Consider the following 105,227-nt stretch of genomic DNA (forward strand, 5'->3'; position numbering starts at 1 on the left):
CCGTTTCCCCCTTCGCCCCTGCTCTAGGTGAGTGAATTGTGATTGGCTAGCACGGCTCAGCAACGGCGGCCGGGGAAAATTCTGATTGGTTCTTACGGCCGCGCCTGCCCCGCAATCGAATTGTGATTGGTTAGAACAATTTAGCCACGGCGGCTGAGGAAGGTTCTGATTGGTTCTTATGGCCGGAGGATATTCCGGATTGGTTCTTACGGGTATTGCTGATTGGCTCTCACGCCAGAGCCACCCACTCCCTCTCCTCGGCGAGTGAATTATGATTGGCTTAGAACGGCTTAGCAACGGCGACCGGGAAAAATTCTGATTGGTCTTTATGGCCGGAGAATATTCCCCATAGGTTCTTACGGCCGGGAATATTGCTGATTGGCTCTTAGACCACCCCCCCTCCTCAATGAGTCAATTGCGATTGGCTGAGAGCGGCTGAGCAACGGCGGCCGGGAAAAATTGTTGGTTGGTTCTTTCGGCCTGTCCTTTCCCCGCCCCCGCACGCCGGCCGGCGCGCACATGGCCCCGCCCCCTTTGTGAGGGTTGCTATAGGGGGGGGGGGGGCGGGGAGAGGCGCGAGCCGGCAGGTAAAGGTGTTCAGCTGCCCATCACCAAGGGAAGGTGGCGGCTCTCACCTTAGGTTGCTGCACCTTGTGAGGTGAGCCAGTCGGATCTCACCCTGAGCGGCGGTCCATTTGCACCTTGTGAGGGAAGTAAGAGGTTTGTGACGATGTTTATTTGAAGTTATCATGCGGATTAAAGTGTGTAGATGCCTCCACACACACAGGTTTGCTGGCTCGGCCTGTGAACCATGGAGAGTTGATGTGATGAAGTTTGCTGGTGCTTTTTTTTGTAATATTATAGATAATAAAAGCCTAATACTGCGGATGCTGGAATCTGAGGAAGAGTCATCCAAACGTTGGTTCTATTCTCCCATCACAGATACTGTAAGACCTGCTGAGATTTTCCAGCATTTCCAGTTTTTATATGTCATATTGAGTGTTGTTGGCCTTGCCCTGGGGTCTCTCTATTTTGAATGCCCCCCTCTCTCTCTCCTCCCTCAGCCCCTTGATGTCACAATGCCTCTCAGCCTCTGCTGGATGTGACAGCAGCGAACTGGGTGTCAGCTTGAGGGGTTGTGGGGGGATGGGATTAGGGGGTGGCAGGTTAGACTTTTAAAATATATTTCCCTGAAAACGGCCAGACATGTTACACACACATCAAAAGAAGAGGATTTAAACACAAATAGAGCCACGCCACCAAAACTCACCCTGGAGAACACACAGCCAAGTCTCCCCCACCAGCATGTCTTCAGAGTTACCTGAGCGCCGGTGGAGTTGGGCAGCCTCTGACTTCAAGGTAAAATTATAAATCTATGTATTTTTTAATATAAAGAACTGTCCGAATTCAACTCCATTCCCATCCACAACATTTTTGTTTTACAAAATAACTTGGCTTGAAAGTAAAAATCCATTTTTTTGTTTCCTTTGGCTACCCGCTAATCCCGAAATCATCTTTAAAAAAACACTCTCTTCTTTTTCACTTCAAACATAATTGTTACTGCACTCCTTCTTAATGACCCCACTCCGCGTTTCGGAAAATGAGACGAACCGTTTTACACGTAAATCTGGACAAACTTTAATTGAAACAGTCATAAAAGCCTGTGGTTGCTATAGCAACCGCTTCCCCCCATGGTTGTTTTACCAGTATCGTCCAGGTAAGGAAACTTCTTCCTCATTCAAGGAAAGTGTCTTTTTTTTAAAATCCCAATTAAATGCTTAGGCTATTCGAATTTCTAATTTAATTAACACAGCTCCTTTATGTAAAATGTGTGTTAAAAAAAAGTCTTTGGTTTCATACATGCAAAAACAAAGAGCAGTTTTAAACCTTGAAAGTATTGCTTGGAGAAAAACTGGAAAATCTCAGCAGGTCTGACAGCATTTGTGGAGTGAGAGTAGAGCCAACATTTCAAAATATTGTCTCTCTCCACAGATGTTGTGAGACCTGCTGAGATTTTCCAGCAGTTTTTGTTTTTGTTTCAAATTCCAGCATCCCCAGTATTTTGCTTTTATCAAAAGTATTGCTTAGATTGTGTTTTTTTTTTAGCTCAACCTCTGTCATAGGGAAATGCCAGATGTTATTATTAAAGATGTTATAACAGGGCTCTTGGACAATTTCAAAATAATCAGGCAGAGTCAACATGGTTTTGGTGAAAGGGAAATCACTTTTAACCAATTCTTTTGAAGAAACAGGTGCTGTGGATAAAGGGATTAAGGGATAAAGGGAACTGATGGATGTACCCTACTTAGATTTTCAAAAGGCATTTGATAAGGTGCCTCATTAAAGATTATTGCAGAAAATAAAAGCTTATGGTGAAGGGGTAGCAATTATATGGATAGAAGATTGGCTAATGCCAGGAAACATTGGGTATAAATGGATAACTTTCTGGTTGTCATGATGTGGAGATGCCGGCGTTGGACTGGGGTAAACACAGTAAGAAGTTTAACAACACCAGGTTAAAGTCCAACAGGTTTATTTGGTAGCAAAAGCCACAAGCTTTCGGAGCCTTAAGCTCCTTCTACAGGTGAGTGGGAATTCTGTTCACAAACAGGGCATATAAGACACAAACTCAATTTACAGAATGATGGTTGAAATGTGAATACTTACAGCTAATCAAGTCTTAAAGGTACAAACAATGTGAGTGGAGAGAGCATTAAGACAGGTTAAAGAGATGTGTATTGTCTCTAGACAGGACAGCCAGTGAGACTCTGCAAGTCCAGGCAAGCTGTGGGGATTACAGATAGTGTGACATAAACCCAATATCCCGGTTGAGGCCGTCCTCATGTGTGCGGAACTTGGCTATCAGTTTCTGCTCAGCGACTCTGCGCCGTCGTGTGTTGTGAAGGCCGCCTTGGAGAACACTTACCCGAATATCAGAGGCCGAATGCCCGTGACCACTGAAGTGCTCCCCAACAGGAAGAGAACAGTCTTGCCTGGTGATAGTCGAGCGGTGATTGAACACTGATAGAAAAAGCAAAGAGAAACAAACACCTCCTACCCCCTCCCCACTCGCCAGACTCCAAGCTGGCATTATGAGCCTTGATGCATTCCGTAATATTTCACACGCAGATAATGGCTTAAATGACTTAACTACCGAACAGTGTGATAGTTAAGAAATAAATTATTATTAAAACATAATAGAAATCAACAAAGGTATAATAAAATAGTTCACTATCTCACCTTGCAATATAGCTAGATTAACTGGGTGAACTATAGTTCCCCAACAAACTTTATCAGGTGGGAAGGCCAAGCACCTCTCCAAACTTTGAAAGTGGTATTTGTATCAGTGATCAGATGTGGAAGGAGTATTAAAATTCTGAAATGAGGGAGACATTTTGGATTGAATGTCTGCTCAGTTTATTTTATATGAAAGGTGTTGTTTCAAGGCAAAACTCTTCCTTGGAGACCATCAACTCAGTTGGAAATATTTTTCTCCCCCAGCCGCCTCACCAAATAAGAATAAAAATCATGACTGGCAGGGTGGTATTATAAAATGGATGCATATAAATTAGGAACGGAAGTAAGCTACTCCTGCTCCACCAATCAATAAGATAATAGCTCTTCTGATTCTTACCTCAAATCCCCCCCCCCCCCCCCCCCCCCAATGCCTATAACCTTTTACCTTCTTGCTTATCAAGAATCTAATTACCTCTGCCTTAAAAATATTCAAAGTCTCTTGATGGAGGCCAATCATTCAGCCCTAGGGCATGGTTGCAGGAGTTCCTGGTGTCCTAGGCCTAACCATCTTCAGCTACATGCATCCTCAACAATCTTCCTTCCAACTCGGGGTCAGAAGATTGCACAGTGTTCAGTACCATTCACAATTCCTCATCCTGAAGCAAAACTCGGACAATATTCAGGCTTGGGCTGATAAGTGGGCATGTGACATTTGTGTGACAAATGGGCCATATAATGACCATTTCCAACAAGAGAGAATCTAACTGCCATCCCTTGACATTCATTTGCATTGCCATTGCTGACTCCTCTTGCATCAACTTCCTAGGGGTTACCATTGGCTAAATATTGCACTGGACCAGTCATATAAATATCCTGGCTATGAGAGCAGGTCAGTGGCTGGGAGTCAGGATGTGAGTAACTCACATCCTGACTCCCCAAAGCCTATTTACCACCTATAATGTACAAGTCTGGAGTATGATCCAATACTCTCCATTTGCCTCTGAGTGTTGCTTCAACAACACTCACGAAACCTAACACCATTAAGGACAAAGCAGCCTACTTGGCACCCCATCCACCAGCTTCAGGACCCACTCCCTCCACCACCATTAACATACAGTGACAGCAGCATGTACCAGCTACAAGATACTTTGCAGGAATGCACTAAAGCCCCTTTGACAGCACCTTCCAAACCTCCAACTTTGACATTAGAAAGGCAGGGAAGACTGTCACCAGCAAATTTACAGCACTCTGAAGCACCTTGGGACATATTTATCATATTAAAGGTGTTGTATAATTTATAATAATGCTTTATAATAACATGAGTTACTTGGAAGAGTTCAATCCCACTCCTATTGAGAACATAAGTCTCCAAGTCTGGCAGTTGCTGATGGAGAATTCTGAGCTTTGTTTTTGGAGATTATTTTACTGACCTCTCCCTTCCACGTGCATGAAGCTGATTAAGGTGTATCACAGGGAAATCCTTTACAAGTAAGAGAACGGTAAAATATTAACAGATATAAATCTAGTTAAAACAGTGATATTGTCAACCAGAGATATTAAAATTTTACATGTAATCTAATATCATGCAAAATAATGAAATTAAAACCCTGTAAGCAGGTGGCACTGTGATTTTCTTCCCTGCCCTTTTTGAGCTGTTGTCCAGCTTAATCTTGATGCCTCTTCCTGCTATGCCCCACCAGATATAAATCCAAGGGTCAGTGTCAACCAGCTCTTCAACCCAAGCCCACGATGTCCTTGCCCTATATCTCAAACAGGAGGCAGGCTGCCTCAAACACAATGTATTTGCTTGTGAGTGCAAGCTCTGTCATCTCTTTCTGTATCCATGTTTTTAAAAGTGAAACGCAACTACAGGACTAAGGGAAGCAAATCCATGGGTCACTGTTGATATAAGCGCAGTCAATATATTGTAATCCAGGGATGCGGGTAAATTGATGAAGGACATCAAGCCAGGATATTAAACTCTAAATTATACGCAAGGAGATTGACTAGTATGCCATTAGCTGATATTGTTAATTACAATACCATGATAACATTTTAGAAAATCAAGCCAAGAAAGCTGATTGTGATTTATTTTTGAACAGAACAACAGCATTTGGTATGTGTAGAATACGTAATGGGCAAGTGAAAATCAGCTAAACAATTAGTTTGTGAATGATAAGGCTGTTCTCATGGCTAATGGGTATCTTTCACATCTACTCTACTTGTATCTCTACAAATCTAATTCTTAAATTAATTTATAGCCAGTTATAAAATTTACAAATTGTAGTAATGTGCAAACTTCAAAGATAATTATTTATTGGCATCTCTCTCAATCACTGCTACTGACAACATATTTATTGCCATTCTCTCTCAATCACTGCCGATATAAGCGCAGTCTATATATTGTAATTGAGGGGGTGAGGGTAAAGTGATCTCCAGTGCTGTAATATCCTGTATAAAGTCTATTTTTCCAAGACCAAATGAAAATCTTTTATTGCAATTACTTGTTTCCAATTATATTATGCTATTAGACTGACTTGATTTTTTTTCTCTCTCCTCCCCCTCCATCAGGAAAGTGCAGGCAAGTGTATAGACCGCCTGCGTCACAACCTTGCATCTGAGGTAGCCTGTGAAGTCGCAGAGATTAAAGAAAGGAATAGAAGTAGTGAAGAACATAACTTTCAGCTAAATTATCAGGTGATCCATTTAGGCAAATCTTCTCTAACTTTCTTTTAAACACAAATGTGAACAACAAGATATTGAAATGAACTCCCTTAAACACCTAATAAGATTTTCAGCTTTTCCCAGACCAAACTCTGATTTGAGTTTGTGTATCTCCTCTCCCTCCCTGTCTGCTAAAAAAGGTATGCTACAATTGTGGGGGATTTCAATCTTCACTCAGCTAGATAGATTGGAGGACCAATGCTCACTGCATGGGACTTTGACATCAGGAACAACATGAGGGTGGAGGGGGACTTTAAGTGTGACTTAATGCAGAAGAGGTAGTAGCCAACAGCATTTGGGGCCAATTAAAACTCCCAGGAGGTAGAATTTAGGATGCCTTCAATGAGAGGATTAGTCAAGTTGCTAGATGTGAAGGATTTGAAGAAGATAGAGGTATACTAGAATGATTTTGGGAATGAGGGATTCCAGTTGCGATGATATACTGAAGAAGGTGGAGTTGTTCTTCATAAAGTAGAAAAGGCAAAGAGATGTTTGAAACCATGAAGGGTTTGCATCCTTTCTCTTCATTCACTCTGTTTCCAGTAGCTGAATGATCAATAACCAGAGGGCGCAGATATAAGATTTGCAAAAGAACCAGAGATGACTTGAGGAAAAACCTACCTGTTTAGGATTTCAATTGCCTTCTGATAGGATGGTGGAAACAGATTGAACAGTACCCTTCAAAAGAGAATTTGATGATACTTCAAAGAGAAAAAGAACATAGGGACATGGGAGAGTGGGACTAACTAGATTGCTCTTTGAAAGAGAGCTAATGAAGATTTGCTGCACTATTCTATGATCTATATCCTGGCCTTTTTGGGATAGGTAGGAGTAAACTAAATTTTTTTTTATTAGTGTCGCAAGTAGGCTTACATTAACAATGCAATGAAGATACTGTGAAAATCCCCCAGTCACCACACTCTAGTGTCTGTTTGGGTACACAGAGAGAAATTAGCATGGCCAATGCACCTAACTAGCATGCCTTTCAGACTGTGGGAGGAAACCAGACCACCCAGAGGAAACCCATGCAGACACGGGGAGAACATACAAACTCCACACAGGCAGTGACCCAAGCCGGAAATCGAACCCGGGTCCTGGCACTGAGAAGCAGCAGTGCTAACCACTGTAACACTGTGCCACCCACTTGATGACAGTCAAATATACTATATAAGTGTGAATTGTTGCTTCCTATAATGTCTTGGAGGTGGGAGGAAGGGTGGGGGTGGGGGGGGAGGGGGGAGGAAGGGTGGGGTTGGGGGGGGGGGGGGAGGGGGGAGGAAGGGTGGGGTTGGGGGTGGGGGAGGGAGGTGGAATCAGGATATTGAATTCGATGATCAAGGTGAATGGTGGAGCAGGCTCCAAGGGCTGAATGACCCCCACCTCCTGCTTCTAGTTTCTATGTTTCTAATTAAAAAGAGAAAGTAACTTTATTTTGCTTTCAGATTGAGCAGCTAGAGAAGACAAATCATACTTTGGAGAGGCAAATCCATGGCTTGTTGCAAAGTAAAGAAGATGTATCCCACCAAGTAAAAAAGTTGACAAACAAGAACCAGGAGCTCTCCAAGGAACTTAATGAGATAGATCGATCATCTGAGAAACTTGAAAAGGATAAAGAATTAGCACTCGCTGTTGCATGTAATGAAATTAAAATAGCTGAGGTGGGTTAGAATTTATCCACAGTGTGACAGAATTTGTACTGTTGTATTTTGTTTTAAACCTTTGAATTGCTTTAAAAAAATTGCTACTTTTGAAAGAATTATTGCTTCCATTCAAAGCCTGGAAATAATGTCCTTTTCATCGAGAAATGATATAACTATGAATCCTAACTAGCCACCACTATCAGTGGGTATATCTATAATCCTGGTAAGAAATATATTCTACTATCCCATGGATTCGATTTAAAAATCTTAATATAAAATATTTTAATAATTCCAAAAACAAGGTATCAATTCAATATTTATTACTTTGGCTGTGAATTTTCAAATAATTAGTAATTGAAAAGATTTTTGTCTCCTGTGATTGCGGCACAAGGACACATCTGGAAACCTGGGTCTGGGTGTTGAAGTTGCGACTGGGTTGTGCTAAATGTCCATGCTGATGGAGTGCATGAGTCTCATTGAAGATATGTAATTTGAGGCAGGGGTACCCTCCCTTGCATTTTCTGATGTTCGTCCTTCAAATTTAATATCAGCGATTATGTTGCCATATCCCAAAAAAGCTGCACCGACAAGCTGACTTCCTCATCTTCAATATTGGAATTCTTAATAATGTACCAAATTATTATTAAGCAAGTGACAGTGCAGTTGCAGATTGAAGTTTTTGTTGGTTTAGTTTATTTTTCCATTTTTGCAGTTTGCTTTTTTTAATCCTGTTGGGAGGATTTCCGATGATACAGAAGGCGTGGATCCTTGCGTAGCAATTACTCTGGGAATTCTTTGTCTTCTGGAAGCCAGAAAGTGAAGAATTCAATATATATTGGAGAAGAGCAGATGTATGAATGATACCATAGTCATTTGGCCATATGTAATTTTCTATGGTTCTATGGGATATGGTCCAAGTGCAGGTCAGTGGGACTAGGCAAAAAATGGTTCGGCACAGACAAGAAGGGCCAAAAGGCCTGTTTCTGAGCTGTAATTTTCTATGGTTCTATATCTGTGAGGAGCTCTGTCTTTTATGCTTCACTGTGGGGTGCTGTTTTGAAATTTGCCATCCATGTTGCTATCAAATCAGCCGCGTCCTTATTAAATGGCAGAGTAGGCTCGAGAGGCTGAATGGCTTAACTCCTGCTCCTTATTTGTGTGTTCACACAATCAGGTCTCCATTCCTGATCAAAGATAACTCTGTTTGTGGTGGCAAAGGTCACAGCTGTCTTAAATTTCACTATGATTGGCTGCTTTCAAGCTGCCTCTGGGAAGGGCTGTCAACTGAGTAGTGTGTGTGGAACTAGTGCCAATCTCTGGTCACTATTGCATTAGTTGTGAGTTCAAGGATTTCATCACTTTTTCATCTTCAGAGTTTGTATTCCCAAGCAAACAGTGTTTCATTGATGGTATCATATGAGCTCCTTTCACCACCAAGTTAGCAACATTTGAGTTCAAAGTGATCTTATTCCTTTAATGCCCAGGTTGTATGTGATCATTAGAACATCATATGTAGGTTCTTACTTGGTTCCCTCAAAGTAAATGATGATACAAATAATGTATGCCACTCGATGGTCCCACAATCAGCCTTATATTCTGAATGAACAGCACTATCCTTTTGACCAGTGGCTGATGATACTGGTGGCAATCCACAGGAAGAAATCTATTGACATGTGTTTCAAGGGCACGCAATAAAGATCCTTCTGTCTGGAGGTTAGAGTGGTTGTTTTATTGTATAGTCAAGTAGAGGCATTGAAAATTGAAATAGCCTTTTAAACTGAGCATATTTCTGATTCATAAATGATAACTTTTGCAATCTTTGAATACGCAGCTGTGTTAGGATTTGATTTATTATTATCACATGTATCAACATACGGTGAAAAGTATTGTTTCTTGCTAGCTATACAGAGCATAGAGAAGGAAACGAGAGAGTACAGAATGTAGTGTTAGTCATAGCTAGGGCGTAGAGAAAGATCAACTTAATGCAAGGTAGGTCCATTCAAAAGTCTGACAGCACAGGGAAGAAGCTGTTCTTGAGTCGGTTGGTACATGACCTCAGACTTTGTGTCTTTTTCCTGATGGAAGGTGGGAGAGAGAATGTGTGGAGTCCTTAATTATGCTGGCTGCTTTGTCGAGGCAGCGGGAAGTGTAGACAGTCAATGGGTGGGAGGCTGGTTTGTGTGATGGATTGGGCTACATTCACGACCTTTTGTAGTTTCTTGCAGTCTTGGGCAGAGCAGGAGCCATACCAAGCTGTGATACAGCCAGAAAGTGCTTTCTATGGTGCATCTGTAAAAGTTGGTGAGTCGTAGCTGACATGCCAAATTTCCTTAGTCTTCTGAAAAAGTAGAGGCGTTGGTGAGCTTTCCTAACTATAGTATCAGCATGGGGGGGACCAGGACAGATTGTTGGTGACCTGGACACCTTAAAAACTTGAAGCTCTTGACCCTTTCTAACTCGTCTCCATTGATGTAGGCAGGGGCATGTTCTCCTCTACGCTTCCTGAAGTCGATAACAATCTCCTTCATTTTGTTGACATTGCGGGAGAGATTATTGTCGCTGCACCAGTTCACCAGGTTCTCTATCTTATTCCTGTACTCTGTTTGAGATCCAACCCACTATGGTGGTGTCATCAGCAAACTTGAAAATCGAATTGGAGGGGAATTTGGCCACATAGTCATAGGTGTATAAGGAGTATAGTGGGGGCTGAGAACACAGCCTTGTGGGGCACTGGTGTTGAGGATGATCGTGGAGGTGTTGTTGCCTATCCTTACTGATTTGTGGTCTGAGGGTTAGGAAGTTCAGGATCCATTCAGAGGGAGGAGCTGAGGCCCAAGCCACAGTTTGGAGATGAGTTTCGTAGGAATAATGGTGTTGAAGGCTGAGCTGTAGTCAATAAATAGGAGTCTGACATAGGTGTCTTTGTTATCTCGGTGTTCCAGGGTTGAGTGCAGGGCCAGGAGATGGCGTCTGCTGTGGACCTGTTGCAGTGATAGGCAAACTGTTGGGGATCCAGGCAGTCCGGGAGACTGGAATTGATTCGTGCCATGACTAGTCTTTTGAAGCACTTCGTAATGTTGGATATCAGAGCCACCGGGCGATAGTCATTAAGATATGATTTCCTTATACACCTCAATTCACTCCATCTCAAGCTGAAATTTGCTTTTGAGATGGAGCAATCAAAGGTGCTAGTGGAGAAATCCGCTAATGGGTTCTCCAGTTCAAGCTTTCACTAGCCAATGTACACATTGGAGTTTGTATAGTTCAAGGTGCTATAAGATTGGCCTCATCACCAATCATGTAAAGAGGACCACTAGCCATTTTCTCACCTTGAAAGTTTGATGCAGAAATAGTGTCAAAAGTTATCCGGTGGGACAATGGCTGTCCTGATCAGATGAGTGTTCCCTATTTTCAGGAGGATGCACTTTTTGAAGATGTGGGCCAGGATTTTCCACTCCTGTTGGCGACAAGAGCGGAAAATATCACAAGGCCCAAGTCGCATTTTATTTTGGCATGAAGGCTTACTGTGATTGTTTCCTCCCCTGTCAGCGATAGGCCGTCTTTCCTGTCATTCAATGTCGGAAACCTTATTTGAATACATTTGCATATCATTATCAGGTGCATATGCCGGAATCATCCCCCCGCCCCCCCCCAACTCATGAAATATTCCATCCATGCCAACGTGAAGTCAGAACAGTGCAAATCATAACTGGCTTCAAAAGGCATGCACCTGGCAAATACCCCTGCGAGGGGAGTTCAGAGATGAGTGCAGCGATCGTGGAGTGGTCTGCTTATTAAAGGAGCTGATTCGGGTGAGCAGCCTTTGAACTGATAGTAGCAGCTCTGACTTAACGGGCTCTGACTCGGGGGTGCACAGGCTCTGACTCTAGGCAGACCGGGATGGCACTTGGAGGGTACTAGGGTAACAGTGAAAGGGTACTGGGGGCCTAGTTAGGGGAGACTGGGGGATTGATTTGCCGGGGTGGGGGGGGAGGGGGGAGGACTCTAAGGTGTCAGAGGACACTGGGAGAGCGGGGTGGGGGGCTGTTCAATCTAGGTAGACCGGGGGGGGGAGGCTGTCAACTGTCAGTGGTTTACAGCATGGAAACAGGCCCTTTGGCCCAACTTGTCCATGCTGCCCTTTGTTTTGCTAATCCCTATTGCCTGCATTTGGCCCATATCCCTCTATACCCATCGTACCCATGTAACTGTCTAAATGCTTTTTAAAGGACAAAATTGTACCCAACTCTACTACCGCTGGCAGCTTGTTCCAGACACTCGCCACCCTCTGTGTGAAAAAATTGCCCCTCTGGACCCTTTTATATCTCTTCCCTATCACCTTAAACCTATGCCCTCTAGTTTTAGACTCCCCTACCTTTGGGAAAAGATATTGACTATCCAGCTGATCTGTGCCCCTCATTATTTTATAGACTTCTATAAGATCACACCTCACCCTCCTACGCTCCAGAGAAAAAACTGTGAAAGCACCATTCCTGAAGTTGCCTTCTGATGCTGGGCTGCTGGCTTCTTGGAATGACATCAGAGGGGAAGCCTGGGGCAGTGTGGGGGTGGGTGTGCAGTCATCACGGACTGATCGTTCTACTCAAACCCGGTGAGGGGGGATTTCTGTAGGTGGGATGTTGATGAGAGCAAAGCTAATAGAAAGACGTGTCAGTCATCATTTCCCTGTTGCAGCTGAGACTGTTCAGCTGTAACTCAATTGACATGTTTGCACTCACACAATTATGCCCACTCAACAAGCACCACCTGTGTGTGAGTGCCACTGATTGCTGCTCAGCAATTAGCCCTTGGCACAGACTTCCAAAATTGCTGCCATGGTGTGTCTGCATCATTGGCCAACTGGCAAAGAAAATGCATTTCCTTAGACAGTTATCAATGGCACACTGCTTGTGGAGAGACTCCTAACCCTTGTCTGTGTGCTGAGGTGCATATTGACAAGTGCCTCCCCCATAGACAAGGTTGAGTGCAAGTCCTGGTGTAAAGCTTGGGACATGCCTGCACCTGAGACAGGAATGGCCAAAGCTGTAGCCACTTGGTCATGGGGTGTGGGGCAAAGGTGAGGTGGGGTTTTGCCCAACCAGCATGTGAATGAAGGACTGGGCATCAAAGTGATGACCAGGACATGAGACAGTGGACTTTGAGAGGGAGCTTTAGAATGGACAAAGACTGGCCCTTCGGAAACAGAAGCGATCCAACAAGTGTGTCTCTGTTACTGAAGAGAGTGTATGAAACATACATTCAACATACATGAGCCTGGTGAATTCACTGTTAGTCTTCTCATTCATAGGCAGGAGAGAAGAAGATGTCAACAGAAGCACCTGGCTCGCCAAAAGCAGGAGCAGAATCATGAAGAGGAAAGTGTTGCAAGCCTGCTCCACACGCAGAGGATCTATCCTAGAGGCCTGTCATTCAGAGATGCCTCACTAGACCCAGGGTCTACAGACAGTTGCTAACAGACCTACAGATATCTGAGACCCAGTGTCGCTGAAGACTACACATGTTCAGGGAACTGGTTGGTCACCTCTGCCACCTTCTGCAGGATTTGGTGCTACGGGGACTTGGAGGGCATCCACTGCCAGTGTCAATGAAAGTACAGCAGTGTCTCCTTCCAGAGCTCCACAGGTGACCTCCTATGGGATTTTGCAAGCCTCTGCACATAAGTGCATCCAGGAGGTAACAGACATAATCTTTACATGACACAACTTCATCCATTTTGACTGGGATTAGGCAAGCCAGGATGTAAAAGAGATGGGCTTTGCTCAAATCTCTGCCTTTCCACAGGTACACATTGACTGCACTCAATTAATACTCAGATCTTTAGGGCATCAAGCAATGAACTGCATGAACCACAGTTCTGACAATGTTCAGCTGATCTGCGGCCACACAGACTTATCCTTCCAGGTGCATGCTCGATCCCTGGGGAGTGTGCACAATTCCTACATTCTGAGCTGCTCTTAGATCCTTGACATATTTCAGGGTCCACAGTAGCTGCAGGTTTGGCTCCTTGGAGATGAGGGTTAATCAGTGAGGATGTGGCTGATGATGCCTGTGCAGAGGCCAGAGTGTAGCTGAGACAAGGTACAATGCAGATCATGTTGCAACTTGCACTTTGGTGGAGCAGATCACCCGAGATGCTGAAGATGATGTAATATAATCCACGGAGGATGTCACGCATCATGTTCATTTGCTGTGCCCTGCACAACATGGCGCTGCAATAAGGGGAAGATGAACTGCCTAAGGAGGAGATGGAGGAGCGGTATGTTTCCACCAATGACGAGGACATTAAAGCGGACGAGGCTGTGGAGTTCCTTGAGGGAGAGAATGCCATTGCCTCATATCTGACAACGTCCAGATGAACTTGGAATGGGCTCATTTCCACTTGGCATCCTATTATCTTCACATTCCTTCTGTGAGCATTGCTCTCCTGTCTGGCTGATAGCTTATCACCCTCTGTCATGGAGACGCATCAGTTACCATAGTTCCAACATTGTAGGAGGGTGATGACAACTTGCAGTGGAGACAGTGCAAAGATCCTCACAGAACTTCTGTGAATGTCTGGCTGATGGTATCTCACTTGCTGTCAATGATTAGGGTCATACTATGGTGGTACAGCAGAGAAAGTTTAGCCTCATCCTTTTGTGAGGTTCAATGTCATCGGAGGCAAATGGGATGGGGGACAACCATAGCCCAAAGGTGCAGAGAGCACACATTGACAATGACTGGAATGAGTGCTCACCCTTTACATTGTGGGAGACATCCTCATTCCCTACGAGAAACCGGCATGGCTGATGTCACTCATTGTGAAAGGACTAATATGCTAGAAACTTTGCACAAAACACAAGGAGGAAGCCCTGGACTGAGCACCCTGCCTTTTTCCGGTACAGGAATCCAGTTTTCAGGTCAGGACTACAGAAACACAGCTCATCAGTACAAGAAGCCATGGAAAGGGTGCAATTAGTGAGAGCTTATTTATAGAGGTGAATGTTATGTATAAGTGCTTAACAACCAAGCCCATGCTGTGTAACTATAGCTTCTTGACCTTTCTAACCCTGCTGCTGGTGCATCCCCAACATCCACAGTGGCGATGGAGGCAGCCTGCTGTCTGTGATGACGTTGGCAACTGTCCTCAGGACTGAGACCTTTCAGGGTCCTGCTGTGTGGCAGTGGCACCTTCCTTATCCTTTGGAGCTGAACCAATAACTGAGGGGATTCAGATGGGCAGGACACTCCTGGAGTCATCTGGTTAGGCTGTACGCCCTCTGATCCTCCTCCCTATGGATGCCTGAGGACTCTTGGCTTACTCCTTAGGGTAGAAGGGCACCTGGAGTGAGTTTGAAAAGGCCTGCCATCTTCTGGCTTTGGCACTTATTGGTTCCCAGCAAGTGCCTTACACAAGGTCTCCACAGTGACTACTGTCCTAGCTGTGTTGACCTCATTGTGTTGCACTGTCAGCACAATCACCTAACGTGCAAAACTGACGGATTCCTCCATGCAACCTTTCAATCTGACGAGTGTACCAAACATCTCCTAATTTTTCAAAGTTTGCCTTTGGAGCTCCAGCAACTGAGGCTTGACCGAGTCAACAGGCATGTTATCTGACTGGAACTCAGCAGATTACTGGCCACCAGCAATCTTCTGAGTGCCGGCACCCTGGGATACCCCTGCCTTCACCTGCTGTGGATCTGACATTGATGTGCTCACCAAATTGTGACCCAGAGGGTGCTCTAAAACTAGGTCTCAAATCTGTGTCTTTGTGCTGGTGGAGGGTGTGGGTGAGCTGTAACAATTCTTCCACTTTAGGCTCTGTGAATTCCTCCTCTGTGCTGCTCTCAAGTGTGAGGTCAAGGACTTGGCTGGCGGATTCCCTCAGCTGCTTCCCAGATATACCTGATAAAGAAAGGAGAGTTCATTAGTGCATGACAGGGGCCTGAGAAACAGCAGACATGACTCACAGCATTGTTGTCTGATGGATGTTGCAGTGCTGAATCCTCACTTGGTTGACGCTGGTCTCACTATTAGCATAGGAGCACTGTGTTCTCCCTGGCCAGCAGAATGGCTCTTTCCTCAAAGTCCATGAGGGTATTCAGTTATAGCATCCTTCCCACCTGATATCTCTTCCTCTTGTGAGTCAATTTTCCTGCATAAAGACTGACGGAGAGAGTGTAATCAGGACACATGCCAAATGTGTACGGGAGAGTGAGTGGTGGTGTCCCTTGAGCTGGCAGTGAGAAAGATCCCTGTGGATGTGTGATGGATGTCTGAGGTGAGAGTGATGAACTGGATGGCTGACCTTTTCTGCAGGGCCTTGCCACTGAGTGCTGCTGCCACTGCCTCCTGTGCTGGGTAGTGACCTTGCCGTCTAGTTTTCTTCCTGTGCACGGGTGGAGGATATTACATCGGGTTCCTACTGCACCCAGAAGTCTCTCCAAGCAGGCATCTGAAACCTTGGGTGCAAATTTCTTACAAGCCATCACTTCCCAGTGAACTATGAAGTGTGGCTGGTGTGTACTGGGGTGGTCTTTAAAGGTGATGGCAAGACAGACTAATCAGAGGTCACCCAGCCTTGTGGAACCCGTGGGACCATCAAAGTGCCACACTCTATGGCAGAAAAAGCCACCATTGCTGTCAGTTTCAAAGCTATTTTTCCTGTTCACCATTTGCCTTTTCTGGATAAATCTCACCTCATGATTTATTCTTTCCCCACAGGTTGGATTTTAAACTGGCACACCACACAAACGATTTTTTAAAAAGAAAGCGCCCACAGGCTAAACTTTTTCAGAACACACATTTGCATTCCCACAAATATTGAATGAAGATATACAGTCCACTCCCTGGACTTCCTAACTATTCACACCACACTGAGACTTTGCAAATATTTCTGAGATGAGACATCAAAATTCAGTTACCTGTTCTGAAACAATAACTGCAGCAGACATGAACTAATCTAATCCCTCTGGAATGTACAACCAACAAGGTATTTCAGTTCAGTTACCTGTTCTGAAACAACTACAGCAGGAGAAAAGAAGTGGAAAGGACAATGCTATACTGAAACTGGCTGTTGGTTTAATGTTTAGTTTATTTATTTATTAGTCACAAATAACACTGCAATGAAGTTACTGTGAAACTCCCCTAGTTGCCACACTCCGGTGCCTGTTTGGGTCAATGCACCTAACCAGCATCTCTTTCAGACTGCGGGAGGAAACAGGAGCACCCGGAGGAAACCCACACAGACAACGGGGAGAATGTGCAAACTACACACGTTGGAGTGACCCAAGCCAGGAATCGAATCCGGGCCCCTGGCGCTGTGAGGCAGCAGTACTAACCATTGTGCCACTGTGCCACCCCATGTTCTCAGGTACATGCACTCTCACTCTTGCTGTCTAGTTTGTGGCGGAAATACTCAATCTGATCTAGAATGTGACCATCCTGAGAAGACCATGATTGCAAATGGATATCTTATGAAACATAAATCTGCTCCGTAGAATAGCCAAGCTAAATGGCCACAACATTGAATCACCATATTGAGTCCAATCAAGGAACAGATAATTATACAATCCATTATTTTCTTTCATGGACTGTTTTTTAAAAAAAACTTTCAAATGAGACAAAGGCCCCAAAAAGTGCCTGATCTAGCTCCAATTAATCTTGAAAAGCAAAGTATCTCAAAAATTTGAACAACAGTTAAGCGAGGTATTTTCATGTTGCAACTATGCAGTGGCTATATAATTGGCATTTTCCAATAACAGGATGCTACTGATGGTCCAAAAAATGTTCTGCCATCTCTCAATCGAGCAATGTCACTTATGAATTCCAGTGTAATGCCAGGTTCATAGGTTATAAATCCCAGTGATGGGTTAATCAAATCAAATATCATTCTCCTTTGATTGTTCTTGGGGTGGGGGGTGGAAAGCATCTTCTTCAGAGAGGCTATTGCAGCTTCAGAGGTGAACCCAGGTAGCTTTTGCATTTCAGTTGAGCAGGAATAATCATCCACAACAATGAGAAATACTTCCCCTGTTAATTTGAATACATCCATACCAAGGTGTTCCTGTGGCCTGGATGGAACAGAGGGGGACAGAAATGGTTCTTTCTGCTCCTGTCTGTGTATGGTACAGGCTATGCATTTGGAGACCATGTCTTTGAGAGAGGGCAAGCTACCTGCTACCATGCAGATTGCACCTTGGTCCGTTAGTTTGGTAATACCGAAATGCTGCTAGTGAATGTTCTGGAATGCGTCCTGGCAGAGAGCTCGTGGGGCCACCAAATGCTCATAATAGACCTAGGGAATCATCAATGATGCTGATGTGGCAATGTGTTCAAAGAAATACCTCGGGGCCAAGTTACTGGAAACATACTCTGGCCATCCATCAAGGCAGTATGTGTGAATCTGCACACATTCATCATCCTGCATTTCAGCCTCCTGAAATTCTTGTAACTTGTGCACGGAAGCTGGCATATATTGAATGGTTAAGGTTGTGAAAGCCTTGACTTCCTTGACAAAATTTTTGTCTTGTCCTGGGTCGTTTGCTTTGTGAGGGGACTAAAGCCTCATCCTACATAATATTTGTATAAAATATACATTGAAAATATACAAAGCTCATTGCTATCCCAAAAATGGATTCTATGTCTATCTGTGACCCTTGAACAAAAGGAGCTACCTGGCAGTATCGGAGAGATTTGCACCTCATTATCACTGAAGCAACACTAATAGCCCTAATCTACACCGCTAACTTGGAAATTCTGTACCATTGCCCACAAGACTGATTCATCTCCACATGCCTAGCTCATCATGTGATGTCAACACCACCGGAAAAGTGAATTACCCGGCCTCAGTTTTCAGCTCGCTAATCTCCGTGAAGGAATACCTCATTGGACTTGGTTCTGGACTCTGAAACCAAAATTATTTTCCCGGCAGATTCTACCCTGTAAATCTTTCTCTATCCCTCTGTTGCTGCATGAATGAAAAGAAGCAACATTGCTACCCTCCTCCTGTGTTTTTGTGTGTGCAAATAAACTAACTCTAATCTCGAGTTTGCTTTGGGGTTATTAGTAGAAAGCTGGATTGCAACAAAACCGAGGGTTTGGGAAATATGCCACAGCTCATAAAGAGAAAAGCAAATCAAACACGTTTCTATTTATGGACAGGTGGTCAGAGGAGAAATTAGTGTTGTTTAAATTATCTCCCCTGCTGTCCACGATAACTTATTTAACTTTAAGGATTGAGACCTATGCAGGCTTTCCCACTTGACAAGGCGCATTCCTGGTTCTGAATGACATGTAGGCCCAGAAAAGTGGAGTCATACCCTGGAACAGGCACTCGGGGGATTCCCCACTCACCCCCGGAGCTTCCCATGCAAGGACTGCTCAAGAATCACCTGGATTTGATTCCGAGACTTTGGATGGTTCTAACATGGGTGGCACAGTGGTTATATACAGTGGTTACACAGAGGCATTGCTGCCTCACAGTGCCAGGGGCCCGGGTTCGATTCCCGGCTCGGGTCACTGTTTGTGCGGAGTCTGCACGTTCTCTCTGTTCCTGTGTGGTTTTCCTCCGGGTGCTCCGGCTTCCTCCCTCAGTCCAAAAGATGTGCTGGTTAGGTGCATTGGCCATGCTAAATTCTCCCTCAGTGTACCCGAACAGGTGCCAGAGTGTGGCGACCAGGGGATTTTCACAGTAACTTCATTGCAGTGTTAATGTAAGCCTACTTGTCACACTAATAAACTTAAAACTTGAGCTTAAAACTCTCCTTAACGCAATAGTTATCCAGGAAAAGCTGGAAGAATTAAAACTACTTCTAGCCCCTGGATAACATGGTACTGAATCCCCAACCTCCCAAACCCCTCGCCCACTGATCTTACACACTTAACATTCTCTCCTGTCAATGACTGGAACCTTTTAAACATACCGCTTTACAGCAGCTAGTGCCATAACAAGAGGCATGGCATCACTTTTCCCAGGCGATCCTGCGTTGCACAGAAAGGACTGCGGAGCTGCAGCACTGCACATTTCTAGGCCCGGGTCAGATGGTCAGGCGAGAAACATGTAACTCTCAATCTTGCATAAAAGTATAAAAAGAGCCAAAGTGGCAAGCCGGTGGTGATTATGGGCCATTGTTTCTCAGAGACTTTTCTGTTTTCGTACATGTTGGATCAAGTTGACCTTTGATTTTTAGCTTGATTCCTCTTGAACCTTGAGGTTTGATTGATTGAAGGTTGCAGAGTATAATAGAACTGAGACTGCAGTTCCTGTGTCCCATTTAAATTTGGTATGATGTCCATTGACTTCAGTGCTTGTATTCCAGTATTTGGCTTTTGTTCTCTGATTTCAATGAGAAAAGTGATTTCTTGGCCCTCTGGTTCCTGTACTTCTTGCAGAGAGCTTTCTTTCTTTTAAAAGGTTCTTCATTTTGCTTTGCAAACACACTTTTGAACGAAACATTACTTTGATCAACGTTGCTGCGTCCATGACATTCTGCGGTTTGGGTGGAACATTCTTTATGCCTCTGAATTTTCTTCCCACCACAGCAGTGACATTTCCAGAAGGGAAAAAAAAACAGTTTGGACCAGTATTCTTATTTCCCCACTTTATTTGTTTTTTCCTTCTGAGTTGCAAAATGGCGGCTGCTGCTCTTTCAATGCACTTCTTTGTTTGCTTCCATGATGTGTTTTCAGATTTGCACCCAATAAATTGGCTTCAAACGGCTTTTGCATATGGTTTCTTGCTGACCCTGGGCAGCACGGGTGGCACAGTGGTTAGCACTGCTGCCTCACAGCTCCAGGGACCTGGGTTCGATTCCCGGCTTGGGTCACTGTCTGTGTGGAGTTTGCACGTTCTCCCCGTATCTGTGTGCGTTTCCTCCGGGTGCTCCGGTTTCCTCCCACAGTCCAAAGATGTGCGGGTTAGGTTGATTGGCCATGCTAAGTGGCCCCTTAGTGCGCCGGGATGTGAAGGTTAGAGAGATTAACAGGGTAAATGTGTGGGGTTGTGGGGATAGGGCCCGGGGTGAGATTGTTGTTGGTGCAGACTCGATGGGTTGAATGGCCTCCTTCTGCACTGTAGGGATTCTATGACCACATACAAAGACTCAGTTTTGCTTTTGCACTTAAGCCTGCTCAGACAGTTGTACTGTTTTGCTCTAGATTGTAGAAAGTCTAACAGGATTTCTTCCAAAACACTGACAAGCATTATCAAATCAACTTTTAACGTTCTGTACTCTCAATTTTCCACCATATGATAGTGATTATTTAGAAATAAATTGATTCCTTCACTTGGGTTTGGTGCTTGATTTTGCCCACTCTATGATGTTTCAATTACATTTTTTGTTCATGGGGATGTGAGTGTCACTGGTTAGACTAGCATTTATTGCGGAATTTGCTAGGGAGAAAGACATATGAGACTGGTGATTTTGACCCCTGAAGTTAGAAAATGAAGAGCAAAGATGCCTAAGGTTCAGTTCTGTCAAATGGATATGATATATCATATAGGCAGCTAGGGGGCAGTAGATCTCCATTGGTAAAATCAAAATAAAGGAATGGACAAGTCAGTACAAATGAATGTCGAGGAGAAAAGTGGCATGAAAAAAAACGATTTGCTTTCATTGTCATAAGACAGGGCATCTCAAAGTTGGAAGCTGAATGCTAAACTGGTGGCAGTAATAGGATCACTTAGAGTGACAGAAATTATCACAGAGGCGCACCAGGGAGTGAAACTTGAGAACCCCTTTGCTTTTTACAGTGGGAATAGATAGAACTGAAAAAAGATTATAAGGGGTTTATACTGGAAGGAGAAGTCACTCAATTTTTGTCCAAAAAAAGAGCCGAGGAAAATTGTTACCCAGAGAGACACTGGTTCAGCTCCATTGTTAGCAATGGATTTGGACCTTTCTACAAAAGGTTCCCTAAATTGGAATGTATTAATACAGAATGATGATGAAAGGTGTGCCTTTCCCAATGATTAAAGTAAATTTAAATTGTGCTATGATGAAGGAGTCTTGTGTTGTTGCAAAATCATCTATTATGAATGCACACTTTATATTGGGCAATGAAATAAAGTTTATAAGTCACAAGTAGGCTTACATTAACATTGCAATGAAGTTACTGTGAAAATAGCGGGCAGTATATTTTTCCACAACCTGGGGTGGGGTGCCATGGTTCTGAAGCTGGCCCTTTGAATAAAGATTCCTTGCCCAATTGAGATCTAGTTAGCTAAGAACTGATCCATTCAAATAACAATACTAATGTATCCGCCTCAGTACTGGACATCACAGAAGCAACAGAAATGCCTACAGAATTGCAAAGTAAAGTTTTCAAGAGAGAGGTCTGAGACCTCAGAGTGATCCCGAAGGGTCAATGACAGTGGACACTGAGTTACAAGTGCTTGCCAATGTCGAGATACAGAGTACAGCAGCAGGAATGCAGAGAAGTGGACAGTGCATAAAAGACCATTTAAAACCCGGAGAGGATTGGGATGAGGTGAGCCGTGAATTGTGTGAAAGAAAACTAAAGGTCTACAATGAAGAGCAGTTGACGTTGCTCAGAAATACTTAAATAGAACCAGTTTGGAATGGGATCTGGAGAAACTGCAAGATGTTAAAATGTTCAAGATCAAGTCAAGCAGGAAGACCCATATATGTGAACATTAAAAAATCATTTCAATACCATCCTTGAAATTGTTGGCACAGAAAGAAGCTTTTTTAATCTTCATTGTCTCAAAAATGAGCTTAAAGATGGAATTTGCCTACAGCTGGTGAAAAAGTGACAGTAGGCTGTGGACTTAAATGAAACATTTTTTGTCAAGTTAAAGAAAGGGTGTAGGGATAATTCTATGTTTAAATCTTGCTAATCCTATTTTGCCACATGTACTGGCTTTGTTTTGGTTTAACCTTGGTTTCTTGAAACTATGATATGTGTAATAAGACCTACTCAACCGCTCCTGATAAGAAAATCCCTCCATACCCGGGATCAACCTGGTGAACCTTTTCTGGACTGCCTCCAATGCCAGCATATCTTTCCTTAGATAGAGGACCAGACTGTTCACATAACTCCTTCCAGCTGTGTGATTGTGCAACAAAATGAAAAGGTCATCTCTATAGTGTGCATAAGCTATTGGTTAGAAGTTTATAGAAACATAGAAAATAAGAGCAGGAGTAGGCTTTTTGGCCCTTTGAACCTGCTTCACCATTCATTATGATTATGGCTGATCATCCAACTCAATAGCCTGATTCCACCTTCCTCCCATATCCTTTGATCGCCAACGGCCCGAGAGCTATATCTAACTCATTGAAGACATATTCAATGTTTTGGCCTCAACTGTTTTCTGTGGTAGTGAATTCCACAGGCTTGCCATTCACGAGATGAAGAGATTTCTCCTCCTCAGAGTTCTTAGATCCTTGGTCTTGTTGCATATTCCCTTCTCTTAATTTACAGCCATTATGATAAACACTTGTGAAAACATTGTAAAGCTTTGTTTAAAAAAAAAACTCTTCACTGTAATGATGCTTGCTTACTTCCAAGGGGACGGTGATATGCAAATTAAATTCAGCATAATGTTGAGAGTGGAGATTGAGAACTTCAACTCCTGATGGACTACAGAGCTTATGCATAGGCACAGACCAGGAGTTTCCTGCACATGCGCAGATCTATATTTTTACATTCTTTGGGCCCAGCAAGCTGTGCAGAGAGAAAATTGAAGCAAAAAAACAAAGTGAGGTGACCAGAGATACAGTGTCATAGAAGACAAGTGTCCCAGGCAAGGGGTGGGCAGAAGTCCCAAAGGAAGAGTCCCAGAGAAGGAACAGACGCAGGATATGGTCCCAGTTCTGTTTTTTTATAAAAGGAGCAGAGAAACCAGCTCCATACTGGAAAAGAGCTGCATGGAACAGACTTTAAGTGAAGAAGGCAGCCAGAAGTTAGTGACACTGTATTGCAGGCCTTTGGGGCAAACATAACCCCTGTGGAGCAGCAGTGTTCTGCTCTGCATGGCCAAAGTGAAGTTGTGCTGCTGAGTTGGTGCTGGAGATTATGCTCAGGAATCCAGGAATGGAATCTTGGAAGATGAGATTGAAACGCTGTGAGGTGGGTCAGCGTTGATGCCATCACAGTTGGAGTGACTTTTGGACAGAATTCCAAATCAAGCTCTTTGAAGGTAAAGGTTGGAATCCCTCAGGAAAGGGAGAGAGATTTTCAGTGAGATTGGTGACTGTGTTTACCGGTGTCCGAATGGGTTGTTGAGAAGTCCGTGGACGCTGTTTTAGCTGCATTTAGTATTTATTGTGCAGAGTGGGGGATCTGACCCACAGTTTGCATGTTAATTGACACCGCCTCATATTTACCCTGAACATTAGCGTATAAGATCTATTGTAAAGAGTATAAGATACATATTTTTGTTTAAAATCTGTGGAATCCTGGGGCTTTATTCACTGAACAAATATCTTGAATCTCAAACGTTGTCTACATTAAACAAAACATTATTGGTCCCTTGCCCCTAACAGCATCTTACCAACATTTGAGGGCCTGACCAAGAATCATTACAACAGAAATGCTTCCTTAGAGCCAGATGCATCCTGGAAAATTGGGAACTTCGCAAATGTTCAGACCTGCGTTCCCATACATTGCTAGATTTGTCTTGACTACATCAAGCTCCCTTTTCCCTTTCATGCTAACCTCTCAAGTTCCGGGAGAATGTAGATTTCTTGGTCAATGAACTAAATCTCCATCCATTCAAAAGCCTCTGTTGCTTCTCACTCCAACCCCCACCATCATTGCTCACTCATCCACATCTCTCTTCCTAATTTAGATTGAACTCCTTTCTTTATCTAGTTTCCCCCAGTGTTCTGCCATGCCCTCTTCACGTTCAGCTTATCTGTCAGACCGCCATTTCACTCCATTTAGATCATTCACATTATCCTCCATTGCTGCAAGTACTTGATGAGATTTCAATTAAACGTGTTGCATACATTGAATTTTGAACATAAATATAAGTCTAGATGTATAAAGTTTGAAGCAAGTTTCTGTATCAAGAATAATAGCCTGGAATGTCTAAGTTCCCAATAGACTCTCATAAACAAAACCAGAACCTATTTTAATCCTGACTACCAGTCAGGAAAAGTGCAGACAGACAGCATGTTAAAATAGGAGCCCTCTACATCCTGCATGTTCAAGATGCTTTGATGCCTGTTCCTGTTTCAAGTCCTGGAATTTTGGGAGTATCTGGGATGCCCTCCATAATGTGGAGATGCCGATGTTGGACATAGGTTGACCTGAGTGGGTTCGTGATCTGTAGTTCTTTCGGTATCTTGTCTGCTTTCTACCTCCATAGGCAGGCTATGGTCTACTTAATAAGGAAACGTCAAGGTCTGGTGTTGCCATGATGAAGTGAGATTGTATTTTCGCTTTGTAGCTCCAGAGTTGCATGGAGTTCAGAAGCAAACAGAAAATGCTGAATCAACTCAGCAGGTCTGGCAGCATCTGTAGAGAGAGAAATTGTGTTCATGTTTTGAATTAATGTGTGTTATGCATGTGGGGCATAGCCTCTTTAAGAGGACAGATCAGGGTGTGGGATGACCTTCTGGGGAAACCGCCCCTACAACAGCAGTCGAGGGCTGAGTACGGGGAGGACAGTTCTTCAGTAAACCCTATTGTTCCTGTGGCTTGCCTTTCTGTGTGACCTACGGCAAGTACACTGCTTCGGGGAGGGGGGAGGGGGGCGGGGTGGTGGAGCATTCAGGACCACAGAGGCGGCCACAGAAAGAGTCAGACAGATGGTGGGGGAAAGAAACGGGCACTTGGACTTGGGTGCAGCAACGGAACTGCTCGCTACTGCCGCTGCTGATTGCCGGGGACAGCGGGGTCAGGGAGGTGTCCTGCAGTCATTGAGGGACCACGATCAGCAGCCAGGAGTCAGTGTGGGAGGAACAGGCTTCGGGCCTAGGCGTGCTGAGGTGGGAAAGCTTGCTGCCGCAAGGCAAAATGGCGGGAAAGTTCGGGACCGTTGGAGAGTTCCATGAGGCCAAGGCACGGTCAGTTTACATAGAAAGATTCAGTATTATTACAGTGAACAAAATTGAAGACGACCTCGTTGTTCCAGTATTCTTGAGCACAGTGGGCAGTAAAACGTTCCGAGTCCTCAGGAACATACTGCAGCCAGAGAAACCAGCTGATAAACCTTTCACGGAGTTGTGCAAGTTATTGAAGGGACACTTTGTGCCACAACCATTGCAAATTGCAGCACCATACAGGTTTTACAAGTGGGACCAACTGGAGGACAAAAACATTATTAAATTTGCCACGGCTCCCAAAAGCTTGGCAGAATTTTGTGATTTTTGGAATTTTTTTTCAGGAAGTGCTGCGGGACCATCTTGTAGTGCGTTACAACAGGAAGAAATTAGGCAAAGGTTGTCAATGGAGGAGCAATTAGATTTCAAAAAGGCTTTTGAGATTGATGCGCGATTAATTCACTCAGGAGGCTGGATCGTACCTGGGAAATAAAGGCTTTTATTAGCAACAAGAATGGAGCATACTGCTTAACAATACAGTCCCAGACTAAAGGGTCACTAGGCAGTGCAGTGACCTTTATACTCCTATAGGTAGGCGGAGCCAACCGGAGTGTACCACAGAACAATACCAACAGGTGGAACACCCCAACCCTAACCCCAACAGTAACAAGAGTAACATATGTACAAGTACCCATAGTGATAACCATCTATGGTTCAGTACCCATAGTGGTAACCATCTATGGTTCACCACAGAGATCACAGTATCCAAGGAACAGGCTGCCATGGAAGCCTCACACTTAAGTACGAGAGCAACAGTATACAAGATGGTGGATACCCCAAGAAATTAATTGAAGCCCGAGGAGGGTTGTCAGTGTGGAATAAAGGGCTACAAGGAGACTGGTGGCTGAATGGGAGGAGCTCAATGTTGGAACGGCAGGAGAACGGGTCACTTGCCCACAATTGTAGAGTGTCAGGGTCCCAGGAAGGGATGAAATGGAAACAACCAGGCCCCACACTGAGGAGGAAGTGGTGAACAGCCCCTGTTGAAAGAAATAAGAATAGGCAGGATTCATGTTTGAAAAGGAACTGAAGGAGAGAATGATATTTAAACTGAATGTGCTGTCAGTCCATGGTGATAAAGAGTGGTTTTGGGTGACGCCCAAACTGGAAGATGGTGAGAATGGAGATGGACACAGGGGCAGCGGTGTGTTTGATTCCAGAGTCCATATATAAAGAGAAGCTGAATCATCTTTCCTTGAAACCCACAAATATTGTTTGAGAACATATCCAGATCAGGTGGTGCCTTTGAAGGGTTGTGTATCCACCATGGTGCAGTTGAAGGACCAGTAAGCACGTCTCTCCTTGTACATGGTTAAAGGAAATTACTCTGCATTGTTGGAAGAGCTTGGATGAAGCAATTGAGACCAAACTGCGAAGTAGTAAACAGACTCTCAACAGTTCATTCGGGCCTGGATAAGATATTGAGCAGATGCAGGAGGAGTTTAATGGAACCCTGGGGGAGACGAAAGATGTGAAGGTGAATATACGGTTGAAACCATGAGCTTGCCCCAAAAGCATAAAAGCCTGGACAGTATCATATGCAATTAGACCCAAAGTGGAGGCTGAACTGGAGATTGGTAGAGTTGGCGGTTTTGGAATCAATGGCCATGAGTGAGTGGGTCACGCCCTTAGTCCCGGTCATGAAGACCGATGGATCCGCGAGACTATGTGGAGACTTTAAGGTCACGGTGAACCCAAACTTATGCGTGGAACAGTCTCTGTTATCACTCATCGAGGATCTCTTTAGTGGCCTGGCTGGGGGAACAAAAATCAGTAAGATGGATCTTTCCCAAGTGGGTGCCTGAGGGACCATTGTTAACGATTGTCATCCAAAAAGGATTGTTTCGCTACAAGTGACTACCCTTTGGAATTACTTCGGCTTTGGCCATTTTCAGAAGACAATGGACCAAATTCTAAGTGGTCTTCAAGGGGTGTAGTACTTAGGTGACATATTAATCACAGGTGCCACTGGCGAGGAACATTTACATAAACTGGAAGAGATGCTGAGGAGGCTGCAAGAACATATTTGCAAATTAGGAGAGACAAACGTGAATTTTTCAAGGACTCAGTGTGTCGACGGTGAGGGGTTGCATAAGGTTCTGAAGAAACTGAGAGCTATTAAAGAGGCATCCAGGCCAGGGAATGTGGCCCAGTTGAGGTCCTTTCTGTGACTGATCAATTATTGTGGGAAATTTGTGCTAGATCTAGTGACAGTACTGAAGCCACTGCCTCGACTACTGATGAAAGGTCAGATATGGCAGTGGATGCCAGAATGTGAGAAGGCCTACCAAGCGGAGAAGGAGGTATTAAAGGAGTCTGGAATTTTGATACGCTTTAACGTAAAGTTATCTATTCAGCTGGCATGTGACGTGTCACCATACCGGGTGGGAACGATTCTCTCCCATGTAACGGACAATGAGGAAGATCGACTCATTGCTTTCCCGTCACGATTACTATCAAAGGCAGAGAGAAATTATGCCCAAATAGCGAAGGAGGCACTGAGTATAATTTTTGGACTGGCGAAGTTCTATCAATTCCTGTATGGCCAGAAATTTATCCTACTAACGAACCACAGACCACGCACAAGAATCCTGGGCCCCTATTTGGGTATTCCATCAATGGCAGCCATGAGATTGCAAAGGTGGGCATTGATCTTGTCAGGACATTCGTGTGAGATCTGTTATCGCCAGTCAGGCCTACACGCCAACACAGATGCACGATTGAGACTGCCTTTGTCAGGAAACATGGAGAATTCCGAGGAGACAGTGAAGATAATGTATTTTTCATTAGAGAGTAAAGTCGGGTGATAAACCTTGTCTGGAGGGGAACGACTTATCAAAAGAAGGATCCAGAGTTGAGGCCCTACTTGAACCAACAGTGGGAAATGTCTGTACAGGACGGCTGCTTGTTGTGGGGTACGTGGGTCGTTAACCCAACTGCATTGAGGAGGAAGGTGCTGGAGCAGCACCGGTGGTAGTACGGATGAAAGAGAGATGGCCAGGAGTTACACCTGGTGACCGAACATTGATGCTAGCATAGAAGAGAGAGCAGGAGCATGTGGAGCGTGTTCCCAACTTCGAAAGCACCACGAGCGTAGCCATTACATCCTTGGGTATGGCCAAAAGGGCCGTGGGAATCCGTCCATATCAATTTTGCTGGGCCACTGGAAAACTATGTTACTAGTGACTGTGACACATACTCTAAGTGGTAATATACATGAAAACACCTACCACAGAGGGGACCCTGGGCAGGCTTGATGACATGTTTGCCAGATTTGGTTACCCGGAGGAAGCGGTAAGTGACAATTGGCTGCAGTTTGTGTCGCAGGAATTCGAAGAGTACATGGAACTGCATGGCATTCGGCATGTAAAGTCTGCACAGTATCATCTGGTGACAAATGATCTAACAGAGCGGTTTGTGCAGTTGCTAAAACACTCCTTGGAGGTGTCAAAGGGGAAGGGTCATTGAGGCGAAGAGTGAACCAGTTTTAAATGTGTATTGAAACACACCACATGCAATGACAAAATGCCCCCCAGCAACATTGATGCTGGGAAGACAGGACAATGTTCAATTCACTGCGACCGGAAGAGACCAGGCGAGTGGTAGAGAGGAGTCAGGAGAGACTGATGGATTGGCGAGCTGAACATGCAAAACTGAGAACTCTTCAAAAAGACAAAATAGTTCTAATGAGGAACTATGTGCCAGGGAGCAAGTGGGTTCTGGCAGTAATACTAGCCAAGACTGGACCGCTGTCCAATACTGCAGAGAGGCAAATGAGCTGGTTTGGCGTATAAATGCAGACTAATTACTGGCAGCACCATACCAAGGAGTGGAAACACCAGCTGGGGAGGTAGAGACGGTTCAGCCAGAACCAGCAGAGGCTCCCGAGGAAGGGAGCGGGGGACGCATAGCTACACCTTCGGCTGATAAGTCGGGAGCACCGGTAGTAGTGACTGATAACGTATGTATGGAAGAATCACCGGAGTCACGATCACGGGAGAGGGACCGAAGGCCGGTTTCAGCTCCCAGGAAACAACCCCTCCATGGAACCATTGGCCCCCAGACTGATTGATCACGTCTAACGTCAAATGAATGTTTATTGCTGTCTGTAATGTGTAAATAGTTAATTGTTATTTCTGGATGGGGATTGTTATTTAGAAGGGAGGAGTGTTAAGTATGTGGGGTGTAACCCCTATAAGAGGACAGGTCAGGTGACCCAGGGTGTGGGGTGACCTGCCGGGCAAACCGCCCCTACAGCAATCAAGGGCTGGAGTGCGAGGAGTTCAGTTCATCAATAAACCCTATCCTCCTTTCAAGGATGTCCAACCTCCACTTTCATCCATAGTTCCTCCAGTCTATTTATACTTTTCCTATTGCCCTATGTATTCTCCTCCTATAGCTTAACATAGTGCAAGCTGGGCTGGAAAACGAGGGATAAGATAGACCTTTACTAGATACCACATGGCTAGACCTTCACGACACACGACAGCGCAGAGTTGCTGAGCAGAAACTGATAGCCAAGTTCCGCACACATGAGGACGGCCTAAACCGGGATGTTGGATTTATGTCACATTATCAGTAACCCCCACAGCTTGCCTCCTGGACTTGCGGGCTATCCTGTCTGGAGACAATACACATCTCTTTAACCTGTGCTTAATGCTCCCTCCACCCACATTGTCTGTATCTTTAAGATCTGGTTGGTTGTAGGGATTCGCATTCTAATCAGTATTCTGTAACTTGATTTTGTGTCTCTGTGCCCTGTTTGAGAGCACATTTCCACTCCATCTGACAAAGGAGCAGCGCTCCGAAAGCTAATGGTATTTGCTACCAAATAAACCTGTTGGACTTTAACCTGGTGTTGTTAAAACTCTTACCAAGAAACAGGATAACAGAGGAGAAGGGAAGATAGAATGAGTTCATGTGACATTTGGTAGAGTAACATGAAGGACTCATAATGTAATTCACTGCTATACTGTGCATGATCTTCCATCGTGAGAATGAAGATAAAATAGTGCTGATGTCATGATTAACATGCAGCTGAACCTGCCCCAACTTTATTCAGCTCTCTTACCTTCTGCCTCTCCTTCTGCCTCTTTGGAGTTCCAAAGCTTTCTCTGATCATTGGTTGAATGGCCAAAGAAGGACGGGGATGCATGATGCTATCTGTGGTCCATCGTTTTTTGTATGTTCTGGTCATTAAGCAGAATGAAAAGAGTAAGCACACTCTATTTGCAATAAGATGTAGTTTAAATCAGATGACAGCATTCACACCATAATGGGGATGATGACAAGTGCATGAGCAAGCAATTGCATATCACAAGAGGCTTTTAGTAGGTGGCTGTTGTCAGTTGTGAACCAAGTTGCATTTGTGGGTCAAGATTGTGTGCAAAGGTAGCTTTCTGGACATTGGTGGTGAGTTCTTGAAGCCCGTCAGCAAAAGGGAAGATGGCAAAAAATGTTTAGTACAATCTCCCATCATATTTAAACTTCAGAATACTGGTGGCACCTTCTACCAGTACCAACTTCTTTAATTGTGCCTGTGAATTTCCCTTGGTCAGCCACCTTTCTTATCTCCCTTATGTTCCAAATGGTTCTTCCCTTCTTGAAGACATTTATTTTGTGCATCACTTCTCTGGAACATTTCGGATTTCTGTGCCCTGCACTGGATTGCAGGCATTTCAGAACAGGTCGTGATACCTGTCAGAGTAAAACTTCTTTTTTTGCTGCTATTGATATTTAGCTCCTTAAACTGTTGAAGGCATTTAAATCCTGCCACACCATGTAACTTGCTATCCAGATGGTGAATTCCCAATCCGAGATGAGAATATTTCTGAGAATTAATTTGGAATATTTAAATCAAGTTGATCCTGGAAAATTTGTTTGGGATTAAATTCTGTTTCAACACTTGCGGTAGTGGCGCTGAAGAGGGAAATTTGGGTCGGTATCTCTTCACTTTGCTGGTTTCTCTTGCTTTGGTCAATTGGTTTTTGATTTGGCATGTCATTTTATACTGTAGAGAAAGTTCTTTGTTGTAAAAGTGAAAAGCTCTTGGCTTCTACAAGGTACAATATGGTAATAAAGTAGTTTGTTTTTGATGTGAAGTCAGATCAGCCATGATCTTATTGAACGGTGGAGCAGACTCAAGGGGCTGAGTGGACTATCCTTGCTTCTCATTCCCAAGGGAATAGGGGAGATCCTAAATGAATACTTTGCATCGGCATTCACAAAGGAGAGGGGCTCGTTGACTGGGAGTGTCTCAGAGGGAGGTGTTGACCCGTTAGGGAGAATCTCCATTACAAGGGAGGAAGTGTTAGGTTTTTTAGGTAACATTAAAACTGACAAATCCCCAGGGCCTGATGGCATCTATCCTAGACTGCTCAGGGAGACAAGAGATGTAATTGCTGGGCCTCTGACGGAAATCTTTGTCTCTTCGTTGGACACAGGTGAGGTCCCTGAGGATTGGAGGATAGCGAATGTGGTACTGTTATTTAAGAAGGGTAGCAGGGATAACCCGGGTAATTATAGGCCAGTGAGCTTGACGTCCGTGGTAGGGAAGTTGTTGGAGAGGATTCTTAGAGACAGGATGTATGCGCATTTAGAACGGAACAATCTCATTAGTGACAGACAGCATGGTTTTGTAAGAGGGAGGTCGTGCCTTACAAGTTTGGTGGAGTCTTTTGAGGAAGTGACAAAAACGGTTGACGAAGGAAAGGCCGTGGATGTCGTCTATATGGATTCCATCATGGCAGATTGGTTAAGAAGGTTAAGGCTCATGGGATACAAGGAGAGGTGGCTAGATGGGTAGAAAACTGGCTTGGCCACAGGAGACAAAGGGTAGCAGTCGAAGGGTCTTTTTCCGGCTGGAGGTCTGTGACCAGTAGTGTTCCGCAGGGCTCTGTACTGGGACCTCTGCTATTTGTGATATATATAAATGATTTGGAAGAAGGTGTAACTGGTATTATCAGCAAGTTTGCGGATGACACAAAGATAGCTGGACTTGCGGACAGCGATGAACATTGTCGGACAATACAGCAGGATATAGATAGGCTGGAAAATTGGGCGGAGAAATGGCAGATGGAATTTAATCCAGATAAATGCGAAGTGATGCATTTTGGAAGAACTAATGTAGGGGGGAGTTATACAATAAATGGCAGAGCCATCAAGAGTATAGAAACACGGAGGGACCTAGGTGTGCAAGTCCACAAATCCTTGAAGGTGGCAGCACAGGTGGAGAAGGTGGTGAAGAAGGCATATGGTATGCTTGCCTTTATAGGACGGGGTATAGAGTATAAAAGCTGGAGTCTGATGTTGCAGCTGTATAGAACGCTGGTTAGGCCGCATTTGGAGTACTGCGTCCAGTTTTGGTCACCGCACTACCAGAAGGACGTGGAGGCTTTAGAGAGAGTGCAGAGAAGGTTTACCAGGATGTTACCTGGTATGGAGGGTCTTAGCTATGAGGAGAGATTTGGGTAAACTGGGCTTGTTCTCCTTGGAAAGACGGAGAATGAGGGGAGACCTAATAGAGGTGTACAAAATTATGAAGGGTATAGATAGGGTGAACAGTGGGAAGCTTTTTCCCAGGTCGGAGGTGACGATCACGAGGGGTCACGGGCTCAAGGTGAGAGGGGCGAGGTATAACTCAGATATCAGAGGGACGTTTTTTACACAGAGTGGTGGGGACCTGGAATGCGCTGCCAAGTAGGGTGGTGGAGGCAGGCACGCTGACATCGTTTAAGACTTAGCTGGATAGTCACATGAGCAGTCTGGGAATGGAGGGATACAAACGAATGGTCTAGTTGGACCAAGGAGCGGCACAGGCTTGCAGGGCCGAAGGGCCTGTTTCCTGTGCTGTTCTGTTCTTTGTTCTTTGTTTTATATGTTTAGTGTTGTAATATAGGAAAAATAGCAGCTGATTTATGCACAGCAAGGCCCCATTAACAAAAATGTTATAATGACCCAATAATCTATTTGTGTATGTATTATTGATTGAGAACAGAGAATAAATCCAGGGTTTTTCTTTGAACTAGTGCCTAATTTCTCATCTGAAAGATAATGGTTGGAATTCTCCGGCTGTTCATGCCCGCAGGATTCTCCAGTCCCACCGGCAGCGCACCCCTGCCCACGAGTTTCCCACTGGCATGGGGTGACATCATTAGGAATTCCCATTGACAGCGACTGGGCCAGAGAATCCAACTGCTAGCAAACAACGCACCACCTCCTGCTCGTGGGAAACATGCGGTTGGGAGGCCAAAGAATCTTGCCAAACATCTTCAATGGAGCAGCACTCCCTCAAGTACACTGGAGTGTCATCTTAGATTTTTGTGCTCAAGTCCTGGAGTGGGACTTGAACTCACAACGTCAGACACCAGAGTGCTGCCAACTCATCCACAGCTGACATATTATTAACATTACTTTTGTAATGTTATATTACTTCTAAGAAGGAATTTTAAGTTCATAGATTAATTTATTTCTTATATAATCACTGCAAATGTTGGAGCTCTGCAACAAATTCATTTTTATATCGCTGTCCATGCCTTAAAAGGTAATGAAAGGTTACATGAATGCAATGTTTACCTCATAATGCAGGTGATGTGCATCATAAGTGACTGTTGTATATCTTGCATGGTATGTAACTTTTGATATGCGTAACCTGCATTACGATGCAGGCATCACTTACTTGAAATACACGGAACAAATGTGATCATTTTACGGCCAATTTTAGATGGTACTGTATTGTTGAAGTATAATAATTGAATATCTTTATAATAGATTGAAATTGAAAAGCAAGAGAGGGACATTGTTGTGTTGGAGCAAGCCATCGTAAGACTCAGATCAGTAAGTGGTGCTATGTAATTTTGAAGACTCAAAATTGAAGTTGATTTAGTTTTCTTGATATTACAATAATAAATAACATTCTATTAGAATCTAACTAAGCTTGCTCAGGGTTTTAATCAGACTAGATTTCGACTAGCTTGACTTGATTTCTTGTAGAAAATAAATTCATTGTCAACAAAGCTATGTTATATCAGACAAAAATAATAGAGCCACATTTTCATGTTATTGAATCTGACTGCAAGTTTGTTGCACCCAATTTGGCTTGAGATTAGTTGGTTAGAATTTGGCTAGGATTGAGATCAGCAAAAAATTCAGATGTTAGTTGATAAATAATCGCATTTTTTAAAGTGGTTGGCACGTATTTTATAATAATCACCTCCTTTTAAAAGTTGCTTCTTTTCCATCTCCAGGATACAGCAAAATCGAAACAACAACTTGAGGAAATTAGAGCAGAACTACAGACGAAGACTGAAAGGGGCAATGGGGCATTAATTCACTTTCCGAAGTGCCAACCACATAAAGCTGAGCAGCTCCTTGATACAGGTTGGCTGTTGTTCGAAAAGACCGATTTAAATGTAGAAAAATTCACAGCTTTTGGCTTGCAAAAGAATTTGCCTACTGAAGTGTTAAATCACATTGTTGCTCCACATTTGGAGGTTCTACTTTGCTTGATCAGTATATCCTGAGATAGTATGGAGGTGTACAACAAGAATTTCTGAGTTCTAATGCTTGAACTGTGCTGAATTAGCTACTTTCAGCCCTTGTGATGATGGGTGGGAGACCAACCAGGCTGGAGAAAGATGAAAGTTGGCATTCCTGATTTAAAATTCAGTGACTCATGCTTGAAAAATGTGCAGGTTGTCATCAGATGACAGCATAATCAGACTTGATTTTTGAGTTTTCATAGTCAGGTAGCTTGTCTTACTTACTGTCCTGGGACAAAGATCTGTTGAGCAATGACTCCTGGTGGCCTTGATTCCATGTGGATTAGTGTTTTCAGCAGAGAAGGGTAAAGAAAGCTACAAATAAAAGGTAAATTCTTAAGTAACACAAAATATGGTCAAATGCTAGGTCAGTATAAGAGGAAAGGTTTTTTTGCAATAAAATCATTATATGCCTAAATTTTCACTCTTCGCCAGGGCATCTGCTGGCTATATTCTGAAAGCAACAATATAACATCAGATTTTTGATGGATTTTCAGGCTTTATTACCCCGTGTGGCATCTTTCTTTGAATGTTTGTACATTATCAATGCGCCATAACTATATGCACTTACTTGTGAAAACCAGACAATTAGCAAGCAGTAAGTCATTTGAGCAGTATTCTCATTGCTGTCAGATTGTTTGCTGACCCCTTTGACATTTGGTCTGAATTTTACCGTCCTGTCCACCATGGGAATTGTAGTGGGCGGCACCTGGACCATGCGAAGGTCCATTGACCTTGGGCGGGATTTTCCGGCCTTGGGGCGAACGTGGCCGGAATATCCCACCCTTTGTCCTGTTTGCAAGAATGACAATTTGTGTGAGCAAGTACTTTTAATTTGAGAAGGCATTAGTTTGAAATAGAATTGTAGATACATTAAGTCCTGCAACTTCTGTGAAATGGCTGCTAACACTTTGGGTGTAAATCCTTTGGTGATGTGTGCTTCCAAGATTTCCTGTTTTATTTAAGAGTTTCCCATGACAAAACTGGGCAGAGCCAACATGGATTTATAAAAGGGAAATCACGCATGACAAACCTATTGGAATTTTCTGAGGATGTTACTTGTAGCATAGATAAAGAAGAGCCAATGGATGTGATGTGTTTGGATTTTCAGAAGGTTTTGATAAGATCCCACTTGGGGAGAAATCCTCTGGGGCCGCTAGCTGTAGGTGGGATTCCCGATGGTCCACTGAATTGGGCCTGAGGGCCATAACGGGATGCTCGCCGGGTGTCAAATCCGTTGTGAGTCTCCCGCTCGCTCTGCCAGCCCCAATCAGGTTCTTTCTCAGAGCAAGTGGGAACCTGATGAATATTCAGAAATATTCATTGTAATGTCATTGCCGGATTTGAGACCGGATGCTCCGGCCTCCCAGTATGCTCCCGCCTCTTCAGCGGGCAGGCCAGTTGCGCTAAACAGTACAGGTCCTGACAAGCATGGACCAGGTGCCTTGGACACCAAGGGGTGGGGGGGGGGGGGGGGCAAGGAGGTGTAAGTACTGTGTCCATGTGTCCCTCTGCTGCTGCCTGTGCTGCAGAGGGACATGGAAGTTGGATGGGTTTGGGCTGGATGGAAGGGGTTGACCTCGGGAATCTCCTCTGGAATGGTGGTCTCGTGTCTGGACTTCCCTTCTTGCCATGGGAGCCTGTGGAGATAACTTTTAGGATGGTGATTTCGGGCAATATTCTTTTAAAAATCTTTATTATTGTCTGTGTTCTCTAAAACATTTGAAGTGGCATATTAATATCCATGCCCCCTGAACACCTGCAAAATTCTTCAAAATCACAGCAGTACTCCATTCTACAGAAGGGATTGCCCTTAGTTGATTTCGGAAGCTCCAGGTGTGACCAGACCTGTCTGAAGCACTCTGATTGACAAGAGATGTCAGTTTCACTGGGGAATTTCCTTGCTTTCTCTCAGAAACCCCAGCTACAATGAAACATCTTTGAACTGTTTTGACTGACAGGAGTATTCAGTTTCACTAGGGAGGTCCCCTTTCAAGCTTGAAAGAGGTTCAACTTCTATCTGGCCTTTTTGAACTGCTTCAGTTCACAGAAGGCTGACCTTGCTCTATACTCACCTTCCACTCCATTGAGTTTTATGAGGTTGTTTGACTGACAGCCCAAACTACATCAAAGTGTGGATTAGTTGGGTTTGTTTACATAAGGAACAGATGGTGAATTTAGAAAACTGACTGACAGCTCCAGGGGAGATCAAAGCCTGCAGACAGAATTTTTCTACATGGTGAGAGATTGGGAAGTGTTGGGTTTCCTTGTTCATGAGTGACTAAAAGTTAGCTTTCAGGAACAACAATCAATAAGGAAGGCAAATGTATGCTGGCCTTCATTGCAAGGGGATTTGAGTACAGGAGTAAATACGTCTAGCTGCAATTATACAGAGCCTTGGTGAGAATGTGCCTGGAGTATTGTGTACTGTTTGCCTTCTTTTCTAAGGAAGGATATACTTACCATAGAGGGAGTGCAACAGAGATTCACCAGACTACTCCCAAGGATGGCAGAACTGCCTTATGAGGAGAGATTGAAGAAACTGAGTCTATATTCCTGAGAGTTTCAAAGAATGAGAGGTGATCTCATTGATCTTACAGGGTGTGACAGGGTGGTGAGTCAAGAACCAGGGGACACAATCTCCCAGTAAGAGGCAGGACATTTAAGACCGAGTTGAGGAGGAATTATTTCACTCAGAGGGTGGTAAATCTTTGGAATTCTCTACCCCAGAGGGCTGTGGAAGCTCAGTCATTGAGCATGTGCAAGACCAAATTCAGTCGACTTCTGGATACTAATGACATCAAGGGATATAGGGATAGCACAGAAAGTAGTATTGGGGTAGATGATCGGCCATGGTTGAAATGGTGGAGCAGGCATGATGGGCTGAATGGCCTAATCCTATTCCTATGTTTGTTATTTTCCATTTTTCTGAGTGAGTAATCATTCCAATAATTCAAAATTTATTTATTCATTGGCCTGAGCCTTCTGATGTCTCGAGCAGTGAAATCTGGGCTTGTGGTGTGCATTGAAACCTTGCAGAAGACCTGACATGCTGAAATTTCCTGAGAAGTTTAAACTTCCGATGGGCTGATTTACATTGCCCTGAACCTTCTGCCAAAGTCTCTGACAATGACCTCGGCGCCAGAGGCTTGAGTCAGATATGTGGGACTTACCTACACAACCAGGCATTTCTCCATAACCAGAAAGTGTTAAATTGGTTAATACTTGCTGTACCCTCATGATTAACCAGCGAAATTGAACTGAGCACCACAACCATCCATCCCGACTATCCACCTATACCTGACTCCACTATCCACCCAAACCAACTACCCGCTGAGGTCTAGATTTGAGCCCAAACCAATGGAATGAAAATCTCAATGTAGAAGGTCTGTGTGAAATTATCTTGACTAATCTCAATCCAGGTTCCGCAGCATAAAGATTGACCAGAGATGAAAGTAAAAATAGTGACTGATGTGGGACATTTGAAAGAAAAAGTCACTCTAGTTTAATTAGGGTTATTCTACTCTGCTAGAGTACACTTTAATTTTAGTATTTTTGCTGCTGATCTAGGCATGTTGTGTGGTGAAATTAGTTGTTAAGGTGGAAAAACTCGGAATTCCCTGCTTCACTGAGTTTTTAAAAAAAACAAGAGAATAATGGCTTTAGCAGTTTGCAATACAAAATAGTTGATTATACCAATGTTTCTGTTTGTTTCATTTCAGGTCTTGAATTGGTTCCAGAATTAGAAAACCGGGTTCAAGTGCACTCGTATGAGCAAAATAAATCTCCTTTTCTTTTAGATACATTTGTGAAGAATATAGCACAAGAAAGAGATTTCTATAAAACTGAGGTAGAATACTTATTGAAGATGCTGCGAAACAAACCTTCAGGCCAATGCAATTCATCCAGAGGACGTAGTCCGCTGCGATCATCTCCTGTGAAGGTACTTCACGTGAAATATAGTTATTATATCTAGATTGTGTCATAGAGTCATAGAATCCTACAGTACAAAAGGAGGCCATTTGGCCCATCGAGTCTGTACCGACCACAATCCCACCCAGGCCCTATTCCTGTAACCCCATGCATTTACCCTGCTAATCCCCCTGACACTAAGGGGTAATTTAGTATGGCCAATCAGAGTAACCCGCACATCTTTGGACTGTGGGAGGAAACCAGAGCACGCAGAGGAAACCCACGCAGACATTGGGGAGAATGTGCAAACTCCACACACAGTGACCCGAGGCCGGAATTGAACCTGGGACACTGGCACTGTGAGGCAGCTGTGCTAACCAGTGTGCCACTGTGCCGCCCTAAAGTTTCCTTAAAGATATACATTATAAAGGCAGAGAGGGAGGGGCATGCAGAGACGAGACTTTGCCTGAGTGAAATGTGGACTGACTGTGTAGATAGGAATTTGGTTCAGATGGTAAGTTCTGGTAAACTTTTCAAAATTTAAATTTAGATTTTAGACTCTTTCAATTAATGTTACTTTAATAGCCTCGTTAAAAGGGAGCTGTCTGAAGTGGCAATTGTCTGTCAATCAGCTGAAAGTTGTTGCCCCCAAAATGTGATGTGTGGACAGAGTGTATGGGTGTGGTTGTAAATTTGGCTGAGATGGGCGTTCGGTGCAGGGGGGCAAAGAGATGCATTTTTTTAATACTTCAGCAGTTGTTGAGGTCCTTCCTTGTCTTCAAGCTGGGTGAGTGCAACTTTCTATTTTATCTGTGTAAGTTATTAACTAATTGATGAATTAAATATATACAGTTGGACAAAAATGACAGGATTGGTGGTACATCATGATTGCAGTATGTGGGAATGTAGGGAATGCACTACAATTTCAGACAATCTTGTCTGCAGTTTAAGCAACTTTGTCTCCCAGTTGCGGAGTTGGAGTCTGGGTCGCGGACATTGTCAGCTTCAGCGATAGGGAAAGTAACCTGGATGCTTTGTTCCAGAAGAAAGTCACTCCTCTTAGGTTAGGTAGAACTTTAGAGTTGGTCAATGGTCAGGGAAGCAGGGTGTGTGGCAGAGAATCGGACAGGTAAGGGGAACCATCGTGTAGTGATGGAGGAGCCTCAGCCCCTGTATTTATCCAACGGGTACAAAGTGCTTTATACCTGTGTGGATGAAAAGGACTTGCAAGGTGGATGAAGGGACTGACCATGGCACCATGCCGAAGGATGCCATTCAGGTATGGGGAATGAAAAGCCATGTGGTAGTGATAGGAGACAGTGTAGTCAAAGGGATTGATGCTGTTGTCTGCATTTGAGAGCGTGAGTCCAGGTGGCTGTGTTGCTTGCCTAGTGTCAGGGTTAAGGACATCTGCTGTGGACAGGAGAGGAACTTGCAGTGGGAGGAGGAGGATCCAGTGGTCATGTCCAGATTGGTATCAACGATATAGGTAGGACAAAGAAGGAGGTTCTGAAAAATGAGCAGCTAGTGACTAAATTCAAAAAGCAGAACCTCAAAGGTAATAGATAATCTCTGATTACCACCTCAGCCACAAGCAAATTGGCGCATGTAAATAAGATTAGAGAATTAAATGCATGTCTTAAAAATTAGTGTGGAACAAATGGGTCTTGTTTCCTGGGCACTGGCAGCAGTATGGAGGAAAATGGGAGTAGTACCAGTGGAATGGTCTTCACCTGAAACATACTGGGGACTAGGGCAGTCAAAAGGGCTTTAAACTAAATAGTGGGAGTGAGGGACGGTGTGAGAAATTAAAAAGAGAGGAGAAAGTAAGAGAGCAGGATAGCAATAAGGGAAATGGTTATCCAAGTGTGTCAGGAAGGGATGGAACAGATAAGCATAAGAGTGCACCAGCAGTTTAGGCTAGAGATGGCAAGAATAAGTCAGAATTAAACGGACTCTTATCTGAATGTATACAGCATTTGCAAGAAGGTAGATGAATTGATGTCACAAATAGAAGTAAATAAGCATGGCCTGATTGTCTTTACAGAGATGTGGCTGCAGGGTGACCAGGGCTGAGAACTGAGAGTTCAAGGGTATTCAGCATGGTCTACGTGTTTAGTGAACTCAACTACCAAACTTTCTGTGCAATGTAGAGCAGTCAACAATGCCAACAGAGCTGCTAACTAGAGAAAATAATGATCGAATTGGACATCTTTTGGTCAGAAATTCCTAGATCATGTTCCAGTTCTGCCTGGTCCCAGGAATGTCTAGAATTATTTCCAGATCCGTGAACTTCACCCTTAAAGAAAGCTCTCAGAAGCCAGGATTGATCACCCAGTGATCTCATATCCTGGGAGCTGCCCCAATGTTACCCAAATCTAATCTGCAGTTTTCCTGGTTCTTGGGTTCAAGATCCTAGGTTCTCCCCTTCCCAAAATTACTACTAGACCCTGAGACCTGATCCCAGTACTCCCAAATGTGATAGATTATGTATCCATATTGATCTAGTTAATAAAACATGGCTTTTCTAATAAAATTTATGAATTGTTGTAAGAAATGTATGGGAGACTTGCCAGTAAAATATTATTACTTCTTAGTCACAAGTAATCTTGCATTAACACTGCAATGAAGGGAGAATTTGGCATGACCAATTCACCTAACTTGCACATCTTTGGACTGTGGGAGGAAACCAGAGCACCCGGAGGAAACCTACACAGACACAGGGAGAATGTGCAAACTCCACACAGACAGTGACCCAAGCCGGGAATCGAACACGGGTCCCTGGCGCTGTGAGGCAGCAGAGCTAACCACTGTACCACCAAGAAATTTGCATTTATATATCAGTTCTCAAATTAACAGGTGATATGGCATGAATTGCCATTTGTGGAAAAGAGTCGCAAACTTCTACCATTGAGGTCATGGTTGATCTGCAACTTAACTACCTTGGTCCCATATCCCTTGTACCTTTTGGTTAACAAAAGTCCTATCAATTTCAATTCTAAAATTAACAATCCAGCATCAGGTGCCATTGTTGGAAGAGCGTTCCAGGCTTCTACCATCTTTTTGTGAAATTGTTTCCGAATTTCAATCCTGAAAGGTCTGGTTCTAATTTATAGATTATACTCCCTAGTCCTGGACTCCCAACTGGAGGAAATGCTTTCTCATGATCTACACTAATTCCAAAAGCATTTGAAGAGCCTTAGAAGGTATCTATGACTTTTGGCAGCACTTGTATATTTAAAAGCCCATTGATTGGTTTGATTTCTGAAAGAGAAAAGTAACATTCATGCAGGAAGTATTGTACTCTTTTCTGGCTTCTTGATGATCAGTTTACTTTCTGTCGTTTTTCAAAATCAGGGAGGAAGCTATGAGTCTGAACTCATGTGCATTATTAAAGAGCGTGATGATCTTCAAGCCATGTTAAATAAATATGAAAGGCACATGGCAGAAATTCAAGCAAATGTCAAAGTTTTAACTGCAGAAAGAGACCAAAGCAAACTCTTGTATGAGCAGGTAAGTAACAACATTATTACATTCATTGTCTTTTGTGTGTGATATTTTAATATTGGTGTCTATTTTTATACACAAACTTGATCAAACTCTTCTGTAACTTGTTGCTGTGCATCAAATGTGTTCTGTAACTCCAGAAGCCCATTTCTTCTTCCCTGACTTTGCTTCCACAAGCAGAGATCACCCTGTAGTGTTTCATTGATGTACAAGCCTTGATGGTGATCTTTAGCAGCAAATGTGTGATTGGAGCATGACAGTAGAGCTTGCTCTTAACTCCACCTAACAATAATACAGTTGATCTTCCCTTAAACATACCCTCTCGAGACCAGCTGAAAAAAATCAGGCTACTGACGCTGGGAGAGTTTGATGATTTGCTGCATTCGGAAAATGAAGGAACAGCCAGGTTGAGTTGAACATCTGATTTTTAAAAAATGACGATACACCATAGATTGTTCCTTTATATTCATGTTTTTCACAATGCAGGTTGTTTCTATCATCGTAACCAGTCCAAAAAGATCTTCAGTTCCGGATAATGGATGTTGAGTTTCACATTTCCTGAATTCACCCAGTGAAGGAATAACTGGTTCTATGCCTTCCAAATCTTTGCCACCAGCGGTTTCCACACCCTCCCTCAACTGAATCTCACTAATTCAGTAATGTTCTTGTTGTTTGTAGCTGCTTGGTTTTCTTCAAATTCAGTTTTCTGCTTCCTGTTTCTGAAATTCCCAACTATTGCATTCTTCTCTAACAGAGAGCACTACTTTCTGCAGACCATTCAACACATTTAAAGCAGTTCACAAAAGACGCCCTTGACCCCTGCTCCTATGCTTAATGTGGGGAGAGTATGGCTTGCTGGATATCTTTATCGTGGTCTATGAACTCTTATCATCTGCCTTTGCAGGAACTTTCTGTACTCGGAGTTGAAGCACTGAATAATATCATAGTCCATTGGCCATTGCATTGGGTTGGTGAACGGGGGAACAGTGGTGGAGAGAGAGTGCACGGTGACTGATTTGAAGATATTTGTCTGTGTAGGGACATTGTCAATGAAAACCAGCACTTTACCTTCAACTTTCCTGTTGACTAATCTGATCCAATCAGTTGGTGTCTCTGGTCATTCAGAACTTTTTGTTAATCGTGTATATATGTTGCAGCAGCTGGGACCTTTTGCTACACTAACTAAAATAAGTGGGCTTATGAATGGCTCCATCTGTGTTCTTCCCCTAGTGGAAGAGTGACTTATCGGCCGGAATTTTGCCACCCCGCCCGCCACGGGAATCTGAGCGGGTGAGAAGCGGAACATGGAAAGGTCTGTTGACCTCGGGTGGGATTTTACGGTTTTGGGATGAGCGGGGCCGTAAAATCCCATCCAATTATATCCTGTCTGAGAGATATTTTCTCATCATTGTACAGAACCACAGTCCAAGAGACATGTATAACTGAAACTGGACATTATCAGTTAATTCCCGGTAAAACTCTGGCTAATGCTGATGAGGCTAGTCCAGTTTTGTCAATGTTATGTCTCTTGAACTATAGTTCTTAATGTGGATGAAAAAAACCTGCCTGACATTCATTTATAATAATCTATATCAGCCCCAACCTTTTATCTGACAACTGTCTTAAATTTTAAATCACACCTGTAGACAAATTGATTCAAACTTCCATTTGAAGTTTTTGATACAGAGAGATCTGGCACATTTTTCAATATTTTGTGCAGAGCATATCACTCAACATCTTACACATTCTGGCTGTTTTAAGTCAGCGAGATATATATATCTAGATTTGTTTTATCTGGATTTTTATTACATCTCCAACAATAGCAGCCTTGTTCCCCGCCCCCCCCCCCCCCCCCCCCTTGCTGGCACGGTTGCCCTAGTGCTCTTTGTTTTGCAGATTGTGGTTGGCAATTTTTCCTTATGTTCCAAATTATGGATGGAAATAAAACAAAAAACAGAAAATGCTGAATCTGTGGACTCAGAAGCAAAGTTAACACTTCAGGTTGATGCCCTTTAACTAAATTTTAACTTTCTGTCTCCAGAGATGCTACAGTCCTGCTAAGTATTTCTGTACTTTATGATCATCAGTATCCACAGTGATTTCCTTTGTATTGTACTTGGCTGCAGTGGACACATTCCAATTTCCTCATCCCTTACCTCCACACGCCTTCTCCCACATCGCAGTTTATGTGCAGATTGAGGAGCTGTCTTCTTAGTGGGCAATTTTTAAAATCTATTTGTTCACGGAATGTCAGCATCGCTGACAAAGCCAGTACTTGATGCAAACCCCTAATTACCCTTGAGAAGATGGTGGTGAGCTGCTTTCTTGAACTGTTGCAGTCCATGTAGGTACATCCAAGGTGCTATTGGGGAGGGAATTCCAGGATTTTGACCCAGGGAAAGTAAAGGAACAGTTACATAGTTCCAAGTCAGGATGGTGGGTGCCTTGGAAGCAAATCTGCCAGTGGTGATGTTCCCATGCATCTTCTGCCCTTGTTCTTCTAGGTGGTTGAGGTCACAGGTTTGGAAGGTGCTGTCAAAGGAGCCCCGATTAGTTGCTGCTTGCATCTTGTAGATGGTGCCCACTGCTATCACTGCAGGTAGTCAACAAACTTTGGGAGTGAGGTGGTGACTTATTCACTGCAGAATTCCTAGTCTCTGACCTGCTCTTGTAGCTACACTATTTATATGGCTGGTCCAGTTCAGTTTCTGGTCAGTGGTATCCCCAGGATGGTGATAGTGAGGGATTTAGCAATGGTATTGCCATTGAATGTCAAGGAGAGGTCGTTGAATTCTCTGTGGCTGGGAGTTAGGGTTTCTCTCATTTGAATATGGGGATCAAGGAAATAATGTCTAAAAAGGGGTATGAGAGAAATAATTTGAATTTTAAAGAGGACTGCAAGGTGCCGGAGAGAGATATTAGGGAGATGCAGAGAATGTGTCAATTTTTAAAACAGGTTAACTAAGTTGGATGGGAAGTGGCGAACATGGAAATGTGACAACCATCTCCAATTTGGTGCGCTGTCAATTTACCCACTCATTTCATGTTCTTTTCTTGAGCAACTGGTGATTCCATTTCCCACCTCTCTCCCCAAGTCTGTTTAAGTAAGATTTGGAAAAGGAACCACCTTTAGGCACTTGCACTTGACTAAAGGGACCTAACCTAAATATGGTGGATGCAATAAAATTTATAAATTGCAGATATGATGTGGCTGAGTGTCACATGATCAAATCTTCAAGAAACATACCCAGCCTGAACTGCCAACTCTATACTGAATTCAGGCCTTTCTATTCTGAGCTTAACAACTCCTCCCAAGCTACAGGAGTTTGTTTGAACTTCTTGCCTTTCTTTGTGTTCTATCTTTTTCTCTTCATCTCCCACATCTCCACTCACTCTCCCCAAACATTGCTCAAAGAGAAAGATGGAGATGAGCAAGCTTGGAGAGAGGGATGTAAACGGCGACAGCAGAGCTGGCCTTGACCAGGAATCATGTGCGCTGAACGAAACTGGAGTGGGATATCAGCAGCTAGTTTGAAATGAATGGACTGCATTCAAATCAAAAATTCAAAAAAGAAATCAAGATATGACTTCATGGGAAAGGTAGGTAAGTGATTGTCTGGTGGGTATTTATTTCTCTTTTCTTTCTCACAGGGCATTGGTTTAAACTAAGAGCCAGGGAATTAAAAATGTAATCGGGATAAGGAAAACAATAAGTGAATTAATGTATTAACACAGAGCAGCTTCACCTGAGTGCAGAGTTCACTAAGTGAAAAAGAATTTGAGGCCTAACTTCCGAGCTCCAGGGCATTGTATTGGGGGGAGTTACCCCAAAGATGTACTGGCGAACCCCCTTCGGAAGTTCACAGGTAAAATCTGCAGGGCAATTGCCCAGAAGTGCACATTTCCCCAGGGCACTTGTCCTGCACTGGCAGCCATCTGCAAATGTGTTTTAAATCACAAACTTCAGACTGTTACATCAGTAATTACCTAAAAAAAAAAGAACTTAAACGTCTTTTAACTTCTGGGTAACTATTGCACAGACCTACAACAACCCGTAGGATACTCCCCCGACATCCCAAAGGTCTCCCTCCATTCTATTTCCCCCACTTCCACCCCACCTCCCAACTAACCCCATGCATGTGATTTTCCCCACTCCCGAAGGACTACATCCCCTGACAAGAACTCCCTGAGTCAGAAGGTCAGGTGAGATGGGATTTCAGGTAAGAAACTGGGAATAGAGTGAAAATCCAACACTGATTGGTGTTTTAAGGAACTTCAGGCTCGGTGAATGTGGGAATTTAGTGAGGCGAGAGTAAGATGTGCTTATTTGATGTATAAAATAAACATAGATAAGTAGGGTTAGAGTAGGACTATGAACTATATTACAAGACCTGAAGCATAAAACTAAATTTAATAAATTAAAGCAAGGCTTTTGTTTAGAATAAAACTATAGTATATAATTTGGTGATGTTTCAAAACGTGGATACCTACTGGTTAAATAAGAAACAATGGAGGTGGCTGGGCGGGTTGTAGCTGAAGCATGCAGCATCTTAATAGAAATGCTGAGAGCAAGACATTAATGTGATTCTTAACAAGGTCCAGAATGATCAAAGGCTTGGATTTCATGGTGCGAGATGCAAAGCCTTCGTTGTGAGGGTGGTGTGATTTAAGGTGTAACTGTGAGTTTCTGTATACTTTTGCAAGTATTTGTGTTTTCTAACTGCTGATGAAGACGAGTTCATTTCCAGTGTAACTCTGTGTTTGGGACATATTATGAATTTGCAAGAATTGATGCTTTTAAAAAAATATTTGTTATGCTAATTGCATAAAATAACCCAGGCCCAGGAAGAGCTCACTAGACTACGCAGGGATGCTGCCAAGTCTCCGAGATCTCCGAAAAACAGCCTGACAGCGCAGGATATACTGCGACGTTTAGAATGTGAGCGTGATGAAGCTGTTGCAGATTTGCGGAGGATGACCACGGAGCGAGACAGTCTTCGTGAACGATTGAAGGTAAGGGAAAGCACAATTTAAACCGAAAATGATTTATTCAGCCAAACAAGACATTAGCGTTGTTGTTAGGTGATAATTATTAGGTAATCCCTTTTACTGCTTATGGACAGCTAGAAACAGTATTGCCGGAATTTTACCACCTCACCCGCCCGAGGCTTGTAGGATCCCACCCAAGGCCAATGGAGAATGCCGTTCTGCGAGCCTCGCCCGCCTCCGAATCAGGACGAGCGTGCTGGTAAAGTTCTGGCATATATGTCTAATAATTATTCATTCTATTTACATAACATTGATCCTAAAAGCTCATAAGAACCTTGCATCTAATTCTCAGATATGTAGGATTTGGTAAGGAATTATGAAAATGGTTTCTCTAAGTCTGTTAACTACCTGGCCTTAAATGTGGGAAACGGCCTAAACTGAGCAAAGGCATGATATTTCATCTTACAACCATTATCCTTGAGGTCTGCTTGCAACTGTATCTTTAATGTTTGATTCCTTCCTCCTCTGTTCAGTTATTTGAACAGGGATGAGACAGGAATGAGGGGTCTCATGGCTTTTCATATCATTTATCACTTTATTTTGTTTTATTCTGCATGAAATTACACCTCATACTCCATTCCTGCCCACACAAAATGAAATGGATCTGCTCCCATGACTCTACTGTGTCTGTGGTCCATATTTTGAAATTGTCCTATTTCTAACCTGGAATTTTAAAAACATGTTTTGATTAAAATGCATGCTTTCCACGATGATCAACCTTTGTTTATATTTACATACCAATTACATCTTTTGTACTAACTTTTCCATGAGGTTTGTTAACTTTGGGCAGGTAGAAATATCTAAGTATAGAAAATTAGCTGGTTATCACATTCAGTCTGCATTATGTCACTTTTACAATGCATATACTTTCACACCATAATGTCAGGATTTTCAGACCGTGTTTGTATTTTGCAAATATTACGTAATATATATCTTCTGTCAAGCAGTACACTTGGCCAACCTGTACTACATTATTTTACAGCCTTTAATAAAGTTGAGTTTTGTTACCTTAATGTGCCAACCAGAATGTAATTTAGAGGTGTGTAATTCTGCCATGGGCTTCCTGCCAATGTTAATTTGGTCTTTGATAGTGCAAATCTTCCAAATTAATTATTTCATCATTAATGGCTGTGCTTTCAGCTGCTTTGTCCCTGAGCTCTGGAATTCCCCCAGTAAAACTCCCCATACCCCTTTCCTCTTTTTAGATTATGGTGATTGTCCCTTCAAGGATCAATCTGTGGAGTAAGCATCACCCGGGGAACCAATAAGGGTGGAGGATCAATCACCCTGGTGAGCTTGGGTTTCTGGTCCAAAACCTTCTCGGGAGCTGATTGGCAGCCATGAGGCTGAAAGCCTCTGTATTATGGCTATATGTAAATAAAAGTTGCAGTTGTTATTTCCCTAACTGGTGAAGAGGAATTATTACATTGGCAATGAGGATAAAAGAGAAAAAAAGTGGTCCTAAGAGTGTGAGTATAAAGTCACACTGAAGTTCAGTTCAAGTTGAGAAACAGAAGACCGTTTGCATATGCCTCTATTCGGACGGATGGATCCTTTTAATGCCTCTGTGGAGGATTGAATGCAGGACATTGAATGTTTGGGCTACCATTTTCAGGCTGATGGAATAGAAGAGAATGGGAAGAGAGAGGCAATCCTTCTGCGAGCGTGTGTGGGACCCAGGCCTACAATTTAACATGCAGCCTCACATCGCCAAACACACCCAACTCCAAGTCATTCACTGAGATAACTGAATTGGTGAAACCACACTATCACCCAAAACCATCCATAATATTGCAGCAATTTAAGTTTAACTCAGCTGGAAGAATTACTTGAGAATTACTAGGGAAACTATTGAAACTTATATTACCAAGTTAAGACCGATCTCAGAGCACTACTCTCAATGAAATGCTGAGGGACCATTTAGTCTGTGGGGTAAATAATGAGGCCATCCAAATGAAGCTATTAGCAGAGGCAGATATAAATTTCAAGGAGGCATTGGCGATGAAGAGCACTGAGAAGTGTGTACAGGAGCTTCAGAGGTGGGGGTCACCAGTTAGGGCAGGAAGCTGCAGTCAGTAGTGGCGCCATAAACGAAGGTGTAATTTTAAAATGGGAAGCAAATGCATCCATGAATAGTGAGAGAAGATTTAAAAGAACCAATCAATCCTAGGATTGAAATAGAGTGTTACTGGTGTGGGACTAATCACTACCATGAAACCTGCAGGTATAAAAGAGGCTGAATGTGTTTTCTGCCACAGGAAAGGTCACTTAAGGTACCAATATAAAAGTAAGTCAAGTTTACTGAGTGCGGCGGGGGTGAGGGGGTGATTTACAAAGTTGTGGTAGGCAAGAAGACAAAGGCAATCAATGTAAATGGTGGTGATCATTGCATAGACCCAGTAACGAGTTACTAAGTACATCACAAGTATGGAAGAGTCCAGTTCTAAGGATTTAAATATTCACTCATTGTTCAAATTGAAAGCGGGCAAGGTGGCCCCATTAATGTGATGTTTTTGATAAATGGTAGGCCCTTAAAGATGGAAGTTGAAACGGGCACCTCTATCATTGTGATAGGAGAACACACATTTCAATATTTAAGAAGGAGTCCAGCCATTAAGTTTGAGGGGTACTGCAGCAAAACTAGCAACTTACACAGCAGAAGCCAGCAAGATAAAGGGCCTGTTGTGGTTGACTGGTCTGCAGAGATTTAACTTTTAATATGCCGAAAGATCTTCAATCAAGCAAACCCTGATTTTTGGTTAAAGCTGTTTTTTCACTATGCTGGGATTTCTTGTGGCCAGTGGCCTGGAACTTGTCAGAGGATACAAGGTGTCAGATTTAACAGTTTCTCCTTGGCAGGGAGTTCTTTATAGACTTTTGGAGCCAGTGTTCCTTTATCTGGGCATTGGAATGTAAACAATATGCACTTAAGAGGCCTAAATATGATGAGGTCTCAAGTGATCAATTTGATTGACCTAATTGAACAATGCAATTGGGGTTTCTGATCAATTCATTGGCTGGTTACTGAGGAACGTTTGGAGTTTTAACTCTGCTAACACAAAGAGCCGATTCAGAAAGGCAGTGTGAAGAATTGGGGACCAAGCTCATAAGGAGGGACAACACCAAGAAGAAGAGGACAAAGGACTGATTCTATGTGACAACAAAATCCTGGCCAGGTTTTAATTGCAACCTTAAGTTAAGTAAAGTAACATAGTGAGTATTTGGTTTATGCATTGAAGTATTTACTGTTGTTTAAGTATTCCAAGTCAACTTTGTGTCTTTATATTCGCTACAGAGGTTAAAACACACAGGTTTGAACAACACTGTGAACTATTGACAGCAGTCCATTCAGTTCCTCATAATAAATGTCAGGCCAAGGGCCCAAGTCTTTTGGACTGTAATTGGCTCAAGTTAAACTGGATGGAGATCTTCCAAATGTGCGAAGGTGGACAGCCTGAGTTAATGAAGAAGTATAACATTTTTTGCGATGAATTAGGTAAAATAAAGGGCCTCTGATGAAGATCTATGTAGATCCAGAGGCAACCCTCTTTTTTTTGTTGGAGCAAGACCAATTCCATATGCCTTGTGAGAAGGGTTAGATACGGAATTGAAGAGATTAGAGGAACGGGGTATTATTCAGCTACTTCAATTTGCAGAGTGGGCAGCACCCATAGTCACCGTGATAAAGCTTGACAAAACCATCTGCATCTGTGGAGATTACAAATTAACAGTTAATCAGACTGCTAAATTAGGTAGTTTCCAATCCCAAAGATTGAAGACCTGAGTGCAAAGCTGCCTGGAGGTCAATCTTGTACAAAACTGGACATGAATCACGCACATCAGCAACTTGAATTAGACGATGCTTCTTGAAGTTATGCTATGATAAACACACAAAAAGGTTTGTTCCAGCATATGTGCCTGCCGTTTGGTGTTATCAGCATGTGCTATTTCCAGAGAAAATGGAAAATCTATTGCAAGGACTGACACAAGTTGTAGATTACCTGGATGATGTTTTGATACCTGGATCGACAGAACCTGAGCACCTAACTAACTTAAAGGTGGTGCTAAAGAGATTTCAAGAGATTGGAGTTTGCCTCAAGAAGGAGAAATATACTTTTCAAAACACTGAGGTAGCCTATCTGGGGTATCGCATAGTTGCACAAGAATTATACCCCATGGAAGACAAAGTCAGAGCGATAAAGGAGGCACCAGTCCCCAGGAACACATCTGAGCTCAAGTAATTCTTAGGAATGGAGAATTACTATGAGCATTTTCTACCAAATTTGTCAGCATTATTGGTCGCCTTGCATATGCTGCTAAAGAAGCACCAGCATTGGTTTTGGAAGATGTTCCAGAGAGAAACTTTTAACAGAGTGGAGCAATTGTTATATTCATCGAGTTTATTGGTGCATTTCAACCCATCCAAGCAATTGGCGTTAACCTGTGACGCCTTTCCATATGATGTCGGATCTGAAAGGCCAATAGGGTATGGCTCAAGAACCCTCTCGGAAGCTGAAAAAGGCTACTCACAAATTGAGAAAGAAGGATTATCCATAGTGTTTGGTGTCAAGAAATTCCATCAGTATTTGTACAGTAGGCACTTTACTATTGTTTTGGGGTCTTTTTAAAGAAGAAGACAAGAATTCAGCATTGGGTGTTAATCCTGTCTGCCTACGAATATACCTTCAATCACCAGTCTAGAACACACACAGCGAACACGGATGCACTTAGCCACCTACCTTTGCAAGAGACCATTCCACCTCCCCCAGTACTGCAGGAAATTGTCCTGGTGTTGAGTTTCTTAGACATGTTGCCAGTCTTGGCAAAACAGATCAAGTACTGGACCAGTCGGGATCCACTGCTGTCCAAAGTGAGGCACAGGATATTAGTGGTTTGGGCTAATGAGCCAGTTTCTGCAAAGATGAAACAATATTTTACACAGAAAGATGAGTTGAGTTGCCAAAATGGCATCATGGTACCAGAAAGAGAGTTGCTTCTAGCTGAATTACACAGTGCCCATCCATGGATATCTAACATGAAGATGCTCGTGAGGAGTTATGTCTGGTGGCCTGGCAATTGAGCAAACATTGAGAGCCTACTCAAGCGCTGTGAAAAGTGCCAATTGCAACAAAGGTTGCCTGCTACACCCTTGGCTATAGGTACGAATTCATATTGATTATGTTGTGGGGTCTATTTGACGTTCGTTTATTTATTAGTATCACAAGTAGGCTTACATTAACACTGCAATGAAGTTACTGTGAAAATCCCCTTGTTGCCATACTCAAGTGCCTGTTTGGGTACACTAAGGGAGAATTTAGCACGGCCAACGCACCTAACCAGCATATCTTTCGGACTGTGGGAGAAAACTGGAGCACCCGGAGGAAACCCACGCAGACACAGGGAGAACATGCAAACTCCACACAGACAGTGACCCAAGGCCGGAATCGAAACTTGGTCCCTGGTGCTGTGAGGTAATAGTGCTAACCACTGTGCTGCCATTAAGGGCACAATGCTTTTGCTCCTTGTCGCTGCACATTCACAGTGGACGGAAGTGTTTGAGGTGAAGTCTCTGACATTGTACATTAAGAAATTACACCAATGTTTTTCCACCCATGGAGTACCTGAAGTCATAGTGTCATAATGGAACAGACTTCACGAGTGCTGAGATTCAGAACTTCACTGCCCTCAGTGGTATGAAGCACATTAGGACTGCGCCTTACCACCCAACAACCAACTGACTATCTGAATGAACCAGTCAAACCTTCAAGTCTGGCCTAAAAAAACAGTCAGGGACTCTGGAGACCAGAATATGACGATTCCTTCTGGGCTACAGGACCACTCCACATGGAACAACTGGGGTCCTGCCAGCAGAATTGTTAATGAACTGTCATCTCAGAATGGGACTGAGCCTCGTGTTTCCAAATTTGCTGGGGAGGATAGAGGCCAGCCAAAGCAGCCAGAAAGCTAACCATGATTCATATATTTATTTTCAGTGGATGAAGTGTGTATGTGAGGAATATTGGAAGTGGGGCGAGTTGGGTCCTTGGAGTCATTGTATCCAAAACTGGATCCCCCTGTCTTATCAAGTGGATGTAGAAGGAAGAATCATCTGGAAACACATAGACCATTTGAGGGCGCAAGAGTTGTCCCAGCAGCCAATACTGCCATCAGAAGCTATATTACCATCTGGGAATGTTGCTGACTGTCCTAGCACTGAAGTACCTGGCTGTCCAGTGGCAGGCACAACCAACACCTCCCATGGCAACAGATAGAACTGAACTGCCTGTGCCTGAAGAGGCACCTGTCACTATGGTTTTGGCTGACAGCAATCCTGTGGAAATGCCCCAGACAGAGGAGTTAGTTACACTGCTCCACAAGGATTTGGAAACCTCTATTACAGAGATAGTACTCAAAATGTACTTCTTTGACAAAGCTTTTGACCTGCAGCCCTAACATATCCGTATGTAACATAGTGTCTAATTTTGCTTTATAATGCTTCTGTAAAGCACATTGGGGTGTTTTAACACACACTATAGGTGAATGTAAAATATAAATATTGTTTAGACAAGGCTCAGCTACATGGGGATGTACAAGCACAGAGCAAGGTTGACATGCTTTGGCATTCCTCTACAAGGCTAAATCTATGGAGGATTGGAAGTCACTGACTCCGTGATGCAGGCAAATATTTTACTTACACGGCTCTATTAGCAGTATATTTGACAGCAGTTGTAGATAACCTGGGATCCTCACGGTATGTGAATGGATTATTTATGCCCTTTGTGAGAAAATGCTTTTCACAATCTCTCTAGGACACATTCTGTGGGTAATTGCTGGCAATGTCGTATCTACAGCCTGCGCTTTTGCCTTCTTAATATTTTCATGTCATAATGTTTAATTATTAACATTAAATTCTTTCTTGCTTTGGAATTGTCATGGTATAGCACATGCTGAATGGTTAATGATACTTTAGCAGGGACATTAATCTGCTTAAATTAAAATGGAGGACACCTGATAAGAGAATAATTTAATGGAATTTTATTAAATATTAGTGTGCTGGTATCTGGGTGTAAATTCAGACATTACGGGTGGAATTTTACGTCCCCGCTCGAGTGAGACTGGAAATTCCTGCCCGAGGTCAATGGATATTTGCGTTGTCCGCCCCCCTCTCGCTCTGATTCCGTGGCAGGTGAGGTGGTAGAATTCCGGTGTATGTGCACAATTACAAGGTGTTCTGTCCTTTGAAGTAACAGAGGAATAGTGAAGTCGCATAGAAGTTGTGAATGACACTGATTAGGAAAATAACATCAGATCTAGTTTATTCATACTTAATAGTCTCAATGTTGCATTAGATTTCCCAGGAGACTGCAATTAATGAGAGGTCGCATCTGGAGCAAAGAATAGAAGACTTGAAGGGTTCCATGCACACAGTAATGTAGACTTTTTCAATGTTTGATGCTCTATTTGTAATTTCTAAAATATATATAAAACCTGCTCTGGACTGTGCTTTAGTTATGTTTCTACCATGACAACAAATGCAATCTAATGTTTGTGTAAACATAAAGTGGGTGATCTTACCATTGCGCCCCACCGGCCGATGGGAGGGGAGAGCTGGTAAGATCGCACATGAGCCAAGAAATAAGGTTCGCGCCCGACATCTCGGCTCGTGAGATCTTACCCAGCATCTTATATCTGTTGCTCTGCAACGGCGATCGGTGGGGGGAGGGAGGGGGTGTGGGTGGGCTAATGTTGCTCTGCAACGGTGATCGGTGGGGGGAGGAGGGGTGATGATCATTCTGGGCAGGGGGGTTGCGAACGGCTGCTGGACTCCACAGTAGCGCGGGGGAAGGTGGGGGTGTTGGGTCACGGAGGCCAGCTGATAGCAGCAGAGACAGCGACAGATCTCTGCTGCTCTCAGCCGGCTTTCTAGTGATTGAGGCCCTGCCCACTCCCCCTACTGGCGGAAAACAGATGGAGTTTTTTTTATTGCACAGAGTGCATAAGATTCGACTGATGGTCTCACCAAAAAAAATGGATCTAAAACTTTGCTGTTTTGACACACATTCTGGACTTAGAATTTTTTTGGTAAGATTGCCTCCAAAAAGTAATGTTTGAAAAGCCAGTGTTTGTCAAGAACTGCTCTAGCATGTTAGTGAGGGTCATAACAAAAAGTTTCACCGCTAAACACATAGCCTTATCGTAATGTTGGGTTACTCACTTGTGTTCTGTTCCTGCACCTACATTGAGCACATTTGCTCTGTCACTCAATCTCACCTTGTTTTCCTCTTCTCAGTTGGAAAATGAAAGATTGGAACATCGATCGAGGTTGACTTGTCTAAAAGATAGTGTAACCTCTCTGGAGGAAGAAGTCAAAATATTGGCTCGAAAGTCATCTGATACTGAAGATGAGCTGTGCAGACAGAGAGCGGAAAATAACCAGATCAGGTGAAATTATGTCTTCATTGGAGATTACTGTGTATGACATGTTCCATTTTAAACTATTGATGTTCCTAAAACTTAGTTTTTCTTACAGAATCACATAACCTGGGGCAGAGCAATTTTACACTCTGCTCACCTAATACTTTTTGGGAAGACCAATACCCAAAATCTCTCCATTAGTTTTTAGTTTGATCACGATTTAATTTAAATATGTATTTTTTTCTTTTTTTTTCTCCCTGTACACTGATCAAGAAACAATCAATTGGAAAGTGAACTGGTATTAATTAGAGTCTAAAAAATATTTTTTTTCATGCTTTCTTATGCAACATTGTATAATTGATTACTTATCAGCAAACGTCAATTTTCGCAGATACATGTATCAAAATAAAAATAGCAGGTGCTGGAAATCTGAAATAAAAACAGAAAATGTTTGAAATACTCAGCAAGTCAGGCAGGCAGCATCTCTAAAGGGGAGAACATGTACAGTAGTAAATATTACATGTTTGATGACCTTTCATCAGAATTGGAAGCTCGTGATTTCACAGATTTTAAGGCTTGGAGATAGCCAGGGAAAGTGGAACTGGGGAGGACAGGGCTGGTGGTTTAATAGGAGCAAAGAGAGGGAAAGAAAGAACAAAGATCAATGATAAAGTGGAGGGCAGAAGTGATTAAATGATGTGTGAAGTTAGTGCACCTTTAACTAAGATTCTTTTTATCAATCATGATCTCTGCAGCTCTCGTAGCTTCAGTGTTTCTCAGCTCACAGCCTTAGCTGATGTCATTTTGGCACCGGTTTGTCTGCGAGAGTCTTTTTACTGCTGCTTAAATGGGGGTTTGTTTATTTTTACTGGGATGTTTATGACTCTGAATTGTTAGGAAAAAAATTGGTTGGCAGGTCAGGTGACAGGAGTTCTTTCGTGTTCAGTTGAGCTGCTGTTTAGTTTGAGTTTTAGTTGAAGGGGCATCATGCTGAAAAGAAGTCTCTCTCTCTCTACCTGGGTTTTGGAAGTTCTGCTGGTTATCTGAAAACAAGGTCTTGCCTTTCTGAAGAGGGAATCTGCTGTTGGTGGCTTGCCTGAGTCCCTGGTGTTTTGGGAAGCTGTTCTGACTTCAAACTGTTCCGAGTCTATCCAGAGAACAGCAGATTTCATCCAAAGGACTCAATTCCAGTATCACGTGAGCAATATGCTGTATCAAACCTGTTTGAAGGGTCTTGTTTGTGGGATTGGTTTGATTGGAACAGCTTCTGGATTCGTTAAGGGTTATACATTATCGTGGTTGTTTTTGTGTTTGTGATTGATAGAAGTTATTGCTAATATTCTTACTATACATGTTAACTATATTCTTAAATAAACTTTGTTTGATAAAAGCTCCCTAGTGGGTCATTTGAATCATGCCTGAAATTAAACCTATCATGCTTACCCTAGCCAAATTCAAGATGCAAAACTTATGATCCAGGCAGGCTCCATAAACCACTTTTTGGAGTTTCTGACCTGAACCATAACAGACAAAAGGGGTGGAATGACAGTACAGGGTAAAGTGGAGTGGTAATGGGACAAATAAAGTAACAATGAGTTCTGAGGAGCTATAAATGGAAACAGCTGAACCATAACGGTGATGAAGTGGAAATAGTTGAGAGCTTCAGGTTCAGATCACCAACAATCTGTCCTGGTTCCTCTACATTGATGCTATAGTTAACAAAGCCCACCAACACCTCTACTTTCTCAGAAGGCTAAGGAAATTTGGCTTTTTCACTATGCGTCTCACCAACTTTTACAGATGCACAATGGAAAGCATCCTATCTGGATGTATCACAGCTTGGTATGGCTCCAGCTCTGACCAAGACCGCGAGAAACTATACATGGTTGTGAACGTAGCCTAGTGCATCATGCAAACCAGCCTCCCATCCATTGACTCCATCTGCACTTCCTACTACTTTGGAAAAGCAGCCAGCATAATCAAGGACCCCATGCATCCCAGACCGTCTTCCACCACCTTCTGTCAGGAAAAAGATACAAAAGTCCGAAAACACATATCATCCGACTCAAGAACAGCTTCTTCCCTGCTGCCATCAGACTTTTGAATGGACCTATCATATATTAAGCTGATCTTTCTCCTCACCCTATTTGTAACTGCAAGACTACATTCTGGACCCTCCTTTCCTTCTCCCTATGTACCCTATGCTTTGTATAACGCGCAAGAAACAATACTTTTCACTACATCCCAGTACATGTGATAATAATGAATCAAATCAAATAACTGACAACTGCTATCTGAAAAAATGGGAGCGGTGGTTTCAGTCTGAATATACTGAAATCAAGGATTGGGTGTTTTATGTTGTAATGGAACAATGCAGTTCCGTTCCTTGAGTTCCATTGACCATCGGAGGTCAAGGACAGAGAGGCCAGGACGATATGGGGAATTAAAAAGGCAAACTATCAAACGCTCAATGCCATGCTTACAAAATGAAATGAGTGTTTGGTTTCTCTAATTTAGAGGAAATTACATTATAATCAGCAAATGCAGTACTAAATTGAAAGAGGTTAGGTTCTGTTTCAGCTGGAAGGAGTGTTCAGGGCAGAGTTATGTCCTGTTCACTAAGAGCAGGACAAGTCCAATCCCACCAGTCGGACCAGTCTACCCTCTTATTAGAAAAATTTGGAAGTGATCATTGACAGTGCTCTCTGTCGGCACTTCATTCATTAATAGATTGGGTTCGACCTGGACTATGTGGGCTCCAAGCCGAAAAGAGCTGAATTCCAGAGGTGGCAGTGACTGTCTTTGACTTGTATGCAGTTTGACTGAGCAGAGCATGAAGAAGCTGTGGCAAAATTGGAATTGATAGGGGTCAGGTGAAAATCTCAGATGATAAAGCAGTCTTTGCATGCAGAAAGACCTGAACACTATTCCGTCTCAGACTGATAAGTGGCAAGTCACATTTGCATTACACAAGTGCTAAGCAATGTTTATGTCCAACAAAGGAAAAATCTAATCACCTCCCCATGATGTTTGAAGGCATTGAATTCCCCACCATTAACATCCCAGGATCAGCATTGACCAGAAACGTGACTGGACCAGCTACATAAGCACTACGGCTACAAGAGCAAGTTAGAGGCTGCATATTTTGTAGCAAGTGGCTCACTGATTTCCCTGCATCTGCAAGGCACAAATCAGGAATGTGATGTAATCTTCTCCACTTGCCTGAATGATTATAACTCCAACAACATTCAAGAAGCTCGGCACCATTCCATCAACTGCTTTAGCATTCACACTCCCCACCAGCAGCCCACAATGGCTGCCTTATGGAGCATGTACAAGATATGTTACATCATCTTCCAAACCCATACTCTCAACCCACTGAGAAGGACAAGAGCAGCAGGCACATTTCCATGAATTAATTTAAAAATATTGAAGTAGCATTTCCAATTGTTCTGTATAATGTTTGCTTTTAATATGTTTGACATTGGAACTTATAACCCCAGAAATCATGCTGTTGATAGATCATATTTGGGGAGCATATGATTGGAAATTAATAAATTATTAAAATTGGAAGGAGTAATTAAGTCTTGAATGGAAAAATTCACATTATTTTGATGTGACTCTTTGAAAAAAGGAGTTTAATCTAGTTTGGTTTGAAACTTCTCAAAGTATTTTAAGTTAATAAGTGAGCAGTGCCCTACTTCCTCCAACAGCAACATTGTGACATTTATCATTACAGAATGTTAATGGACCAGACAGAAGATAGTCTTGCTGAAACACAGCGACGTCTCTCATTAAAAAACACCGACCTGCAGCTTGCACAGGATAAAAATGTTCGCCAGAATGAAAAGATTGGTAATGCCAACTGTTTCCTCTTTTCTAAAGCAAAGCAAAATCAATGAATGTATAAAATTTGAGCTAACTATTTCTCATTTTCCTGAAAGATTATTTTCATTTGTCACTTATGAAGATTTACAAAAAAAAGAGAAAAGACCATCAGGGTTATCTAGCACAGTCTGTTATATTGTGCAACACGGCTCTGCTAGGTTACAGCTCTGAAGGCAATTATGTCTTCCTGGATCAAGTGATCATTCTCCCTTCCAATGATGAAATTGCGGGTCATCAAGAAATTCAGCTTTGCCAGAACATCAGACACCAACCTGTCACAATGTGCACAATACAGTGGTGGCTGGTTGGTTTTCCCCTCCCTCTTTTTAACCTAGAGTTATATGCCAGTTATAATGGCTGTACTGATGTTCTGGTTAAAATCAGTTAACAACATAGGCTGAGGTCTAAACTTTGCACTTTCCTGGTCTCTAGGGTCAATTATTCACTGGTCAGATTGAGTGATTTAATCTGTATTTTCCAACATTAATTACTGTATACTCATAGAATTGTTCAGCTTCTAAAAGTAAAGGACAGAAAGTCATTGAAGGCACAAATAGTGTGAAATCAAAATGTCAAGGAAGGTGTTGGGAAAATGTAATCAAGTTAAATGGTTTATTTGATTTCTGATCAAAACTCCATGATGAAAATTAAAAATTTCTGTTCCAGTGATTGTGTTCTGAAATGGCTGGCATGACCAATGCATGATCTGCAGAATCTGCCAAATGCAGGGGCAGGTGGGGCTTTCAGAGTTGGGTAGATGGTTTGTTTGAAGCTCCCTCTGACGCCTCAACTTTGCCCTTGCACATTCCCATTAAGTCTCTTGATGTGTTGGGGCCTTCCCGAATGGGCCTTCCCCATTTTGGTTGGTCACAAGCCAGGCTTTCCCAGTCCTTTTGACCTCATCAGGATGCTTTGAGGATGTTGGGAGTCTCCTGCTGTGACTGAGTTCCATGAAGAGCGGTTGCTTCAGAAATTTGATGTCAGACACATGAACAGTATTGCTCAAAACCAGTGACGTTCACGGGGTGTGGACACTGCTGGCTAGTCCAGGATTTATTATCCATTCCTAATTGTCCTTGAGAAGGAATGAGGAGCTTCCTTCTTGAACCATTGCAGTCCACCACCACCTTCTTAATGACAATGAGTCACATTTTGCAAGATCTCACCATTGACCTTAATCAATGAGGTGAGGTGTTTTGCTGTGGGTGCTGGTTGGATAAAGACTTTAGTTTTCTCGGTGTTTAGTGAAAGGCCCATTTCCAAATATGCTTCAGAGAAGGAGTTGGCAATGACCTGGAGCGCAGTTTCTGAGTGAGCTCACACACAAGTATCATCTGTATACCGAAGCTCTGTGACTGAGGTTGGAATGGTTTTGGTTTTGGATTGAAGGTGGCCTAGGCTGAAGTTTTCCATCTGTTCTGGAGAGGTGGGAAGTGAGAGGGTGGGGGTAAGTGTGGGTGTGGCAAAAGTTTTTTTAAAAATTTTAAAAACTAAACATGCTAGTAACTGTTAAAATGAAAATGGAGGCAGTGATATGTGGGGAACATCCCTGACCGACAAATCATGCTAAGGTGTAAACCCTATGCTATCAGAACTTGGTTTGAACAAGCAATACCTATACTATGAAAAATGGACAGGTTCATCAATGAATCATGGTGGAAAATTATTGCTGTGTTGATAGAGGTTTTCCCTTTATAAACACAGGCATTCCTAGAGATTTTCCATTTTAAATTTTAAATTGTGACCAAGAACTGCATGCTATATGCAACCTAATAATATTAGGTAGGTTATATAAACACAGACCTCACTACCATCTTGTGTAATATATTCACTGTCATTTAAAAAAAAGATGAAACATAATTTTAACACGCTGATTAATTAAGATTTGAAATCTTGTAACTCAACAGATGATCTGACCAGACAAGTTTCTTCACTTCAAGAAGAAATTAGTTCAATTCGATCAAATGCATATGAACTCGATAAACAAAAGAGTAGTTTACAGGAGGTTGTTGATGAAAAGACTGAGACAATTGCATCCCTGGAGGAATCTCTTCACCAGAAAGTAAGCATTTGAAAAAATGCCACAAAATAGTGCCTACATAGTGATTTGGCGATCCCTTTATACTTCCTAAGGTATTTGGCAGCATGTTGAGTAGCTGATGCAGCTTTTAAAGAATTTGTCAGGCTCGCAAGTGTAGCCCATAAGTTTAATATGATTTATTAACTATATTAATTATTTTGATTGCCTTGTAATTAATTAATTAATGAGGTGAAACATCTTTAGAGTTGTATTATTCCAAGTTTAGGGGAGTTCCTCAGGGTAATGTCCTCAGCTGCTTCAGCAATGACCTTCCAGCCATCATAAGATCAGAAATGGGGATCTTCGCTGATGACTGCACAATGCTTAGTATCATTTGCCGCAACTCCTCACACTGAAGCAGCCCATGTCCATATGCATGCAGCAAGACCTAGTCAATATCCAAGGCTTGTGCTGACAAGTGGCAAGTAACATTCGCACCACAAGTGCCAGGCAATGATCATCTCCAACAAAGAATCTAACCATCACCCCTTGACATTGGATGGCATTACCGTTCATGAATCCTCCACTATCAACATCCTGAGGGTTACCACTGACCTGGACTAGCTATATTATTTGTCATTTGGATGAGAATTTAGGAGATATGTTAGCAAGTTTGCAGATGAAACCAGGATTGGTGGCGTAGTGGACAGTGAAGAAGGTTATCTAGGATCGCAACAGGATCTTGATCAATTGGGCCAGTGGGCTGATGAATGACAGATGGAGTTTAAATTAGATAAATGCGAGGTGATTCATTTTGGGAGGTCGAACCCAGGGCAGGACTTACTCAGTTAATGGTAGGGCTCTGGGGAGATTTATAGGACAAAGAGATCTAAGGGTACAGGTTCATAGCTCCTTGAAAGTGGAGTCACAGGTGGACAGAGTGGTGAAGAAGGCATTCAGCATGCTTGATTTCATTGGTCAGAACAGTGAATACAAGAGTTGGGACATCTTGTTGAAGTTGTATAAGACATTGGCAAGGCCACATTTGGAATACTGTGTACAGTTCTGGTCACCCTATTATAGAAAGGATATTATTAAACTAGAAAGAGTGCAGAAAAGATTTACTAGGATGCTACTGCGTTGATGGTTTGAGTTATAAGGAGAGGCTGGATAGACTGGGACTTATTCCCTGGAGCATAGGAAGCTTTGGGGTGATCTTATAGAGGTCTATAAAATAATGAGGGGCATAGACAAGGTAGATATTGTCAACATCTTTTCCCAAAGGTAGGGGAGTCTAAACTAGAGGGCATAGGTTGAAGGTGAGAGGGGAGATACAAAAGGGTCCAGAGGGGCAATTTTTTCACTGAGGGTGGTGAGTGTCTGGAACGAGCTGCCAGAGGTAGTAGTACAGGCAGGAACAATTTTGTCTTTTAAAAAGCATTTAGACAGTTTCATGGGTAAGTGGGTATAGAGGGATATGGCCAAACATGGACAATTGGGGTAGCTCAGTGGTAAAAATTGGATGGCATGAACAAGTTGGGCCAAAGGGCCTGTTTCCATGCTGTAAACTTCTATGACTCAATATAAATATTGCTACATCGATATGGCTAGTCCATATAAACAGAACCAGGTCAAGGGCTAGGAATCCTGCGGTGGGTAACTCACCACCTGACTCCCCAAAGCCTGTTCAACATCTACAAGGCACAAGTCAGGAGTGTAGTGGAATACTCTTCACTTGCCTGCTCCAAAAACACTCAAAAAACCTGACACTATCCAGATCAAAACCTCCTGCCTGAGTGCTACCCCTTGTGCAAACATTTAATCCCTCCACAACCGACGAACAGCAGCAGCCATGCGTATCATCTACAAGATGCATTGCAGGAACTCACCAAGGTTCCTTAGGAATTACCTTGCAAATTCATCACCATCACTATCTAGAAGGACAAGAGCAGCAGATACCTGGGAACACATCATCTGGAGGTTATCCTCCAAGTCACTCACCATCCTGACTTGGGAACATATCACTGTTCCTCACTGTCACTGGGTCAAAATCTTGGAATTCCCTCCCTAACAGTTCTGTGAGTGTACCTACATCTCAGGGACTTTTTGAGGGTAACTAGGGAAGGGCAATAAATGCTGGTTTAGCCGTGACGCCCACATCCCATAAATGACTTTTAAAAATGTTTATCTAATTTGATGGAGCGAAGTGTAAAGCATGTGCAGAATCTAGCCATATTCAATGAATGAGGAGACCTCTGTGAAACTCCGTGATATGTGTGATTGTTCTGAATGTTTATGGTGCTCTGCTACTAAAGTAATTCACATTGAGCTTATAACTTAAGACTCAAAGTCATAAAACAGAAATCGTTATTAGAGGAAACTAATTCTCCTGGAAGTATCGTCTTCCACAAAAGAAAGTGTATCTCATTTGCTAAATCCTTGGATTATAACAGTCATTTGGAAGAGTTTGCCCTGATTGTCAGTCGTGACTTCAGCAGAAGAGACATGTAAACTGCAGAAAAGCAGCATAAATGTGTATTTTCCCAGGGTTTCCATTGCTTCTTCCACTGAAGTTATATCCGTGAACAGAACCTTTTAATATTTTGATTGTGAAAGCATCTGTAAATCTTCGTTGTGGATTTAATTGATATGTTTACTTTATTTTCCAAAGAAAAAGAACATTGCAGATAATCAACTAAACATAAGTGAATTGGAGACAACTGTTGAGTAAGTATATTTTAGTCATTTGAAATATTTCCTGAATACTGGTACAATATGTATCATGGTTGGAGGACATTTGGCTTCTGTGGATTTAATGTTTGGTTCTCATGTACCATTCATTATACATGTCGTGTGGATGAACAGAAAGATCTCGTGTGCATGTGCATAGATCCCTGAAAGTTGGCACCCAGGTTGATAGGGTTGTTAAGAAGGCGTACGGAGTGTTAGCTTTTATTGGTAGAGGGATTGAGTTTCGGAGCCAGGAGGTCATATTGCAGCTGTACAAAATTCTGGTGCGGCCTCACTTGGAGTATTGCGTACAGTTCTGGTTGCCGCATTATAGGAAGGATGTGGAAGCATTGGAAAGGGTGCAGAGGAGATTTACCAGGATGTTGCCTGGTATGGTGGGAAGGTGTTATGAGGAAAGGCTGAGGGACTTGAGGTTGTTTTTGTTAGAAAGAAGAAGGTTAAGAGGTGACTTAATAGAGGCATACAAGATGATCAGAGGATTAGACAGGGTGGATAGTGAGAGCCTTTTTCCTCGGATGGTGATAGCTAACACGAGGGGACATAGCTTTAAATTGAGGGGTGAAAGATATAGGACAGATGTCAGAGGTAGGTTCTTCACTCAGAGAGTAGTAAGGGCGTGGGATGCCCTGCCTGTAGTGGACTCGCCAACATTAAGGGCATTTAAATGGTCATTGGATAAACATATGGATGATATTGGAATAGTGTAGATTAGAGGGGCTTTAGATTGGTTTCACTGGTCGGCGCAACATCGAGGGCTGAATGGCCTGTACTGCGCTGTAATGTTCTATGTTCTATTCCTTGTTATCTTCTTTACTAAGTACATGTCTCAGAATTAGAGAGGTAAGCTATGCAAAGTAGTTAATCCGGATTGGGAAAAAATTCCCTTACTGCTTTTGGATACATCCTAGTCATAAGACATCTCCAGTGTGCCAATGATTCTACTTGTGTGAAAATAACAACTTGTCTAATTTCATGCAAAAACAACATATTATAGACACACATCTGAAATAAGGACAGAAAATGCAGAAACACTCAACAGATCAGGCAGCATCTCTGGAGAGAAACAGAGTTAATGGGAGGAATACTCCCATGACTGAGGGGGAGGTTGGGGGGGCGGAGGTGCAGAATTCGATGGGATGGGCCCACAGATCAGTTTTTAGCTCGCATAAATTTCCTGAGGGATCTTCCGCTGGTACCTGTTATGTATGTGGGTTGTTGTTGTTGCATTGTTACATGGTTGCTTTAAGAGTCTAGTCACGTGTTAGCCCATTAGTTCATTGGCTGCTTCTTTTGTTGAATCTAGATCAAGCCTTTGTACAGTCAGTTCACATCTCTTGAATAAACCTGCTTGTTGTTTGCAATTAACCCACATACTGCAGCTTCACATCCTTTTATGCTGCAAGACACAGCAGGATAAAAAGAAAACCTGCGACAAGGAAAGGGATCAAAAATTATTTTCAGCAAGACAAGAAAAGCAAAGCTTTCAACGGTTGACATTGAGGCAGAGCAACAGTAGGTTAGCAATCATACCTGGCATAGGACCAATATGATTGTTGGGCAGAATATTGAAAAGGAAGGTTGATCTTTAAATTAAAACCAACACTCTGAGGAGTTCAGGCTTCAGAGCTCACCCCGTGTAATAAAGTAAGACCCATTCGAGGAAGAAACTCAAACATTGGAATTCTTATGTTGAAAGATTTCATTATTAAGTTCAAGCCAACAGGTTTTCAGAGGATGTTATAGTCCCTGCATTCCTTAGCATCACTGACCATAAAACTTTTAATTTACTCCAAAGTCTTGTCCAGCCCGAGAAATCCAGTAGCAAGCCGTACCAAGAATTAACTAAAATATTGGAGGGCCACTATTCATCCAAACTATTAATAATAGTGGAGCAGTTTAAGTTTTAGAAAATGAATCAGCTAGAAAGAGAAAATATAGCACAGTTTGGTGAGACCCTAAAGCGCCTTGCGGAGTATTGTGAATTTAGTGACGCTCATGACGATAAAATTAGAGACTGATTGGTTTATGGGTTGAAGAGTGAAGCTATTCAAAAGAGATTGTTAACTGAATGAAATTTAAGCCATAAAACAGCCTTCGTGACAGCTATATTAATGGAGTTTTCTGCTAAGGAGGCTTTTCAGCTTGGAGCAGGCATATGAGGATCCATGAACTGGTTGTCGCCCACAGAGAGTGTGGCACTCAGCAACAGGCATGGCACTGTTGTGCAAAAATGGGCCATTCACAGGGTGATTGCTGGAGCAAGGATAGCCAATGCAAAAACTATAGCAAAATTGGCCACACAGCACCAGAGTGCGGGAGTACACCAACTTCTCCCAAAAGGAATGCCCAACGAAAGAAACAGGACACACCAAAAGAAAGGAACAAAATGAATTCCACCAAAATTATTTACAATGTGGAAGAGAGAAATAAGAAGGCACAGCACACCAATCTACTGAGGAATTGAAGCTAAATGTACTTTCAGTTAAAGTTGAATCACATCAGTTTTAAATAGTTCCAAAATTAAATGGGCAGCATATAAAAATGGAGGTTGCTATGGTCTGCTGTCTCCCTAATTCCTGAGTCCACATATGAACAAAAATTGAATTACCTACCATTAATTACAATAAATGTCATCCTGAGGACCGACACTGAGGAAATAGTGCCCCTGAGAAGATACATCATCGTCAAAGCAGAGTTAAGTGGGCAAACTGTGAAGCTGCCACTCCATACTGTCCAAAGACGTTTTCCAGCCCTTTTTGGCCACTCTTGCTGAAAAAGGTAAAGTTGAACTGGAATGCTGTAAACAGGTTAGACGATTCTAAAATGGATCTTCAGAACATCTTCAGCGGTATATTTGAGTATACACTGGCGTCCATGAAAGGAGTACAAGTGTCACTAAAGGTTCCACTACAAATTATCCACTATTCCACTATTCACAAATCCACTATTCCACTACAAAAGACTATCTTTTGGAATAACATCAGCACCTGCTTTATTTCAACACTCCACGGACCAGATACTTAGCGGTCTGCAGAGGGTACAGTGTTACCTTGATGATATACTGATTGATGAGTTGGGGGTAGTGTGTTAAAGTGGATTGGGGACTGGCTATCCGACAGGAAGCAAAGAGTCGGAATAAATGGGTGTTTTTCCGGTTGGAGGAAGGTAACTAGTGGCGTGCCGCAGGGATCGGTACTCGGGCCGCAACTGTTTACCATTTATATAGATGATCTGGAGGAGGGGACGGAGTGTAGGGTAACAAAGTTTGCAGACGACACAAAGATAAGTGGAAAAGTGAATCGTGTGGAGGACGGAGAAGATCTGCAGAGAGATTTGGACAGGCTGAGTGAGTGGGCGAGGATATGGCAAATGGAGTATAACGTTGAGAAATGCGAGGTTATACACTTTGGAGGAAATAATAACAAATGGGATTACTATCTCAATGGAAACAAATTAAAACATGCTACCGTGCAAAGGGACCTGGGGGTCCTTGTGCATGAGACGCAAAAGCCCAGTCTGCAGGTACAACAGGTGATCAAGAAGGCAAATGGGATGTTGGCCTATATTGCGAGGGGGATAGAATATAAAAGCAGGGATGTCTTGATGCACCTGTACAGGGCATTGGTGAGGCCGCAGCTGGAATACTGTGTGCAGTATTGGTCCCCTTATATGAGGAAGGATATATTGGCATTGGAGGGAGTGCAGAGAAGGTTCACCAGGTTGATACCGGAGATGAGGGGTTTGGATTATGAGGAGAGGCTGAGGAGATTGGGTTTGTACTCGTTGGAGTTTAGAAGGATGAGGGGGGATCTTATGGAGACTTATAAGATAATGCAGGGGCTGGATAGGGTGGAGGCGGAGAGATTCTTTCCACTTAGTAAGGAAGTTAAAACTAGAGGACACAGCCTCAAAATAAAGGGGGGTCGGTTTAAGACAGAGTTGAGGAGGAACTTCTTCTCCCAGAGGGTGGTGAATCTCTGGAATTTTCTGCCCACTGAGGTGGTGGAGGCTACCTCGCTGAATATGTTTAAAGCGCGGACGGATGGATTCCTGATCGGTAAGGGAATTAAGGGTTATGGGGATCAGGCGGGTAAGTGGTACTGATCCACGTCAGATCAGCCATGATCTTATTGAATGGCGGGGCAGGCTCGAGGGGCTAGATGGCCTACTCCTGCTCCTATTTCTTATGTTCTTATGTTCTTATGACTGGTACCAATGAACAGGAACGCTTGCGTAACTTAGAATCCACTTCGAAATGCTTTCAGATGCATGTCAGGAAAATACTTCTTCCAAACATCAATACAATATTTAGGCCATGTGATTGATAGCAAGGGTTTACACAAGGCACCCAACAAGATGGAGGCTATCATGGAGGAGGCCCCATGACTAACAAATGTAATACAGTTTGGGTCATTGGTAGGGCTAGTTAATTACTATGGGAAATTTATGCAACCCCACTTAAACTGTTACATACTTTGTTGTGCATAAAACAAGTATGGCAATGGACACCTGAGTGCAAAAAAGCACATCAGTCAGTTAAAGAAGTTTGAAGTGTTGGTACATTTCAACCCAAAGTTACCACTACAACTTACCTGTGATGCCTTGCCATACTGTGTTGGAGCAGTGGTGTCACACGTATTAGCTGCAGGGGAGGAAAGACCAATAGCTTTTACGTCAGATACCTTATCAAGTACTGAATGAAACTACGCTCAGTTGGAGAAGAAGGCGCTGAATATTATTTTTGGTGTGAGATGATTTTACCAATACATTACAATTGCTAATGGACTGTAAATCCTTAGCTAATTCAGGGAGTTCAAATGGTTTCTCCACAAGCACCGACACTACTAACCTTGGATTACCAGGGCTCTTAGCTTCACCTAATATTTTCACAACTGCATTGTTAACCGAAACTCCCAAAGTTTCAATGGTTTAGTTGAATACAGGTAGAGAAACTCTTCTTCTGAAGCATGGCTGCTTTCTTCGTGCTTTGTGAAGAATGTAATTGACACATTGTGAGCTCAGAAGCGTGCCTACATAAGTGGAAGTACATTTTAACTATATGCACCTGGTTTGTTTATATTGGATGTTTTTGGGCTGGATTCTCCAATCTCAGTCATTCCCGCTCCACTGACATTGGGAATGGAGAAATTGGTGTTCAGCCAAAACACCATTCACTGCAGCATCACCAGAGAATCCCAGCTGCAGATAAGTTCGGGAGTTTTCCATTTTACAAATTGAATCATTGGATCATCTAATCTTGGTATGCTACATACCACAAATTCTATACTCTCTCCTGATGAGGTTACGTCCTTTTCTAGATTTTCTGTACTATTTAAGGTCTGTATTGTCTTTCTTCTTATGATAATTCTCTTGCCCATGAGGATGCTCAGTTGGTAGCCAGGAGGTTGTTTAAAGTTTTTAAAGTTTAAAGTTTATTTATTAGTGTCACAAGTAGGCTTACCTTAGCACTGCAATGAAGTTACTGTGAAAATCCCCTAGTCGCCACACTACGGCGCCTGTTCGGGTACACTGAGGGAGAATTTAGCACGGCCAATGCACCTAACCAGTGTGTCCTTTGGACTGTGGGAGGAAACCGGAGCACCCGGAGGAAACCCGGAGGGTGCTACCAACTGAGCATCCTCATGGGCAAGAGAATTATCAAAAGAAGAAAGGCAATACAGACCCTAAAGAGTACAGAAGTACAGACACGGGGAGAACGTCTAGACTCTGCGTGTCACCTGAGACCGGAATTGAACCCGGGTTCCTGGTGTTGTGAGACAGCAGCGCAGCCCAGGTTATGGCTTCAAGGCCACCTCAGTGCTGTACTGAGGGAGCCCTCTGTTGCACTGTCAGAGGTGAAACTTCCACCTGCCCTCTCAGGTAGAAGAAGAAGATGCATGGTATTACTTAAAAAAGAGTAGGAGAATTAACTCTATTGTCCTGGCCAATATTGATCCCTCAAGCAACATCCCTAAAAACAGATTATCTGGTCATTATCACATTGCTGTCTGTGGGAGCTTGCTGTGTGAAAATTGGCTACTTATATTAAAGAGTGACCGCACTTCAAAAAAAATTATTGGCTGTAAAGCACTTTGGGAAGTCCTGAGGTCATGAAAGGTGCTATGTAAACCCGAGTCTTTAATTGTTAAAGGACAATATCACTTGCATTCCTGAGAGACAAATAAAAATAGAGTAGAAAGAATTGAGTAGGGGGAGATTAGCTAGCTTTGTATTTTGTCCTTCTACATGTTTTTAATGACACCACAAAAAGGGCATTCCTTTATACATCGGATCACATACATGTTAATAATTAGAGTACTATGCTCACCAGCTAGGGGCTGAAATTCTGTCGGGGTTCTACATGTCTTGTGTAGGACTTATGACAGACACCAGTGGATCTACTGTTCTGATCAGGCAATGGCATTGTTTCGCCATGCAGGTCAGACAGAAATTGAAGCGTATGGTATGGGGACTGCTCCTTGGAACATGCTATTTCAAGAGCACTAAACTTGATGGCTTACGATGAAGTTGTCACAACTACAGCAAAGTTATCTTATACGAGATGAATGAACTAGTTAGCTACGTTGTTTAGCTAATTTGGCAATTAATTAACTTTTTGCGTGTTCTGACACTATAGCCAATTGAACGAGAGCATCAACAATAAAGAAAATGACATTTCCAGTCTTCAGCATCAGTGCGAGTCTATCAATTCTGAGCTTTCAGAAGTAAACCAATTGCGAGAAACAGCAGTTCGTGAAAATAACCACCTGCATGAGCAGCTGTCAAAAATAAAATACGAAAATCAGGTAAGAAGAAGTAACTTTTGATTGATTCTGACAAAGTAGTTCCTCTGTTAGGTGGAGTAAGCTGACCAATATTCAAATAACCCTCTTGAAGTGCAAAAATATAATGTTTGGATAATTAATGAAGGCCTTTTACCTTTAAACCTGTCGAGGGCAATTTTCCCAGCCCATTGCACTGCTCTAGCTGATTTAAATATTAAAATCTGCAATTCAATCTTATTAGCAGGCCCAGGACTGAAGTCCCTGGGTTCGCTTGCCTCCCCCCGCCCCACCCCCGGTTAGGAGTGGTTCACTCCAGTGGGGTTTACAACAGCTCCCCACTAATAGGGAACTGGTGACCCGACCCTGCTAGAGTGAAGGGAGGCCCCCCAGGAGGTGGGGGTAAGGGAGGTGTCCCCTGGGCATTGCCAGCCTGGCCCCCTGGCACTGCCCAAGGGGCAAAGTAGCAATGTTCAGGGGGCATCTTGACACTTGCCCCACTAGGCATCGGGCTGTGCCAAGGGGGCAGGGCCAGAGGGGATGAGGCCTATTGGGGGCGGGGCAGATGGGGGAAGTTGGTGGGGTGGGGCTCCCGCTGCCACTCTGCTTTTGGGATCAGTGACAGAGGGAGGGTGTACAGTGACACCGGGGTGATGGGGAGTGTCAGCCTTCTGGAGGGATCGGGACTGTGGGGACGGGGTGGGGGGGGGTTAGGGCTGCTGATTTGGGGGGGGGGGGAATTGAGGTGGGCCGGGGTGTATGGGCTGGCCTGGAGGTATCCAGGAGGCCAGCAATCGGGGTTGCAGTGGGGAGGGCGGTGGGTGGTTGGGGGTGAGGAGGGGGGAGTCGCACGGCCAGCGATGTAAGGTTGCTGTGCTGGCCAGCAATCGGGGCATGGGGAGGTCGGAGGGGCAGCATTGCAGAGTCGCAGGACTTGCCAGTGATTTGAGCTGGCCAGCAGTCAGGAGGCCAGCAGTGCGGAGCTACTGCACGTGCGCCGATCTCGGGGCTGACAGATCGGCACATGTACAGTGGCCCACTCAGCGCTATGCTGCCGGCCTCTCCAGCAGGAATAGGCCCCACCCACTGATCTTCAGCTGAATCTCCCTGAGGCATTCTGCAGTGCGCAGAATGTGGGAGATTCATTTTGAAAAAAAAACAGCGGGATTTACTCCAGTTTTTACGCGAATTCGGCACTTCGAATTTTTTGGGAGAATCCTGGCTGTAAACTTTAAAATTGGGAACAAAATTAATTTAAAACAATAAATCAGAGGCAGGTGGGAAATGTTTTGGAACAGTTCAACAGATAGCATGTAGCATTACAAACATTTACAACACATTATGGCCACAAAATTCAGCTTTTTGGATCTGCAAGTGCCATTTTGGGCTTCTGACACACACACACACACACACACACACACACACACACACACACGTGCACACACACACACGTGCACCCACGCACGCACACATGCCCCCCACACACCCTTCTGGAGCAAGTTGTACTGGACACCACTCTGGTGAGGGAATTAGTATGAGCACTGCCGAAAACTGGAAAAACAGAAACAAACTGAGTACATGATCATTGTGTTTCTTAAAAACTGTTCATTTATTTTTCACATCAAAGTATATATAAAATGTCCGTACCTTACAACAGCCCTCCATCTGTTGATTTCCCTTCAAGCTCAAGCTCAGCATGTGAAAATAAAACACTTTGGGTATAATTCCTGAGAAAATAATTCTCAGTGGATAGCCCGGGGGTGTGTGAATAGGATCATCAATGTTTCAGGTGGTGGGCATTATTTTGGGACTTACCTATGCTAATGTATAAGAAACAGATTGAAACTGTACTTGTTTGATTAGAGGTACGTGATATGTATGTAACATATGTCTCTGTAAATAAAAACTGGCAGGCCCAATACCTGACCTACATTCTAACAAGAGATAGAACTAATATGGAGCCTAGGGCCTCAGTATTAATGAATCAGTGAGACACTTTATGGATGTCTCCAGTCAGCTTGATGCAAAAGAGGTCTAAGAGATCAGGCTGCTGTATCACTGAGAGTGGCCCTCTGGTAAGTCATTAAAGGAGACTGGGTGAGGTGGCAATCAAGAGCATTGCTGTTCCTTCTGGCTCCCCATTCAGCTAAGTAGTCATTTTAAGGACTACTTGTATGATGCAGAGAAACCTGGTTTTGACGGAATACAGTTAGTGTCCTATTTGCTTATGCAAAAGACCTATTTTCATATACAACAACTTAGAGAGCCTTCACCATAAGAAAACATCCCAAAGTGCTTCTTAGTCACTGAGCCACATAGACGATATTACGTCAGATGACCAAAAGCTTGATTTAAGGAGGTTGGCGTAAAGGAATGTTTTAGAGGAGGACAGTGAGGTAGAAAGGTGGAGTGTTGTAGAGAGGGAATTCCAGAACTTGGGGCCAAGGCAACTGAAGGTACAGCTTAACATTGGTGTCATTTACCAATCATCCACTTAGACCCAAATATGACAAATCACAATATTTCCTTAATGATGAGAGCAGTAAAGAAATTCAGATATCCATGCGCACAAATCACATTGTAAGCTTCAAAGGGATTTTCTAACCAAGTAGCTGACAGTATTCATGTTATCTTGTCAATTTATAGGTTTGATATGTTTCAATCTTTGCATATCTTATTTGTTATAGTCAGTGAACCGTAAACTGGAAGAATCTATTCAGGAAAGTAAAGACTTAAAGATGAAAATCCAGGATTACATCACTGAGATATCCAAGGTCGAGAATCTGCTTAGCGGCAAGGTCAGTATCACAAAGAAACCAGATCGGTAAAACAAAAAGCTCTCCCAGTTGCTCAGCAAGTATATGTCCATTCAGATCCTACATGTAATGCCTGTCTGTTTAGGGTGAATTTGATCTCTTTGAGTGCTATGGTTAATATCAAATTTTAGCCCTGCCCCCACCTGATAGAAACACGGCATTTGGTTAAAATTCTGCTAGTTACCACACTGTTCCTGATGCCACCATTTAAATCATACATATGCTGGAATTAGGCCAGGTACTTTTGTAACAAGCAGGCGGGAGCTTGGTGAATGTACTAAAATTGGGACCCTGCAATAAAGTTACCATCCCAACACCAGTTTAGCTAAAGCTAGCAGGAGACTCCATCCAGTGCCCGACTCTCCAGTAAAATCTGTGGGTTTGTTGCCTCAGAGCCACTGGGATAGTATTTAAAGGGCCACGCATGCAGGTTTATTAGATCACAATCACTTCCCTTGCAACTGGTTTTCCTTATCTTACTCAGAAAGTTTTCTGAGCTAATCTTGGGTGCTATTCATTTGGATGGACAAACACTTGAAGCAGGAGGAAGAGGAGCAGCTACAGCAGTAACTTCAAGAATCAGCGCCAGATGTAACTGGGCCTTTCGGTGAGGACTGCAGATAGAAGACCATATCCAGCACACAGGCTACAATCTGGCCGCCATTTTGAAATTAGCTGGAGCAGTGTATTGGGACACTGTGCTCAACCTTTCCTCATTGGATCAACCCCTTTATACCAGGAATCAACCGACTGAATCTTCTCTGAACTGCCTCCAACATTTGTACATGCCATCTTAAATAAAGAAGGGCTGAGGTGTGTTTGCATGAGCAGCAGTGTGCCCTTGTAATTGTACACTGAAGGTTGTGATGGGAGGAATTGTTGAAAGTAATAAGGAGAATGCATCTTTTTCACCTCTCTCTGGATCTTTCTGATAGCATGCATATCATAAAGATAGCATTTCTTGTTCCTCTATCTTCTACAAAACCACACTGAAAAGCTGAAATTTCTGGCTTTATCGTGTTCCTGGCCCCATTCATCAGTACTTGAAGAAGGCTCTTAATAATGTGACTCATCAGACTCATCAGTGCAATGGAGTTCACCTTCAATTGCTCTGGGCTTTTTAGGGAGCGTAATAAATATTGATTTACTTCAGTCTTCTGGGATTTCTCCCATGTTGTAAATTTCATTAAAGATGAGAGTCAGTTTGTCTATTCCCCAAAGTCTTCTAAACTTTTCATTTATTTGGTGACTATTACATTTGGGCTTTTTACTTTATTGTTTTCCATCTAATTTATTTGTTGTTCTTTGTGTTTTATTGATTGTAAAAGGCACTTGTCCAGGTGAAACATGAAAAGCCGATGAGCATGTTAGAGTCTCTTGACCTTGATGGCAAGGATCATAGAATAATAAGACATCTTTATTGGAAACAAACTGCAGCTGTAAACTTTGAGAACTATCTGAGCGATTTTGTGAAGATTAAAAGAAGAGTATGTTTTCTCCCAAGGTGTATTGAATTTGTGTGGCGAAAATATTCTTTACAGATTGACGAGCTTCCAGGATTATTAGTTGGAGGTTGCAACTTTAATACTATAAGAAACGCTAATGATACTGTTCTTGCTGCTGACTCTGAAGAGAAACCACAGAGGTATTTTGATAGAATAGTGAGTGAAAAGTGAGAAGAAAGGGCTGAGCATAAGTTGTAGGAAAACAAATTGTCCATTCGTGTCCAAGAAAAGCCAGATGAGAATCACAGTGAAGAATGAAAAGATCACAAAGGTAGTCAACCACATTGCTGTGGGTCTGGAGTCACATGTAGGGCCAGACCAGGTAAGGACGGCAGATTTCCTTCCCTAAAGGGCATTAGTGAACCAGATGGGTTTTCCCGACAATTGACAATGATTATATGGTCATCAGTAGATTCTTAATTCCAGATATTTTTTATTGAATTCCACCATCTGCCGTGGCGGGATTTGAACCCAGTTCCCCAGAACATTAGCTGAGTTTCTGGGTTAATAGTCTAGTGATAATATCACCAGGCCATCGCCTCCCCATTTTGTTACCCAGGAAGTATGTTAACAACAGATGGAAATTGGAACCAAGAAATAACATGAAGGATTGGAATGGTTAAAAATGCATTTCAAAAAATGAAAAGATTATGATCAACTCAACATTAACCATGAACAGCTTAGAATCCTGGAGTGCTACATCACACCACACCTATTTTAACATACGGAGGCGAATGTTGGACAAACAGTGAAGCAATGCAAAGAAGAATTGACACTGCAGAGTTGTGGATTTTGAGGTGAATAATGAAAATATCTTGTACGAGTCACTCTACCAATGAAGAGGTGCTAAATAAAATCTGAGACCAAATTAACACGACTGAAGATCAGGAAGAGACAGTTGTAATAAGAAATCAAAATTAAAAAAGTCTGTTGCTGATGGGAAAGATCGATGGTAAAAGAGATCGAGGTAGACAAGAATGATCTTTCTAAAAAACCTCACAAAATGGATGAATTTACTACCAACAATTGTGCAAAATTTGATGGGCTTCTTTGATCGGGCTGTATTGCAGATGATGTGGTGTGTGCTAATGCATGCTTTGAAAGTCTTGCGTGCCTACTACATATTTGGATAGCATGGGACATTGGTTTGCACTGCAGTCTGACAGCACCAGGTTTCAATTCTGGCCTCGGGTGACCATCTGTGTGGAGTTTGCATGTTTTCCCTGTGGCTGCATGGACTTCCTCCGGGTGTTCCAGTTTCCTCCCACAAGCCAAAGATGTGCAGGTTAGGTGGATTGCCCATATTAAATTGCCCCTTAGTGTCAAGGGTAAATATGTGGGGTTAAGGGGATAGGGCCTGGGTGGATTGTTGTCGATGCAGGCTCGATGGGGGTGTTATGTTCCCAATGAATGTTGTGGTGGCAGGCAGATGCAGAAAGGAGGCCTACTGGTGCTTTCTTGGTTCCAGGTGCAACCACTGATTACATTAACATGTTATATAAGCTCTGTCCTGTGACTGCTAAATATTATCATGAAAAAATTGTTGTGAGGACTATAGCGGTAACGTGGCCTTTTTAAAAATGGGTTGTGATTTTTGGTGCATTGACCTTTATATGTTTATTAGGAAAATGAGAATTTTAATCTGATGGAACAGTGTCGTAGAACCAATGCACAAACAGAGACCTGGGAATTGAAAGCTCGCCAAATAGAGGGAGAATACAATTCTGTTCAGCTGGAGCTTGTTACTGCGAAAGCAGAGAACCGCAGGATGTGTGAAAAAGCTAATTCACTTGAAAAAGAAATTGAGGAGGTAAGAACTGGCAAACGTACAATCCATCATTGCTGTTAGTGGATACATTAGTTGATGCTTTATTAGAAAGAGATGCAAATCTCAATGTGAAAGTGGTCAATTTCATCAGTCATATGTGAGTCTACAATTAACATTAGCTATAGTTAAAGTTTATTTATTATTGTCACAAGTAGGCTTACATTAACACTGTAATGAAGTTATTGTGAAAATCCCCTGGTTGCCACACTCTGACGCCTGTTCAGTTACACCGAGGGAGATTTTTAGCACGGCCAATGCACCTAAACAGCACGTCTTTCAGACTGTGGGAGGAAACCGGAGCACCCGGAGAAAACCCACGCAGACAGTGACCCAAGCCGGGAATCGAACCCAGATCCCTAGTGCCATGAGGCAGCAGTGCTAACCACTGTGCCACCATGCCGCTTTGACTGTCCACTAACAAAATGGTTCGAGGTTTGTTTTCAATAGAGGAATAGAATTAATTATTTTCTAATTTTGAGTGTATTTTTATGTAATTTCACCAAGGAATAATATTTTCCTAAGATTTCTTTGTTCGCAGTATAATTTTCCTGATTTTTTTTTAACATGCTAAAATGGATTTTCTCTCTAGCAAGAGGCTGCTAGGAATGCGTATAAAGCCCAGGTTTGCTCACTGAATAAGTTGATAATGAAGCTGGAAGATGAACTTCGACAGGTCCAAACTGAAAAGAGCACAGCCCTCACTGACCTCACATCCACTCAGGAGCTCTGTTTGAAGCTGGATTCTAACAAAGAGATGATGATGAGGCAGGTGGCCAACAAAAACAAGGAGATGGAACAAGTACGTAGAATGGAAAGATAAGAATTATTTTCTATGTTGTTAGTGATACTTTAATTTTGTCAGTGTCACTCGCGAGCAGTAGCCAGAAATGGGCCTGATATGCAGAGTTCTTTTTCAGGTTATCTGCAAAATCTGGAGCAGATTATATGCTTACATTTGTTGTCTTATTGCCAACTAATCTGTTGAAATGCTGTCAACCTGAAATTTATCTTTATGGAAATAAAAGCTTCAGTGTTTACAGGGAGGTGGGGATGGTGTGGGTGAGGCCTAAAACAGCCAAAGAACCAGCCTGGATCACAGAAATCTGACTGACCGTAATATTTTGTAGGCCCATTTTCTGTCGCCCAACTGGCTAATGGGTAGGATGGTTCACTCGCAGTCGGAGTCCACAGCCGGGGACTACTGTGGATATTGCCCAGTATTCGCTGGGGTGAAGGGCTGTGATTAGGAGGGCAAGGAGGGAAGGGGAGGCTTCCTTGAGGAGCCTGTATGGAAACTCCTGCTCCCTCTGGCCTGTGAACAGTGCTAAAAGAGGCCCTAACGCTGGGCACACATTAGTGCTCACCTCCTGTTTCCCAAACCATGGGAAACCTGCACAGCAACAACAAATGTGGGAACCAATTTCAATTGTCCAATTAAACACCGCCCCTCCTCCCACTCCATGGCATGACACTTAGATATTCCAACATCCACAGCTGTACAAAAAACAGCAATGAGTACACTGTGGATTGGGGTGGTCACATATTTCACTTTTTAACTTTATTCCTCTCACCCTCCTGCCTGTCATGGGGAGGTTAATATTGAGGCCAATTGTCCACTGTTCACATGCATTAATCAATTGTTCATTTTGAAGTTTGTATAGAAAAATCTGCCTCTCTTTTTAAGCTTGATTTGGCCACATATATGATACCAAAAAGGCAATGGCATTATAGAATCAAAGTTTACTGCATAGTCCCCCAGCAGTTCCAGTTTCTGTGGCGCATTCCAAAGCAACTCTGATATCATGAATCAACTTAGCTCTCTGAAATTGGCCTGGATTTTCCTTCAAACAATTGCAAGTCAGGAGTGTTGCTCAAAGGAAAATGGGACAAAGCCTGCCCTTAAAATTAGCCATTCTTTTACTCCTGTTCTGTGCCTCTGCCCCCACTTCTCAGTGCCACTCATATTAGCTGTTCCACAAATTGTAAATCTTGATAAGAATAGTGGTGTGTGGGGCTCCAGACAATTTTCTTCTGCTGCTGCTTTAGTCTGCTCTCCCTCCCCAAAGCCTTCAAATACCTGTTCATTCAGAGTCCACCAAAAAAGTATTTCAGGATTTTTTTTCCTTAGAATCATAGAATCCCTACAGTGCAGAAGGAGGCCATTCAGCCGATTGAGTCTGCACCGACAATCCTACCCAGGCCCTATCCCCATAGCCCCAGATATTTACCCTGCTAATCCCCCTGACACTAGGTTCAATTTAGCATGGCCAATCCATCTAACCCACACATCTTTGGAGTGTGGGAGGAAACAGGAGCACCCGGGGGAAACCCACGCAGACACGGGGAGAACGTGCAAACTCCACACAGCCAGTGACCCAAGCCAGGAATCGAACCCGGGTTCCTGGTGCTGTGAGGCAGCAGTGCTAACCACTGTGCCGCCATTTTTTTTCCTTCTTAGGAGCTTATATGCCTTTGAAATAACTCCTCATTGCAGAGAGCATGGGAGCAGTGTTTTTCTGCCTGGCAGTGATGCAGTGCCTCCCGTAGAACAGACCATCTTGCATACATTGCTGACCCAATCAAGGAAAGTAGTTCAGAGAATGGAAGGGTTGGTCTGGGACAGAAATTCTGCCACGTTGATCGATTTCCAGTGGTGATACCAACCATTAATTCCATGCAGTTAAAATAGGCATTTTTATTACAATTTTATTTTTAGTAACTATTGTTTTCACTGGAAAGACAGAGGCTGAGGGGAGACCTGATGGAGGTCTACAAAATTATGAGAGGCACAGACAGAGTGGATAGTCAGAGGCTTTTTCCCACGGTTGAAGTGTCAATTACAAGGGAGATGTGTGAGGGAGGTTTTTCACAGAGTGTGGTGGGTGCCTGGAATGCGCTGTCAGCGGAGATGGTGGAAGCAGGCACATTAGCAACATTTAAGAAGCATCTGGATGGGTACATAAATAGGGTAGAAATAGTGGGATACGGACCCAGTAAGATCAACAGGTTTTTTTTTAGTTTAGTTAGGGCATCATGATCGGCACAGGCTTGGAGGGCTGAAGGCCCTGTTCCTGTGCTGTACGCTCCTTTTCTCTAATACCTTCGCCTACCAGGTTTTCTCTCCTCTCTCATGTTCCATTATACCTTTCTCATTTTCTTTCATTTTTCTTACATTAGTTTTACTTTATGCCTATTTAATGCATGCTAGGGAAAGGTATCAAAGGAATTTGCTGGACTGAATTGAATTTTTCTTATCCTTGAGTTTTTTTGTTTTTCTTGCTCCCTTCAACCTCTCCATCTATTTTGAAGATTGAAGAAATTGGCACCTAGCCTGTTGACAGCTAACTCCAATTACCAATTACCTCTTAAACTGAGATTCAGATTTGCTACATGTTAATCTGTAAACTTCAATGTTAGATTGGTTATCAGTTCTGACACCTGTAGCCCTACAAGACTCGCCCAAAGTGCATTAAGGGCTAATTCCAGAAAGCTTGTACTGAAAATAGCATCCACAAAGGAAACCTTGTTAGCCGCTATCATCTTTAGTAAGGCTGCTCATGGTTCAAAGGTGCTTTTATCCTATTTCAATAGGTGGTTTAACCTGTAATAGAGGGAAATTTTAATGGAACAATAAACACTATTTTCTACCATAGCTCAAACATTTAGAATGTCAGCTTTTAGCCAAAATTGTAAAATAGCCACCTTGCTCACTGAGCATATAATATCTTGCTTTTCAAACAATGCAATGGTTTTTACTTTGTTTCTATAAGGTCCTGAATGAGCTTGAATCAGCTCGTTCTGAAATTGAACTCTTAAGAAACCAGCTTTCAAGTGAGAGAACTTCAATAAAAAATCTGGAATCTTTGTTGGCATCTAATCGGGAGAAAAAGTTCCAAAGCCAAATGGTCACTCAAGAGAAAGAGACCGAAATTCAGCTCTTTAAAGATAAGCTTTCCTTAGCTGACAGCAAACTGTAAGTACTGCATTCATATGTGTTTTACGCTGATAATCTGCATTCGTAACAGGTGAACTTTTGAGAATTGGAAGCTTTTTTAATTACGTGAATCTCCCTGTTATGCTTCTCACCTTATTAATCAGTTCTTGCTACTATATGATTAGTTCAGTGAAAGAAGCGATGGGGACAATATCAGACATGTTGGCCTGGGTACCACTGAGGTTGGAGTGTGAGAGCACAGGCTAGCTTAGCACTAAATATTTGAAAGGTAAAATGGATTAATACTTGATTATCTTTGGGGGATCAGGAGGCAAAATCACAAGGGAGGGAATTTTCTTGTCCAGCCTGCCATGGGAATTGTAGCGGACGGGAGGCGGGGAGGGAACCATACAAAGGTCTGTTGACCTCGGGCAGGATTTTTCAGTTTTGGAGCCAGCATACATGGAAAATCCTGGTTTTGGGGTGAGTGTAGCTGGAAAATTCCGCTCAAAGTATTACCGCACGGATGATTATTCAGCCCATTGTGCCTGTGAGGCCCCTGAAACCGATAGCCACTTAGTCCCGTACCCTTGACTTTCTCCAATCTTGCCCCAGACCCTTGATTTTCTCCAATTTAACATTTTTCTTTCAAAATATTCATCACCCATCTAGCAATAACAAATAAAATGTTGGTGTCTTAATGCTTTTGGTATGGCTAAAAAGAGAGACTTGTTGCTAAGGCATTGCCATAGCCAATCAGAGGCACTTTGCCAACCAATCAGCAACCTTTTCTCCTGTAGTTTACATTGTCGTGATTGTTTGAAATTTGGTATTCCTGCATTTGTCCTGATGAGTGCAAGATTAAAAGCTTCAGCAGCATGTCTCTCTTTTCAGCAATATTCAAATTCCATACTACCAAGTGACTGTTTCGCTGGTGATAGTTGGCAACAAGAGAGCATAAACTTATCATTTCTCAACTTATCCTTTCTGTGCACCTCTATAAAATCTCCACTTAATCTATTTTGTCCTAATGAAACATGCCCAAATTTCTCCAGTAATGGAATCTCGTGGAGACCTCTTTCTGAGACAAACAAATAAGGTCATGAAAGAAAGAACATGCTTAATAGCATCTTATCAGATTTCTCAAATATTCTAAGCACTTGCTGTACAATGAATTACTTGCAAGTGTTATTATGTATTCAAATATAGTAACACCTACTTTAATTAAACTCTTTGCATTTAAATAGCACCTTTGAAATGTCCCAAGACACTTAATTGGATTGTAATTGGACAAAATTGACACCAAACCAAAGAATGAGTTATTAGGATGGGTATTTAAATGCCTGGTTGGTGGAAGAGGCAGGTTTTGAGGAGCATCTTAAAGTTGGAGAAACATGGAAGTTTAGGGAGGAAATTCTTGTTAAGACCTAGATGGCTGAAAGCAGGAACACCAGTGGAGGGGTAAAAGAAGTGGAAGATGCACAAGAGGCCAATGTTGAATGGGGTCATGAAGGGTTTTGGAGCTCAAACAGGTTATTCAGATGAGGTGGTGGGCGTAGGACCATTGAAGAAGGATTTGAGCACAAGATTGGTGGAGCAGTAGCAAGCCTAGCAAATGATGAGTGAACTGGACTTTAGTGTAGGCTAGAATCATAGCATCAAAGTTTTGGATAAGTTGATATTTATTGGAGATGGAAGATGGTAGGTCAACCAAGAGAGCATTTCAATAGTTGAGAATAGAATGAGGGTTTCAGCAGCAGATGGGCTAAGGCTGAAGTGGTGATGGGTGATGTTACAGAGGTGGAAATTGCAGCTTTTGTGATGGAAAATGTATGGAGTTAGAAATTCAGCTCAGGATCATTGCTGTTTCTGACCACAGTTCAAGTTTCTTTATGCTTTTTTGGTTGCTGCCTCACAGTAACTGAACAAAGCAAACATCAGATTCAACTTCATTACTGGTGTTTCAACACCTTTAATGCTTTACCTACATACATCAATCTTTTATTCTATTTGTCGCTCCTTTTCAAATACAAGCTTGGCCACTTTAGTTTTCAAAGTATGGATATATTTTTGCCTGTCAATGTTTTTCAATTCTTTGCTGAAAATTGCAACTCTGCTTGTGAACGATTCCTTTAGCAAGTGGGCTGTCTTTATCTTGGAACCTGGGCAGTAAGTCATTCAACTCATCACAATGATCTCAATCTTCCTATCTCCAGGGCATTCAGACACATGCACTTTCCAGCAGAAGTCATTGATAATAACCTTGGTGATTTAATTTCTTCTCGCCCAGCCAACGACTCAAAGCTATTGACACCAGTTGCCCTGCCTTACTACTCTGCAAACCAGGAAATGCACCAGAGACCAGAAATAAACATTATCAGTGGATTTTGTACCACGCCACGAGAGGAAACTTAAACAAATGTTTAAGTGCTTAACAGTGCGTTTGCCAATCAGGACTAAAATTAAATCTTCTGAAATCAGTAAATGCAGATGTAGTTCCCATTTATCACAAAGTATTCATAGCATTAGTCTTCTCATCCATTGGGAAGGTTTAATCATTAAATAAAAATTAAGATGCTGCTGATCATAACATAAGGCCACAAGGCCAGATATCTACCACCTCGCCCGCCACGGAATCGCCTGAGCAAGGCTGTAAAATCCAATTGCTGGTATCATCGGTGTAACTCATCTTCTCCAACCTAAGTAAATGGGGACAAATTTTCATGACACCTTCCACTGAGTCTGTGATATTCTCGGTGTTATATTTATCTTATGAACCATTGTACATCTACCTATTTGACATTACAGAGACAAAGAGTAGGTGCTTCAGCATCTCTGTGACACTAAAGGTGGACACACAGCCATCAGTTCAGCAAGTGGGAAACACGTAGAGTATATACCACTTCTCTTACTAGCACTGATAATCAGGCCTGTGCAAATTAATTGCTGTATTGATTCATTTGAAATTATAGTGATTGTACTTGACCACATAAACATACATTGAGTTTTCATTGAATAACACATTATGTCAAGTCATTAAACGTGCTTTCCAATATCTGAGTATTTGGAGAGAATGGTTTATCAGTGCTAGAAAACTGGAAGAAACTGGCCTACTCACAATTGGATTACACATTCCCTGTTTCTCTTTCTACAGCAGGTGTTATGACTTTGGCAGTACAATTATAAACACTGTGTTAGTAAATATCCTGATGAGGATATCCTTAAGGATTCCAGGTTTTGTCCTGAAAGCCATGCCCATGGCTATAATATTTAATATTATGTTTGACAGGGCATCTCAATCCCGTGAAATTTCTCAGCTGAGGAGCAAGGCATCAATGCTTGAAACAGAGTTGGATATGGCGAAGCGTCAATTAGGTACTGAGCGATTTGAAAGGCAAGTGTATGTTATTTTCTTTTGCGCTCTTACAATGGTTTCTCCCTCATTTCTTTATGCCGCTGTTGGAATTACTTGGCCTGCACGTTAAACAATGCTACATTATTCAGTTCAGCCAGATCTCACTCCCTAGCTGCCACAGTTTCTTATAGATGGGCACTTGCTTGGATGTAGTAGGTATGTGCATAGAGTATATATAGCATTTTAAAGTACAAAAGAGTCTAGGGCATCCAATTTATTTCACTTAAGAGATAAATTGAATGTACTCACTAGCACAAGAACATGGTTGTGGTGGTGAATCAAGCACTTGATTAAATACAGCTGGGGTTATGCCTCTGATACACTATCAATCAAGCAAAGACTAGTTTGTATGCAAGAACAAATAGGCTTTTATTCGCAAAAGACTTGGAGCACACCCATGCTGCTGAACTGGTTATAGACTGAGGCAGGGGGGTTGGGAGCAGTCACCTTTACACCTGGACCAGGGGGGGAGGAGTCTCAGGCAGGGCCGACAGGGGCATGCCCAGGCATGTCACACACACACACAGGCAATAAGCTAACAGTGGTTTACCACAGCCTCAAAGGGTTGCGTTTTCTGCTTGTCCTCTCACCAACCCCTCATTCCCCTATTCATTTTAATGGACAGGAAAACAGAGGGCAAACAATTGCTAAAGTGGAAAATTCTTATCAAATAGTCCCCAGTCAGCACAAATCCTAATCCGAAGAATAATGGAAACCCTATTAAAGGAGCAAGTATAACATATGGAAACCAAACACACGCGAAATAGCATGGGATTCCATGCCTCATTCTCAAAAGGGAAAGCTTTGCTTAATCATTGAATTCGTGAGAAGGTAATGGAGAGAGGAGATGAGGTTTTTCTTTATAATTCCAAATGAGCCTGTTATTGATTTTATAAAGCATAAAATGTAGAAATGTTCCATCTCATCTTTTGATCTTCATTCCCTACCCTAACCGCATGAGGTCAGTTGAGAAGTCTTTTAACCATCAACAATAATGTTATTAATGGGGATGTGGATGAGCTTTACAAAGAAACCGATGAATCCCATAAGGGCAAATCCGATTGCTGTTGCCATGGCAATCTTCTGAAATTATTTCCTGTCAGGCTTTGTGCATCTTTTCACAAGTCTGATTGAATCCTTTACAAACTGATGACTGGGCTCCACAAAATTCATTACTTGATCCACTGTGTTCTCTTCTCTGTCAAAGAGAGTAGATGAGGTTAATGCAGTCGACGTAATTTATCTAGATTTCCAAAAGTCCTTTAATAAGGTGCCATTTAACAGACTAATGAATAAGGTCAACCCATACCGAGTCAAGGAACAAGTCGCAGAACAAATAGCTCGCTGACTGCAAGACCGAATGCAAAGAGTAGGTCGGGGTAAAGTGCAGTTATTCAAGAGTGGCAGAAAGTTTACAGCGGGGTTTCACAAGATCCATGCTGGAACCACTGCTGCCCAAATAAGTGATTTAGATTTTGGAATCAAATTTCTAAACCTGCTGATGATACCAAATTGGCAGGGAGGGGAAGGAACAGGGGGCTAGTCAACACTGAGGAAGAGGACTACAGCAAGTTAAGTGACATTAATAAACTTGCAGAATGGGAAAATCATTGGCAAATTAATTTCAGTACAACCATGTGCGAGGTATTAAATTTTTGATGTCAAAAATAAAGAGGTTGTATAATACTTGGAAAGTAAGAATCTAACGGGGGTAGGGGACCAAAGGAATCTGGGGAGTACAAGAACACTAAAAGTGCGAGTTTCAGGTTTAAAATCACAATAAGAGCATTTTAGCTTATTGCTAGCAGGATAGAATTTAAAAATAGAGGAAGTTAGCATAACTTGAACCTTGGTTAGACCATGCATGGATAGAGTTCTGGTCACCACAGCTATAGAGGCATTGGAGAGGCAGCTAAGAAGATTTAGAAGGATGATATTGGAACTGTGAGGTACCCATCAGGATAAGATGAACAAGCTGGATCTTTTTTACTCTTGAAAAGAGAAGGCTGAGAGGGAACTTAATAGAGGTATTTAAAATTATGAAAGATTTTGAGAGTGTAGATACAGATTAAGGATTTCCTCTCATGGGGAAGATCAAAACTAGAGGCCACCAATACAATTTAGTTGCCAAAAAAAATCAAATGGAATTCGGAAGAAACTTCTTTACCGAGAATGAGTGCTGAGAATATGAAACTTACCAGTACAGGAGTGGTTGAGGTGTGGATAATAGTTTAGCTGCATTTAAAGGGAGGCTAGATAAGCACATGATGGAGAAGGAGTAGAGGCTTATCCTGATAGCTGGATGAGGAAGACTGGGAGGAGGCTTAAGGGAAGTATAAATGCCTGCAAAGGACCGGTTATGCTGAATGACCTGTTTCTGTGCTGGGTGTTGCATGTAATTTTATGTATAGCCTGCTGGGGGTGCTAAGTTCTAAGGATATCACCTTGAGCAGTTCAGTGTCTCCACAATGGAACATTGCTGTGCGGCCTCCAATATATTTAGTAATGGGAATATAGCCCATTAAAGTGTGAGTTAATTATGACACGTGTTGAACTTCACTGCTTTTTGTATAAATCTGAAGCAAAATGATAGTGTACCTGAAGCATTCAGTTTTGTGCTTTTGTTTGCTAATTAAAAGCACTCCAAATGTACTTTTACAGAGAATGTGCTGTGCAGGAGCTTCGGCGACATGGCCCCTCTTATCGTAATACGTCACCACCTCAACCCTCCCTAAGTCCAGTTTCACACTCACCGGAACGTTCTAGCCGTCGCTCTCCGGATTGTACCCTAAACAGATCACTGAACAGGTATCTTTGCTGCATACATTCATTGATGTTACTTAAGGGCGTAGCTTAATCAAGCTAAAAATTCTCGGGAATCCAAAGACAGTTCTGACTTGATCTACTCAAGTTATATGAACAACAAATAATCGTAGACATCAGTAAAATAGACATTGACTCATCAGAATGTAATAAGAAAGTAATGTTTTGAGATGAGTGGGCTATCAGTCCACTTAGCCAAACCATTCTCCTCTTGGGTTCCTTATACTTGTACACAACTGTTAGATTTGAGTTGAAGTTTCTTGTAAACTGCAGGCAAGGTTTGCCCACTGTTGGCAGCTATTGCTTGATGCATAATGTTTAAGAAGAAAAATCAAGCAGGCATTCTTTTGTGCTGTCTACAGGATACCGAGATGGACCCCTGTAGGGTCCTCCAAATGCCTCTGCATCCATTTTGTTGCTTTTAAAATGATGTTTTTACACAGAAGGTATGGTGACATAAAGTAATTAGGACACACACTGAGGCCTAATGGTGCATCAAATTGCTTCACCGCTGTTATGTCATGTCAGTTGGAAATTGAGATATTTCTGGTTATTTCTTTCTGTATTCTCCCTGAGTAGCAATGGAAACTTGCTCCTAACATTTGTCATAAGTCTCTATTTTTCTGTTTTATATTAACATTTGTTTACTTGTTATCCAGGATGCATTAGCTTTTGATGCTCTACCTTTTTCCTCCAAAGGAATAAGCCTAATTTATTCCTGAACAGTCGCTCTGTTGAATGCTCTCCATTGATCTGTTACTGCTTTACCCTGGAATTGTCACTTCCCAAATTTACTTCCTCACCAGCGGAACATTTCTGCTGTTGATATTTTCTGGTCTCTTTCCATAATTACGTTAAACTGAGTACAAAAACTTCACGAATACAAAAAATTGCTGGAAATCTGTAACGATAGGCGAAAATGCTGGAAATTCTCAGCAGATCTGGTGGCATCTTTGGAGAGAAAACCAGAGTAACTGGGTGGAATTTTCCCGTTGAGAGGCTATTTGCAGTGGCGGGTGGTTCTAGTGCCACCTCTCCCGCTGGCCAGAATGGCAGGATCTGGACCAGATTCTGCACTTGGAACTTAATTAATTATGCTCCGATGCGTTCCCCTGTGAGTCAGACCATAAAACCATGGGATCCCTACAGTGCAGAAAAAGACCATTCGGCCCATCAAGTCTGCACTGACTCAGCATCTTATACTGGCCAACTACCCCCCTTCCCCTGCCCTATCCCCGTAACCATTTACCATGGCTAATCCACCTAACCTACACATCTTAGGACTGTGGGAGGAAACCAGAGCACTCAGAGGAAACTCACTCAGAGAGAACCATAAGATGTAGGCCATTTGGCTCATCGGAATTTTCCCACTATTCAACGAGATCATAGCTGACCTGATGATAATCCTCAGCTCCACTTTCCTGCCTTATCCCCATGTTAGGGTGCGAGATCAGAAACCCCAAGACATATTATGAAGTTAGAGAAGACCTCAATTGTTTGCTATTTTGGCATGAATACGAGAATATGATATTTCACTCCACATGCAATTCTACTGACAAACTGGGAAGCTTTATCAAAACAAACTTTATTTAACAACACAGTTTAACTATGTTGATTGACAGTCATGTGATTTATGGGAGGAGCTAAGTTTGCAGGAAACACAATGGGCGGAATTTTATGACCTCATTGCGCATGTTTTGCGGCTGGAAAATGTCGTAAAATCGGACGTAAAGCAACTGGTGGGAATGGTGCCCGTTTTCGTGCTAATTCCCATCTTATCACAGAAAAAAAATCGACGCGATCGGGAGCCCGCCCAAAATGGGCAAGACGTCAGTTTACATGTCTTTGCATTCACCATAACGTCATTAGCGAGTTTCACTCCCAATCGTCCCAGCTCACCTGCCTTTACCACCTCATTTGCCGCAGCCGGATTGGTTTGGAAAGCACCCTCTGTAAATGTCAGATTCTGGCGCTTGATCAGTGAGGGTGCGTGAGGAGGTAAGTCTCTGCGTTCAATCTGCTCTGTGCTGCTCAGGGGTTGTTTCGTGGCAGACATGTTACATTTCAGGTCGGGAGGGCCTGTGAGTGTGTAGGGGGTTAGGGAGCTGTTGTTGATTACGGAGTCCAACCTCGGACACTCAGCATGGACCCGGGTCTGAGCGCTGACCTCGGGTCTTAGGGGATACCTCTGGGTCCTAGTGCTGGCAGCAGCAAGAACCTTTGCAGGTGGGGGTTGGGCTGGAAACTCTTTGAAGTGGCAGTGCTGCAGCCTCAGGATTTGTCAAGCAGCACAGTCTGTGGTCACCACTGCGTTGGTTCTGGGTGTGTGTTAGTGGGGGGCGGGGGAATGGGGGGCTGTGATGCTGGGGGCTGTGGGGGGGGGGCGGAATTGGGAGTGTGTGTTGCTGGACTGGGGGCGAGCAGAGATCTTTTAACTCTCCATCTGTCTCTCCCCTGCCCCAAATTCCACCCCCCTTCACATTGACGAGGTGGCTTTTGCAATGCAACCCATTGATCTTGCTGTTCTTTCGGTTGCTGCTGGAGCTGAGGAGGAGGAGCAGGAAGATGAATTGCTGGCAGAGGAGGCCCACACCTTACCATTCGCAGGAGTAGAGGGAGACGATCGCCAGAGGCAGGATGTGGCCACCGTTTGCACCAAGAGGGTGGGGCAGGAGAAGGAGGAAGTGGAGACCCTGGCAGTTCCGCACACGAGTGTCCTCCGAGCACCTGTTGGACATCATGTGCCGCCGACGGCTTCAGCTTCGAAAGTGCAACACCTGTGCCAGTTGTTGCAGGGCTTGGCACCTCGGGGCACAGGGGGGGCACCCACTCCCAGTGGCTGTGAAAGTGATGGTCGTCTTAAACTTTTACGCCACCGGATCCTTCTGGACTGCCAGTGGAGACCTTTGTGGCATTTCTCAACCATCCGTCCACAAGTCTGTCAAGGAATTACGAATGCCCTGTATGCGCGGGCCAGCCAATATATTACAATTGACCTGAGCCAGGCCCAGCAGGAATCCCGGGCTGCAGGATTAGCAGCCATCGTGGGGATGCCAAATAGGCAAGGGGATATAGACTGCATCCACGTCGTCTTCAGGGCCTTGGTGAAGAATCCATGAAGATTCATGAACAGAAAGGGCTTCCATTCAATAAATCTGCAATTGGTGTGTGACCATCAGCTGGACATCATGCTCGTCTGCGCCAGACACCCCGGCAGGGTGCACGGCAGCTTCATAGTGAGGAGTTCGGATATCCTGGAGGTCTTTCAGGAGGAGCCCAGACTGCAGGGTTGGCTTGTGGGAGGCATGGGGTACCTGCTTTGGACTTGGCTGATGATGCCTGTGTGGAGGCCTGAGACTGATGTGGAGACCCGATATAATGAGGCCACATTGCCACCCGTTCAATAGTGGAGTGGTGCATGGGGCTCCTCAAAATGCAGTTCAGGTCCTGGTCACCACTGGCTGGGCCCTCCAATATAGTCCCATGATATCATCCTGCATTGTGGTGGTGTGCTGTGCCCTACACAACCTGGCGCAGCAGCAAGGAGGCCTTCTTGAGGAGGACGTGGAAGCCAATCAGCCGGGTGTCGCTGGGGAGAAGGTCATCCAGCAGAAGGAGGAGGAGGAGGACGACGCCGAGTAACACCACCCAGGCGCCGGAGGGCTAGCGGCAGCAGGAATCAGGCACACGAGAATGATGAGAGAAGCCCTGATCACCGCGCGCTTTGGTCACTAGGGGCCTGTGTTGTCTCATGTGGGTTCCATTTCCTGGACTCCTACAATCTCCTACAACATTGTGACACCAGAATGGTGGGCCTGGGTACACTGTGTTAGCAAGTTTCTGTGGCAGGCAGAAGGGTGATGACAACTCGCTATGCGCCACTGTAATGACACCCTGGTGCAGACTAGTCTGGTTTCTACCTGAGCTTCACATGCACGCTGGCATCTGGGCCCATGTCTGGGTGGTGGGTAAGGGAGCACTAAACCCCCATGCAGGGCCCCAGGGTAAGTTCTGGGGATACTATGGCAGATGCTATAAGTCGCTGCCACCCATTGTAACCAGTGAATTATTTGAGTGCCTTGATTTTCTCAGTAGCAGTGCATTGAGGGGCCTCCCCAACTGACATCAACGTGCAGGGTCCCTCTGGCGACCGTCGGAGTGAGTGCATCCCTGTTAGAGGCTAATTAGAGACAAGTTAGTCACAGGTGTGGGCTGAATTAACATTTATTGTTGCCAATAATAGTGTTTTCCAAATAAGTGATAATATAAAAACATGTGAGCATGAGACTTTAAAGTGCCTACATATTCTATCTATCTAGTCATGCCCTTCACCTGTGCCATCTTAGTGTTGCTACAACTTCTTAACCTTACGTGGCTTACCACTAGGTCTTGGTGTCTCCCCAAGATGTACATTGGAGGTGGTGGTGGCCAGCTGCCATGCCCTGTGGCCTGTGATGCCCTTGGCGAGTGTCCTGGAGAGGGCCTGGACCTTGAGGACCATGGCCGGCTTCCAGGTATCAATGATGTATCCATGACACCCTTTTCAACCCACTGCCTCTGAGATGTCCCAGTGTCATGAAGCGGAGAGTCAGAAAGTGTAGCCGCAGCCACAGTCCCCTGGCTGGAAGGTCCCTGTACGGGCGTGAGCCATTCCTCCTCCCTCGGGGTTCCTGTGGCCCCTGGGTCACTCCATGGGATGGCGGTGCCTTCTGCAGAAGCTCCGGCATTACCTGGCCCTGCCAGTCCTGGAGGATCACCTGCGTTCTAGCCATGGTGGTTGAGCCCTCTGTGATGGCCTCCTGAATTGAGGGCCACCTGTCAATGGCAGTAGCAAGTGTCCTCTGAGGCTGGGCAATGTTCTGCAGCCCCTCAGCCATGACCCTCTGCATCTGGGCCACGTTCTCAAAGTCTGCAGCCAAAGCCCGCTGTGTCTCAGCGCTGTCCCGCTGGGTCTCCTGCAAGCTCTCGAACCTCTCAGCCATGGGCTCAGAATCTTGAGAAGCCTGTTGAGGCCCTCAGCTATGGGCTGCTCTGACTGCGCCATAGCCCTCTGGGACTCCGCTGTGGCCTGCTGTGACTCAGCCATCGCTTGGAGCCTGCCACTTATGGGGAGGATCGCCAGCCCCATGCTTTCCACTGTGGATGCCACCCTTGCAGTGTGGGCCTGGGAACCATGCAGGACAGGCAATAGCTGGTCCACCTGAAAGCTTTGGGACTCCTCCCAACAGCCTTGCAATCGGTCCAGTGTTGCTTTCAGCCCCTCCTGCATTACGTGGCTCTGTTGCTGCATCTCCAGCAGCTGAGGGAGAAGTGATTGCAGAGGCCTCGCATGTAGCCTGGGGCCAGCTGAGTCCCCACCTCCAGCAGGCCCCCATGTGCCTGAGGCCTCGGACATTACCTCCTCCACCTGATGTACATCAGCAGATGTGTGACCCAGATGCCGCGCCATTAATTTGATCCATTGATGTGAGAGTCTCTGAGGTGGTGAAGTGTGAGCTGGAAGCTGACACAAAACTGGTGCCGGCCTCGGAGGTCCCTTCATCCGCTTCCTCTGAGGAGTCCTCTGAGCTGTCAGGAGCAGGATGGGCAGGAGCAGCAGTGGGGGGGGGGAACCATGATGCCAGATGGCCCGTGCGTGTCGAGGTCCCTTTCTGCAATACAGGACACAAGGTTAGGTGAAGGGGAGGGAGAGGAATCTGGGCTGCATGCAACTTACTTGAGATTTCTTCATAAAGTGAAGGATTGGCAGGTGCTAACTTCTATGCTCCACCCGACCAAGCTGTCACTGATAGTCCGCCGCCACTGCCTCCCAGGCTGCATTTCCACCTCTTCCTCTGGGATGGCGTCCTGCTGGGGGGAAGAGGGTGCTGTGCCTTGCCTCCACTGCCTCCAGCAACCTGGCCAGGTCAGCATCTGAAAACTGGGGAGTTGTCTTCCTGGAGGCCATTTCTTCCTGCACTGCCTGCCTGTCTGTTCATCCTTGGGGGTTTTTATGGAGCTGTCCCTTGTTAGAGCAGATCAGCTGTAGGCGGGTGAGGAGGACCAGGTCATATAAATGCTCTCAGTGCCCTTCAAGGGATGGTCATTAGTATAATGTGCAGCAGTGCCGTGGAGCCAGTGGCATTGCGTGTCGGTAGAGGCCATTCTGGAAAATGGTAAGATGCTGCTTTACATGTCTCCTCAACGAACTCCTAAACCTCCTCCTGAAAAGTGCCAGGATTTGGAAGCTGCAGATGGACTGACTGTGGACCTCCTGATTTCCTCCCCTTTGCTTTGGCCAACATCTGCTAGCTGTTCAGCTCCTCCAGAAACAATTGAGGGCCAAGAAGGGGAAGATAGGCTGGGAGAAGAATCACCATCACCTGACCTAATGCCCTTAGCCACTCGCTCAGATACTCGCACAGAGCATGTACCTTAGAGACGAGTTAAACTACATGCAGCGAGTCACTCACTGGGCAAAAGTGGGCTGCAGTCAGGATGGGGGAGGAGTGGGGGGTAGATCGGCTGGTATGTAAACTCCCCAAGAGAATGAGGTTGCTCACCAGTTCTGCTGCAGGGTCTCTGGTGAGTAACTCACTGTGATGAACTACAGGGAATTCTGATAAACGTGCACATTTGAGATACTTGGTGCATTGACAGGCTTGCCAGTTAGCCTTTCATCACTGGCTGGAAGCATAGAGGAGTCCAGTTTCATCTTGGCACAGGGTATTGAAATCATAGAAACCCTACAGTGCAGAAGGAGGCCATTCGGCCCATCGAGTCTGCACCAACCACAATCCCACCCAGGCCCTACCCCCACATATTTACCTGCTAATCCCTCTAACCTACGCATCTCAGGACTCTAAGGGGCAATTTTTAACCTGGCCAATCAACCTAACCCGCACATCTTTGGACTGTGGGAGGAAACCGGAGCACCCGGAGAAAACCCACGCAGACACGAGGAGAATGTGCAAACTCCACACAGACAGTGACTCGAGCCAGGAATCGAACCCAGGACCCTGGCGCTGTGAAGCAGCAGTGCTAACCACTGTGCTACCGTGCCGCCCTAATTGTGCAGATCTTGGAGCCCATCTTTTCACTGTGAAAGCGGTGCTTGGTGGAAGCAGTGCCAGACTAACCCAGGAGGAAGGATCTACTGGCAGCTGTCTCGCTTTCCATTGTAGAATAGGCAATGTCTGGATGCTGTCGTAGAAGGTCAGACAGAGGTCTTGATTTTCCTGGTAGCTGGCATTAGGCTAAAGCTACTGCCATCCAGCCAATGTATACTGGCATCCTGGCACAGAGTACTGTCAGTCTTTATGTGAAGATCAGTACTCAACAGGGCATGCAGCCTCTTTCAGCAGTTCTGTCTGGCGGATGACCAGGAGTGCTCAGGTGCCACCCTGCCAGAGTGGCAGTTGGAATGTGGAGAACGAACCTGTGATGTGGGTTAAGGAGACCATATCATGGTGAGTCTGAAGTGGTTGCATTATGAGGCGGTGGTGGGCCTCTCTTTACGATGGCAATGTTGTGTTCAACTGAAGCAAGGTCTCACTATGCTATTCCTCACAGTTTGTCCAGTTGCAGCTGCTTTACATGTGCTCTGCTTCCTTCCTCATTCCCCTCTTACCGAGGTGAGCTGCAGATCATGGGTAGCAGCTGGGCCTTCATAGCGAGGTTATTGAGGACACAGCACATTACCATGATAATGGAGACCCTCTCATGTGTGGGTTGTAAGGATTCTCTCTGAGTAAGGCGGAAAAATATGCTCTTTAGAAAAACAATGGCTTGTTCAACAGTGTTATGGATCACTGTTGGCCCTCTGGCCTTGCATGGGATGGGGTCATGAGCTATTAATGGAGGGGGTGGCCCCTGTTGCCAAGCAGGCATCTTTTTGTCTGCTGGAGCCTTTTGTTGGAGGCTCAACGATGGTGGGTGTCCACCTTGCCTAAGAATGAAAGCATTGTGGGTGCTTCCAGGTTAGCAAACGTTCACCGGGATGAGCTCTCTGGGGTATTTACACACCAACTGCACATTGGGTGGTAGTCATTACAATTCTGGCATCACTCACCATTGACGTGGGTCCCGCAGAGCTATGTACTTGGAATCGATGGAGGTCTGATGACCAACTACCCTACATGGGAACAATCCAATACTCTGGTTTAAAACGGAAGCTTTGGATGGTTCCGACTCTCTTAGCAGGTTGAGTATTGATGATTCTGAGCACCACACTTCAGGAAAGTTGTAAAGGTCTCGGAAAGGCTACAGAGGAGGTTTGTGAAGATATAGCCAGCAATGAGCAACTTCAGTTATGAGGAGAGATTGGACAAACCAGGCCTGTTCTCCTCAGAACATCGAAGGTTAGGAGATCTCCTAATAGATGTTTTCAAGCTGATAGGTTTTGATTGAGTAGTTAGAGGAAAACTATTCTTCTGATGAGTCAGTCAATGGCTAGAGATTATGAGTGAGATTTTCCCCCTCCTCCCCCACTCCCGGCACGGTGTGTTTTGCAGCAATAGAGGCCATTGGCCAGCAGTGGGATCTACCGGTGCTGTTCCCATTGTTTGCACCCTCCACTGCGAGGGAACTTTTGGTTGGGGTGGCTCCATTGGCAGGACCAGAAAATTCCGCTGGCGGGAACAGCCAGAAAATTTCGGCCCATGAATTCAAAATCATTAACAAAATGCCTCGAGTGGAGATGAGGAGAATTTTTTTTCACACCAGAGTTGTGAGGATCTAGAACGGTCTACCCCAAAAAGTGATGGAAACTGATTCCATAAATAACTTTAAAAGAGAATTGAACAGGAACTTGTGAATGTGGGTGAGGAATTTAAAGGGTTACGGACAAAAAGCAGGGATGTGGGACTCAGCATGACTGCTCTCTGACTGCTCTTTCAAAGAGCAAGCACAAGACACAGCCCCCTGCTATGATATTAACTTTTCCATGATTCTGCTTTCTTTTTTGTTCCTATTATCCATCATCAGTCCAGCATATCTACTGAGTGGGAGGCTGTTTGGTCAGCTGAGCTGGAATAGTGTTATGCTAAGCTGGAATAGTGTGCTCCCATCAGCTCACTGGTGGCATAAAGAGCTAACAGGCACAACTCCTCTCTCTCTCTTTTCATCCACTGACATGAACTTCTAGTGTCTTCCTCGGAGATACAGCTCAGAACAGGAACTGAGCAGATTAGAGTCTGCCGCGCACCCACTCAGAGAACTGACATGGACACAGACAACTGAATAGTTCTCTCCATGGTCTAAACGTCTTTGGTCCCAGGGACTGCAAAATAGCTCAGAGTTACTGCCTCGGTACATGTAACATCACTATTTCAAACATTTCTTGAAGGAAAAGGCCCATAGAAGTAACGTGAGTTTAAATCCTCTTAATAGTCAAGTGCAATTAAATTCATCCAGATTAAATGGGTCTTTAAAAATCAATTTTTTAAATACATTTATCTATCAGTGAAACAAGTGGGCTTACATTAACACCGCAATAAAGTCATTGTGAAAATCCCCTAGTCGCCACACTCCGGCACCTGTTCGGCTACACTGAGGGAGAATTTAGCACGGCCAATGCACCCTAACCAGCACGTCTTTCAGACTATGGGAGGAAACCGGAGCACCCGGAGGAAAGACACGGAGAGAACGTGCAGACTCCGTACAGACAGTGAACCAAGCCGGGAATCGAACCCGTGTCCCTGGTACTGTGAGGCAGCAGTGCCAACCACTGTGCCACCGTGCCGCATGTATAGAAGTAGTTGAGGTGATGGTGGTGATGACTTAGAACCACAGAACCATAGAAAATTACAGCTCAGAAACAGGCCTTTTGGCCCTTCTTGTCTGTGCCGAACCATTTTATGCCTAGTCCCACTGACCTGCACTTGGACCATATCCCTCCACACCCCTCTCATCCATGAACCCGTCCAAGTTTTTCTTAAATGTTAAAAGTGACCCCGCATTTACCACTTTATCCGGCAGCTCATTCCACACTCCCACCACTCTCTGCGTGAAGAAGCCCCCCCCTAATATTCCCTTTAAACTTTTCTCCTTTCACCCTTAACCCATGCCCTCTGGTTTTTTTCTCCCCTAGCCTCAGCGGAAAAAGCCTGCATTCTCATCACAGCCTTGGTGGTAAAATGGAATAAAATCAAAAACCTAATTATAAGTAACTTATCTTTGTGTAATCTGTAACACTGTATAAAGCAACAAATTTATTTCAGCGTCAACACTTTTTCAGTCATTACTGTTTCCTTTGTCATGTGAACAGCCTCTTCTCATTTGCTGACATGCGTGTCAATGTTTAAAAACAAACGCTCACAAGGCCCAAAATGTATTTTTCGAATGATTTTCCTTTTGCAATAACTGTGTGGAATTCGTGCCCACCTGAAACAAACCTGATCAAAAACTGATTGTTTTGAATGGCTATTAACACTTCTTTTATTCTGTTTTATTCATTTATTCCAGGAAACAGGGACCACTGTGAGGTGTTACAGAGAACAGACTTTTTTTTAACAAGCTCATTGCAGTTACAGAAACTTGATATTGCAATGAAGGATAAATATTGTGCAAAAATAAAATGGGGTATCAAAATGCACTGTAATACCTGTGGAAATTATAAGGGGCCTGCAGTCATTTAGGTTGATTTTAGCTCATGGGACCTATATGCATCTCCAACCCTGCAAATCTGCTTGGTATGACCACAGTCCCTCATTCTGGATTGTTTGTGCCTGTGGTTCATTAAATAATTGAGAAGAAATCTTTGGATTTATTTACAATATACATGAGCCTGCTGGTTCACTCCTTGCCCATTTCTGCAGTACGTGATCCTGTCCTTCACATGTCAAGCTAATTGCTGAACTTGAATCCCAGTAGGTTTTTGGCCGCATCAGCCTTTGTTGCGTGGAATGTGCATAGTCAAAAAAAATTAAAAAGAGAAAGCACCGACTTCTTGGTTATTTTAAATTGGATTTATTCTTTTTCCATCCAGGGCATCATCTTTGAAAGAGTTTTGATTGTGTGAAGGTTTATCTCCACAATCATTTGGAAAAGGAGTATGAATCTTTGAGACTTTCAAGAGGAAGATCTTCCATTTCGATACAAGTGAATTCTGTTTTATCAATTTTCTTTGAACGCATTAATGAAGTACTTTCACCTTATATGCCAGAGCATTTTACTTTGCCTACATCTTTTGCTTTACCTGTTTGGGAATTTAAAGTGCAAAGAGATGCAACTTTTAATGAGCGTTTCATCCAATGTCACATAATCTATAGACATTTCTATGTCTTGTGCTGTAACCCAATGTTTTAAACCAGTATCATTAACTGAACGCAAACACATGCAGTTAAATGTTGCCAATAAATCCATTGAAAGACTAATCACTTGTACACAGTGTTTTATATAGCCACTGTTATAAACTGCACTGGAAGAAAGAAACCTACCCTTTCTAAACTAATTTCAGAAGGGTTGCAATCAATTGCATTCATTTACCTTGAAGTATGCAAATACACTTTCATGCCTGAAGTTTATGCTGTGTTATCAATCATTTATTAAGTACAGGATTTTAAGAAATGCAGATTCTGAAGCAAAATCCATGGTGGAATTCCTAATTTGCCACATTCTTCACCATGTCTACTCATTAAGCAAGCAATGGGCTTTGTGGATCATATTTTAGAATCTATGATTAAACCACTACTCTGTTTAGGCTGCAATGAAAAATAATTGGGGCACAACCTAACAGCCAACACATTCCATAATAGATCCTAAAACTGTTATGTTGGCTCAAGAAAAGACTATGCCACAAATCCAGAGCATCACTTATTCACTTCTAATGTGGAAGCAGATAATCCAGCTCAAACTAGCCAGATGAAAGTTTTGTTTGTGCTGGCTGTGTAAATGTACTAATCAAAATGAGTTTGGGAGTTCCAGCACAAAAATAATTTGATACGGATTTTCATCCCCAGGTTGGGTGCCCAACAGAGTCAGGAGATTTCCTAGCTCAGTGAACCTGACCTTTTAAAGATGTTCACCTGCAGTTTGGATTTTTGCTCAGAGGGGTGGGCTGGAATAGGAATCGGGGTGAACGACCTCAGAACGAATGTGGATGCGGTTGGGTGTAGAGTGGGCTGGGCACAACATATGCCTCTATACTCCAACACTGTTAAAATATGTTTTTTAAACACCCCTCCAGCCCTTATGCCTCACCTCCCACACACTCCTTGTGTCCCATCCATGTCAACCCATGCCACCTCATGGACTTTCATAACCCCTATGGCAACTTAATACCAACTCATGCCCCCCATGAACCATCCTTCACTCTTACCTCTCCATGCCAACTCACTAGTATCCTTGGACACTACCTGGACAGCTTTCACATTTCCTGAACAGTTTCTTGACAGCTGGATGGTCCCCTAACAGCTTGACAGTTCCTTGACAGCTGGATACTTCCAATAAGTTTGTGCTTAAAAAGTGGATAATCATGTTTAATTCTGACAATCCCAAAGAGCGTATTATCTCTCCCAAAGATGTCCCTGGACATTATCCTAAGGGGTACCTTGCCTTTTCAAAGGGGTGTATTCTGGCTATCCAAAGAAACCATCACGTTCAGACCCTGGTCTGCTCTGCATATTCCAGGATTCACGCAGCCAGGGTTCAGAAATTGGAAGTCACTGGTGATCTAAGTAGCCAGCTGCCTCCATGATTCTTGCATGTGGGAATCCCGGTCCGATTCCAGTCCTGTCCCCATGGTGATGGGAAATGCCAGGTTTGGGGGCAGGACTTAGAAAACTCAGCCATTTCAGGGATTTTTGCCATGACAGATCCTTCACCATCATGGTGAAAATCTGGGCCATTTATACTCTGTGATCCCAGGAATAGCAGCGATGGAAAATAGAAATCTCCTATTGGTAGAGTAGCCGGGGATGGTCTCTTAATGCAAGGATGAGGTACATTAGGATTACTTTACAATAAATAGTATCCCTGAAGTGGGAGCCTTTGAAACTTTTCACAAATGCTGGAGCATTCCACTTCACAACACACATGAACAAAACTCTGACTTTTTCAAAAAAGAAAACGAGAAATTGACCCAACTCTACAGGACAAATTAATGCAATTTTTAAAAATTCCTTGACTCTCGGGAATGTTACAAGGTATTACAGGCAATAAATAAAACATGCACAATATTTGTTATAATCTGGTCATTTCCTTTTTTGTAGAATGCTTCCTAGACTTGCCTTCACACCTCTGAGCCATTGTCAATTGATTGGGATATTTTCTTGCTTCCATGTATACCTGCAAGTTTGTTTTTTTTGTAAAAGAAAGCAATTATGTTGTTTTAAAAGTTTAACGTTGAATTTGTGGACACTGTGCGACTCAGTTCAACAGTCTAAAGCCATTTTGAGGTAATTTATGGGACCTTGGAGCAGTTTGACAGAAGAGAAAATGGGTCGTGTGGTGTATCATGAAATAAAAAGGATGGATGCTCGCAAGCCTCCGAACCATTTGAGGAATTGAGGTGGCAAAATGACCACAAAATTGGAGTAGTTTGTACATGACATGTTCCCTAATGCCACTGATTCGATTTTCCTCTTTTGGATGCTTGTAATTTACATGAAAGTATTTTTTTTTAACTTGTCAAGGGTTTAAAACTGTAGTTTGGAAGTCTTCCGACATTTGCATTTAAAAGTTATGCCTGTATTATAAAAAGAATTTACAGTTATATTGGATCCTGTGACAGACTCTCAATATTTATCATCACCTTTGTGCCCCGTACGGTTACAGAGAAATTCAGAACCCAGTCAAAATTATACGCGACTGACGTCGTTTTGTGTAAGCACAGTTGTCAAGTTTACTACAATTTTCAGGAAACATTTCCTTATCAGGTCAGGACTGGTTATTGGTGATGACCGCTGCAATAAATAACTGAAAGGATGCATTCTGTGTAGCCTGTTAAAGTGATGTAAAAACAACAGAAAGTTGCAACAAATATTAAACTGAAGCAAAAAAGAATATTTTATACTTAGTTATTTCTTCCACTTTTACTTTATGCTTTCTGATGTCGTTTGCTTCTGTGTCAACTAAGCAGTAAGGTGGTGCAGCTGTAAAATTCTGCTATCCCAATCTAATTTTATGTGGTAGCACATTGCTGATAATATGGCTATTTCTGAGGTGGGGTGTTTCTGATATCTGCATTCCTTCGAATTTGATTTGATTTATTATTGTCACATGTATTTTCATACAGTGAAAAGTATTGTTTCTTGCGCGCTATAGAGACGAAGCATATACCATTCATAGAGAAGGAAACGAGAGAGTGCAGTATGTAGTGTTACAGTCATAGCTTGGGTGTAGAGAAAGATCAACTTAATGCAAGGTAGGTTCATTCAAAAGTCTGACAGCAGCAGGAAGAAGAATTGTGGGCAACTTTCCTTCTGATTCTTTTAGCGCTGCTTAAAATTGTGCAAAAAGAAGTTACTTTACATGCACTGAGGTGATGTAGTTTGCAAACCAAAATAGCGACAATCTTAACCATGCTGCTTCACATTGGTCAAATAATTAGAAATTATGTTGGTGTTACTAGCAAGTGAATGCTTAACAAGACTTTAGGGGGGATTTTCTGCTCCCATTTTCATTGGGCAGGATTGGTGACAGGAACAAAGAACAGTACAGCACAGAAAACAGGCCCTTCGGCCCTCCAAGCCTGTGCCGCTCATTGGTCCAACTAGACCATTCGTTTGTATCCCTCCATTCCCAGACTGCTCATGTGACTATCCAGGTAAGTCTTAAACGGTGCCAGCGTGTCTGCCTCCACCACCCTACTTAGTGGCGCATTTCAGGCCCTCACCACTCTCTGTGTAAAAGACGTCCCTCTGATATCTGAGTTATACCTCACCCCTCTCACCTTGAGCCCGTGACCCCTCATGATCGTCACCTCCGACCTGGGAAAAAGCTTCCCACTGTTCACCCTATCTATACCTTTCATAATTTTGTACACCTCTATTAGGTCTCCCCTCGTTCTCCATCTTTCCAAGGAGAACAAGCCCAGTTTACCCAATCTCTCCTCATAGCTAAGACCCTCCGTACCAAGCAACATCCTGGTAAACCTTCTCTGCACACTCTCTAAAGCCTCCATGTCCTTCTGGTAGTGCGGCGACCAGAACTGGACGTAGTACTCCAAATGTGGCCTAACCAGTGTTCTATACAGCTGCAACATCAGACTCCAGCTTTTATACTCTATACCCTGTCCTATAAAGGCAAGCATACCATATGACTTCTTCACCACCTTCTCCACCTGTGCTGCCACCTTCAAGGATTTGTGGACTTGCACACCTAGGTCCCTCTGTGTTTCTATACTCTTGATGGCTCTGCCATTTATTGTATAACTCCCCCCTACATTAGTTTTTCCAAAATGCATCACTTCGCATTTATCTGGATTAAATTCCATCTGCCATTTCTCCTCCCAATTTTCCAGCCTATCTATATCCTGCTGTATTGTCCGACAATGTTCATCGCTATCCGCAAGTCCAACCATCTTCGTGTCATCCGCAAACTTGCTGATAACACCAGTTACACCTTCCAAATCATTTATATATATCACAAATAGCAGAAAATGATGTCCAAATCGCGAGATGCCCAAATCGCGATTCATGGTGACGTAAAAGCGATTGTCCCCGTCCCTCGCCACTGACATAGCGGAATTCCTGATGTTCAACATTGGGAACATCGTTATAACACATTTACATCTCATTATCAGGCCTGAACCATTCCCCCCACCGTATGAAAATACATGTATGCAAATCCATTCACGTTGTTGTGGGGGAAGACTGGTGTGAATTATGACAGGTCTCCCACAGCATGCACCTGGAGAGCAGACCTCGCAGAGGGGCTCAGGTGAGTGCATCACTTAGGAGGGAAGAGAGGGTCATGCCTGGGCACTGCGAAGGGGCAGTTCCAGAAACAGTGCTGTGGGGTGGTGCCCGTTGGGGGCTCCATATAAATTTTTGTGCATGGGACGGCCATTAAAAATGGCTTTACATTTTAAAAACTACATTGTTGGCGGGGTGGACGCTAGAATAGCACAGCAATCTCAATTGCATGTTCTTGTCAGTACTATTTTCGAACAGCTAAATGCCACCACCAAACACTGCCAGAGGACGTAGGGTGTTGGTGTTCAATAGTGAGAAAGAGAGACAATGTGGGTATAGAAATCAGGGAGACGGACTGTGATACTATTAAAGAAATTAACATGGGGGGGGGGGGGGGGTGGTTTGAGTGGTCTAGCAAGCTTAAAGTAGATAAATCTCAAGGGCCGGATGAAATGGATCCCAGGCTGTTGAGTGAGGCAAGGGAAAGGAAATAGCAGAGGCTCTGGCAATAATTTTCAATTCCTCTCTGGCCACAGGAGAGGTGCCGGAGGAATGGAGGCCAGCCAATGTGGTACCATTATTCAAGAAGGGAGGAAGGGATATAAACCAGGAAACTACAGACCAGTCAGTCTAACCTCAGTAGTGGGGATACTATTGGAAGAAGCTCTGAGAAACAGAAATTAATCTGCATTTGGAGATGCAGGTCTTAATTAAGAACAGTCAGCATGGTTTTGTTAAGAGGAAGTCGTGGCTGACTAATTTGATTGAATTTTTCAAGGAGTTGACCACGTGTAGATGAGGGCAATGCATTTGACGTACTTGACTTGGCTTTTGATAAATTCTCACATGGGAGATTGATGGTGAAGATAAGAGCCCACGGGATCTAGGGAAATTTGGCAAATTGGATCCAGAATTGGCTAAGTGTCAGGAAGCAAAGGGTAATGGTTGAGGGGTGTTTTTCTGACTGGAAGACTGTATCTGGTAGGGTCCACACAGTAAGAAGTCTCACACCAGTTAAAGTCCAACAGGTTTATTTGGTAGCAAAAGCCAGTAGCTTTCAGAGCGCTGCCCCTTCGTCAGGTGAGTGGGAGTTCTGTTCACAAACAGGGCATATAAAGACACGAACTCAATTTACAAAATAATGATTGGAATGCGAGTCTTTACAGCTAATCAAGTCTTAAAGGTACAGACAATGTGAGTGGAGAGAGCATTGAGCACAGGTTAAAGAGATGTGTATTGTCTCCAGACAGGACAGTTAGTGAGATTTTGCAAGCCCAGGCAAGTTGTAGGGGTTACAGATAGTGTGACATGAACCCAAGATCCCGGTTGATCCTGGTTCTGGTAGGATCCTGGTAGGGTCCAGCAGGGGTCGATGTTGCAGTCTTTGCTGTTTGTGGTTTATATAAATGATTTAAACTTGAATATAGGAGGGTCGATCAGTAAGTTTGCGGATTATATGAAAATTGGTGGGGTTTTAAATAGTGAGGAAGATAGCCTTAGATTACAGGAGGATATAGATGGGCTGGTCAGTG

The 105,227-nt window shown here is 43.4% G+C and overlaps 1 protein-coding gene and 1 pseudogene across 1 annotated transcript; one reads left to right on the forward strand and one right to left on the reverse strand.

Moving 5' to 3' along the window:
- The first annotated feature begins 1,305 nt into the window (after positions 1-1,305).
- On the forward strand, positions 1,306-99,203 carry tsga10 (testis specific, 10). The gene is made up of 21 exons (XM_078221464.1): positions 1,306-1,359; positions 5,809-5,934; positions 7,404-7,619; positions 34,445-34,510; positions 34,921-35,053; positions 38,937-39,157; positions 42,484-42,639; positions 47,473-47,646; positions 55,032-55,109; positions 55,973-56,124; positions 59,837-59,952; positions 61,893-62,047; positions 64,677-64,732; positions 71,394-71,562; positions 74,226-74,336; positions 77,484-77,669; positions 78,277-78,486; positions 81,458-81,660; positions 84,911-85,015; positions 87,698-87,844; positions 98,826-99,203. The coding sequence occupies exons 1-21, from the start codon at positions 1,306-1,308 to the stop codon at positions 98,848-98,850; spliced, it is 2,859 nt and encodes a 952-aa protein (XP_078077590.1). The 3' UTR covers positions 98,851-99,203.
- On the reverse strand, positions 85,916-86,825 carry LOC144499977 (protein transport protein Sec61 subunit gamma pseudogene; annotated as a pseudogene).
- Positions 99,204-105,227: the final 6,024 nt, after the last annotated feature.

This window comes from Mustelus asterias, chromosome 10, assembly GCF_964213995.1.
Source record: "Mustelus asterias chromosome 10, sMusAst1.hap1.1, whole genome shotgun sequence".
Classification (NCBI taxonomy): Eukaryota; Metazoa; Chordata; class Chondrichthyes; order Carcharhiniformes; family Triakidae; genus Mustelus; species Mustelus asterias.

Bases quoted from the DNA above. Each gene is read 5' to 3' on its own strand.
- tsga10 (XM_078221464.1), top strand. From the start codon at position 1,306: ATGTCTTCAGAGTTACCTGAGCGCCGGTGGAGTTGGGCAGCCTCTGAC. The intron at 7,620-34,444 runs GTGGGTTAGAAT...TCTTTATAATAG, and splicing joins ATGAAATTAAAATAGCTGAG to ATTGAAATTGAAAAGCAAGA. The intron at 39,158-42,483 runs GTACTTCACGTG...TTTCAAAATCAG, and splicing joins TGCGATCATCTCCTGTGAAG to GGAGGAAGCTATGAGTCTGA.